The sequence below is a fragment of the Pleurodeles waltl genome, chromosome 2_1 (assembly GCF_031143425.1).
Source record: "Pleurodeles waltl isolate 20211129_DDA chromosome 2_1, aPleWal1.hap1.20221129, whole genome shotgun sequence".
Classification (NCBI taxonomy): Eukaryota; Metazoa; Chordata; class Amphibia; order Caudata; family Salamandridae; genus Pleurodeles; species Pleurodeles waltl.
The window spans coordinates 515,509,392-515,653,570 of NC_090438.1; the positions used below are offsets into that span (position 1 = coordinate 515,509,392).

Genomic DNA, 144,179 nt, shown 5'->3' on the forward strand with positions numbered 1-144,179 from the left:
CATTTGGAGTCCAAAGTCCAGTGTCCTACTAGCATGAAAAATGGTAAGTGGTTGGAGAACAGTCAACAGAGTGAATAAGTGGCACACAAAAGAGTTTCACTTTCTGGCAGTGGTTTGTGTATTACTATCTGCACCTCCTGGATGCTTGTGTGGACATCCCCACTTGCAGGGGATTCTTCAGCTACAAAGGTTGGTGTGTCTGAACAAGGTCCTTCCCCTGGCAGGGCCTCCCTTCCAGTGGCTGCCACAGATTTAGAAGGGGCTGGCATTGACTTGCCAATGGAAGGGGTCTGGCGTTTTTGACAACTCTTGTTCAAGGTGGTGTTGAAGTCTCTCAGCACCCATGTTAAGGAGGCCATGTTGGTATTGTGTGCCTCCCACTGTTCACAGATTTCCCAATGGAAGTCCCTCTGTAGCTCCTTGATCTCCCTGAGTTCGGCAAGTACCTGGCTCATCACACCTTGGGAGTGTTGGTATGCTCCCAAAACTTGGCCTGGCCAGAACCCACCCCAGCAGCCACATGCCGCTGGCCACACCATATCTCCCAAGCACCCTACCCTCTTGTGCCTGCACCCTTGGTGCAGCTTGCCCCCTAATACTGGTTCCAGCACCATCATTGTCAGAGGTGTCTTGCTGTGACTCAGGATCCTGGACTGGTGGGCACAAGATTGTTGTCACTGTCCTTGGAACACAGGTTTGAGTGCAAACGGTTGGCTGAGATGTTGGCGCAACAGGGCTAGGAGGAGTGGATGTGGTCACGGTGAGGCTGATAGGTGTTATCTGACCAGGTTGCCCGGATAGGCCAGAACCGTCCTCAACGTCCACATGTCCAGGTTTGTTGTCCTCATAGAGGGCTTCATCCATGGGGGTAGTGGCAGTCTCTTGATTGATCTCTGTGTTCCAAGTGGCCGGTAGACCTGGTGATGTGAGAAACAGAATGTTACAGGTTGTATTGTGGCAGCTACATCCAATTGTTGACATTTGACTAAAACCATTTACACATTAGATTGGCCAATTGACTTATGTGGCAGGCACACATGCTATCAACTGTGTAGAACCTGACATTTGGGTAACATACCAATTCCAATTTCAGTCAACTAGCTTGAGGATGTACGAGTTTACTGGCACTTGTAGGGATGGTCATTGACTGATCTCTTGCCAGCAGTGCAGTGAAAACAGTGGCTGAGCAGGATGTGGTTTATATAATTTTAAGACCTAATTGACTGTCATACATGCAGATCCAGAACCTTTTTGTGTATGTGACAGTTGTCATCATGTGGTCAGTGCTTTGGGGATACGTCTGCAGACAATACCATTCATATGATGCATTTGATGTTTTTGCCACACAGTTTGAGCTGTCCTTCCTTTCCACAATTTGTGCATCTAGGCATAGCTGCTCATGATGAATCTAGGTGGTTAGCCATATCACAGAGTATACCATGATTTGCATCTTGGTCTCTCCCAGGTGGTTAAACCACATCTGTGATGCACATTTTCATATAGACACTGGCCTGGGTCTTAGAGTTACAGGGACACGCCCTCCTTGAATATACAATGTTACTTCAAGATATACATGCAATATACATGGGTCATCCCCTCAGGCGAGTACAGTTTACTGGTTGAATAGAGAGAGAAGGGTAATAGTTGCACAGGACAGTGTTGTGGATGAGTAGAGTGAGAGTAGCAGTGCCTCTTGGCCTTAGCATTGCTGTCAGTGCCTGTCCTACGCACAGACTGCACAGATGCCATCCCCTCATGTGATTACAGTTTACTGGTTGAGTTGAGGGAGAACGGTCATAGTGGCAGAGGACAGTGTAGTGGCTGAGCAGAGTGACAGCAGCAGGGCCTCCTGGCCTTAGCATTGCTGTCAGTGCCTGGCCTACCCACAGACTGTACAAATACCATCCTCTCAATAAATGTCAATTTTGAGTATGCTACACTGTTCTGTTTTTTGTAATGTTGGGACAGTGCCTGCTGGGATTTGAAGTGTTATCAATCCCTGTGCTACACCCACTATACAGAGATGTTGTTCCACCAGGTGGGTCTAATTCACATGTTGATGGCCAGACAGAGGTCTCTGGACAGGTGGTCACTGGACTGTTGAGTGGTGCAACAGTGAGTGTGGCAAAAGTTGAGCAGTGAGCATGCATGCCTATACATTTTGGTGCTATTTTTCTTGTTGTGACTTATCCGACTCCACTCCCCCAGGTATTCCTGTCAAGCTCTCTGGATGCAGGATGGCCATAACCTTCTCCCATGGTGTGAGTTGTAAGGGAGGAGGTGGGACCCACTGCCAGTCTTCTGGACATACAGCTAGTGCCTGAGGTCATTCCACCTCTTCCTGATGTCATCCCTTGTGCACGGGGTGGGATCTACAAAATTCATCTATTGGCTATCCTTTGCCACATTTTCATTTTCATTCCGATGGTAGTGTGCTGGACTTGTGCTCCAAATAGTTGTGGCTCTACTCTAATGATTTCATCCACCATGACTCTTAATTCCTCCTTGGTGAAACAGGGATTTTTCAGGGGTGACATGGTGATGAAATGAAATAATCAATAGTAAGGATAGGTGCTGGGAAGTGAGAAGGTGAGTGGTAAATGGATTGGAGGGGTGCAAATGGGTGTGATGTGTGGGTGTAGAGGGTGTGGAATATTTGCTCAGCGAGAGATGGAGGAATGCCAATTAAGTTGGAAGTTTTCTTTTTTGGGGCACTCTGGATGGTGTATTTTGTGTGGGAGTTGCAAAGGTTTGTGGTATGTGAAGGGGTGTGTTTTATAGCGTGGTTTGTAGATGTGTCGGGTGTGTGAATGTGTGTCAGCTGTGTTGTTTTTTAAATCATCCAATATGGTATTGTGTGTTATTGTGGTGGCCGCTAACCACTGTGGTTTGGACCGCCATTGGAGGACCGCCACGACATGACCGCCAATGCAATTTAGTGCTTGTAATAGGTTCTGTGATTGGTTGTCATGCTGTCGGTGCTGGTGGTAGGGTCGCCTATTTCCCGCCTTCCAACATCTTGGCAGGATTTTTTTTTGGCTTGCTTTTGTCGGTCCTGCCTGTGTAATTCGTAATACGGTGGGCTGTATGACCGCAAACATGGTGGGATTTTGAAGGCCACCACCATGGTGGTCTGGCGGTCGTCAAACTCATAATGAGGCCCTTCATCTTTGAAAATTCGTATCTTTGCTTGTGTATGTTGGATTTTTGTCATTTAGGTCTTGTTTTACTCAGATAAATAATGCCCATTTTCCTAAACTGGTGTGGAGTACGTTTGTAGTGGTTTCACTATGTTACTGTGTATATAAATTCTTTACACATTGCCTCTGAGATAAGCCTGGCTGCTTGAGCCAAGCTACCAAGGGGATGAGTAGGGGTTATCTTAGCTGTGTGACTCCCTTACCATGATTAGAGTGAGGGTCCCTACTTGGACAGGGTGCAAACCACTACGAACTAGAGGCCCCATTTCTAACAGGTGTCCTCACTCCAAGAGCTCCTATTACCAAAAAAGACTTCTATTACATCTCCAGGAGCTGTCTGTAGCCAGTGTGACTCAAGGACACTTCAATGGCAGCATAAAGCAGCAGGCGTTATTGTCCCAGCTGCAGTACAGAATTGTGACTGAGACATTTGGTAAGAAACTTAAATAACACTAGTGATTATAATGTTACAGCTGGAGAGAGATTGGAGTTTATGTCTCCTGGCAATTTTGACTCATTGTGTACTAACACAGAGGGTTAATATCCTACTGCAAAGTGCACGCCCATGCATATCACAGAACTGTATTTTAGAAGGATATGAGTGAGTCACTGCTTTGGTCACAGAGATTCTTTTGTTACTTGTAGAACTTCTGCACCATGGCACCTGGCACTGAGCTAGGGGTGAAGGGTAGGGTACTGTGTATTCAGAAATAATATTGGTTTAAAACCATCTGCTGCCGAATTCCTTGTGAATCCAGGAGTTTTCAGGAAAAAATAAAAATGTCAAGATAACTCTGGTGAATAACGTCCCTGCTGGAGCAAGAGCAATGCTTTAGCTAATGGCAGTTTTCACTCATCATAAAGTAGTGCAGAGGGTTAATGTTCCGGTTGCAAGGAACGTGTGCCATGCAGATCAAAGAAATGCATTTCATGTGGATAGCTCTGTGATTACTGCTTTTGTCACAAAGATCCTTTTGATACTTGCAGTTCATAAGTTACAATCCTAATATAGCACAGTGAGCTATGAACTGTTGTCAAAGAGATGCATGCAAACTGTGTGGTATAGGTTAGAACGTTATTTTTCCCCCTAGTCTTTCATTATCCTAATATTGCTAAAAAGGGGGTTGTGTGGGTAGAAATACATTATTTTTAGTAAAGCAACCCACTGTGATACGTTTCAAACCCCAAGTTTGTGCTTTTCCAGACCAAACACTTGTATAATATGCTGCCTACTAGTATGGATGACATGTGACTCCTACGCCTTGTAATCCTCTTTGACTCGTGTAACATTTTCTAAACTGATTTAGCCACATATGATTCAATGTCTCTGTGTAATGTGCCTGTAATGTAAAATGCTCTAATAGCCTACAGTAGTATGAGAGAGCTGTAAAACAAGTGAAATGGAAGTGAGAGAGACTATGGACATATAAGGCACGCTGTTGGAGAGTGGTAGTGAAGGAATCTGTGGTGAACTAGGTAATTGATGGGGGGGAGGTACCCAAAAGACAGTCGCACCGAGCCCTCCAGCACTAAAGCCAGCTCTGAGAGAGTGAGTCAGTGATGTCTGTCCCTGTGCTGACTGAGACATATAATATCACTTTGGTAGTATTGTATAGATGAAGAAAGGAATTGTATTGCTAACTTCTACGTTGTGAAAAAAACTGTTTTTGTTGCCAAGTTACAATGGCCCAGCAACTTCACACTGACTGTTTGGAGACAGCAACGAATGCCTTAATTTGTCCATGGTACTGCAAGCAGCTCAGCTGGGATGTGAGGAGGTTCTGCAGGAGCTATTTAATTTTTAGAGTAGGGCATTGAAGTAATATGTCTATGGCAGAAAGCTGAAGAGTGGGATATTGGTGCTGGCTCCTATTGAGGATTTTAATGAGGTTTCAATTCAGAATGTATCACAATCACTGCAGATCTGTGTAACCTTCAAGAAAAGAAACATAATCCTGGTGGGCTCAAGGGGACGTGGGGGAGGGGGTGGTGATGTGTGTGTGTGTGTGTGTGTTTGACTGAAAGCATTTAAGAGCTTCTTGTTATTACTCAAATTAGTGCAATTTCTGACATTTCTCTTTTTCCACTGACTTCATTCCTTGATTTTGCTTGCGAAAAAGTGTTGCTAATGCGTCCCTTTATGACTACGTTTCTCACTTTGGGACTCATTCAGGCCAATGAATCTTTTGACCCTGATTGAAGACATCTTAGGACGAGATAGCTAATCAGCATGTCAATCAATATGTCAATAATGTCATCAAAGTTCACAGTAATGCGACAATTCAAATTAATCAAAGACATTTAATAAACCCGCAAATCCACCATGAACTTTCAGTCATGAATAACCACACCAGTTTAATATGATTTTGTGAAGTTTATTCCTTATTGATTACAATTCTACTAATAAGTTTATTAGTCTAAAAACCAAGAAACACATCAGCATAGTAACAATATGGCAACTCTGATTAGATTTCATCAAAGCAAGAATCATGAATATTAGAACATAACACAGCGTCAGCATAGGTTATCCTTAGCAGAATATCATCATAACGTTATTCAACAAAGCATAGATTTTGTCATTTATCTATTTGCGTCAGTTTAGTGAATCCCTCTCCTAACCTCGAATTAGCTTTGGCATGTTGGGCTTCATGCAAAACAATTTAGCAACACCAATTTAGAAAACATCTAGCTATGGACTCTGTCAAAAGAAGCAGTTGGTACCTAGAAAGGTAAAGCAAACCGTCAATTACAATTTAATTGTAATATAGTTACCCTCCGTATTTGGGTCAGCACTCAGGTTCGGTCTTCGTCCTCAGGACATCAGTTGATTCGCCATCAGCCAGGAATTCAGCAATCGGGTAAAAGGGGTACTTCCCTCATAAGGAGGTAAAGTGTAAACGGGCATTATAAGGTAAGAATGGTTTTAAGAACCAAACAGCAAAGTCTCTATGCAGAGTGACAAAGTGTCTGGATCAAAGCAAATCGCATCAGCATCTCCCTAACTCTCTCCTATTCTCTCCTGTTCTGATTTACTTCCTTGTGTCAAGGGTTTTTATCCCATTTTTTTGTACATTCCCCTAAAATTTGGTTGGATAAGGGGTTGCACCCCACTATCTCCCTCCAAAAGAGTTCTGATTACTTCATCACATTTGTCACCCCATAACAGTTCTCACGTATTTTATTGGTCCTTATGATTGACGTCTTTAGCGGGTGGAATATCCGGTATGATTTCATACTCTCGTGGTCCTTTGCGCGTCTTCGGTCAGTGGCTCCATTGTCTGTACCGGTTCTGGCGACCTTGTACCTGCCAGTGGTCTACACTGTTGCATTCAGCTAAAATGTTTCTACAAGGAAGTTGAATTTCATGAGAACGGATCTACTACAGTTACATTCATCTCCTAGTTGGAAGAAAACAAGAGCTCATGTCCTTCAGCAAGTCAGCACACTGCACGTTAGAAAAACACATTTAATATGAAACCAGGCAGCTAGGCCTCGACTCATGCTAACTAGGGCCTAATGACTTATTAACAGAATTCGAACATATAACCTTTCATTATATAAGTTACGCTCTCTCAGTGTCACTCATTTTGTCAGCGAATGTCACTCAAGTACTCTAAAACCATGAAAATGTTTCACAGCATTCTGAAAACTTGGCAGCTATGTGCCTTTAACCCAATAAGTTATTTTAAAATACAGCCTTTGCTACCTTTAAGGCAGAACAGATTTACTGTCATCTTTCTCTCTGTGGCAGTTTCTTGTGGCATAGTTTAAAAAAATACATTTTTAAACTGTTCGTCCAACTGTTTTTCATGACTACGCCCCTCGTGACTCCATACCCTTTTTGTTGCCACGCCTTGATCCCCATATCATGGGTTCCTGGAGTAGAGTTGTTGCTATTTCCAATATGACATCAACAGCGCTAATCCAAAAACGGAGAAGTCAAGCTCTAAGTCCACGTTAATTAAACATGTTGTTCTTGATACTTGTCGGCGTAGTGTATGAAAAAGAATGCAGGGTGTAAATTGTTTATTTCGTATAGGGGTTCTAATTATTTGGTGGCTTCCCAGCGTGAGCACTAAGCACACAAAGCCACACAAAAAGCACAGCAAAATCCGTTTTAGGACGGACGTTCAGTGATACAACAGAATGCGCTTCTAGGCACACGTAGCCGAAGCTGCCTGTTCACGTTTGCCCCAAAACTACCGTTATAATCGTTCTAGTCTTTCGCAACCTCTGTCAAGACGTTTTTACCAATCCTGTTAACAGTCTAAACATGGCCGCTCCCCTAGCGCCAGTTGACTAGTTGTTGTTGCTAGTGGAAGAAAACACATTTCCGGTTCCGGGTTAATCAGGAAGTGGCGTTGGGAGAACTGCGGCTTGTTTGCTTTCCGTAATGAAGTAAGTTTGTTAAAAGCTCATGGAGGCGCAACGGGCAAGGTTTTGTTAGGGCACAGTACACAAAGGAAGGCAGAGTCCAGCACGATTCAACCTTATAACACTGTTGTTAGTGTAACCTTTGTACATGCTAGCCGTTTAGAGAGAGAAAATAAGCGTAACACCGGCTTTCCGCTTTTCATCTTGTATAACTTATATTGTCATCGGATAAGATACTCTCAGTCTCTGTGATCTTTATCATTGGGTGGGCACAGTGTGTACCCCAACTCTTCCAAGAGCTGTTAGATATTTCTCCAGGACGTTTCTCTAAGCGGGAAAGATGGCAGAGGCACTTCTTAAACCACGTTTGAAAATTATTTTGGTTCATTAAAGTATTGATTGTGTAGTTATTTAAAGTGGAAACCTAAGTGTCGATATTTTTAACTTAAGTATACAAAAAAGTGATAGATGTAATGCTTATATTTTATATATATATATACATATATATATATATATATATAGTATAATAATATCAGTCACTGGTAATTACTCGGGGCTAAATCCCGGTACATCATTATTTTGCCCATCACGCCACCTCAGTTTAGACACAGCCATATACAAATCAGTCTTGACCCTGCTCTAATGGGAACAGTCCAAACCGAACTGCCAGGCCAGGTCCTCTCTTAACAAGAACGCCAGCAACGCAGGACCAGTTTTGCCCTAGTTAGGGCTCATGAGCCAGGTATAGCTTAGTTGCATTGGCACAGTGAACATGGCACCCGGGTCTGGCCACACCCATCACACTTAGGGTGACACACCAAAGTATACAAAAAGGTGATGGATGGAATGTATGAATTAAACTCAGCTACTGACAATTACTTGGGGCTGCATCCCAGTCTAACTGCATCACAGAAGTATTATTAATGTGCACAAAGGTGAATATGAACATATGTAAGAGGATCTTTTATGAGCCCATCTCACAAGTAAACATATTACAAGAAGGCTATACCTAAAACATTACAAGCTTAAATAGCATGGTGCTGGTATTAAACGAGGAGTTTGACTGGAGCCCTTCCACTTCTCTTTATACATTGATGAGGTGGAAGAAATGCTTCAGATGGTGGGTGCAGATACACCGTGGATAGGGAGGCGGCAGATCTTCTGTATGCAGTACTTCTGTATGCCGACAATGCAGCTGTCTTAGCACATACCCCAGAAGTCTGCAGCTTTTAATAGATAAGTTTACTGATTTTATGGGAAAGTTGAGTATAAAAATCAGTATTGCCAACACTTACACAATGTTTTGTAGTTGTGTAGGAGGGAAACAACATACCTTCTTTATCAAAAGGAGGACGCTACAAAATACCAACACCTTCAGTTATCTGAGTATCCAGTTTTCATTCAAGCAGAATTGGAAGTGCCACAGGGAGATCAGCGTGACTAATATGATTAGGAAAAACAAAGGTTTTCTGAGGTTTGCGTCTAAGCTAGGCAACAAACTTATTGCCCAGATGCTAACCCTTTATAATGCCAAAACAATTTCTACAGCAGAGTGTTGTGCAGGGATCTGGGGACAAGAGTGACTTACAAATAATAGAAAATACTTTCCTACGGAGACTCTTGTCAGTACCCCGTTCTACCCCAGCATCCATAATTAATTGGGAAAAGGGCCATACCGCGCTATTCATATGTATACTCCACACCATGTTTTTTAATGTTATTTGACGTGGTTACACTCCAAAATTGTAAAATCAAAAGATATTTAAAAAAAAAAAGAATGTGTACCTCTAGAAAACTAGGCTGTTGCCTCGATATGCTTGCAATGTTTACAGTTATTTTTAGGGCTCTTCAGAGAGACACAGCTAAAAGACGTCCCTTTCCCATGCAGAGTTCAAAGTGATTATTTTATAAACGCTGTGCCAGCACCCTGTTCCAGTGTAGATTCACATTCTGTTTTTCCACATGCGTTGTGTCAGAAATTACATGACTGCTCGTCTCAATTCTTTATTGACTGCAAGATTTAACTTTGTGAATATCTAAGCATGTAGGTGTGTTGGTCAGTATACTAGTGTTTGTGGCATCACACAGTTATGTTGACTGCTTTGCATGCATGCACTGTACTAGAACCAGGCTTATTGTTTTTGCTGGTGCCAGGTACTTTGTAACTTCTCCATATATTTGAATATTTCCTCCTTATTTATTTATTATATTACATTTATTATTATGTTTTAAAAACAAATATCAAGTTGATGTCAGTACCCTTTTGATTAGAATAAAAACAAACTCGAATTTCATATTTAATCGAACCTGTGAATAGTTAAGGGCAAACATTTATTAAAAAAATCCAAGTTCCAAAGAAAGATATGCATGTGTATGAAGTTCACAAAGGTCTTTTCTCATTCTGTGCTCATTTATCTCTTGCTCTACCTTTTGTGTGGGTTAACAGCCAAGGTTGTTTGCCCATGCAGCTGATACTTGCGTCCTTGGAGTGGCAGTGGTTTCTGGCTGTTTCTCCTATTGCAGTTTGTTAGAGAGATTGAGTTGGAGCTCTATGGTCTGATACTCGGGCTGAGGCAGCATACAGCAGGACTTACAACAGGAACAATAGCTGGATACAGAAAGCTTCCATTAGTCATGGTAGGGGCGCCGGTCCATGGTGGTCATACCCTGTGTTGTGGAGGGGCGGCAAGGGATTCCCTCTTGTTTCTGTGGACTGACGGTATGCTCCTTTTCCATGTGCAGGACCTTAATCCCCATCCGTGGATTCTCATTTTGAAGGCTGAGGGTTGTACTTGCCCATGCATCAGTGATTGGACAGATGCGTGCATGGCTTTTTGTGTCTGTTATGGGTGTTGTGGCTCCAAATCCGCCACTATATATCAGTCAGGCAGTGTTTGTCCCCGAAGTTTGACTGTGTCATAATATCTATATTTAAGCTATGTTTTGGGTATCCTCATTGTTGTATATTCATATACTCAAGTTACAGTGTTTACGAAGTTGCCATGACAATTAGAATGGGGGGAATGGAATGTAGATGGGCGAAGTGACACTTGCTGAGGACTGATCTCTGAGCCGGCTGTGTGTACATCATACTGAATAAAGATATAACGTTTGGATTGGTGTCCAGTGATATTTTGGAAGAAAAAGAGACGTTTTAGTGGCGACGAGGATGGGATGGGATCAAACGATGACAGCCGGCTCAGGAAACAATGGTATGCATTGTGTTAATTACCACTATAGTGGGTCTCTTGGAATAAGTCTTGGCATACTCGGTGAGGAGAAACAGAGAAGGCATGGTGGCATCTGCGTGGGAACTGTGTGCTTGGGCTAACAAGGCGACGCGTGTTTGACCGGCCTACAGCTGTTGCATAGCCGATGAAATTTGTGGAGGAGTGTACACGCGTTTGTGTAACATCGCGGAAGAAGACTTAGGAAAGACGCAGCGCCATTGTCAGAGTGTGTGGAGGGAAAACACACGTTTTGTTTTTTTAGTGTTGTGCCGATGTGGAGCAAGGAGTTTTCTTTGGAACGCGTCACAAGTTGAATGTGACGTGTGGAGCGCAAAAAACGGGGAGTGCGAGCACAGAGAAGCACAGCACACGTTGCCCGTCGAGAACTTGAAGGTACACACTGAGCGCGCGTACAGAGGAAGGTCTGGCACTCACCTGTTGTGAGTTGAAGTTTAGTTGTAGAGAGACACAAATTTTATTCTCGTACACAAGGTGTAGATGAATCTATTGATCAATTTGTGGCTGCCTTGCGTAATTTAGCCATTACATGTAAATTTAAAGGTCTGCAAGACAAAATTATTCAAGATCAATTAATTAATAGAACAAGTAACGTCAAAATTCAAGAAAAATTACTAGGGATGAAAGAACCAGCATTAGAAAAAGCTATTATTGTGGCTAAAAGTGTAGAAAGTACACCTAAGTATATAAATGAATTACATAATCGCGACAGTGTTTGCAAAATAAGAGAGACGAGCTTTAGAAATAAATTGAAGGAAGAAGAAAAAAGAAACTTAACAATGAATGAGAATTATAAGAGAACATGTTATCGTTGTGGGAGTGTAAAACATTTAGCATCAGCTAGAAATTGTCCTGCAATAAAAGTGAAGTGTTACAAGTGCAAAAGAATAGGTCATTTTGCTAAAGTCTGTAGAAGTGAAGGGAATATTACCAAAGTGAATTGTGTAACTGACCAAGGTAATATTAATAAAAATTATGAGGAAGGAAAGACAGACTCGGAAGATGAGGTAGAAGTGTTGATGGTTCAAGATGGAGAAGAAATTTTAAAACTAGAATCTTATGAAACAGAATATCACCCTCCAAAGTGTTCTGTAAAGATATGTGGAAAGGAAATATGTATGTGGGCGGATTCTTGTTCCCCTTATACACTGGTTAGTAAGGATGTATGGTATGACTTGGGGGGCATGAAGCTACAAGAGACACGCATTCAGCCTGAAGGTTATGGTGGAGGTAAAATACAGATAATTGGATGTTTTGAAACCAAAATACCATTTAAGGACAGAAGTGCTAATTGTATAATTTATGTTGTTGATAAAGGAAAGTTATTGTTAGGATGGAGAGATCAACGTGCTTTAGGTATTACATTAGATCCTAGTAGGGAAGATCAAGTATTATCAACAGCTTCTGATAATATAACCACATGGGCACAGACATTTCCAATGTTATTTAGTACAAATTTGGGATGTCTAAAAAAATGTGTGCACAAAATTATATTGAAGGAAAATATTACTCCAATAGCTCACAAAGTTAGAAGTGTACCTTTGGTATTGAGGGGTCCTCTAAAAGAGGAATTAGAGAGATTGTGTAAACTCGATATAATTGAACCTATTGAGGCGTCTGATTGGTTAAGTCCAATTGTTTTAGTAAGGAAACCGAATGGAAAGATAAGGATGTGTGTGGACTTGAGGGACTTAAACAAGTGTATATGGATTGATCGCCATCCTTTACCCAATATTGCGGAGTTGTTATCAGGTGTGTCTGAAGGAAGATATTTTTCAACAATTGACCTGTCAAATGCTTACCATCAAATTATGTTACATGAAGATTCTCGTCATTTGACATCTTTTGTTACGCCAGAAGGTGCATTCCGTTTTAAAAGAATGCCATTCGGTTTGGCATCTGCCTCAGCTGTTTTTCAGCGTGTGATGCACAAATTGTTGGGAGGTGTAAAACAAGTAAGATTTTTCCAGGATGATATTTTAATTTGGGGTGTTGACAAACAAGACAATGACAGAATTTTATATGATGTGTTGTGCATACTGGATAATGCTGGTGTCACTGTTGAATTAAATAAATGCAAATTTGCTATTCGAGAAGTAGAATACTTAGGTCATACATTGTCAGAACAAGGTATAAAACCCACACATAAATTAATGGAGGCTATTGAGATGGCTCCAAATCCTTTGGATAAGGATCAGCTACGCTCATTTCTAGGTCTGGCTGAATTTTATTCAAAGTTTGTAGACCATTTTGCGGATAAAGTTAGACCTTTGAGAGAATTAATGAGAAAGGGTTGTAAGTTTATATGGTCAACAGAATGTGAAAAACCCTTTAAGAATACAAAGGATTGTATTGTAAATGCAATAGCCTTAGCGCCATATAAACCGGGTGATAAACTAATTATTGCAACTGATGCAAGCATGTATGGTCTAGGTGCTGTTCTTATGCAGAGGAATAAATATGGTCATGAAAGAATAATTGCATTTGCTTCAAGGACATTAAAAGGTGCAGAATTAAATTATTCAACAATTGAGAAGGAAACTATGGCATGTTGGTGGGGTATTCAACATTTTAGAAATTTTGTATGGGGTGTTGATTTTGAACTTTGGACCATAAGCCATTAATTGACGTATTTACAACAAAAGGTGCAGGTAGGGCTACTCCACGCGTTGCAAAATGGTTATTCAGATTACAGGAATATACATTCACAACAAAATATATTCCTGGAATAAAAAATGTCAATGCAGATTTTTTATCTCGATGTCCATTAGATGAAATGAACCATGTGGAGGAAGATATCATCTTAGTGGCAGATATAGTAAATGCAAGTCTCAAAGCAATATCAGAACAAGAATGGAGACTTGCAATAGAGGAGGATGAAATTTGTCAGAAGATAATAAATTTGTTGCCAAAGCTTTGGAAGTGGGAATGGAACAAATTAGATGAGATCTCCAATTATAAGTCTATTTGGACAGAATTGTCGTGCATTAATGGAATTTTAAGACGTGGTGATCGGTTATTAGTGCCAAAATCATTACGGTGTAGAGTATTAACTGCGCTTCATGAGGGTCATGGTGGGATGTCTGCCATGAAACGCAAAGTTCGATTGGATTTTTGGTGGCCAGGTTTAGATCATGATGTGGAAAGATTTGTAAGGGAATGCGTTGCATGTGCGCATAGTGATAAGTCTCACAGTTCAGTTAATACGCCAATAACAGCTATAGATTATCCTGAATGTGCTTGGCAGAGATTGGGTATAGATGTCTGTGGATCTTTTGACATATTAGGAAGTGAGAGTAGGTATGCTGTGGTGCTGATGGACTACTATTCCAAATGGCCAGAAGTTACTTTTGTTAGAGAAGTAAAAACAAAAGCAATTATAGAATTTTGTAAAGAAGTGTTTAGGCGAGAAGGATATCCGGAGACTTTGGTTTCTGATAATGGTCCACAATTTGTAGCAAGAGAATTTGAGGAATTTCTAAAACAGTGTGGAATTTCGCACAGAAGAACTGCTGTATATCATCCACGTGAGAATGGTCTTGTTGAGAGGTTTAATAGAGTTGTGGGGGAAAATATACAATTGGCTGTGAAATGTAAATTGGATTGGAAGGAAGAAATGAAGAAAATGGTGTGGAATTATCGCACTACTCCACATTCTTTGACCGGTGAAACTCCGTTTGTCTTGTTGAGGGGTAGGAAGGCTTGCACTATAGCTGTTCCGGCTTGGATGAATAAAGACAAAGTAGTAAGAGTGGATAAAGAGAACATGAGAAAGGGTGTTGAAATTAAACAACAAAAATATTGTTCGAAGGGAAAAGAACATACAATAAAAAATGAAAATTTACATTGGAAGATAGGTGATGTAGTAAAAGTAAGAAGATTTCAAGATTATAAGAAAGGTGAATCAAAATGGTCTGATCCTAAGAAAGTTCGGAAAGTAATGAAATATTCAGTGATTTTGGACGATGGGAAGAAATGGAATCTAAGGAATGTTGTGAAATGTAGCGAATTAGAAACGAACAAATTTGGAAAAGACAATCCTGAATTAATAACAAAACAAACAGATGCAAATAAAGATATTATGGAATATAAAGGGAAAAGTTATGAAGGAGTAAAGTTGCGGAGGAGCAATCGTCAAAGGAGAATTCCAGGAAGATATAGATAATGAATTTGAACATTGTATTATTATAACATGTAAAGAGTTAATGTATAATTTTTGTGATACCGTTATGTTTATGTTGTTAATAAGGGAGATATGTTGTATATTCATATACTCAAGTTACAGTGTTTTCGAAGTTGCCATGACAATTAGAATGGGGGGAATGGAATGTAGATGGGCGAAGTGACAGTTGCTGAGGACTGATCTCTGAGGAGGCTGTGTGTACATCATACTGAATAAAGATATAACGTTTGGATTGGTGTCCAGTGATATTTTGGAAGAAAAAGAGACGTTTTACTCATTACCAGGCAAATGAAAGAGATGGGTGCTATCAAGTGCAGTTAGGAGGCAAATATGGGGAGATCTACACTTATACCTAACTCTCCCTAGCTCCATTTTTAGACGAAGCTCTGAAACTACTGATATCTACACAATAAAAAGACTTCCTGGCATAGTTTGATCCTGTTTCATAGAGAATAGCCCCTCTCACCAGAAGCAGGCCTAAAAATAGCCCAGCAGGTGCTCATACTTTCAAAGTAATGTGCTACTGGTCGTTAGTGTGACCATCCCACTCAAGTATTTACGAACACTGTCTCCTGACCTGAACATTTAATTTACAAATCACTGTTTTCAGGTGTCTTTGTGTAGTTAGTTCAAAAGGAGCACACTAAGATTACAGCATCCAGAGCGCATTAGATTATTTTATAAACGAAACAGACTGGAAACCGTGTCATTAACAACCTGGAGGGTGGTGGCTCCCTGCAAGCCACTGACTATATAGTCTGAAAGGAACTAATATACTACCTTTAGAAATTATAGAATATAAGAACTCCACTGGTTCTCCTTTCTGGTCAGCATCACATTCATGACTTGCTGTATTGTCTGCAAGGCAGGTATTTCTAACACCCCACTGTACCTAGCAACCAAGATCAAGACCTCGGGTACAGCTTGTATGAGAAGTAGCTGTGATATCATCAGAATAGAAATTAGAAAATTAAGGAAGGGGAAGTTATAATCCTGGCCCTTTTATTGCTGTTATTTGAAGGTGTGGCACTCCACTTCATAAGAAACAGCTCCAATATTTTCTCTGCTTCTGAAAAGGGTTGAAGGATTATCTCTTCAAGTACCATTTCATCACACTATAATCATCATGCTTGGAAACCCTCTGAGAAGCATTTCTATTTTTCTACTCCTTCACACAGCCCTGTAGCTTTCCACTGTTCTCTCCTCTTGTCCTTCCCATCATTGGCCTGCAGCTAGGTACACATATGCATACTAGTGCATTCATGCTACAAGTTAAACCTCTACCTTAAGCCACCAGAGCTAGAGCACACATACCATGTTAAACTGGTTTATAAGCATATTCACACTCATAACCCTCCATTCGGTTTCTCTAGTATTGTGGTCAGACATGCCTTTTCCTTTTCAAAGTCCTAGAACACGCATTCACACTTCCTTTAGGGCACTGTGCTTGGTATGTTCACGCAGGCTAGGCTACATTCTTCTCTCGTTGAAGCCTTTTTGGGGCTCACCTATAAGTCAGCTTTCAGCTGTCTGTAGGTGAAATCCTTAGATGGACCATAGCAAAAACCTACAGGGGGCTTGGTGCCCCTCCATAGCTTACTGTTGGCTGGCTTTATCACCACTCTTACTCCAGTGTCTTTCATTCCGCTTCTTGTGTATGTCCCTTTCTGGAGCACACCCTATGTATCATCCTTTTGATTGCCTGACTTGTATTCTGCTCTAATCACATTTGGGAACTACCTTTTCCTTTTTCTTTAAGCACTTTATGAAAGTGAACGTTTTCAGGGTCTCTACTCATGTGCTTGGCACTCACTCACTGAGTGCTCTGTGTTGTTCTCTCCTCCCCCACTTGCTGTCTCCCTTGATTATTTTTTGTCCCATATCCACAGCCTACCCGACGCGTTCTGTGTTTCCCCCTTCTTCCCACTACCCGCTTCACTTCTTGATCCTCCTTGACTTTTAATTATACTCCCTCTCCCGCACCCACTCTGTTGTTTCCCAACTACCTGTTTTTAAAAAAGCGCTTTAGCTCATTTTTCATCACGATGCACTTGCCTACTGAATTATGCGGTTGCCAGAAGTGCCATAATGTGTAGGGGCTATATGCTTTACAATACAAGGGAGGGACAGGGAGATTTTCTGGTCCAGTGCACGGTCTCCCAAAGTAACCTATTATATAGAAAGGTACACTGTTCCAAAGAAACGATTAGTATATGCAGGGATAAAGAGTGTCAGGGATATCTATGATATCAGGAGAGCCCTCAAGCACCCAGAGGGTGACAAGTATAATCACTGGGCTATCTCCTCGTCAGACCGGTGCTGCAATGTCTGGCGGACCACCCCTGCATTGGGGATGGTGCTGTACCGGAGGCAATTTGCCAGGAAGAGGTCTGAAACGAATACTGACTCAGAAGATAGAAAGAGTGTAAGTGTGTAGGAGAGAGTGAAAAAGTTAAAATTAGCTCTGTTCCTTAAACATCACTTTAATGAATCAGGGAAAAGGCGCAGGCCAAGATTAAAAAATAGTCCAGAGTGTTGGTGGGAATAATGTCCCACTGAACTCTATGGGGAAGAAAAGGTAGTGTGCCTAATCCTGCTAATTTATGATCAACATGTTTCACGTCTTTTATGGGTCAACAAGTGATCCCGCGACGCTTCGTCAGGACCTGGAAAACTACTTCTCCTATTTAGATAAAAAAATACTATTAGTATGTCACTTACAAACTGCAGACAAGTCGTCAATGTCAGTTGGTCAATTAGTCGCCCATCCCACATTCAAGATTGAGCTTCCTAGGACCGCGCTAGCCACACTCAAGGAGGTATTATTGTTTAACCTCTTTAGTTAAACAGGAAACCTGCCCATACCGCGCGCGGCATATGGGCAGGTTTACTGTTTAACTAAAGAGGTTAAACAATAATACCTCCTTGAGTGTGGCTAGCGCGGTCCTAGGAAGCTCAATCTCGAATGTGGGATGTACACACTTACACTCTTTCTATCTTCTGAGTCAGTATTCGTTTCAGACCTCTTCCTGGCAAATTGCCTCCGGTACAGCACCATTCCCATTGCCGGGGTCGTCCGCCAGACATTGCAGCACCGGTCTGATGAGGAGATAGCCCAGTGATGATACTTGTAACCCTCTGGGTGCTTGAGGGCTCTCCTGATATCACAGATATCCCTGACACTCTTTATCCCTGCATATACTAATCGTTTCTTTGGAACAGTGTGCCCTTTTCCTTAGGTCTTCACAGGTTCCAGCATATTGTTTCTCTCCACGTCACCAGCATTTAAATGTTAATGTTGTATCAATTCTTTCCTTCAGCTTGAGTGTAGCATCTCTCTGCTTTGAGGAGTGTCTCACTCACCTGCAATACAACATTTTTGAAAACCTTTGGCCAGCTTATGTCCATGAGGCTTCATTCTCCATTCACATTTTAGGTCCAGAAATCAGAGTTGCTACTACCTCCCTGCATATTTTGCCCTGCAGAGTTTTTAATCAGGCTGTCCACCAGTTATCGTACTGACCTTGTGACCAAGCGTCATGCCTCTGTCAGCAATTTGTTTGATTCTGTTCTCCACAAAGACAATATTTTTTCGTTTAGGATATCTGTAAATTGTTCAGCTTGTATTCTATATGATGTCTATAGTAACAGGTATAGCAGAGGAAATTTATGGAGAGATATACTAAACATTTTTACTGTTTCAAACAGCAATTCCGATTGTTTATGACCATAAAAGGTTTTTGTAATATGCAGAATTCCCATTTTTAGAGTGTGTAAATAATTACTGACTCCTAAAACAGGTTTGCAACCCCATAAGGAATCGTTTTTCGTAAGGGGTGAGTTTTAGGTGTGCCATTCCACCTACCAAATTTTTTAGGAGATGCATCAGATTTTTATGACCGAAATCTGTTCGTAAAACATTGAAAATGTATGACTCCCAAGATTGGGTGGTAAGCCATTCACAACAGGGAAATGTTCTCCATGGCATCCATTCCCCTTTGTGAATTGAAAAAAAGATTGTAGGGGGAAGGCAGTAGTCCAAGGGACCACTGCCAGCTCTCAAACAAACCTTTTCATAAAAAAAACGTTTTTTTTTTTTTTAATGCATCCCTTTTTCCCCTTAAGGAAAAGCCCCACATTTAAAAATGTTTTATTTATTTAATTAAACATCGAGCTTCCTGCAGATCAGTTAACAAGAATTTCAGTTTTGTTATTTAATGTCTTTGTTTACTGTATGGCACAAGTTCCCTTTTAATTTGTTTGCAGTTGATATTTTGTTTATGTACTTGCCAAACCGGGCTAAGTCCATGGGGGTGGTAATTCTCAAACAGAGACCTGGAGCTTCTTTAAATTCTTTACTTGTTAAAACTCCATATTTTAAAAACATTGTTTTCAGTAAATTGTGACATGCTATTAAAAATTCTGGGCAGCAGCAGAGTAGGCGCAGCATCCATTATTTGTGTAGTCAAAGAACCTGCATTTAGTTATTGTAGGTGCCATTTTCCAGTTAGCTCTTAGCTTGTTCATTTGGAGAACCAGGAGACAAGCTTGCAAAATATGTGATCTGCACTCCATGCCTAGAACCACTTTCATGTATGGTTGCATTCTTATACCATCATATAATTAGGCTATATTAGAAGCGTAGATGGCTGATTCTGTTTTGTCTAGATCCTCTTTTCGCGATAAAACCATAGTTTGTGTTTTTTTAAATGGCCTTTAATCCCAGTAGTGAAACTAAAGTTGTCAGCATTGCTTCCAGGTTAACATCCAAACCCTTTGCCGCAGCGTTTAAATACAAGCCTCAGGAGTTAACCTTTTTTTTTTTTCTTTTCTTTTTTTTTTTTTTTTTTTTTTTTAAATTTCCCTAAAGGTTTTTTTTTAGGGCTCCTGATTAAGCCATCTGTATAGCAGGGGTGTGGAATTTATTGAAATATCTACTTGTCCATGAGACAGGTTGCTTCTTAAATCTACTTGTCCTGTAAAAATATCTACTTGTCCCTTTGGTGCATTGTAGTGCGGCGACAACTTATGGCAGCAATCTCGTTATGTAAGAGCTCTGATAATAGCCTCTCTGATTTTGCCAGGGCTACTACCATAGTAGGGCTTGAATACTTGCAATTCAATCCCTACTGTAGCAATTTCCTTTTTTTGCCACCTCTCGGCAGGTCTACATACTGGGGCTGGAGGAAGCAGTAAGCAGAATGCCTTTGAGTCTGTAAACCTACTAACTTGCATGTTTTAAGGACTTTCACCAGCTTTTCTCTAATCTTTTCCCATAATAAGAAAAGTTGGACATTTACTCCTGACAATGGCAGAAGTAGAACTTCTTCCAGGGTTGGGGAAAAAAGTGGTTGGAGGGAAAGTGAACTTGGAAACGCTCAATAGATTTTCATATGAGAAAATCTACACATGCATATTTACCCATACTAAAATACAGTTCACAAATATTTTATAGGGGTACGATTTCCTGGTATACTTCTTGTGAATTCATGAAAGCCACTAATTCAAAGACATATACCATGTGTACACTTTTGTGACTTTCTTTAAGAATTGGGTCCCTAATTAGCTCTGGCATTAACAAAGACATTTTGTTTTTATTAAACTTCTATTTCTCTTTTTATTGGCTGGCTTTACTGTGAGTGATCTCATTATGCTCTTCCACAAGGAGCATTTTGGCACACAAAGTAGTTTTGTTCAGTGTCAGGAACTACAGTGGCAATCAGTGGCATAACAAAACTGGGGAAGGCCCCTTTGGAAAGAACATGGAGGGGGACCCCCTCTCCAGACTCGCTCAGGGCAGGTGGTGTGCTGAAGTGGCCCCCTGGAGGGGGCTGCGGGGCATCAGTTATGCCACTGGTGGCAATGTGTGCTTTTAGAGATCAAAAATGTTTTTTGTTGTTTTGCCGGTGTTTGTTAAAATGGTGAGGGCCTGCCAGCTCCCACATAAAAGTGTTATAAAAGGCACGTCAAAACAAGACACGCATTGATGAAACTAAAAGACTTACAAAAAAATGTTGGCTTTGTCAGTGCTTGTTTATTTTCATGCTTCCCATAATCTTGATGAAAATGGTTACACTGGTTTTCCATTAGGAATATTTTTTGGAAATACCAGCATGCATCAACACATTTTCCTACATGGCGCGTCGAAGAAATAGCACCTAAAACTTAATTGTAGCGAAACATTTTTTCCCCATGTTGTATTTTTTCGGAACATTTTGTTTTAAAAGCAAAGAATCCTCACTCTTGCTTACAAGCTTCTGCAAACATTTGCATCGAATCAGAGAGCATTCTGGGAGAATTATAGTTAGCCTAACATTGTTAAACTTTTCAAACGTGTGTACACTTTTTTTTATTTTTTTTACTGGGACCAATGTGCAGTGTGACCTTAAAACATTTATTTACAGCGCTCACCCTAATAGTGAAGGCTTTGAATTAATGAACCATAAATACAAGTCAAACAGTATTAACATATGGACACACATTACCTCCACTGCAGACAGTTCCCCTCTCTGTAAACTGGCAGTCAAAGGGTTTGTGCAGTAGAAGGTTCGGCCTACTTGTCCCTAGGACAAAATAAACATGAAAATTTGTCGCCCTTGACTCCAAACAAGAAGTCCCAGCGTTGGGTGGTAGGAAATTCAGCATCCCTGGTATAGAATGAAAGTATAGTAGAAAAAATGCCTTGAATTCTAAATCCTGCCCTATCAGACCGAACGGGATTGTTGTGTATATTTAGGAGGATTAAATATTCTTCCATATGCCATACACTGAAGTTTATCCAAGGCTGAGGAAAATTTCCCAGGATATTCTAGATGCCCATATGAGATTGTGGGTAATAGTTTTGCTTTGGTAGTTCTTATTATAGCTTCAGAATATACACAAAGGAGGGTTGACCCAGCTCTCTTAAATACTGCCTTGGACTCGTTTATATGCGCGATCTCACAAATATCTCAAGTGAGTGAGCGGTTGTCACCAAGGTAAATTAGTGTTCTGGACACATTTCTTGGATATATTTGTTGGGTTCTCACCTACAGGTACCACCTGTGGACTGCTTCATCATTGGATCTACACCCACAATAACCCAATGTAAGTGGGTGGGCTCTGTGCATTTGTACTGGAAGTGCTTAAAAAGTAAAAAGCAAGGGATTTAATGAGTGAGTTAAAATTGCCTCATTGATCCTAAAACTATGATTTAATGAGTAAGGTCTTGGGCAAGATTAAAAACAGTGAGATGTCACAAGGATTCAGTGGTCCTTGACAGCAAAAGTTCGACATGTTTCAGCCCTCTAACTGCCTCCAGGAGTCAATCTGATTTCTTCAGGACCACATGCTTGCTATGGTAAATCCCTGTGTGGTATGGTTGAGCTTTCTAACCTAATTCAATGCATTCATAACACATTGAAGAAGCATGCAGGCAAAAATACAGACCATACCGAGGATCCTTTTTCTTGATATGGTCATGGCTGAAAAGAGAGAATATATAAGCATCATAGTCATACATTTGTAAGACATTCCATGTTGAATGTCATGTCGCTAAGGCACAATGGGCCACACGTCCGAAATTCAGGTTTTGCGACTCGCAAATTGCAAGACAAAGCGACTCGCAATTTGCAAGTCTCAAAACCTGAGGTACAACAGTGTCAATGTTACTGTTTGTGATTCCCAGTGGGGTCGCAAATGACCTACCTCATGAATGTTCATGAGATAGGCATCATAGGGTTTTGCAGGGGGGCAGTCCCAATAGTCAAACACTAGAAAGAGAACAACAATTAGTTTGCTTTGTAGTGACCTCTATCAAATTTTCCTACTTATCGTGTAAGGTCAAGAGTTTAAGGCACTTACTTTATCACAGGATCGCATCTGTGGCATGACCTCCATCTATCCCTGCAACCCTGCATATTAGCTTGCTTGCGCTCAGTGGCATTTTAAAGGGCTCAGCAGCTGATGTCACCTGATACGCTTATACCTGTCACATGATTGTGTTCGAGATTGTGATCGCGCCCTCTCTGGTGATGGATGCACAATGGCTCGTCAGCCGCACGTCGGTGCACAAAGGCTGGGAGTCGTGGTCCCAGTGTCTGCCTCCGTGATAACAGGCTGTCCTCGATGATGTTGGCTACGCGAGTTCACCACACATCAGAATTGTATAAGGATTTTGCTGCAGTCAGTATTTATCCAGGTGGCACCAGTCTGTGTGGAAGTTATAAAATGTTCCACTATGGAATTTCATCATTGAGATCCCTGATATGGGTGGACAATTTAGAAATCCACCGTTGTTCTCTTAATCGAAGAGAATTCTTTCTAGGTTCCTTGACTCTGCTGTTACTTGTTCCATGATGATATATCTAAGGTCATTCACTGAATAAAATGGTCTGCCATCTTAGTGCTACTAGTCTACAGCATTCTTTTGACATTTTATGTCCATGCTGTCTCCTCTGCAGTGTCAGGACATGGCCTCACTTGTCTTTCCTTTCTTCCCCACTGTTGAGACCTCAGCACTTACCACTGTGAGGTTATACCTACCCCAAGACAGTAACCTGCATAACAGCTGAGCAAATAGTCTGGTCTTCTCAATTTTTCTCTTCTCACTGGCATTTACCCTTGCCTGTACCGCTTATAGGCAGTGCTCTGCTCGCTGCTGCACTTTGCAGTGCTTTAAGACCTCCATTCTTAGAATGAAGCAATAATACTACTGATCCAAAACCAGGCCGAAGTAGGGTACGCCCTGCTGTATCGGTGCCGAGCTGCATAACAAATTCTGGTAGACCCAGCAGGATCTTGCTGTATGCAGCCATTGCCTTTATGGGATTAGTTTGTCTGTGAGAATGTTAGTAGGTTCACTCTTTACACCGAATCACCATCAAGGTCACCTTCTAGGGGCATTTCATTCAGTGGTGTTCTCTAGAAGTGAATTTTAAAATTTTAGAGGGGGCACACATCAGGTCATTAATATAAGTGCTGGCACCACTTACGAAAATTTTTATGTATACAAGAGTGTATATATAAGGTATATTTCTTAAAATATTTAGTTCTTACTGTATATGTGTGTGTGTGTATGTTGGAAATGGCCCTTCCGCAGGGTTATCCCCAGACTTTTTGCCTTCCTCCTTCTCTGACCTCATTTTTGCTGGTTTTTAGACTCTGCCCACTTTACCACTGCTAACCAGTGCTAAAGTGCATATGCTCTCTCCCTTTAAACATGGTAACATTGGATCATACCCAATTGGACTATTTAATTTACTTATAAGTCCCTAGTAATGTGCACTGTATGTGCCCAGGGCCTGTAGATTAAATGCTACTAGTGGGCCTGCAGCACTGGTTGTGCCACCTACTTAAGTAGCCCCTTAACCTCGTGTCAGGCCTGCCATTGCAAGGCCTGTGTGTGCAGTTTCACTGCCACTTCGACTTGGCATTTAAAAGTACTTGCCAAGCCTAAAACTCCCCTTTTTCTACATATAAGTCGCCCCTAAGGTGTGCCCTAGGTAGCCCCTAGAGCAGGGTGCTGTGTGGGTAAAAGGCAGGACATGTACCTGTGTAGTTTACATGTCCTGGTAGTGTAAAACTTCTCAATTAGTTTTTACACTACTGTGAGGCCTGCTCCCTTCATAGGCTAACATTGGGGCTACCGTCATACATTATTGAAGTGGTAGCTGCTGATCTGAAAGGAGTAGGAAGGTTATATTTAGTATGGCCAGAATGGTAATACAAAATCCTGCTGACTGGTGAAGTTGTTTTTAATATTACTATTTTAGAAAAGCCACTTTTAGAAAGTGAGCATTTCTCTGCACTTAAATCCTTCTGTGCCTTTCAATCCACGTCTGGCTGGGTTTAGTTGACAGCTCCTTGTGCCTTCACTCAGACACACCCCAAACACAGGGTACTCAGCCTCACTTGCATACATCTGCATTTTGAATGGGTCTTTCTGGGCTGGGAGGGTGGAGGGCCTGCTCTCACACAAAGGACTGCCACACCCCCTACTGAGACCGTGGCAGACAGGATTGAACTGAAAGGGGACCTGGTGCACTTCTAAGCCACTCTTTGAAGTCTCCCCCACTTCAAAGGCACATTTGGGTATAAAAACAGGGCCTCTGCCCTACCACCTCAGACACTTCCTGGAGAAGAAACTTGTAATCAGAACCTGCATCCTGCCAAGAAGAACTGCCTGGCTGCCCAAAGGACTCACCTGACTGCTTTCTCTGAAGGACTGCTGCCTTGCTGTTGCCCTGCTGCCTTGCTGTTCCCTGGCTGTGGTGAAGAAGTGCTCTCCAAGGGCTTGATAGAGCTTGCCTCCTCTTCCCTGAAGACTCAGGACCAAAAAGAATTCTCTCTTGCAACTGGACTCCTTGTGCGGCGAAAATTAGACGCACAGCTTGCTAAAAACAACGTACAGCCTGTTCCGCAGTGAAAAATTCACTGCACCCCGAACCGGGACGACGCCACTTGACTTCGCAAGGAAAAGATCGACGCGGCGCCTACGGTGCGACCGGAACTCCGAGGCACGGCCCACCAGATCGACGCACAGCTGACCTGGGACGACGACGCCCAACTTCCAGAGGAGAAATCGACGTAGCACCTGCCGTGAGGGAGAAATTTCCTGCATCGCCCACCGGAACGGCCCAGAGCTTGTCAACAAGCCCAGGATTCCACGCACAGACCCTGGGGCACCTGAAAACCCCACAACCCGAAGAGGAGCCACGTCGGCGCGCCGGAAATTGACACAACGTCTTCCCCGCATGGAAAATAACGACGCAAGTCCGTGTGCGAAGGGGCGAAACCGACGCACACTCACTGTTTTCCACGCATCTCCTCCTCTGCAGCCCTTTGCAGAGATTTTTCACTCAAACCAGGTACTTTGTGCTTGAAAGAGACTTTGTTTGCTTTAAGAGACTTAAGACAGTTTATATCACTTTTCAGTGATAGCTTTACATTTTCTTATTGCATCTTTGATCGTTTTTGACCTACAAATACCCAGATAAATATTATATATTTTTCTAAACACTGTGGTGTATTTTTGTGGTGCTATATTGTGTTATTGTATGATTTATTGCACAAATACTTTACACATTACCTTCTAAGTTAAGCCTGACTGCTCAGTGCCAAGCTACCAGAGGGTGGGCACAGGATAATTTGGATTGTGTGTGACTTACCGTGACTAGAGTGAGAGTCCTTGCTTGGACAGGGGGTAACCTGACTGCCAACCAAAGACCCCATTTCTAACAGTGTACATATGTCTATACATTATTAACATGTATACATAGTGGTGCACTCACACATACAAGGTCAGATTTAAGCATTTTAAGCACACAACACTTGCACATTCCTCAGCTGTGGTGATGGAGCCAGTGGGTGGAGAGGCAGACCAAATTATGCTGGGGCACGAGCCCCATCTGGTCTCCTCCAGAAATGCCAGTGGTTAGTTTCTTTTTATGTGCATGTGCTTGGGCATGGCACAATCCCAGATGGAGACACTCATTTTGTGTCAGTGGGGGCAGCCAAGGGTGGTCTCAGTCATCTTGCCAGGGCATATGCCACACTTCTCTGCAATCTTTTCAGTATATTGTAGGAAAACAGTTTGAGCTTTGTGTGTATTTTTAGGTCTGGCATAAGCCAAGGCCTTTTCGTTTTAATAAAATGATATATATATATATATATATATATATATATATATATATATTATATATAATATTTATATATATATATATATATATATATATATATACATACATGTGTGTAGGGTTTTTCAGCCCACCCTCCTCTTCAATTGGTCTATTGTTGTAAAAAGCCCTCCTCTTCCATTGGTCTGTTGTTGTGTCCTTTACATTTTTCTTCTGTCCTCTGCATCATGGAGTAATGGGCCAGCCTACTTCACCTACTGCTAACTTCACTGTGTGCGACAGCCTTCTTGCTCTTTCAAAAAGAATGTTGTACACACATATTAGTTCCATTTAGTGCCACAAACCATATAATGGCAAAATGTGCATTTTGAGACCAAACAAAATAATTGCCTTTAGTCAATATTTTTTATATTGTCTAGGGGCCATCATCTCCCCAACAATAAAGTTTTACCAAATCCATGAGAAACAGAAACATTGACAAAGCCAAAAGGCTGGCAGCCAATGTCAGGTGTACTATCCTAGCCAATGCTTGTTGTGCACTGGATTTGTCAGTCCTTTCAGCTTTTCAGTCGGTTTTTGCTAAACTAGCTCTCCAGATTACTTGTTGTTAAAACATGACATGTTACTTGTAATGATTTCTTCTGAGCTGTTTTACAATGGCTATGTTACCCTTTTTATCTCCCTAGTCCCTTAACAAAGGTGAAGTTGATTAATGAACTAAACCAAAGGGAAGCTGAACTTGGAGTGCAAGACAAAGTCTCTTGGCACGCGGAGTATAAGGACAGCGCTTGGATCTTTTTAGGTCAGTATTGCTTTATTGTAGTGTGATGTTTTACCTGGGCCTAATATGACTGGAAATTTGAGTTAAACTGTCCTTTTGTTACTGTTCCAAAAGAGAAACTTAAGTTCCAGATAGCAATATGTGCACTGCATTGATTTTCAATTAAGAGAATGACTGTATATAATGGAATATTAGTGGTCCTGTCAGTGACTTATCAACAGTTCACATTTGTATGGGTGCACTAGGGGACAGTTAAGAAAATATGCTTTGATACCATACCATTACATTACAAAAACATCCTCATAAGGTAGTGATACCAGAGTTTCTCATGCTATGCTAATAAGAGCGAAAAGTACAACAAAAAAACCAAGAGTGATCAAAGTTCTATCCCTTTTTATCCACTTTGATCATTCATGTGTTTTCCTTGTCCCTAGTGTCTTAGGATTTCCGATTAAGGTAGTGGTGGAAAAAAGTGTTCTAATGCACAAACACCTTGGTTAGCAGTTGGTCTTTAGTGGTGGGGTCTGTTCAACCAAGAGGCTGGTAACTGCAATGGTTGTAGCAGTATAAGGAAGAGACATTGGTGGTATCCACGGAATTCCAGACAGAGATCCTGGAGACAATATTGAAAGGGGAGGTGGCAGCTGCTTTGAATGTCAACATAACCCATCTAAAAGGAGAGGCTAAGCAGTAAAGTGAAGAGATATTTGATTGAAAAGCGACAGTGGAAGGGAGCGAAAGGCAGCTAAATAGAGATGCCCAGGCAAATGGGTATGAGGTGATCAGTTATATCAGGTGCTTATATCGACAGTTGTTTTATATTTACATGTAACATTTGTTACAGAAAGTGTTGTTGTAGGAGATCAAATGGTGGTTTATTATTTGGTCTATTATTTGGTTGTGTGCCCTAGTCCTAGGTGGATAAGGGGTGGTTTACACTGGTCTAGTTTGTTTTTAGCTGCATTTCCCCCACACCCCCCAGTGATTTTAGTTATCTCTTGCATGTTGCATGATTATCCATAAGTAAAAGAGAAATCGCAACAAGAATATGTGAGATACAGATTGCAGAATTAAACACAGTAATAGTTCAGTCAAGTGACCTCTCATCAGAGACATTTGAACCACTGTGCCAAAAGCTAATCCATTGTGGTGAAAGAAGGACTATGTTTCATTGCTTGAAGGATTACGATGTGATATTGTCATAATCGTGAGGGACTCCTAAACTGTAGTACTTAAAATCGTGCACTAGTTTGCTTAGCCTCCTTCCTACAAAATATTTCCTATCAGTCCTTACTTCTGAAAGTAATTGTCCATCGTATATCGTTCCCAATTTCCTACTGGCTCTGTTGTCAGCATTTAAATGCATTCCTTCATGAAGTTGCTACAGTCTGGAGGTTTAATATTTAGCTAATTTTAGCTAGTACCTACACTGCAGATGGGGATACATTTTCCCCACACCGAGATCTGCACCAGCCTTCTGAAGTTGGATCTATCAACACAGAAATGATGGTGGTAACACTGTCCCTTTCACATCACCTGTAAGATTCTACCTCTAGAGTTGGGTCTTCCACTAGCTTGGGTTGAAAAGGTGAAACACCTCGGAGTCTAGTGGAGCTCAGGAGTAGCAGTGACATAATAGGTTTCCCAAGGTTTCCAATCTGGGTGTCTCAAAGAATGCGTTAAATACCTGAAACTTCCCAAGAGGATATAGGCAACAACAGTGATGGTTCTCTTCAGATTGCAGTGCGCCTGTAGTGTTTACTAGGCATTTCCAACTACTTGGTAAAAACGTGCACAGATTCCAAAATGCTGTGGCCTGCCCTGTGATGAAATGACTCTCCAGTCTATTGGCTGGCTGACAGTGGTTAATCATATCAAGCTTCAAACATGGTCCATAAATGCTTTCCGCACTTGAAATAAAGATGTTTCTTACTCTGATATTTGCCATCTATGAACTAAGTAGAAAGCTATGATTAGAAAGTAAAGTGTCCTTTATGGTGCCTGGATTAAAAATGGCAAAATGTGGTTGGTGTGCTTTTTTACTTTGGATAGCCCAAATCTGAAATTTTAACCCCAAGTATATTAGAAGAACTGGAGGCCATCTCCCTTCCAGATTGAACTATTAAACCTTCCCACTTCCTGTAGGGTTACTCTGTATTTATCCAGTGCCACAACACTACCATTGTTAGTAAACACTGTTCTTTGTATATGCGTCTTAAATGAAACATGATCCAGAAGATATTAAAAGACTGAACATTTAATGTTTTAAAGATAGAATGGTTTCAGCTGACCGATCAGAGAAGAATAGGTTGTTCATAATTGCTGCTAAATTGCCAAAACTGTAAAAATGATATAGGGCACTGGAAGTGAACACATATATACATTTTCCATGCTCATTCACACTGATGGCCACGTATGCTCATTTCGATAGTAGGTATGGATTTTGTTGCCAGCGAAAGGGATCAGTATTTATTTTAAAAACGTATAGGGACTTTCAAATAAAAAAGAGAACAGAGCATTGTAGACAGACACATAAACAGAGATCAAAGAATTCCACATCTTGCCAGATCTTCTGGAGAAGAAGGGTGAAAGGCGCATAATGATAAAAAAAAAACGCTCTGACCATAGGAAACAAAAGAGTGATATAACGTGTGTTTTTTCTTATAGCAGGTTCAATGAACAACTCAGGACTACTCTGACCTAATCTCTATTGTCTTGTTTCTGAGGTAGAGGTCCAGGTTTTTATTATATAGCCTTCCCAAAAAGATACAAGCCAATCATAGTCTTTTTAGCCCATTTTTGAGCTGCATTAAGGGGTAATTCGGTGCCTCCCACATTATTGCAACATTTTATTTTTTAGGCTCAAATTTGATTTTTTGGAGTGGCATATTTTCTGTTTTGCCCCATAGCCATGCCATTATCCCCTCTCCTCTAAGATGGTTCCATTTGTGATTTCCATGCCATTGCTTGCTTGCACTTGATGAGCAGCATTACAAAATATATCCGGTTATCTTTTAATTTATCCTCTTACTTCTCTTGAATAAGACCGGGAATATAGGACTATGAATTACACGCAGTTTGTCGCCTTGTTAGGACTGTATGCATGTTAACCACTAAAATTCAAAATGATTGTATGTAATGGAAATTACAGATCAACTTGAGCTTTGATTCTTTATACTTCGGGTTGCGTTCAGTGGAGCATTATGCATTTTATGCTCCATGAAAGGGGGGGGGATGGAGGTCAAATACAATAGATGTAAGTAGCTATACTGTATACATTTAAACTTATATTATGCGCTAACATTCCTGAGTATGAATTTACCCTCCCCCAATCTTTATTGCAGAATTTTCCTCCTGCATCAATAAAATATTCCAGCGGAGCCCAGTTAGTTTTCACTTCTGTGTTCTTATCATCACTCTGTATGATATATTTATTCACCTCATCTTTTTCAGGTACATATAACTTAAACGTCTCGTATGAATTGCATTGCCACACCGTGCATATCCTCCCTCACCTCAGAAAAGTTGCACAGTGCTGTGTACATATCACCCACATACGTCAAGGCCACCTCCTGTTTGATGTATCTACTGTGCACTCTATAATACTTGTGTGATCCTAAATTGCAAGCCATAAGAGCAATGGTTCTGAAGTGGCAGTGGGATGTGGTTATCTTCCATTCAAAATGCCATACATTTTTACAACAAAAACTCAGATTTTCGAACAAGCATATCTAAATGGGCTTGGAGTTAGATGCTCTTTTCCTGAGCCCTGTGTAGAGACCTCAGATCTGCTCAGTTAAACTACTCCCCAGGATTCCATGGCCCAATATAGATGATAGTGTATGGGGGATATACCATAACAACACAAATGAATGCTGCCGATACCCCTGAAAATCGTCTTGCAGCATCTGAATGAGATACAAGATGTCGGCTTTTGTGTCTCTCTCCACTTGTATCTAACCATGCCACTGATTGATGGTGAACCGGCTCCAACTATGAAACAAAGGGTGCTGGTGATGGAAGAAAGAAGTTGGAGTGACTTAAGCTATAGCAGGGACCCTCGTCAGATTGCAGAGTTTGGGGAGAGACACTCAAACCTGATATGGGAGCTAAGCTGACAACATAGGAGTATGTTACCTAGTGTGTTTTTCCAGTCTCTTAACATTACGCTCTAGCCCTCCACTACCAACCTCTTGACAGGTTATGTGGTGCTGCAGACAAGACATGACCTAGAAAAGGGGGGAACCCCATTGTTCAGAGAGAATCATTTTCTTTATCATCTATTGCCTACATGAGCAAGTGACGTGGCAGGGCTCACAAAGTGGGTAAGGGTTCTACATGCTGTTTCTAGAGGCAATCCATAAACAAATAGACAACAGAGACATAAAGACAAAACTGGATTCACGGAGGCCAAGCTAAAGATTAACAAAATGGGGTGAGATTGAAATGAATTAAAGCAAAAATATTTGGCATCCTATGGGGACGAAAGTCCTCTGCTTGGCTGTTACCTGTTTTTCTGTGCGTTCCTATGTTTTGCCCTCCGCTAACTCAGCAGTCATTAAACCCAGGAGAATACTCCTATGGAAGTGACCTGAGACATCAAAGACCGATTCTGATGTTCAGGTAACCGTCCAGCGTGAACCTCTCTTTTAGTGAGAGAAATGGGAGACTCACTGTGGTGCAATGTATTTGTAGTAAGGAAAAGAGGCTTTCTACCTTTGCTCCTCTGGAGGACCTGCCTAAAAATGTCCTCAGAGGGAAGTTCTGTCCAGTCACCCGTGACCGTGAGCTACAGTGTGACATGGATCCTACATAAGGCAATCACAAGTTATTCATGCCGTTCCAGTATTTGATGAGTTATTTCAAGATAAACAGGTACACAACATCTGATTGACCAGGTCTAGCCGTAAGTACTCATTCCTTCACCAATAGCGTTGCAAATATTTCCAACTTTTCAAGGACGAGATGTACCTCAGTTTGATTTTGAAGAAGTGCATTTCAGTGGCAGGACATTGCTATCCTCTTTCTGCACTGGGCATATGCCAGTGTCAGCTTGAAGAAACCACCAATATGTTTGGACTGTGAGGAGAAAGTACAGGGAGTGTATCTTTCAGGAAGAGCATCCGAGTGGCAGCAAAGTACATCCCTCAGCTGACTGAGAGGACCTGTGGTAGACAGTCACTGAACTTTGCCTGCTCCAGGAACACACAGCCCCGGTTCTGAATCATCAGCGATAACCACCTGGGTCAGAGGTTAGAGAAGTCACGGTCTGCTTCTGTTGAATGTGAACCTGCTTTGCTCTTGACCCCTCTCCTGTGGAAATCCTGTATATACATTCTGCAGGCTTGCAAATGTCTTGAGGTGTCCTTGACTTCTTCCTCTGGCTTAAGACTTGGGGTGAGTAGCTAGAGGTGGTCACCATGACTCTGAAACAATTTGAAATTTGGCATTAGCCATGCATCTATGAGATAGTATAATTTGAACTTCTGCTCATCATTTTGTTTTCATCTATTGTCTACATAATCAAGTGATGTGGCAGGGCTCAAAAAGAGGGCAAGGGTCCTCTGTGCTCTTTTTGGAGACAAAACTGAATTCAGCAGGGCCAAGGTAAAGATTAACAAAATGGAGTGAGATTTAAATTAATTGAAGCAAAATTATTTTGCATCCCTATTTGTCCCTATTAATCTTGCACACAGTGGTAGGTGCCACTGTCCCGCCAATACCACTCAACCAGAACTTGTTCACCATGGCCAGGAGAGTGGTTTACACAGGTCCCCCAACTTTTTGAAACTTCCTTCTTACCAGTAGCTAGTCAACTATTAGAAGTTCAGTAGATCTTGCTCTGGCACCGAACACCAGACATCTTCCGCAAACTCTCATCTTTTTTGTTTGCTAAGACTGGGTGGGTTTCGTTCTTTGGTCAAGAAATCCATGGCAGTCCAAAGGACCTGACAGGTTTTGTAGTTGGTACACCAAAGCCCCCCTTCCATTCACTCACCAGTAACTAATACCCAGTCACTGCAAGAGAAACAGAGCAGCTATAATTATTTTCCAAGTACTCTTTCCCTTTGCAGTGTGTCTTTGTGATACAATACTGTAATTTCCTGCCATGATTTAGCAGTGATCCTTTTTTTTGCAGTTGCTACAGCAGAGTTGAGAGCGGTCTTAGTAGACCTCTTCCGTTGTAAAATATTGGCCACAGGCCTAGATGGTAACTGTCCGAAACGCAGTAATCCTATTTTAGGATTGCATGTATGGCTAGAGACTTCTTATTTTCTTTGCCAGGCCCTATTCTAATTGTAGTATTTATTTTTTATGTATGTATGAGAAAGAACTTGTATTTTTCAAAGTCAATCACTGACTGAAAAGTGGCCTTATTTACTACTATAATTGCATTTATTAATATAATTATTATGTAGCATTTATAACGTGCTCTGCTACCCCAAGGTTGTTGTCCTGCCATGGAGTATCTAAAACTGATGTCACCTTCTTAAGTATGCCTCGGACCTGAGAAAATCAAGTGCTAAGACAAACTGCTTATTCAGATTTGGTTCTGCAGTACTGTGGCCTCAGGACACACATGGTTAATTCACCAGTTATCACAACAGAGGCCCAGTATCCCTGGACTGCTCTGGGACCCCAGAAAAGATTTCCACATATTCTCTGACTTTTATTGCAATACCAGCTTTGATTAGCTGCATTGATTTAAAGCGTTGTAAATAAAGCGAATGGGCTTATGATCCTGGCCTTAACAGAGCGACAACTGTAAGAAATTCTGTATAAAGCCATTGAATCGGTTATGAAAATGGGTAGGCTGCTGTAGGGAAAGAGGACGCAGTACTGAAGACACCCGTTTGACTTTCGCATTGGGTTAAAACAGAATGACAGAAACTGGTCTCAACGCAGGCATTGGATTTTTTGTGAGACCATTGTGAAACTTGTGGTTCTTGAAATGGACAGATGTTTTAGGTTGTTACCAAGAACTGTCATTAAGTCGTAATGTGCTTAAGGGAATTTGGAGGGCTCTGATGAACATGGGCCTGCAGTCCATGGTTTTGCAACCTGTGTAATGGGTCCAATATGAAGGAGAGACTCTTGAATTTGTGGTAAATGAGGCATGTGTCCAGCTGCTTCAGAAAGGGAAATCTGATTTAAAGTTTGGTGTGGTATGACGTAATGCCTTCACTCCAGTGTGTTGTAGATGTCCTGTGGCCAGTGCCCATTTCTGGGACACAGGCTTTTCTCCGCTTGTTGCTGTAAGCTAGCTGATGGAATTCAGCAGACACGAAGATACTATTTTTAATCTAAATGGATGCTGTGCACCACGCTTCTCCATGCTCTTTATCTGTGACCTTACTGCTTCAGCTCGTAATTTTAAAGAGTTATAATAAAATGTGAGCTGTGTTAGTTTTTTCTTGGCAGTACGTGTAGAGATTTGTTTTGAAGTACCAGGCGGACAGCAACAGTTCTTATTTTGCTTTCTGACAAGTTTTCCAACAGCTACGTTCTTCAGGGCTGTAGTTTGATTATTTAAAGCACTACAGGTCTTAATGGTTATTCCTAGTTGTTGACCTGAGTGGTTCTCTCAAGGCGGCATTTCCGACAATGCAAAATTACAACTCTACAACCCTTTTTCAAAATATTTGTGGAATAGTGAAGTGTCCTCCTTGACTATTTAGGGCAAAGTTGTTATTTCTCCAAATATTTTAGAAGTAGAGTAGAGTTAGGATAGTAAAATTGCTTCGATGCATCCACAATATTGACTGCTGCACTGAGAGTATAACTTAAGGTATTAAACTAAGGGTGAAACCCTCAGTGTTCAGACTACTTTTCTTCCCACTCCTTACACCATTCTGTGCCACGAGTACCCTTTTTAGACATGGCCTTTGTTTTAGGTGTCTCAAAAATTCATAAGTAAACAAAACATACATCTACACTTACGTATTGACGCTCCGGGTGAGCCTTTTTCTTCTGGTCAGTAAAGCTGATTCACGTTTTGCTTCCATGCACCGCAGGAGAGCAAAGGCTCAACCTATTTCAGCTCTTGGCTTGCTTGTTCTGTAAATTAAGGTATTTTCCATATCACATGTCCACATTCACCTAAAAAGAAGTGCATTTCAGTGCCAGGGCGGGTTGCCCATAGGATTACTTTCAGGGGCGGCACCTTCGCTGTGGTGAAGAAGCATCGCCTCACTCGCTGACCCAGAAGTAGAAAAATAAAACAATAGCTTACTATTGTTTTATTTTTCTGCTTGTGGCTCAGCCAGCAGTGCAGGGAGGAGGATGCTGGGCCACAGGAGGAGGAAGATGGGAGGAGGGGAGAGTGCACCTAAGTGCGTATGTGTGTTTGGTCGGCTGTCTGAGGCCGACCAAACATACATGCACACTTAGGTTTTTCCAGCTCGGCTGTGTTTAACAGCTAGACTGGAGAAACTGCACAGATCCCAGGGCTGTTTCTGAGCGGCAATCACTGTCGCTCAGACAAATCATGGTGCTGCTTTTATGCTAGGTTTTGCATGAAAGCAGCGTGAAGATTGCTGTGGAGTCTGTGGTGGTGTTCCAGCAGTGAATACTGGGACACCAGAAGAAGAGGAGCGCGAGACAGCAGGAGGCGGCAGGGACCGAAGCAAGGTAAGTCCTTTTTTAATTTTATTTTATTTTGGTACCTCGCTGGTAACCCCAACCCCCTCCTCGGCCCGCCACTTGAGTTATGCGGCAGCCGCCGCTGATTTCTTTGCATGCGCTATTTTTTTTCCACTTTTTATCCTTTATCCTTTTTTTTTGTTACCCATATTTTTTTTTTAACTGTCAAGTTACAGTAATTCAAAGCTAATAGTACTTTTTCTTTGCTCCAGTAAGAATCATATTTTCTGTGATGTTAATTAAACCTAAAAGGGGTGTGTACATAAACAACCTGCCTGCTTTTTTCATAAAAATTGTTATTATTTTTTTTTTTTTTAACGAAATTCTGTTACAAGACATTTGATCGTCAAGTTAAGTTCGACACACTTCTTTCTTTTTTTCCTTTTTGTGGCATGTATATGCAAAAAAAAATCAAAACCATTGTACCAAATTGGCTTGGTGAGGCTTTGTCTGAGTTGTTTAAATTGAATGCAAGTGGTGCCACATGTTGTTGGATGTGATCTATATTTGTAATAATGTGTAAATGAATGTTGCCATACAGTAAACGTTTCAACACCAGCGGTTGTATTTTAAAGTTATAAACCTAAATAATAAATAGTTTGAATATAAAACAAGGTATTTCCAAAGTTATCTTAGCACTCATCAACGCTTTCTAAAAATACTCACTTTATGAGGTGTTATATTTCCCAAATTAAAAAAATCTCCATTGTGCCGTTGAATAGAGCCATGTTTTTTCCAGCTTCCTGAACGTTTCCGTTTGTGTTTGACACAAACTTTAGATTTGAAAAAAACAATCATTCTTGTTTATGATAGAATGGTTTCACCAATTCTTATTCTTTTATAGATAAAAGAGGTTTACACCAAAATCACACTCAACAACATTTGGTTACCAGAATTATTTACTAACAATTTCAGATGAAGACAGAATCATCACTGTGCAGTTTGCATGATCCTGAAGCTTTGAAAATGTGATCAACTTTAGTACAGAAGGGCGATAAAAAACATAGAAGTTGCAGACGTTATTTTGACCCCTGTGAACATTGCAGTAATGTTGGGATGAAGATCACCTCATTGAAATAAAATAAAAAAATAAAAATGTTTTACCTTAACAGTGAGGACATCTTTTACAATCCGATATTAGTAGCTAGAGGAATTGTAATATGCTGTTGACTCAGTGGCTTAATTCCAGCTTAAACAAGCACTGGCAAAGCTAAGCATCTGGCTTAATGAGTTAATACAAACAGTATTTGGTTGTGCATGTGTTAGCTCATTAATTCTACTAATTGTAGTGGTGATAATGGTTTTGCTGGTGATAATGGTGGTGGTAGTTGCGTTGGTGGTAAGGGTGGTGGTGATAATGCTTGTAGTAAAGGAGCTGGTGATTTAATGGTGATAGTGGTAATGGTGGTGGTAGTTGTGGTGGTAGCGACTATAATTGTGGAGATGGTGATAATGTAATGGTGGTTATGGGAAGAGTGGGGTTTTAGTGGAGTAGTTATTAGCGGTGCTGGTTCGTTAATGGCAGTGGAAATGAATAAAAAGAAACCGACCTATGTGATAAAAGAACATTAGATGGCTTTCTAAAGGTCTTGCACCCGAGTACTGACAAAATATAAAACACCTAGTGCAGTAACAAATACAAAAAATTGATTGCTTTCTTTTTACAGTGCATATGCAAGACAAAAAAATGAAGGTGCATTGAATGAGTGTATGTTTTTTAATGTAACATAGTCCCTTATGCATTGCAAGTCAAACACTTAATATAAGGTAGAATGATAGGCACAGCATCCAATAGCATGTGGTAAGAGAGTAATAGGGTTTATATCTACATTTCATTCTTCACCATGCAGCTCAAATGGCTGGATTATACCCAGTATTTGAGGAAGGCAGTTGAGTTTTTTTTTCTGTTGTGAGGAACTAGGCCTACATTGTGAAGTAAAAAGATTCTTTATTCGGCTCAAAAAAGCAGGATTGCAATCAAATGTGGGGAGTGCCACCCCCATGCAACGATGTTTTGGCAGCTCATGAGATGTGATCTGGGCACAACAGCCTAATTGAGACATTGACAGAAAAAGAGGCTGGGCTATACTAATGTATGCTGTTTCTCTGCATCTTTCAATTTAAAAAAATTGTGTGGTGGTAGAATCCCATTCAAATCTTTTACAGGCCTTTCTTACCTCCTGAATTGACCAGTGCAACTCGTTGATATTGTAGGAGGCTGGCCTGGTTTTAGTACTTACACCAGGTCCAGTTATCCCTTATTAGTGAAATGTAGACAGTGTCTAGAAGCCAGGCTCTCTAGGGGTGGCTGTAGCTGAGCAGCCAAGGCTTATCTAGGAGACATGCAAAGCTCCTGCAATACCACTATAGTCACAGAGTACTCCCACACATGAAAGAAAATACTCAGTGTTACAAAAATAAAGGTACTTGATTTTGGTGACACAAATGCTAAAAATACCATAGAGACTATACTCCCATAGGAGGTAAGTAATACACAAATTGTATACACTAGTATGCATAAATAGCTGTAAAAACAGTAAGACAACAGTGCAAATAGTGAAAATCACAATATTTAGAAATGGGCCTGGGGAACACAAAGCATATACTAAGAAAGTGGAATGCAAATGTTCGTTTCCCAAGTAGGCAAGTGTAGTTTGTAGAGGGGCACTGGGAGTATTATAAAACATCAAAGGTAAGTAATAGAACCCACCCCAGAGCCCATGAAAGCAGGAGTAAATCACAGTAACTTTCCTAGAACACACAAGAACACGAGAAAAAAAGACAATGCAAGAACCAGAATAGACTGCAAGACACCAACTGTGGATTCCTGGACCTGAAGACCTGTGGATGAAGGAGACCAAGTCCAAGAAGCCCAGAAGAGTCCAGGGAGAACAGGAGCCCCTGCTAACCCGGATGAAGGTGCAAAAGATGAACCACTGGTGAAGAACAACAGTTGGTACTGCACCCAAGAAGATGGATGCAGGTTCCTGGTTGGTGCAGATGATGTCCCATGCTGGTTGGAAGATTGCATTCTGGTTTGCGTTTCTGGATTCCGCCAACAAACCTTGGCACACGCAAAGCTCACAGTTAGCTAAAATTGGCTCTTCCCTGGACCAGGAGGGACCTGGTGGACTCTACCTAGGAGGGAGAGTTAGAGGGGGGTTCTCAGAAACTCAGAGAGCCCTCAAAAGACCAGGCAACGTGCACAGGTGTCCCACAGGACAGGGACAAAATAAGTGCAAAAGGAGGCCCATGCAGCACTACAACAAAGGGTCCACGCCGCCGAAGAACCACGCAGAAAGCTGTGCATCGTAGGATAGAGTGCTGGGGGCCAGAGCTGCACGGTGCATGAAAAACTTCGTGGAAGGATGCCAACAAGCCTTGGCAACTACAAAACACATGGTGCACGGGGGTACTGTCTTGCGTGGGGAGGCAAGCTCTTACCTCCCCCAAAGTTGGACAGTAGGACGTCAGGACCACTTCAGTCCACCACCCGTGATGCAGGATCCACGCAACTCGTCAGGAGAGTGGACCCACGCAGCCGGTCGTTGTTGAGAGTGGTGCCTGCTGAAGCAGGGGAGTGACTTCTTCACAGGGAGATTTCTTTGTTCTTCTGGTGCAGGCCGAAGATTGGCTGTCCTCTAAAGGATGCACGACTGGGAAACAGTTGCAGCTGCTGGTGGGAGCTGAAGATACAATGTTGCAGAAGTCATCTTTGCTTCTTTTGCAGTTTGTAGAGTTCCTGGAAGATCCAGATGCATTTTCAGTGCAGGTGAAGTAAAGGATGCAGAGGATTCCTGCCGGAGTCTTGTAATCCGAATCTGAAGAACCACCCAAGAGAGAGACCCGAAATAGCCCTGAAAGGGGGATTGGTCAGCTAAACAGGTAAGCACCTATCGGGGGAGGGCTCTGATGTCACCTGCTGGCACTGGCCACTCGGATGCACCCAGAGTTCCCTGCCAACTTGGAATCTAAGATGGCAAAACCCAGGGACCCTCTGGAGGAGATCTGAGCACCACCCCTGGGGTGATGATGGACAGGGGAGTGGTCACTCTCCTTTCCTTTGTCCAGTTTCACGCCAGGGCAGGGGCTGGTGGTCCTTGAACCTATGTAGACTGGATTATGCAAGGAGGGCACCAAATGTGCCCTTCAAAGCATTTCCAGTGGCTTGGGGAGGCTACCCTTTCCAAGCCTATAACACCTACTTCCAAAGGGAGAGGGTGTAACACCCCTCTCCCAAAGGAAATCCTTTGTTCAGCCTTCCTGGGCTTGAGCTGCTCAAGCAACAGGAGGGCAGAAACCTGTCTGAGAGGTGGCAGCAGCTGGGGCTGCATGGAAAACCTCAGAAGGCTGGAATGGCAATACTGAGAGTCCTCTAAGGAGCCCCCAGAGTGCATGAAATTATACAACAAATGCTTGCAAAAGCCTTGGGGTATGATTCCAACATGTTTGATACCAAACATGCCTATGTTTGGAGTTACCATTATGCAGCTGGACATAGGCAGTGACCTATGTCCAGTACACGCGTAAAGTGGCATCCCTGCACTCACAAAGTCCGGGAAATGGTCCTAGAGGGCGTGGGGCACCTCTGCTAGTGCAGGGGTGCCCTCACACACAGGTACTCTGCACCCTACCCTCAGGGCTGGAGGGCCTGCTATAAGGGTGACTTATAAGTGACCTGGTGCAGCGTAAGTGGTAGTGAAAGGGTGCATGCTCCTTTTCACACAGGCTGCAGTGGCAGTCCTGCAGAAGCCTTTTGCATGGGCTTCTTATGGGTGGCAAAAGAAATGCTGCAGCCCATAGGGATCCCCTGAAACCCCAATGCCCTGGGTACCTAGGTACCATATACCAGGGACCTATAAGGGGACACAGTATGCCAATTCTGGGTGAAAAACTGGGTCACCAGTATGCAGTGACAAAATGTAGAGGAGAGAGAGCATAATCACCGGGGTCCTGGTTAGCAGGATTCCAGTGAACACAGTCAAGCACACTGACATCTGGCAGAAAATGGGGGCAACCGTGGCAAAAAGAGGGTACATTCCTACAGATATGACATCTGCTCTTTGCAAATTGTCCATGATGCAGACTTGAGGTTCCTGAATTGTCCACGTCTCTTCCCAGTTTTACTGGCTGTCTATCAGTTCCCATATTCACTTAAAGTCCCCTTGTGTTGTTCACAAAGATTACCAAAATAATCATAGCTTGCTATCAAGCAGACCATACTTTTCAAGAATCCTGGAAGGAAGCCTTCATCTGAATGCTACTTTTAACTTCTAAACACAAATTTACTTACATTGAAGGGTGCCATGTGGTGTATCATTTATATGCATGGCTCCTGTAATAATGTCTCCATACAACTGCATCTTTTCCCACATAATTAAACATGTACAGTAGTTGCCACATAATCCACCATCTGCTGCATAATTTGCAAAGTTCAACAAAGGTTACTAAAATCATGTTACACATGGTATTCTGAGTGGAGGGACTCTGTTGTCAGAATTCCTATGCAAACTAATCAGTGTAACAACACACACTTTAGAGATCAGGGTAAAATGGGAAAAGGGTAGAAAAGATCTTGTGCAATCATTATAGGCACAGGTAAGCAACTGAGGTTCAGGGAATGTGTAGTTGACTTTGGCTTTTGTAGATAACATACTTCAAGGACTACTGACCACCTATAAAAAGCAGTTCCATACAGACTGAATGCAATGCACCCACCAGTGTGAGAACATTATTATCAGTGGTCAGGCTTGTCAGTTGCTATCACAAGCATCAGACAACCTGGATGCAGGTCGTAGATCCCAGGATGCCTAAAAGGCCTACTACACTGTAGTTGAGAAGGCAAAAAATAGGTACCGTAATTTAACAAACACAGTAAGAGGAAAAAAGGATGAAGGACTTATTGCGAGGGAACCAGCAACTGCAAAAATGACAAAAGTGGGGGTAAGACAGTAGTGGGGTAAAACAGAACATATCCGAGAGCAACAAAAGCCAAATGACATGTTGCCATGTTGGGTGGGGGGCACCAAATGACAGATGATGACGAACCTGGAGACCCAGGTTACAGCCTTGGGGTGACATTATGTCAGCAATCCTACCAAGACCATGTGACGTCGATTGGAGCTGGTACAGTCCATCCTTGAACAGAAAGTCCTTGAGGCTTGTCAGTGCTGGAGGGCCTCTATCCAGCGGGTGTACGAGTTTGACGACAAGTCTAGTAAACTCCTCTGCTGGTTAGCCACCAGTAACGCACCTGCCAGAGTAATACCTAAAATCCTAGACTCTGCTGTGGTTCTGCGTGTCGACTCTATCACAGTAGCCAATGGTAATGGGCGGTATGCATACCCAAAGTCATAATGTAGACAAGTGTCTAAGCAACCTTGAGCATTTTTGTGTCCACAAAGTCAGATCGAATGCTCGGTAATCAATTCAAAGAAAGCATCTGAAGAAAAAGGCCATGACAAGCCTTATTTGGAGTGTTATGTAGCGTATCTCGCGCAAATGTTGTGTCTGACATTACCGAGAGCTTTCTTTGAATTGATTACCGAGAATTCCGGTGTGAGTTTTTAGACACAAAAATGCTCAAGACTGCTTAGACACTTGTCTACATTACGACTTTGGTTACGCATACCGCCCATTACCATTGGATACCATCTTCAAAACTAGTTTTTTGGCCTTGATAAAGTCAATGTGACGAAACACGTGTCGGCTGTGGCTGTACATTGGACTTATCATTTCTTGACAAGAATACACCTCTTTCAACTCCAATAACGTGGTTTTGGATTCTGTATTTACTCCTCCACTTGGATGAACATTTCTGGACTACATTGGTGTGCCCTGGTATATATTGACAATTTTAATTTCTGATTGGCCTTCCAGTCAGCAATTTAGACACCCTTGCTGGTTGGGTGTTACACCAGATTGGCACCCATACCGTACATCTTTACAAAGACTTAGGATCTTTCCCAGAACTGTATATACATATTGGATTGGATGTGCGACCTTTATGGCATTAACCACTTTTTCTGCTGTATTGTATCGATCACAGTAGCAGCGACCTTTGCCGACTCCTACCGAGGGCTGAATGTGCAGCATCCTCACCCCCCCCCCCCCCCCTTGAGCATAGCAGGCTTCTCCTGACTGAAATACCTCTTCTGCAGCTGTCAACAAGCGAGCAGGTGGCTCTTTACGAGCCCCTTTCAGTGGAGGAGATCTAGGAATCTCTGGGCTGCCCTCCAGGAAAACTCCTGGGCCAGACGGCTATCTGCTAGAGAACTACTGAAAGTTCCAGGAGATGCCCTTGCCGCACCTCTTCAACCTATATACAGAAGTGGCTCAGAGGGGCTGAATCCTCCCAGAGTTAGATGCAGCCACCATTGTGGTGATCCCAAAGCCTGGCCAACCCTCGCCTCACTGAAGTTCATGTCACCTTACAACCCTCAGTAAGACTGAGATGAAGGTCTTTCTGAAAATCATTGCCACTAGTCTCTGACAGTTTATCTACAGCCATAGTTCTCCCAGTCCAGTGTGGATTTACGTCCATTCGAGGTACTCATCACTCGTCGATTGAAGGTCGCACTGGCAATAGTCCTTGAGATGCCTGACTCCTGCGCGCTCCTGCCTCTTGAGTTCGAGAAGTCTTTGATTCGGTTAACTAGGACTTTATGAAGACAGTACTGGCTAGAATGGGCTTCGGTCACCAAATACGTGGCTATATCAACCTCCTGTACTTCGAACCCACGACCTGGGTGCTGATTAATGGGATACTCTTAGATCCCTTCCCTTGAGGCAGAAGGACCCCCCAAGGCTGTCCCGTGTCACCCCTTTAGTTTGCCCTCGCACCCCTTGACCATCTAGTGCGTTGTGATACCCAACTGCGAGTGGAGGACAGAATTGCACTTTACACCAATTATGTTCTTCTATACCGGGCTGACCCCAGTAGGACCGGTCCAAGATGCTTTTGCATCTTATAGCTATATGAAGCGGCCTCCAGTCTATGAGTGAAACCCCCTAAATTTCTGCTAATGCCGGTCATTGGCAAGGCTGCAGCGACACACTGGCAAGCCACTATACCTATGAAAAGGCTGAGTTTCAAATTTCTGGGTATTCATATGTCCCTTTTCCTCAAATTGGCCTGGAATCTCAACATACCACCTCTCCCTTCCCAGGCGGGAACGGACCTTCAGCGTTGGGTGCACTTCCCGCTTAACCTCTTGGGTTGTGTGGCCCTTTTAAGATGATTGTTCTCCCACACTGCCTGTACATTTTCCAAACTTTTCCCTTGATAATCCCTGACCGGTGGTTTAGGGGCTTCACCTCAGGCCAAGTGCTGGCTAGCGGTATATGATCGAGGGATAGCTATGTCGGACCTCCAGATGTATTACAGAGCCACACAACTTTTGGGGATCAATGACTGGCTGATCCCGGGGACTGGGATGATCCTGTGTATTGAGCTAAACTTGGATACTTTATGGTGACAACATCCCTATCTTCCTGAAGTGACTAAAGCAGTTTTCCATACCTGGAGAGCGGGTACACGATTTATGGATCCATAACTTACTTACCTAATAGACCCTGCTGGGGCAGGAACGTTGCCTCCACCAAGTCTCCAGTCTCCGAGCCTTTCAAACATGGGACTTTATAGATATTACAACATTTAGTGACATTTGGAAAGTCCATTCAGCGCCGTCGGGCACATTACGCCCTTTCTAAAACCCGGTTCCATAAATACCTAAAGATCAGGCAGACGCTCGCTGTGTATAAGGACAGCCTTGTAGTGCTCACATATCATAGTCTGCTGGAAGCTTAACTGCTGATGGGTGTGTTGGGGAATGGAGCAGTGTCATGCAAACACATACTATGATTAACAATGCCCCTGGCGTATTTGCCCCTTTGAGGAGGAAGTGGGAGGCCTGGATAGGCCCTTAAATGATGCTGATTGGTGGGTGGCACGAATGGCCTCCATGAAATAGCGATGTCCTCTTGTCTATGCCTTGTTCAATTTTATTAGCTTCAATGCACCTATAGTACACCCTTAAAATTGTTGGAGGTATGGCAATCACACACGAACACTTGCTTTCGTTGCCCTTTTTCCATATGACGTGGCTGTGTCCCCCAATCCAGGAATATTGGGCACGGATAGTACACACCTTATTGCGGGTCCTTGGATACACACTTATGCTGACATCAAGGGAGGCTCTGCTGTGGGTCTTGGACAAACTTGGTAATGCCAGAGGGGAGGTGTACCTCACTAGGACGTCCACCCTGTGGTGGCCGAATGGAGGAAGGGATAGATTGATGCGCACCACAAGAGAAACTCCCCCATAAATATCAAAGTATGGGGTCATGGCTGGATCATCATGGCCTCCAGGTCACTGCATAAAAGGTATTGTTCGTAATCCTCTTCAAAATGTCACGATGTATGCGGCTAGGTGGCGAAGGTGCGTTGTATGTATTCTTGTACCACACTGTTCCAAAATCAGTCAAAAAAGAATGTCCTGAATTATGCCAAATAATTCTGTGACACAATTTAGTCAAACCTACCACATAATTTGGTCCTCATTTCTGCATACAACCAGTGACCCAGCACATATGGAACCCCACTAGCCACTGTATTTTAACAAACAGAATCCCATTTGTTCACTCTGACGTTGATCATTTCTTCATGCACTACCTTTACCCATCAGCACCAGGTAAACCATCAGCTACTCCTTGCGCTACTGTGGTGACATAAACCGCCCTTTGCTGTGCTCATACTGCAGCCCATATTGTCAAAAAACTATGCTATGATACTTCCTATGCAGTGGAATAAAATAATAAAAGTTTAGCCAATCATCACAATAAGTATATGTTAACAGTTGGTCGATATAGGTTGCACATCGAAGGATGAACTTTGTTGCAGATTATCTAAGCAAGATTTTACTCTTTCTGGTTTCTGACTCATAATATGGGGAATCACATTTAGGAATGATTTTTTTAAAATGATAAAGGGATATACAGGGACAAGTTTGACCTTGGTCTTAAAAACGTGGCCAGCACTGAAAAACTGAATTGTATGGGATGAAATAATTCTACCTTTCAGAGGTTGCAAAGGATAGTGGATTTTAAGAAAAAGAAGCTAATAAGAGGTTTAGTGGCTTGGTAACAGATAAAATGCATTCTAATAGTGGTGAGATTAATAATTGTAGCATTGGTAATTTAGGCTGACTAGAGCATGTGCAATTCCTCTTAGCAAGTTGAATTCTGTTGTGCAGCTGACTGCAGAGGTTTATAAGGGCGTTTTCTTGATCTGACTAGCTTGATAAGTGTATAGAAGGGCAATTGTAGTGCATGTGCTTGTCTCAGTGATGACTTTGATTTCGTTACCTGTAATTAAGGCAGTATATAATACAATTTTAGTTCTTTAGTCTTGGTGCGGCTTGGTTTTGGCTCTGTTATAACAGTTCACCAAAATAACTTACAGCTACTATAACTGTTAACCCCCCATGGTAAAGTTATGATGAAGGTCTTTCTCAGGCTTTATATGAATGAGTGGAAGAAAATAATGTCTTGCCTATTTTACAGACAGGCATGGATTGCAGTCACAGCTAGTGATCTAGAGAAATTAGCTGTTGATAAGTAAACTTCTCTCCTTTACTGTGCGGTTATCAACCATGAGTCAGCATTTGTTGCCATTGACAGGAACATCCTATGGAGCAAACATTTTCTATTTATTTCAGCGAGCTTTTGAGGGGGGGATCAAGTTGCTATATTTGGAATCCTCTGCTTGTGTTTGCCATTTTGAGGGGCTGAAAACTGCCAAAGTGCATGTTGGTAACTGTGTCAAGTGAGGTTGTGTCCTGTCACCCCTGATGTTCATAATACAGCTTATAGATCTACAGTCTGAGCTGGCAAAGTGTAAATAACTTTCCACCAAAAGTCAGTGTAATCTTATGAAGAGTGTTATTTTGCACAAATGATTTAGGGCCACCTTACGAGTTTGACGAAGGGAATTACTCCATCATAACCGTGACAGATATCCCATCCGCCATATTACAAGTTACATTACATCCTATGGAACTTGTAATACAGCGGATGGGATATTCGTCATGTTTGTGATGGAGTAATCCTCTCCGCCAAACTCATTATGAGGCCCTTGGTAATTACGAGCTTGGTATCACCTGGTTTATAATATTCTAGGTACATATTACAGTGTTACTTTACTGTCTAACATTTTAAAATTAAGAAACTTAAATCAAAGATTGTGATTTTCTGTAGATCGGTCAGTAGAAAATGATGGTAGCTAAGATGTGTAAAACTTGATATTGTAAATTAATGTTCATATCTTGGAATATTATTTGACTGTTTATCTTGGAAACCACATTATATTGCTAGGAGAATATCTGTGACTGGTCTCCTAAAGCTTTAAAGAAAGCACAATGGCTTAATTTTGAAGCTACTTCCTATATGTTTATAAGCGTAGACGTGACCATTAAAATGTAACCGGTGTGCGTCATGAAACTGCTCAACATGATGTATACTTTGTGCTTAAAAATTTGAATGATCAAAACTTTGTTAGGCCTGAGACACACAGGTAAGTATACACATGTATATTTACTCATGTCTATATTTACTACTACACCGAGGTGTAACACTCCACTTTGCTAGTCACAGTTTGAGTGGGTATCTACACCTAGGTGTACACTTGCATGTCTTTACCCTCTCAAATGAGGGAGTGGAACATCCTACAATTGTATTTACGACCGTAAAGTTACTATTAGGGACTTCATGACAATTGTACGTTCTACTTATTTGGTGGACATGCCTGCCACCAGGACAGTGACTTTTGCCAGGGAGATGGCGACCTCGCTGTGGAAAGCATAAGGAAATGTAATAGTTTTTTTTTTTTTTTTTTAACCCCTTCGCTGCCAGGCCTTTTTTTGGCTATTTGGGGCAGGGCGCCCTTAGGCCCTCATAACTTTTTGTCCACATAAGCTACCCACGCCAAATTTGCGTCCTTTTTTTCCTACATCGTAGGGATTCTAGAGGTACCCAGACTTTGTGGGCTCCCCTGAAGGAGACCAAGAAATTAGCCAAAATACAGTAAGAATTTTGTTTAAAAAAAAAAAAAAAAAAGTTGGAAAAAAGGGCTGCAGAAGGAGGCTTATGGCTTTTTCCCTGAAATTGGCATCAACAAAGGGTTTACAGTGCTAAAATCACCTGCTTCCCAGCTTTCAGGAACAGGCAGACTTGAATCAGAAAACCCAATTTTTCAACACAATTTGGGCATTTTACTGGGACATACCCCATTTTTACGATTTTTTTGTGCTTTCAGCCTCCTTCCAGTCAGTGACAGGAATGGGTGTGAAACCAATGCTGGATCCCAGAAACCTAAACATTTCTGAAAAGTAGCCAAAATTCTGAATTCAGCAATGGGTAATTTGTGTAGATCCTACAAGGGTTTCCTACAGAAAATAACAACCGAAATAAAAAAATGTTGAAATTGAGGTGAAAAAAACCAGCCATTTTTCTCTACGTTTTACTTTGTAACTTTTTCCTGCAATGTCAGATTCTTTAAAGCAATATACCGTTACGTCTGCTGGACTCTTCTGGTTGCAGGGATATATAGGGCTTGTAGGTTCATCAAGACCCCTAGGTACCCAGAGCAAATAAATGAGCTGCACCTTGCAGTGGGTTTTCATTTTATACCTGGTATACAGCAATTCATTTGCTGAAATATAAAGGGTGAAAAATAGGTATTAAGAAAACCTTTGTATTTCCAAAATGGGCACAAGATGAGGTGTTGAGGAGCAGTGGCTATTTGCACATCTCTGAATTCTGGGGTGCTCATTCTAGCATGACGTTACTCAAAGTACGGCCCGCGGGCTGCCAGTGGCCCGACGGACCTATCTTGGCGGCCCGCGGATGTACGAGAAACGCCATATAATAATGGCCACAGTACATAAACATAGAAGAGGGCTGCGGGAGCATGCGCAATAGTGGCTACTTCGCGCATGCTCCCGCGGCCCTCCTCTATGTTTACCTACGGCGGCCATTAGTTATGGCGTTCCCATGACGATCCTGGCTAGTGGTGGGAAGCCAAAGCCCCTTAAAAGTTAGCGCTTGCAGCTAACTTTTACGGGGCTTTTTTGTCTGCTTCCTGTCACCGTCTCCACGTCTGCCGCCCGCCCGCCTGCTGTGCCGTTGTACATTTGTGGCATCTTTACAGTGCTTTATTAAGGCAGGTAAGGCTCTTTGGTTATTTATTTATTTGTTTTTAATGTAGTGTGTATGTTACTGGGGTAGGGGTGAGAGCAGATGGCGCAGTGTGTGTGCGCTGTGTGTGTTACTGGGGTAGGGCTGAGAGCAGATGGTGCTGTGTGTGCGCGCTGTGTGTGTGTTACTGGGGTAGGTGTGAGAGCAGATGGCGCTGTGTGTGTGCGCTGTGTGTGTTACTGGGGTAGGGGTGAGAGCAGATGGCGCTGTTTGTATATGGCGCTGTGTGTGTTACTGGGGTAGGGGTGAGAGCAGAAGATGCTGTGTGCAGGTGGTGCTGTGTGTGATACTGGGGTAGGGGTGAGAGCAGATGGCGCAGTGTGTGTGCGCTGTGTGTGTGTTACGGGGTAGGGGTGAGAGCAGATGGCGCTGTGTGTGTGCGCTGTGTGTGTTACTGGGGTAGGGGTGAGAGCAGAAGACTCTGTGTGCAGATGGCGCTGTGTGTGTTACTGGGGTAGGGGTGAGAGCAGAAGACGCTGTGTGCAGATGGTGCTGTGTGTGATACTGGGGTAGGGGTGAGAGCATAACTGGTTGTGCGGACATCTCCACATATATGACTGAGACCCCTGCACAGAAAAGATAGGAGAGGCGGAGGCCTCAGGCCTAGGTTTGTGAACTAGATATTGTAGTAAGTAAGTAATACTACTGTAGTACTTCTTTATGTACCACAAAATCAAGTGTTCTTGTGAAACACTTTATATATATAGATATAAATATTGTATCCACTTCTTAGGGATGTAACTTGTGAATCTTAATTGTGATCTATGCTGTACTTTAAGAAAATGGACAGTCTGTTTATAATAATGTCTCTACCTTCAATGAAATTTCATTTTTTTCTTGGTGATTTGTTATTTGTTTTTAACCTAGTGAATCTCTGTGTTTCAAATTAGAAAGACCAAAAGCTTTAGGGTGACCTGAGTACACTATTGCAAAAGATACCATTTACTTAGGTAACTGTGTTTCACTCTGTTGGGGGGAGGGGGAGTGGGTGTGGGTATGTGCACACACTAATTTAGTATATAACTAAATATGCTATTGTATTGAAATGTTTGTAACGACTGTCCTGCACTGCTAAACCTGACAGATGGGAGTAACTGTTTCATGTTTGCTATATTCTACAGGAGGATTGCCGTACGAATTAACGGAAGGAGATATTATTTGCGTTTTTTCACAGTAAGTGAAATGTCATTATGTATTCTTTACTACCCTGAATTATATCAATATCGAAGGAATAAATTGGGACATTTATTACTAAAGGTAAGGTAATGGAAAAGACCTTTGAAAAATTCTCAGCAACTCACGTCCGTGCAGGTTATCTGTAAAATGAAGATGTGAGTGTTTTCACTAGAGGTTCTGGCCTACGCGTTTGTATCCATCGGGGGACACACAGGGCTAGGGAAAAACAGTGCCATACTTCCAAGGAAAGATACATATGCTGGGAAACATTGATGACACTTGACAGGAAGGTCTGAACCATAGTCAATCAGTGAACCAAAAATTCCATCAACATTGTTGTGACAGTTTGCTATAGATGAGATTGTTTTCATAATACAAATGTTCCGAGTTTTATTCCACCACTGCTTAGCAGAAGTAAGTGTTGAGTTTTTCTAAGACAGACAGTCAGTTTTATGGCTGATAGCAGGAGAAGGATGGATACATCACTGTTGGAGCGGAGGAAGCACACTTCCTTTGAGTCCATGTCACCCAGGAGACTAATGAGTGGCTCATATAGAATTGAAAGTCGGTAAAGTCCTGGATATGGGAAAGTATTTATTTCCAAAAAAGCTATGATGAGGTAGTACCACCACATATGGCTTATACTCCCCAGTTCATCACAATGTCCAAGTCATAAAAGGACAATTTGGGCGAATTATGAGATCTGTTTAAGAGTGAGGGACCATCAGATTCATTATCTCATGGCTGTACACTCTGTGAGAGCTTATTAATCTAGGTCCATATGTTCTTCCTCATGTCTCTGTTAATTTTCCCGCTCAACCCTTCATGTAATTCAATGTTGTGAAAACATTTGTTTTAAAAGGTAATCTGAACATGTTGGAGAAGTTTGAGAATGTGTGAATGAGCCTGGATATCTTGAGGTACTACTTTTCTAACCAGCTTTGTCAGAGAATTGGAGGGTGACTTAAAAAAGAGTGTTAAAGAACAGTTGTTACTGTTTTGTGGAGCTGCAGATCCCTTCATGGGACCAGGCAACTTATATGTTCTGTTCTGTCGTCACACATTCATTGCCTGCCCCCAATAAGGTGGAGCCAGTACAATATAGGAGGGAGATCTTGTACAGTGGCGCGTTTTTTAGGTTTCTTATGTTATCATAGTAAGTTTGTTAGTTCAGTCCAATTACAACAGGTAATCTCAGGTGGAATCAATAGAGAGGCACGTTGCAACACAAAGAGAAGACTAAGAAGGAGGTTCATGTTGATACAGGCAAGGCTGCTAAGGTGAGACATTTCTAATGTATTCCACCTTACAAGGTCTGTAAATTGTGATTCGAGCAACACTGAGACAGTAGTGTTAAACAGACTTCATGCTGATTTCATGCTAAAGACTTATACCTATTGCATGCCTGTAGGAACATGTTCAAGTCAGCAGGTATTCTTAACTGGATGAGGGTTCAGGTCGCGTTGAGCCCTGTGGTTGTGGTGCGGCTAGTAAAAATTGCTGGCAACTATTGGAAGTCTTGAGTCCAAGAACTGGAAAACTAGGAAAAAACAATATCCCCACCTTAATGCGCAACAGCAAATGAAAATCCATAGTACACTGTGTATAAAACCAAGCAGTAGCTCACAAGTATTGTATGCTATCTCTGTTGGATAAAGTTGATGACTAGTTTTAGCAGGCAAAAATAACTCTCAATGCCAGATGCTCCTCAAAATGTTATCAAAGTTACCTCAAACCATTGCTTCTGTGAAATGGTATTACTAGAATTTTCCAGTTTACCTTAACTGTCCTCATAAGTGCTCCTGAAGGCTATATATAAATCGCTGTACCATAGGAAAAATAATTTTAGAAAGTATTGGAGATAAAAATGATTATCATAATCCTTAGATTACCTCTTACCTAATTAAACTCTGGTGTTGTGAAATGTCCGTGTGATACTTTTTCATTTTTCACTTTCTTGGGGTCATGACAATAGGAATAATGTGTGGTTAAGTTTCAAACATTTGTAGGGATGGCCTCTACAATCTATAGTAAGAGCCCTGAGTATCTCCTCACAAGATGCAGTTCATGCACTTGACCCTAAAGTCAGAGAACTGCCATGTCTGCAGTTGATGTCTCTAGATCGTCCAGTTAGTTCTCTGCTACCCCCAAGTTTTTATCAATGCCACCAATTTGTTTGATAGTTTGTCCTTCGGTGAAAGACATTTTGGCTTCATTGTTGAGGTACAGTTGTTGCAGATCTCCATTCGTGGTCGGGCTCTCACTTCTTCCTTTTTAAGTGTGGGTGCCTTCGATTCAGTGACCAAAACCTTCTTGTTGCATTTCTTTTTCTTTGCCTCAGAAAATTTCTCGTGTTGGAGTTGGAGTGTTTTTTTGGTTTGTTGACCCTGTTAGCAAGTGACAGAAGTTGGTTGGTGAGTCCACCTTATCTCTTTGTGTGAGATTACAGGAGCACAAGACCACCTGTACAAATAAGGCAGAAAGTGCTGGTGCACAAAAGTGAAAGAGTGCTACGATGAGAGCCTATGCAAAGCAGCTGGAAATTTGTCTGTTGTGCATTCTCCCAAGTTTTAGTAACGGTGGAGCACTCTTCATCCCCAATGCTGGATGGGAACAGTATCCAGCAGGCAGAGGGCACCTGCACTTCGTTTACAATCTGTTACAGAATCTGGTGAATGCAGAGCCAGGTGGGATTGAAAGGCTCCTGCCCTGCACAGTGGGGCCAACAACCTCTCAGGAGCACTTGCTAAAAGTGGATCCTCATTCACAGAATAATTCCATCTCCTCTAAAGTTATCAATACGGAAATTAGAGCCCTGACTGATAAGAAGGCATGAGTGACTGGTCATCCTCTTTTATGGTTTCATCTTTCCTCCAGAAAAGTATGGACGGTGAATTGTCAGGACTTCACTGACAAACGTATTTGCCATAATTAATCCCTACATTTACAGTTTGAACTTTGGTGCAGTATTAACAGTAGTACTAGAGATGAGAGTAGATGGGAAGATTCATCTGGATACATTTTCCATAGAGAAATGGGTGCCAAACTGATTGCTAGGCAAAGTTAAACATTACTGTGTCCATGTGGTCAAAAGCAACCAGGTCTAAGGCTCTATATATTTTATTTGGATGCAAGCATGGCTTTTCATTCACACTACCTCACTTCTGGGGTGTAAGAGAAAATGGTGGATCTTATAAGACAGGGTTCTCTTTTCTTTGCTATGGTTAAGGGCAAGGAAAGCATAGACACTGACAATGAAGTGCCTCTTTTTTTTTTTTTTACCTAGAGTCTACAACTCTTTGTAGGACTGTCATAGGGCCTTATTATGACTTTGGCGGAAGAAAAAGCCTGTCCGCTGAAGTCCAGAAAGGTAGGTTGCCACCAGTGTGACAGCCTTCCAGCTGGGACCTTTACGAGTTTCCTGCTGTGCCAGCGGGAAACGTCCTACAGCATTGTCTCCGGCTCGTAATAGAGCCGGCGGCAATGCTGTAGTGCATAGGGTGCACCTGCACCTGTTGCCGTTGAAATGTTCACTGTTGCAAAGCAGACAGTGAACATTGCAGCAGGGCAGGGAGGTCCAGGGGCCCACTTTGATTCCCCCTCAATTTCGACATGTTTTTGGATCTTCCCTGTCACAGGCACTTGCCCCACCTACACAAGTGAGGTATCATTTTTTACCGGGAGACTAAGGGGAACGTTGGGTGGTAGGAAATTTGTGCCAGTGCGATGATCCCACACAGAAATGTGGGAGAAATCCCCCCACAAAAACAAGTAGTTTTGTATTTGATAATTTGATAATTTTGATGTGTCCACATAGTGTTTTGGGGCATTTCCTTTCGCGGGCACGAGGCCTACCCACACAATTGAGGTGCCATTTTTTATCGGGAGACTTGGGGGAATGCTGGGTGTATGTGGCTCCTCTCAGATTCCAGAACTTTCTGTCACCGAAATGTGAGGGAAAAAGTTTTTTTCTTTTTTGCCAAATATTGAGGTTTGCAAAGGATTCTGGTTAACAGAACCTGATGAGAGCCCCACTAGTCACCCCATCTTGGATTCCCCTAGGTGTCTAGTTTTCAGAAATCCACAGGTTTGGAAGGTTTTCCTAGGGGCCGGCTGAGCTAGAGATCAAACTCCACAGCTAGGCACTTTCCAAAAAACCGAGTCAGTTTGCAATGTAAAAATGTGATGTGTCCATGTTGCGTTTCCTGTCACAGCATTAGGCCTACCCACGCTAGTGAAGTACCATTTATATCAGGGGACTTGGGGAACACAGGATAGCAGGACAAGTATTAGTGTCCCTTGTCCTTCTCTACATTTTTTCCCTCCAAATGTAAGACAGTGTGTAAAAAAGACGTCTGTTTGAGAAAAGCCCTGTAATTCACATGCTTGTATGGGCACCCCGAGATTCAGAGATGTGCAAATAACCACTGCTTCTCAACACCTTATCTTGTGCCCATTTTGGAAATACAAAGGTCTTCTTGATACCTATTTTTCACTCTTTATATTTCAGCAAATGAATTGCTGTATACACGGTATAGAATGAAAACCCATTGCAAGGTTATTGGCTCGGGGTACCTAGGGTTCTTGATGAACCTACAAGCCCTATATATCCCCACAACCAGAAGAGTCCAGCAGACGTAATGGTATATTGCTTTCAAAAATTTGACATCTCAGGAAAAAGTTACAGAGTAAAACGTGGAGAAAATGGCTGTTTTTTTTTTTTTTACCTCAATTTCAATTTATTTTAATTTCAGCTGTTATTTTCTGTAGGAAAACCTTGTAGGATCAACACAAATGACCCCTTGGTGAATTCAGAATTTTGTCTACTTCTCAGAAATGTTTGGCTTTCCAGGATCCCGCTTCGGTTTCACACCCATTTCTGTCACTAATTGTAAGGAGGCTAAAAGCACAAAAAATAGTACAAATTTGGTATTTCACAGTAAAATGCCGACATTGTGTTGAAAAATGTTGTTTTCTGATTCAAGTCTGCCTGTTCCTGAAAGCTGGGAAGATGGTGATTTTAGCACCACAAACCCTTTGTTGATGCCATTTTGGGGGGAAAAAACACAAGCTTTCTTCTGCAGCCCTTTTTCCCCATGTTTTTTTCTTTTAAGATGCAATTTTCGCTACATTTTGGCTAATTTCTTGGTCTCCTTCAGGGGAACCCACAAACTCTGGATACCTCCAGAATCCCTAGGATGTTGGAAAAATAGGACGCAAATTTGGTGTGGGTAGCTTATGTGGACAAAAAGTTATGAGGGCCTAAGCGAGAACTGTCCCAAATAGCCAAAAAAAGGCCTGGCACCTGAGGGAAAGGAAAAGGCCTGGCAGCAAAGGGGTTAAAAAATGTTTTGGAACCCTACAACACCTGATGTCACACAGATGTATATTGAAGTCCTGGCGCACTGCATGCCACCAAATGTGACAGCCACACTCCCAAACCTTAAATTAAGCATTGACAGATCTGCGCGATCTTAAGTCGCTTAAAACTACAGAGGGAATGAAACAATTGCATATGTACGTTCGTAATGTAAATCAGCCTTTGTCTTTCCCCTGTAGAAACAGTCCAATCTGATGTGCAAGGTAAGCCGCATCACTGTATTCACGTAAGAAGGTACACATACATGGCACGGTGCAAGCAAAAACAGGAGTGCTCACGAAAGACACGCTTCAACTAATTAAAAAGTAGTCCAGAAACAATGCCATAAAATTGCCGCTGGTAGGTTTAGGAGTAGTTGGGCGGTGCTCATGGGAGGGCTAAACCGCAGAAGATCCATGACTGGTGCACGCCATGGACAAATGGGGAGGATGCAAAATGGAGCGACAAGGAAGCCAGCCAACGGCAAGCCTGTGGGTGGGGCTGAAGCCCACGATGTAGACACAGCATGTCTCAGTTTGAGACATCGAATGTGTGCCGTCTAGAGCCGAGACCTAAAAAGTAAGTCCATTGCTATCCCAAACTGCACTTCTAAAGATACTACAGCCAAAAAGCACCCAAAACATTTGTAAATGTACTCCATCTCAGAACTGTATCAAGTCCAGTACCAAACATGGACAACCACAGGTACTGCAACACTCTCCCATAGAAAATAATTAAGGTTGGGATTTAAAATATAATCTCATAGGAAATAATGTTAAATTAATTAGTTTCTACTTTTTCTAAACACATATACATTTAATTTAATGTAAAAGATAGTTATAATTGTAAACTTTATATTTTATTTTAATATATTTTAATAACTATTTTAATGTAAAAATATATGTAGATTGTTTTTACTGAATGTAAAATAATGATGTACATAAGTTTTAGTATTTTTAATTCATAATATTTTTTTTGTCTTTCAAATCATTTTAATTTCATATATTTAAATATGTCAGAAATATATTAATGCTTTAATATTTTTTATTGTGTTCTGCTTATATATGCATTAATTTAAATCTATAATTTAACATAAAATTATTTTTGCTATTTTTTAAAGTTCAATAAACCATTTTACTTTTCCATATACTTTACTATAAAGAGATCGCTTCCCCGTCTGTGGAGAGCACCATCTAAGTGTGAAAAATTGCTAATTGTAACTTTACACTCATACATTAGGCTCCACCCTCTGGTTTCAGGGGGAGGGGACATGTAAGTCTGCACTTTGTAGTACATTTTCACTTGTAAATAGTGAATAGCCAAAAGTTGTTTATTTTCTACAAAGTGTAAGAGTAAATTTACTTGTGTAGATTTTATCATTTATAATATGACCTTTGTGAATTGCTCCCTATGTCTGTGTATAAGCCTCTCATGTTCTGGCATGACTCCCACTGTCCTTGCACCTAGTCCTCTTTGTCTTGGGATCATTTAGACTTCCACTCTCTTAGTATGCACAGTTTTGCGACTGATAGTAAACTAGCTACCTCCACCAATGTTTATTGAGACCTTTGATTCCGGTTGTGTTGTGAAGGATAACCAATTTTGATGTTACAATGGAATTCAGCCCCCTTACTGTTGTAATTTCCTTGGGTTGTAGCCTTTTTATGCATATTCAGTGCTGCCATATAATACTCCCCTGTATCCCCGCCATCTCTTAAATGTTTTTCAATCTGTAGGAAATATTCCCTTTCCATTTCTGTCCACATTTCCTACTTAAATGTTGGGTAGGTGCTTGGTGTTATCATTTGTTCTGCAATACTTTGTGTATCTGTTTTTGGTGAATCGTAAAGCCTACAAATTTAAGTGATGAATTCTTGCAACAGTGTGTGTCGGTGTCCAGCTTCCCTGCTTATCGCTAATATGGCCAGTTATGTTGCTCTTTGTCTCAGTTGTTGGTCTCGAAGATGGCCTTCCTTTTCCCTTTGTTTGTAATGTTTCCACCTTATGCAGGTTGTTCCACTTTTACGGTGAAACGAGTTAAGTTAATATTTGGCATTTGTGAAGTCTCTCAGGAGGGCTGGCACTGACTTGTCTTTGCATTGGAGTCGCAGGCTTTCACCTGTAGCTCCAGGTCTGCTTCTTTGGCTCTGTGCTGTTTCTTGTATTTAGTGGATTCTTGCCTCAGGTTGCTGTTCAGAACTGGCTCTCAGAGTAACCACGGAGTTTAGAGGGACAACACTGAACCCTCATTGGAAGTAAGATATTTACAGGTTTTATAATTTTTTATTCTTCTCTGGATGTTTATATCACCTAGAATTCATTTTCTAGATTATGCGGGGAGGGATAAGCAACCTGTTGCCAGGTTGAGGCTGATTAGTGCTCACTAGTGTCTGAAACGCTATCCTCCAGGTTTTTAAACTATGCAACCATTTTGAGTAAGTAGAAAATAGACAATTCATGTGTAAATACCATGTACACAGGATAGACCTATATATTCCTTGTCCCTTGGGTTTATTAGTCTACCATTGTTCAGTGAGATCTTTAGCATGAAAAGGTCTTTATTACTTACCGCATTTGGTTTAGCAGATCTGTCTAGCACCTGTCCACTCAATCACCACCTTACTTTTGCCCCCAAATTCCGTGTGCATCTTGCTTATGCAGGGCAAGAGGATTGATTTGGTGCCTATAAGGGCGCAGACAGGTCCTATCACTTCCTGAATCTTAACTTTTGCAAATATGTACCTGCTGCCTTCCTCTGTCTTAAGTGTTAAGGATGTGATATAACAGTGATTTGCAAAACAGAAAGGCAAAACTACTCTTTATAAAGTTTGTATTGCCAGTGCTCTCATGTTCTGTCCCCTTATTGTTAGTTGCCTGTGTAACTCTACCCACCCAGCCTCTTTTCAGTTTATTTCTATTTGCGCTCAGTGGGTCTCTGGGAGTGAGGCATTATCAGGATGTGTTGAAGCAAGTATGACTGCATTATATTTATTTTAATACATTGTGAACAACCATTGGCATTAACACATATGATTTTCAGATCTTAGTTTGGCATATTATTATTCTGTGAACTTGAGGGTTGAGGGGATTCAAATGACAGCAAAAGTTGTGTAACCGGGAAACCTAGCATGCATTGTATATGCCAAAGTCTGTAACTAAATAATTGGTGAGAGGGCATTCTTTGCCATTAAGTGGAAGCCTTTTAAGACCTCTCCATAGGAAAGAAGAATAAACACTCAGAAGTGTACTCAAGCCAGCTCGTAAGTTTACCGTAATTTAGTTTTACTTCTCTAAAACTGGCAGGGGAGTTGACCCCAATCTCACGACCCTGCCACCGGGAAGATCACTTTTGCATGTAATATATCTTGAGTTCTTAATATGGCATTTTTATCTAAACATGCCACAGTCACTTATGATGGAATCTGTAACACAAAATTGTCGTTGACAACAATACAGAGTATAGTTGTCTATGTTACTATTCATTGATGTTGTTCTCTTATACTGTATTCATAGCCTTCTTGGGCCTGTTTACCTGATGGATGGTTGACCATATCTTCCTGTGAATTCTTACCGTGAAGAGTGTGGGTGATGTTGAGAAGCTTCTTTGGGGCTCATTGGGGAGAGTTATTCACTGGTGTATATCGGGCCGGCTTTGCTGACCTCCTGCTTTCACCTGTTGGTGTAATGTGTGAAGTAGTTGAAAATGCCAATAAAACGATTCAATAAAAAAAAGGGTATGCGTAATGTCCACTTACTTACCAGAGAGATTAGGTGTAGCCTAAGTGTTTCCAGTGTTGCACATAGTAATGTGGCACTGGGCCTTTAAAGGAGATCTAAACTTGTTCCTATTTCTGTATTTCCTTTCATTGCCCCCTGGACCTTTGATTGACTATTTCTGCACTATTTAGATATTCCATGAAGTACCTTTGAGGGGGTCATCTGTCATTTTCTTTTTACAACTTTTGACTAAGTGGTCTCCTTGGTTTACATTGGGTCTGATGCTTTTTGTGTAATCCCATACAGACTGATAAACTCTTAAGTATCTTTATATTAATAAAACTTCCATAAAACTTGACAACATGGCACAAACTATGGCTAAACCCTAATGTAATGTACTACATACTACACCATACATGCTTCTAATATGTTTTATCAGCTTTTTATGGCATGCTCCATACATTAATGCATAAACTTTCTTAGCAGACAAAGCCATAAAGAGATTACGTGCAAATATATGATGCTTTCATCACGAGTCATCATAAAAGTTAATGGATTTTTATCTTATAGCATCATAACCAAGTGTTCTGCCAATAAGCACTGATAATGTGAAAGAGTTGCCTAAAAATTAACATTCCATTTGGGGTAAGAATTTATAGTCTGGAAGAGTGGGCCAGAAGTTCCAGACAGACAGCCAATCCCAACTTCGATCCTCCCGTCAACTCCCCTCTTGCATATTAGGTAAGACATCCCCGTCGTCCCTACGCCCTAACCAGCCCTACCCTAAGCACGTACTCTAGGCAGTTTAAATTGCCTATCTATTACCACACAGTTGTTCAGAGGCATTTATTTGTTAATCAATAAGAGGCAGTGCCGAGCGTATTATCTAGTATCTAAGGATGCAGTGCCATTGTACAGCGCAGTGAGACAGACTTCCAAACCTTTGTGGACTTTTTAGTGGTTCCTATGTCTTAGATGTTTAACGAAGATGTTGTCCACGTCTGGCTTAGGATTGTGCACACTGATTCCGAAACATCAGCACTTGCTGTCTCCTTGCTGAGGTTAAAAAATATACCTACATGATGTGTGTTCATCGTTAGTTAAATAAACAGTGACAGATCCCAGTAAAGAAACTTAAATCAGACTACCTTTTCTCAGAGTTCTCGGGTTGTTGGTTGTTATTGAGCAGTATCCTATTGGGGTACTTTCATTTGCTACATTTGTTCCAAGACCACTAATACTATTGGCCAACCAACATGATGTTGGTGCACTCCATCGGACCAGCCTCAATATCTTTATTTTTTCTTGTATTCTCGTTTTGGTCTCCCATAACACTGTGAAATCTGTAATCCTATATTTGCAGTTAACCTGCTATATCACTGCTGTATCCTGCCCTTGACTGCAGAAGCCCATTCACTTAAACCTCAGTGTGTTTTGGTCATTGCAATTGTTCAGGTCATAGTACTTAAAACGTACAGAAAAAGATGGGTTGGCTCTTGGATTAATTTCAGTCACTAGTAATCACTCTGGTCGTAATCCAATCTATCGTGTTTTGCTCACTGTGTCACGACATAAAGGAATTAGCCTAATGTAAATCATCCTTTGTCCTGCCCCTGTAGAAACAGTCCAGTCTGAAGTGCGAGCCCACGTTCCCTCTGAACGGGAACAAAAGAAAACTTAGGCTGCTTTAAGCCTTATTGGGTCTCATTATTGAAGTGCAGTTGGAGTCCTATAGCAAAGACAACATGAAGGTCCACGTCTGGGCATTCCTGTCACACTTGAGAAAAATACTTTTTCATAATTTCTTCAATGATAATACTTACTGCCATTGTAATTGTTCATGTTATCTCTTATTTGGAGCTTTTCAGTGGAGCTTAGCATTTTCATAGTCCATATAAAGTAGGTCCCTTGCAAAGGATGCTGATACTGAAGTGGTATGGAAGCATAATGCTATGAAAGTTTAATTGTTTTAACAGCTTTCAAACTGACATTGCTGAAGGCCACTGAACAGCTACACAAAAAGTGAGATGTGAGGGAATGTTACCACATCCATACTACATCGACAGCAACTGCATATTTAACTAATCCATTCAGCTCAGGTATTGTAGGATTAAGCTGCAGTTTTACTAGTCGTGGTTTCAACACTTCACAATATGACTAAATATGATGATTGTGGCACCAGAAAATTATAAAAATAGAGAAATTATATTGCTGCAAATTATGATGAGCCATGAATTTCTATTGGGCGTCTTACCAATGTGCTCAATAGCAATTCAGAATCAAGGAATTTTCGAGTGGATCTGCTCATTGATTACATTGAGGGTAGAATGCTCACGTTGTGTTTCTATAGGCTCTCCTGAAGATGTGTTTTACCCTTAAAACAACGTTCGAAAATCTTAGATACAATTCTACTTCCAAAGAAAGTTGAAGTTTACTTATACAGGATTTCATGAATAATGATTACAGTCAGTGTGCTCAAAAGGAATCATGCCAAATCCATCCTTTACCATGTACTGCATTGCATAGCTCATAATAATTAAATGCTATGGTGTGGCTTCTTTATGTTTTTGTTCTCACAGTTCTAGAGGAGGTGCAATCCTCCTCCTTGGCTCCTTCCCACATTTTGATGACGCGAGTTGACGCTCCAGTGTATTTCCCAATTGGCCCCCTTTTGCCAATATTTGGCACTGTGGATTTGAAAAGTGATTCCAGTTGATAAAAGAGAACCTTGACGATGCTCAAAGCTCATTTGCTTAGAGCGTGACCTGAACATCACCCAGGTCCATTTTTAGTCCAAGCAGTGACTCCATTATCAGTCCTCACACTGTGCTCAGCAATCTCTGCGGTCAGAAGGTAGACTGTTAAATGATGGCCGAGACTTAGACTTGGTTGGGTATTGCATATGTTCCACATTAATGGGAATGTCTTTTTTTTTAACAGTTATTTTACTTTCCTCATCTGTAAAGGAGCCCAAGGTGGGTAGGACAAGCTTTTAAATCAACAACCCACCGTATTTCGTTTCTCTTCCTCTAAAGGTTTTGTCCAATATATGACATTTTCTACTTCCACCTGCATTGCAGGCTCATTCTTTGAGGGATTTGTTTGTTGAGTTGGTTTTTACCTAGGAGTACCCATTCTAGATTGCTTGCTTGCTGTAACTGATGGACCTAATCCATCAGTAATGCTCCCTGGATTAAACCTTTGTTCAAAAGTATCACGTGGTTCTTCCAATTGACACTGTCCCTGGGTGTTTGTCTTCAAAGCTCTCTGTGAACTTTGAGTAGCTTGCTAGCTGTAGCTACTGGCTTTGTTCCAGGATGCGTTTTTAGCTAAATGATCTCTGCTTTAACACCCTACCATACCTGACAAAGGGTTATCAATGGGTAGCAATCTGGGAACCGAGGTGATGGTTTATGTTGGCTTCTTTACATTATGTACGTTGCAGACTTCATTCAGCACATGCTGCATAGCATTTGACTAGTGGGAGAGTTATAAGATAACTTGTCACCAAACCCCTATTGCTTTCATTTTTAACCTTCCCCACTTTTGACAGGGGGACCTATTAATGCAAGACTGCCAGAGAGTGGCTGGGGTTATAAGTGTTCAACTTCATCTGTATGTTCTCCCTTGTGCTTCCACTTTTTCTTTCTGTCCAACTTTATCACCGTTCATCACAGTTCCCAGAAATTATACTGAACTAGGAAGCCAGTTACCAGTACCAAGGTGTACTTTCATGCCCCAAGCCCATGAGACCATAACCAGTATTCACTCAGTGAATAAATAGAAGCATGGTTCCAGCGCATTTTATCTTGCATCTTGTGATGCAATTCAGCAGTTTCAACCTTGGTCTTCCTTATCTTCCAGACTCACAATCACTACTGTTTCGAAATGCTGCTTTGCCCAAGATCTCCCAATAAGATGCACTTGAATACACATGCTGATCCTAGGTGACCTCTCCTGCTGATGGCATCCTACCCACAAATACCTATCATAGTGCCCCGGGCGTGTAATTCGCACAGGGAATATGAGATAAAATACATGGTTTTAGAGTTTTCAAATATAGTTTATTTTTTAATACCCAAGGCCGCAGGTCTTCATCAAGACTTGGGAACTACAGGAGGCCTGTTGCACCGCTCATCTTGCTCTCACTCCTGTTTCCCTGGTGTAAGATTACCTTTGCTTGTGGCATGCTAAAAGATGTGTAGCAAGTCACATTCAGCTGTTATCTGCTTGCTCTGTGTAAGAGCACATCGGTTGGGCTGGTAAAGATGTCTTCCTTATGGTAAGTATTGTAATAAGATAGGAACCAACAACGACAGCATACCCCGAATTGCAACAGCAATTTGCACACTTATCTGGCTGTCTCTAAAAATTGGGACATACATTTGATTTGTAGAAATCTGTTGGGACCATGAAGCAGATGCCTAAAAAATGGCACTGCCGTGGCAAATCATTGATGTCTGGTTGTGCTAAGACAGCTGCCACGGTCTCTTCTGAGATAGGTTTTGCGATCTGATCCAACACATGTGCCACTTAAATGATTCACTTCATGCTCAGGATGTGTTAGGCCCTGGCCAAATGAATGAGTTTTTTTGTTGGGTATATCCTTCAATGGTTTCTGCATTTCTGAGGCTGAATCTGTTATAAGAAGGGAAACTTCTGTCACAAAATCACATTGTTATAGTTTACCTTCTGTGGGATGAAGGTTTTTGGGGCCCAACTCAGTAGCTTGATCAGAGAAAGACTGAAAGTTGTTTCTGCCACTTAAAGCACCTTCTCTCATTGGTTGTATTTTTTCTCGAGCATTACTTGAGCTCTGAAGGAGCATCTTAAGTAGGATGGATATTTCATGGAAGGAACTAAGATTCCCGCCCCCCAGTGCCCTCTCCCCCCTTGCCAACAAGTCTGAGACTCACCTGCACATTCTCCTGATCCACTAAGATGATTATGAAAGAAGGAACAGGCATACGTGTCTCTTTTTCCAAGCAGAGGAGGATTTCAAGCAAGTTTTTAGAATCCTTCAATCCAACAGCATTTTAATCATCCATTAAATTGTGCCTTTATATTGAGCTGCCTTTACACAGATCTGGGATGGGACGTTTTACCTTCCCAGAACTTAGTTGCACTATAATACTATCTTTTCACATCTCTGGAGAATCATTTGGCTTCTCCCAAAGAATGACTGCAGGGTAAGAAGAAAATCCGTGCATGCATGCAGGTTGCCCATTAGTCTGCCTTCATCTCAAGTCTTTATACCAGGCCATCGTAAGACATTTGTCTCCCTGCTCAGAGAATTCTAAGGCATAAACTGCAGTTTGCCTCAGGATTTACAGGTACCTTTCTTACATCACCAGGGGCAGTAGTGATTTTATTTTCATTTTATTAGCAGCAGCATCAACAACAGAAGCAATAATGTTTTGAATAGAGATATTAAACAAAAATAACAGTAAGAAAGGTATTTAGCTCAATAAGCAAGGAGGTGAAGTAAGTATTGCTGTAGATCATTTAATAGTCGGAACAGTCAGTCATTCTGCTATATTTTAAGAGGTAGTTAAGTGTACATGCATAAAGGTACATATTTACAACTTTGTGTGCAAAGCAGTGCAAGAGTGGTTCTCTACTTACGACCCCTCTGAACCTCAGGTTTTTACAGAGATGCCAATCCTATGACCGGTCCTGAGTTGTTTTTGCCACCATACTCGATCTGCATCTCAGTAATCAGGCCCAAAAATGACAGAATGGGCCTGCATTTTCTTATTTTATCTTCTAGTGAGTGCATGGTCTGGGAGTTCGGGATGAAATGTTCCTGTTGGTTGAAGATCGAGTTTTAGGCTTGAAACTGATCCCTGTATTTAGAGTTGTGTGCAAAAATGATGGACTGGAATGCTGATTGAGTGATTTCAGTGATTTCTAGTGGCTCACACTCTGCAAGCTTTCCACCTATCACCTCTGTTTAAGCGTGAAACCTCCAAGAGCTCATCCTTGTTCCTCTGCTTTATGAATGCTCTCAAATATTTATTTTCTTGGATTGTCCATAAATTATACTTTTGGATGTTAAGAAGCAAATCAGAAATTCCAGTTATCAGTGATATAGCCATAGAATTGAGCAAATGTAATTCTGTTTTACATAACTCTGACTTCCGTTCCTTCTAAGAAACCTTCAAATCCTGCCCATAGTAAAATGCTACAAGACCAGTGGCTCTTATAGCCAACCAAACAATGCTGGAGGTGTAGGTAGAAAAGCCCCAATACAAGCAATATTTTTAGTTACAAAGGAAAATTGCACCATGCCAATAATAGTTTTCTGAAGCACATGGAAGGAGGGTTTACTGGTGTGATCTATAGCTCTAATTTCTCTTAGTGCTTACTAGGCATGATCAACCATATCAAGGAATGCAATTCCCTTTTAAAATCTCTTTCATGCAACTTGGATAGAGGTTAAGAGCTTTGGTTGTCGAATCTTAAAGAGCTTTGTTGCATTGTTCAGACATTTGTGTTTATCAAGTACACCCTCTCTAGTAGGTTGCTATAACATGGCCTAGAATAGTTTCTGTACTAATGTTAAATTCTTTAAGTGCTGTTAGAAGTTTTTCCAAACTCGCATACGTTAATTGACACCCTGACTGTCGTATTACCCAACAGTTAAATTAGGGTGTTTTGCTGAATCAAATTTAGATGAAAACATCCAGTGAATTGGTGAATCGTGTTCTAGCTTGTACGCTTAACATTGTAGTGAATATGATACCTCTGCAGATGATCAGTGTGGACATTAGATAAATTGTTTTTCTTTTTTTTTATTAGGTATGGAGAAATAGTAAACATTAATCTTGTGCGTGATCAGAAGACTGGGAAATCCAAGGGATTTTGCTTCATTTGCTATGAAGATCAAAGGAGTACCATTCTTGCTGTGGACAATTTTAATGGGATAAAGGTGGGTACCACACGATTTAGGCCACATGCACCATTTTCAGGGCTTCTCGTATTCTCACATCGACTCGTATGATTTAATGGAACTCTCTATTGATTTACTGCTTTTTTTGTCTAAGTGGTACCACTTCTCACAACGTTTTGGATTCTTCTTGAGAAGTACCAATGTGGTTGGAGGGGGTCAGATCCACTATATGATCATCGGACAGCTGAACCATGAAATGCAAAGAATCTAATCAACATAATTAGGGTATCGGGCGACTCAAATAACGGCCTCTCCACAGACATTTTGTACCAGTAATCACCCCATCCACGTAGCATAAAGAAAACACAAACATCTTCCTTCTTATACAGACTCAAACACTTAGTCAACTATTGAAATTGTTGTATCCTGGTGCACATGAACTGTGCCAGACTTCATTAGTGCTAATTACAATAAACCAGTGGTGAATGAATGCAAGTGATCAATAGGGAATATCACAGAAAAATGGCTAAGGAGAGGGACTCACCTTTTGGGCCACTGTAGTTATGAATTATATAATCTTTGAGGGACATCTAAAGTAGTCTGTGCTAGACCTATAAAGATGAAGCAGAAGTGTGGATTTAGTAACTGGCAATGCATAAAAAGCATACAACCAAGAAAAAAAACCTTAACCGCCTAATAAGTAGCCATTATATATTGGAGCCCCTCCATGTCCTTAGAGAGCAGATGACTGCATTTCTCAGAATTTCCTTGGTTTTCCTGATAGTGTCTTATCAATTGAATGCAACCAGAGCTTTCTAACGGCACACAACAATTATTAGCTTATTTGGTGTTCCATTTCAGAAGGTTTCCAAATAGACATTTCTGTCCAGATCCGTTCCGGCTTAAGAGATTGCCAGACTCCTTCTTTTCCTTGATTTATCAAAATGATATGAGTAAAAAGACTCAAATTTATTATTTATAAAACAAAAAAAGCTTAATGAGTGGCATGCTTACCTTTATTAGCCTCCATTCTCATATAATGTGTAAATGAATAAGGGTGCCCAAAATTCAAGTTTCTTTGTTTAACCAACATGTTAAGTCCGAACCGTCCTTTCTCTAAATCCTTCAGCCACCTGTACCATTTGGGTGTAGTAGTAGTGGAGAATCCACAACCTGTGCATCCTTTGAATGCCATCCGAACCACATAAAAGATGAGCCTAATCTGACCACTAGTTGACCCTCCTGGGGTCCCAGAAAAAACAGATTGTTTTGATTCCTTTATTTTAGATGCACTTAGCTGAGTTTCCAAATTGACCATTTTCTTCGTCCTTAACTCAGTACCTGCCACAAATCTCATTGCCATCTGCAGATCCTTAAAACTGCTGAGTGGGTTAATTTTACAGCATATCACTCTTTAGATTTAAAGAACAACGTTGTTCAAATTAGTAATGAACACTGCAGACCCCGCCCCCAATCCCCAAAACATTTAAGGAAAAAAGGGAGGGGAGTAAGTGCACGAGGTGGATAAGTTACGTATGTCGTGAGTGATGAGTATGAGGCTAAAGTTAATTGACCAAATTAGAACGGACATATTTCAGTGTTGTTTGTGAACCCTGCTCTGGTGCAGTATGAGGCTTCAAGCCATGTTCTCTTGCTGTCTCTCTCTCTTGCGCTCTCTTTCTCTCTGCACCCTTTTGCTCATGCTTGACCTTTTCACTTGCTTCCATTCTCTCTAACCTATTTGCATTTTTGTCTCTGTTTGCTTTCTTTTGCTTTTATTTGTGCCATTAATTGCTTCTTTGTCACTGTTTTTGTGCCAACTGTGCTCTTTCTGCCTTCTTTTGGTTTAAATCATACAGTTTTCTGCTCTTTTGCCACTGTTTGTTTCTGCTAATCACACTCTTTTTTTTGCCACTGTTTTCCACTCTTATAGTCTCTTGTTTTCTTCAATCTCTGTTCCTCTCTTTCTTTCCTTTTTGCTACATGCCTGCTTTTCTGCCTCTTTTTCTCTTCTCCCCCCTCTCTTTACCTCTGCTGACACTCTCTTCGCTGCAGCAATCCCATCTTTTCTTGACGCATTCTCCTGCCTCTCACTTCCTGAGTCCTCTTTTAGCCTACCCACCACTCTTGGCTCTTCTCCCCTTTGCCACTTCTACTTAACAGTGGTTGCAAGACAGATGCACAGTAGCCACACAACTGGTACGCCGAAGGCACACCAAAGGTAAGCACTTCTACACTTCAGCTGCGTGCAGTGCCAGTACTTCTCGACCTCCTCCTACTCACCGTTACCCCACTGCGACTTTCCACACTCTGAACCCCACACACCTCTCTGAGTGCTGCAGCCACACCACACAACATGGAAGGTGCATTCTCCTGCGCCATCTGCATCCTCCTGCATCCGCCTCACACCCCATTCCCGCCACCAACACTCAGTGCTTGTCAGCCACACAAACCTGACTCACACTGCACCGCAATCCTCACTGTCCTGCAAAATGCTCAACACCTGCTCCCTCACGAAACACACCACCAAGATTAGGGACTTGCTTCTTGACCACTCACCGGATCTGCTCTTCTGCCTCCTCCTTGTTGGCCCCGACATCTGTGAAGTAATCCTCCCTAACGCAAGATCACCGGACAGAACAGAACACACAGACCCAAAGATAATATTGCAATCATGTACATATGATCCAATTATTGCCCCACCACCCCGGAAAGCACCTCCCACAGCATGGAGCTACCTGACGTTTAAAATTATCATCAGTGCCAACTACACCCTAAGCAATACTCTTGCCTATTGTCCCCCAGGACCACACACCAATTTTGGCAGTTCACTCTTCTATCATCTACTCCATCGACTTCCTCCTCTGTGACCTAAACTTCCACATGAAAGACCTCACTGATCCCAACACAAACTCCCCCTCAAGGAATTGTCCAACCATGGCCCCATTCACACCACTGTACACATTCTGGACCCCGGATTCACCAGTTTCAGTAGTATTACTGTAGACAAGCCAAACCAATCCAATCTGGTCTGACCATGTCCTTTTCAACTTCAGCCTACCTATCCTACACTGCTGCAGGATCACCACTGTCAGAACCTCACAACGAGACTGTAACAAGAGCGCAGAAGCTACCTAGTCTAGGCTTTTACCACCAGCCTTGACACATCAATAGCCTCCTGGACCCCACCCTCAATGCCTGGATCACCGACTGTGCAGACAGCTTGACTTCTTGCAAGTCCAGCAAAGCCACAAGAATCAGACTGCAAGCCAGCTGGTACACAGAAGAGTTCAGAAGTGAAACTGCAAGTAACTTGAGCAAAGTTAGTCACAAAGCCAGAATGACACAGACATGAGCACCGACAAATCCACCCTCAGACACTACCATGAGCAAATCGGAGCCAAAACCGCACTGTGATCACAGACTCATAAAGGCAGCACCAACTGGACAAAGAAAATCTTTGCAATAGTGAAACATTTCACCTCTCCAGCACCAAGCTCCACCTGCACCCTCCTCTCAGACCTCTGCAACAAGCTGTCCATATTCTTCAGCCACAGAATTACCAGCATCTACAGCAACTCTGAGGCCCAACAGGACCCCCCAGCCCTGGTAAATCTGCCCATCTCCCCTATTCCCAGGGGACCACACCCACTGCTACCACAGAAGAAACTGCTGGAACCATTCTGTTCATCCATTCCAAAGCAACCCCGGACTTCTGCCACCACCATGTCTTAATCAAAGGATTGGAATTCATCAGTACAGCACTTACCCCAATCCCAGAACGACTCCATCTCTACAGCTGCCTTCCCAGATGCCTGGAACCATGCCACAGTCCTCCTCTTTCTCACAAAACCCTAAGCAAACCCATGGATTCTAACTATCAACACACCTCCCTGCTACCTCACCTGGCAAAAGTCTTGGACAAGATGATCAACACACGTCTAGCCAATCACCTCAATGACACTCACCTCCTTGACACTACTCAATCCGGATTCATGCCCAACCACAGCATGAATATGGACAGAGTTGACACCATGGCCCTTATCGTACTGGACCTCTCAGTAGCTTTCACATGGTCTCCCACCCTGTCCTTAACCAACAACTACCGAAAACTAACCTCCAAGGATCTGCTCCTTCCTGACGGACCTCGCCCAATCGGTCAGTCTCGCCCCTTCTGCTTGGGCGCCCTAAAACCCCTCAGTGGAGTCCCCCAATGATCATTGTTGAGGTCTCCCCCACACCTCCAAGCCAAATGTTCAGCGCATTCATGACATTTCTTGCCAGTTTCATCCACACCTATGGTGTCAATATCATATCATATATGCCGACAACACACAGTTCATACTTTCCCTCTTCAGCAAAATGCCAAACACCCAGGCCAACCTCTCCACTTGCATTAACGAAGCTTCCGGATAGATGAGAACCAGCTGCCTCCAGTTTTACACTGACAAGATAGAAGTTGCATTCTTCAGTAGAAAAACCATGCCTTGGGACTCCTCATGGCTGCTTGTGGAACTCTTTGCAGGAGACTTAACAAAAGATCACTGGCAAGACTTCTCTGAGGTTTACATATGGTGACCAACCAATGAATAAGTACAGCTGTAGATCTGCTGACTTAGCAGTTTTAGAGTATTGCCTCAGAATTATTGTGCCTGACAACTCTGAGACATGAAGCTCAGCTAAATATCCTGAATCTTCTTTTTTCTGGGCTGTTTTTTCAGACATCATTTTGATAATAGAATTTAGCTTATGCCTAATGTGGCAAAACAATGAAGATTGTAGGAGTAAATAAAAAAAAGTATTTTCAAGTCTTCAACCTACTACCAATGCCAAAGGATTAAATTCCCTTATTGGTCATACCATCCAGCACCACTTCAAAAAACAAGGCTCTCGTGTAGAATGTATTGATAGCAGTTTCAGCAGCAGAGGCAGCTCCATGCAACTGAAAGCACAGACCCCCTCAATCCCTCTCCTCTGTGTGCCTTTGCTGGGTGGTGGTGTATTATGACCATATCATTTGGACCATTGGCAAACATCCTGCTCTAAATGGGTGCTAGATATTGCACAAAGTGGATATACAATTTGTTTCTAGCCATGACCATTGTCCATTCCATAAAAAGAGGCACCAAAATTCTATCTGTCCATGCAGCGGTTGAAGTGCATAATGAAAATTAAGGTAACTGTGGGCATGGCCTGCAAATATGGGTTCGAGGTCACAGATATGGCTAAAAACAACAAAACATTTTGTTGGCCTTTTATCTACAGGTTGAGGAATGTAATATATTATTTACTGCACTCATCTTTCATGAAAAATAAATGCAACTTAAATGTATTCTGTGGGAATTGCTTTTCTCTGGTATGACAGCTTGGTTGGTTGATGCAATCACTTTAGATGTCTGTGGCTCAAACCAAATGATCACTGATTTGATTCTTAGTCAGTGGACTTGGGAAATAGAGACGTATTAATAGTGGTAAGTTGTCCAAACCTGTGACAGAAAGGACAATGAAAATTCAAGTCATTAGTTTAACAGTTGTGTTCTATACAATCTAAGATAGGATATTGTAACTTGGCTGTCGAAATATGTGCAAGAAAATATTTTGTTGAAGTGTGTAAAGTGCTTTCAGAAATCATATTTTTAGTAATAAGCTGATTATACCTAGTACAAACCCTTTATGTTGATTTCATTAAAAGGACAAATTCTATCAATTAAAGCCTATACTTGCTCCGAAATAGCCTGTAGATTTGCTGATTAACCAATTGTATAGATTGTATAGATTTGCATTTCTTTTGAATAGCAGGTGCTGTGAAGAGAAGGCTTGCTTGTTTTTGAGCTGCCTCTCCCTTCTCTCACTTCATGGTAGAGAGGTCCCTTATCCGCTTTCAACCTGCAGCAACTCAAAAGTCCAGCAACGTTTTATATATTTATATACATATATATATATGTTCGGTGGCATGTGTAGCTGCAGATACACATGCTGTGCATATCCCGCCATCTGGTGTTGGGCTCGGAGTGTTACAAGTTGTTTTTCTTCGAAGAAGTCTTTTCGAGTCACGAGATCGAGGGACTCCTCCCATTTCGGCTCCATTGCGCATGGGCGTCGACTCCATCTTAGATTGTTTTTTTTCCGCCATCGGGTTCGGACGTGTTCCTTTTCGCTCCGTGTTTCGGGTTGGAAAGTTAGTTAGAATCTCGGAAAAAACGTCGGTATTGTTTGCGTTCGGTATCGGGTTAGTTATAACAGATCGACACCGACTTTTGAAGAGCTCCGGTGGCCCTTCGGGGTTTTTTCGATCCCCCCGTCGGGGCCTGGTCGGCCCGGCCACGTGTTTCTTCAAGGCTGATGGAACGGACCCCATTCCGCTTCTGCCCAAAATGTCATAACAAGTATCCATTTACAGATCAGCATCTGGTCTGTAACTTGTGTCTGTCTCCAGAGCACAAGGAGGATACCTGTGAAGCCTGTCGAGCGTTTCGGTCGAGGAAGACATTAAGAGACCGAAGAGCAAGAAGACTGCAGATGGCGTCGTCGCCGACAGGACAAGGGCGTTTCGAGGAGGAAGAAGAAAGCTTCTCCATCCATGAATCGGACTCGGACGAGCTCGATCCCGAAGAAACGCCGAAAACCGTGAGTAAGACGTCGAAACATAAAACTCACGAGAAGACAACAAAAGCCCAGGGGACGCCACCGCCAACAGGCCATGGCTTATCCCGAAAAATAGGTGACCGATCATCGGCACCGAAAAAGGGCATGCATGTGGCGAAGTCATCCGACTCCGGTCGAGATACCGCCACACAGCAATCTCGGGCCCGAGACAGGGGCTCCGAACAGATTCGGCACCGAGACAGTGGCACCGAAATGGTTCGGCACCGAGACACCACGACGCCGAAAATAAAGAAGGTTGCCTCGGAGCCCAAAAAGGCGACCGAAAAGATTTTGATTCCGAAACATCCAGCCTCGGAACCGAAAACAGGTTCCTACACAGAGGAACAGGGATTGTCCTCCCAGATGCAAGGACATAAGTTCGGAGAGGAACTTCAATCTGTTGAGCAAGCCCGAGACAGCGGCTCCAAGCAAGTTCGGCACCGAGACAGCAGCACCGAAATGGGTCGGCACCGAGAGACCACGACGCCGAAAATAATTAAAGTGTCGTCGGAGCCGAAAAAGGCTACCGAAAAGGTTTCCATTCCGAAACATCCAGCCTCGGAACCGAAATCAGGTTCCTACACAGAGGAACAGGGATTGTCATCCCAAATGCAAGGACATAAGTTCGGACAAGAACTAGAATCAATGGAGCCAGACTACACTCAAAGGAGGCTCCACATTCAAAAGGACACAGGGAAGATAAGCACTCTTCCCCCAATAAAAATGAAAAGAAGACTTGCCTTTCAAGAAAAGGACAAGCAGCCACACGCAAAGGTGGCAAGACAGACAGCTCCGCCACCATCTCCACCACCATCAATGCACACATCACCAGTAGTCACTCCACCACTGATGCAATCTCCAACGCATACTGCAATGAGTCAGGACGATCCCGACGCATGGGACCTTTATGATGCGCCAGTATCGGATAACAGCCCAGACTGTTACCCAGCGAGACCGTCCCCACCTGAGGACAGTACATCCTACACGCAGGTGGTCTCAAGGGCAGCGGCTTTTCATAATGTCACCTTGCATGCAGAACCGATTGAGGATGATTTTTTGTTTAATACACTATCCTCCACTCATAGCCAATACCAGTGCTTACCTATGCTACCTGGAATGCTAAAACACTCCAAACAGGTGTTTCAGGAGCCTGTGAAGGGCAGGGCCATAACTCCAAGGGTGGAGAAAAAGTACAAGCTGCCGCCTACAGACCCTGTGTATATCACGCAGCAATTAACACCAGACTCTGTGGTAGTAGGGGCAGCTCGCAAGAGAGCAAACTCTCACACCCCGGGAGACGCACCACCTCCAGACAAGGAGAGTCGCAAATTTGACGCTGCAGGGAAAAGGGTTGCAGCACAAGCAGCAAACCAATGGCGCATTGCCAACTCACAAGCACTTCTGGCAAGATATGATAGGGCTCATTGGGACGAAATGCAGCATTTCATAGAACACTTACCCAAAGAGTTCCAGAAAAGGGCACAACAAGCGTTGGAGGAAGGACAAAGTATCTCAAATAATCAGATACGGTCAGCAATGGATGCAGCAGATACAGCTGCGAGGACAGTAAATACTGCAGTAACAATAAGGAGACATGCATGGTTGCGTACGTCAGGATTCAAGCCAGAAATACAACAAGCCGTGCTCAATATGCCTTTTAATGGACAGCAGTTGTTTGGGCCGGAGGTGGACACTACTATAGAAAAACTTAAAAAAGACACTGATACGGCCAAAGCCATGGGCGCACTCTACTCCCCACAGAGCAGAGGCACATTTCGCAAAACACAGTTTAGAGGGGGGTTTCGAGGACAAGCTACAGAACCCACAACCTCACAAACAAGGCCCACTTATAAAAGTCAATATCAGCGGGGACGTTTTCGGGGGCAATATAGAGGGGGACAATTACAAAAGAATAGAGGGAAATTCCAAAGCCCCAAAACTCCTTAAAACAAGCAGTGACTTCCAAGTCACAAATCCCCAGCACATAACACCTGTGGGGGGGAGACTAAGCAATTTTTACAAACATTGGGAGGAGATAACAACAGACACTTGGGTACTGGCAATTATCCAGCATGGTTATTGCATAGAATTTCTCAGATTCCCTCCAAACGTTCCACCGAAAACACACAATATGTCAAAACAACACATGGATCTTCTAGGACTAGAGGTCCAGGCATTGCTACAAAAAGGAGCAATAGAATTAGTACCAATTCAACAGAAAGGAACAGGAGTTTACTCTCTGTACTTTCTCATACCCAAAAAGGACAAAACACTGAGACCTATATTAGATCTCAGAACATTAAATACCTACATCAAATCAGACCACTTTCACATGGTGACATTACAAGACGTAATCCCACTGCTCAAACAACAAGACTACATGACAACACTAGACCTAAAGGATGCATATTTCCATATACCAATACATCCTTCACACAGAAAGTACCTAAGATTTGTATTCCAAGGGGTACATTACCAATTCAAGGTGTTGCCATTCGGAATAACAACTGCGCCAAGAGTTTTTACAAAATGCCTGGCAGTAGTAGCTGTGCATATCGGAAGGCAGCAAATACATGTGTTCCCGTACCTAGACGATTGGTTAATCAAAACCAACACACTAGAACGGTGTTTACAACACACAAAGTACGTCATAGAAACCCTACACAAACTAGGTTTCTTAATCAACTACACAAAGTCACACCTTCAGCCGTGTCAGACACAGCAATACTTAGGGGCAACAATCGACACAGCAAATACGATTGCCACTCCAAGTCCACAAAGAGTACAAGCATTTCACAATGTAATACAGGTCATGTATCCAAACCAAAGAATACAAGTCAAAATAGTAATGAAACTCCTAGGCATGATGTCCTCATGCATAGCCATTGTCCCAAACGCAAGATTGCACATGCGGCCCTTACAACAGTGCCTAGCATCACAATGGTCACAGGCACAGGGTCAACTTCTAGATCTAGTGTTGATAGACCGCCAAACATACACCTCGCTTCAATGGTGGAACAATATAAATTTAAACCAAGGGCGGCCTTTTCAAGACCCAGTGCCTCAATACGTAATAACTACAGATGCCTCCATGATCGGGTGGGGAGCACACCTCAATCAACACAGCATTCAGGGACAATGGGACTCTCGGCAAAAACAGTTTCACATAAATCACTTAGAACTATTGGCAGTATTTCAAGCGTTAAAAAGCATTTCAACCAATAATAAGCCACAAACACATTCTTGTCAAAACAGACAACATGACAACAATGTATGACCTAAACAAACAGGGAGGAACACACTCGACACAGTTGTGTCTCCTGACACAGAAAATATGGCATTGGGCGATACACAACCACATTCGCCTAATAGCACAGTTCATTCCAGGGATTCAGAATCAATTAGCAGACAATCTCTCTCGGGATCACCAACAGATCCACGAATGGGAGATTCACCCCCAAGTACTACACACTTACTTCCAAAATTGGGGAACACCACAAATAGACCTGTTTGCAACAAAAGAAAACGCAAAATGCCGAAACTTCGCATCCAGGTACCCACAAGATCTATCTCTGGGCAATGCGTTATGGATGAGTTGGTCAGGGATATTTGCATATGCTTTCCCCCCTCTCCCACTCCTTCCATATCTAGTTAACAAGTTGAGTCAAAACAAACTCAAACTCATACTCATAGCACCAACTTGGGCAAGACAACCTTGGTACACAACACTACTAGACTTCTCAGTAGTGCCTCATATCAAACTACCAAACAGACCAGATCTGTTAACTCAACACAATCAACAGATCAGACACCCCAATCCAGCATCGCTGAATCTAGCAATTTGGCTCCTGAAGTCTTAGAGTTCGGACACTTAGACCTTACACAAGAATGTATGGAAGTCATAAAACAAGCTAGAAAACCAACCACTAGACATTGCTATGCAAATAAGTGGAAAAGGTTTGTTTATTATTGCCATAATAATCAAATTCAACCCTTACACGCATCTGCTAAAGAAATCGTAAACTACTTGCTACTTTTGCAAAAGTCAAAACTAGCTTTTTCATCCATTAAGATACATCTTACCGCAATTTCAGCTTACCTGCAAATTACCCACTCAACTTCACTGTTTAGAATACCAGTCATAAAAGCCTTTATGGAAGGCCTAAAAAGAATTATACCACCAAGAACACCACCAGTTCCTTCATGGAACCTCAACATTGTCTTAACACGACTCATGGGGCTACCTTTTGAGCCCATGCACTCATGTGAAATGCAATATTTAACATGGAAAGTTGCATTTCTAATTGCCATCACATCGCTAAGAAGAGTCAGTGAAATCCAAGCATTTACCATACAAGAACCATTTATTCAAATACAGAAGCATAAAGTAGTTCTACGGACAAATCAAACTTTTTTACCAAAAGTCATATCACCGTTCCACTTGAATCAAACAGTAGAACTACCAGTGTTCTTCCCACAGCCAGATTCTGTAGTTGAGAGAGCACTACATACATTAGACATCAAAAGAGCGTTAATGTACTACATTGACAGAACAAAACAAATTCGGAAAACAAAACAATTATTTGTTGCTTTCCAAAAACCTCATACAGGAAATCCAATTTCAAAACAAGGCATTGCTAGATGGATAGTTAAATGCATTCAAACCTGTTATCTCAAAGCAAAAAGAGAACTGCCTATTACACCGAGGTCACACTCAACTAGAAAGAAAGGTGCTACCATGGCCTTTCTAGGAAACATTCCAATGACTGAAATATGTAAGGCAGCCACATGGTCTACGCCTCATACGTTTACCAAGCACTACTGCGTGGATGTGTTAACAGCACAACAAGCCACAGTAGGACAAGCAGTACTACGAACTTTGTTTCAAACAACTTCAACTCCTACAGGCTGAACCACCGCTTTTGGGGAGATAACTGCTTACTAGTCTATGCAAAGCATGTGTATCTGCAGCTACACATGCCATTAAACGGAAAATGGCACTTACCCAGTGTACATCTGTTCGTGGCATGAGACGCTGCAGATTCACATGCGCCCACCCGCCTCCCCGGGAGCCTGTAGCCGTTTCGAAGTTGATCTTGAACATTTGTAAATTTGTAAATATATCACTTTAAACTACATTATGTACATACATGTTTACTCCTTTGCATGGGCACTATTACTATGATACACAACTCCTACCTCACCCTCTGCGGGGAAAACAATCTAAGATGGAGTCGACGCCCATGCGCAATGGAGCCGAAAGGGGAGGAGTCCCTCGATCTCGTGACTCGAAAGACTTCTTCGAAGAAAAACAACTTGTAACACTCCGAGACCAACACTAGATGGCGGGATGTGCAAAGCATGTGAATCTGCAGCGTCTCATGCCACGAACAGATGTACACTGGGTAAGTGACATTTTCCATATATATATATATATATATATATATATATATATATATATATCTCCTACCGGAGCACTCTTGGAATTTACAGCCACATTATTTTCATCTCCCCAGCATGACGCGTTTCGGCAACCTGCCTTTCTCTAATGCCAGTAGTGAAAAGGACATTTAAAGACAGGTGCTTAAATAAGTTTTTTCATTGCTCTTTAATCATGGTACTTGTAAGTGAAAAGGGACTTGCGTTCCCCATTGAAAATCTAGCTAAGAGCGCCGCCTTCATATTATGTCTTAGAAGTTGTTTACATAGTCCCAATCATTATTTTACTCCATTGGATTATAATACCAAAGTGGTTTCTGGGCACATTCCTTCAACTTTTATATCCGGTGCACTCTCAGTTTAAACACTGTTGTTAAATATCGTGTCTTTCAAAGCATGTCAATGTCCCTTCATAAATAAATGTGCTATTCCTTTTCATCAAGCCGTATTTTTGCCCATAATTTTACTCCATGCTTGAAAGCGTTTGTTAAGTAATTTACGCTAATCCATGTAGTCATGTCCTGAATTAACAGCAAGCATATATTTTCGAGTTGACAGGGCTACGGTGGTTCTGGTAACAACAATTATTTCATTCCACAAAAGCTGCTAATGTTACCGAACACTTTCAGATGGGTGCCTCCTTCGTGCAAGCAGCAAGCACGTGAAATACAGACATCAAACAGACTCCACTTCAGAGCCTACCGGAGCACTCTTGGAATTTACAGCCACATTAATTTCATCTCCCCAGCATGACGCGTTTCGGCAATCTGCCTTTCTCAAATGCCAGTAGTGAAAAGGACATTTAAACACAGGTGCTTAAATAAGTTTTTTTCATTGCTCTTTAATCATGGTACTTGTAAGTGAAAAGGGACTTGCGTTCCGCATTGAAAATCTAGCTAAGAGCGCCGCCATCATATTATGTCTTAGAAGTTGTTTACATTGTCCCAGTCATTATTTTACTCCAGTGGATTATAATACCAAAGTGGTTTCTGGGCACATTCCTTCAACTTTTATATCCAGTGCACTCTCAGTTTAAACATTGTTGTTAAATATCGTGTCTTTCAAAGCATGTCAATGTCCCTTCATAAATAAATGTGCTATTCCTTTTCATCAAGCCGTATTTTTGCCCATAATTTTAGTTAGTAAGAGGACTGTTTTTATCAAACTAATAAAGCTTGGAAACTTTCTTTCCCTGTTTCCTCTCCCACTTCGATCTCTGTGTCAATGCACCACAAAGAAACAGCTGTATTACTAAGTAAGCAACCTATATAATGTGTTCTGATAGCTCAGGGAGAAAAGGGTGTTTATTCAAGGTATTTTCCGTGAGACAAAAGGTCCAAATATTGAGTATAGACCAATCCTGGACCTCAAGACTGCCAACAAATGGATCAAAAGAGACATTTTTAAAATAATGTCTCTTTATCAAACTATTTCTTAATTCTACCAGGGGATAGCACCTGTAGACAAATCTCTCCATAAACATAAGCCATCTTCTACGAATTCAGACTCAAAATTTGATGTTCTCAGCAGACAACACTTAAAAAAGCATGCATGGGTCATTCTTGACATCGACAGGACATCTTTCAGATTAGGCTTTCCCTCAAATAGACCTTTTTGCCATGGCTCTAAAAGAATGTCCATAGTTTGTATCCAGAATCCAGGAGCAATGATCATTGGACAGTGCCCTTTCGATAAATTGGTCATGAAACATTTTTTACTCCTTTCCCCATTCTTCTTACCTCATTTGTGTTTCTGAAGGTGAGAAGTTCCAAGTTCAGAATGATCCTCATTGATCCCAAATGGCCGATTTTGGCATGGCCTTTGTTAGTCTTGCATGGACATCTTGAAAAAGATTACTTGACTGTTGACAAGATCTTATGCATTTAAGTGGAAAAAGCTGCTTGTGGCCACACATAGGAGTTTAGGAGCCAATCTTCTGTCAAGAAGAAGTCCTTCACCTGGCAAAGTCAAATTTCCAGTTCAACCCTGTTAAGATGAATTTGGTGGCTATTACAAATGCACCTTAACACAGGTGGTTTCCCTTCATGATCCAGTGTAATCTGGTTCTGGCTATGTTAATGGCTTCTACTTTTGAGCCTGTTAAGGAGCTTCATTATAGCATCTGTCGGGGAAGAAACCATTCTCAGTTAATATTTTGTAGTCCTGCACAATGAGCAAGCTTGAGTCCCACTCAGTGGTAGAAGCTTCCATGGTTTTTCACTCTAAACAGGGTAGGTATAAGAATGCATCCTTTTTTTACCACATTAATAAGTCAATTGTTGCTGATGTTCTTTAGTAATCCTACATGATAAGAGGATCCATGCATTCCCTAAACCTAAGAAGAGTTTTAAGATTTTAATTGGACAAATCAGAGGTTCAAGAAAATCTACCCAGCCTTGGCAACCTGCATATAGGCTACCCACTTCCGAAGAGTCGCTTCCGAGGTGGACAGCGTTCTACGTTATTCTTTGTGACCAGTTATCAAATGAGTTTGCTAGTCTCATTATATTAGGTTAAAAGTTGGCACATATGAGTGGAATAGGAATGCTCTTCAGGGTTACATGCAAAATGGCTATATGAAAATCTGATAATTCTTTCATTAGGCCCTGATGCTTAGATTCAGATGCTCATGCAGGCATACAGCGAGTGAAGGGGCTGTGAAAAAAAAACCTCTTTGCTTATCTCTAGTTTTCTATGAATGACTACATTGTGTTTGATCCTTTTTTGTCATAGATTGTGAAGCTCTTACTATGCAGAAGGAAAGGTTCCTTGCTTAAAATTATAGTTCTGATGGATACAACTACCTGTGGATTCCTCACCTCATGAATACTCCCATGGCGCCAGCATTCTACGGAAATCTTCTTACTAGTCTCTGCACGTCGACGAGGACGTCACTGTCTCGCACGCGACGCCGTCTGACGTCATACAGGCAATAAGAGGTCCTCGACGACGTGCGGACGTCAGTTCCCTTTTTTCCGTGCATTCGAAACGGTTATCTTCGAGGGAGCAACTGTTACTCTTGCGGTTACAGTGTATATCTTGCTGCGTACTCTTTCTCTGTGGAAATAATGTCGCAGAGAAAGTCTGGATTTAAGCCTTGTCGTGAGTGTGGAGGCAAGATGTCGGTGACGGATCCTCATTCCGATTGCCTTTGGTGTTTGAGCTCCGACCACGACGTCTCGACTTGTGATTCGTGTCAGCACATGAATCCGAAGGCCATTAAAGAACGCGAGGCGAAGCTGTTTATGGCCAAGTCAAAGGAGAAGCATCACAAGAAAAAGTCTTCTCCAAGACATCGGCGTCATCGAGACTCCCGGCGCCGTAGAGAATCTCGGCGTCATTCAAGGGAGGCTCGTTCCAGGTCTCCGGATCGGCGCCGGAGGACATGGGAGGTCAGCCCCACGGTGACGCCGCATCCTTCGACGCCGTTGCTCTCTCCGACGTCTCCAACTTCGCCTGGACAGGCGTCGGTGATTGAGGTATTGGAGCCTCAGGTGTTTTCTCCGGCGCAGACGCCGAGGCCGGCGTCGGGGTCGCCTCCGAGTCAGGCACCCCAGTATCCGGCTTTTCCCACCCCTGGAGCCGATAGTTCCGCATTCTTGAATGCGATGTATGCCATCTTCCAACAGATGGCTCCAGGGGGTGCTCCGGCTGGGCCTTTGGCCTTTTCTTTGGGTGATCCTGCGCCTCTTCGGCCGGCACCCTTTATGCCCTTTCTCCTGTTTGGGAACGTGGGCTCGGCGCCAGTGTCGGCGCCGGTGGCCGCTCCGATGGCTTCGGAGGGATTGGCCCCAGGGATTTCCATCCCGTCGACGTCGAGATTTCGGCCTGTGACTCCGGTGGGTCCATCCGTTTCATCTGCTCTTCAGTCGGCGCCGAAGTTACCTGTGGCGCCGGATGCGGCGTCGGTGGCTTCGGAAGATCGGCGCCGATCTCCGACTTCGGCGGAGGTGTTGTCGACTCCGCGGATTGAGCAACGACTGCATTCAAGGAGGCGTGCTCTCCGGGTACTAGAGGAGCAGGAGTACCAACGAGCCCTAGAGGAAGTAGAGCTAGAGGACTCGGGTGATGGGCTGCGTGGACTGGAGTCGGCCAGTGGGCTGGACACTTCCCCTGAGTGGGACCTTTCGTCCCCGGGGGAATATACCGAGGAAGCTGCTTCCTTTCATACAGTGGTACGGAAGGCAGCTAGTTTTTTGGACCTGCCTTTGCCGGTGGTGGAGGCGAAACAAAACCTTTTGACAGAGGTGTTGCATCCGGCCTCAGCCGCGGCGGAGCCTCTATTACCTTTTAATGACGCTCTGCTGGATCCGGTTTTAGAGGTGTGGAAGAAGCCGGCATCTTCCCCAGCAGTTCACAGAGCCGTGGCCAGGAGGTATCGGGCGGCTCCAACTGATCCTGGTTTCCTATCTAGGCACCCTACGCCGGAGAGCTTGGTTGTGCAGGCCTCCTGTTCGTCCAAATCAGCGCCTGGTTCTTTCCCGACGGTGCCTGGGGACAGAGACTCAAAAAAGCTAGAGGCGCAGTCGAAGAAGATTTTTTCGTCCTGCAGTCTGGCGTTAAAAGCCACTAATGCGACCTGTATCCTGGGGAGGTATATTCATGCTCTGATGGATGACATCTCCTCTTCGTTTACAGAGCTTCCCCAGGGTCTTTTGGATCTTGTCTCTGATGCCCAGGCTGCTGCGACCCAAATTATCCAGACGGGACTGGATTCCACCGACTCGGTTTCCAGAGCAATGGGCACAACTGTGGTGGAAAGGAGACAGGCCTGGCTACGTAACTCGGGCTTTTCGGCAGATGTACAGTCCACATTGTTGGATCTCCCGTTTGATGGGGACAAACTGTTTGGGGCTAAGGCTGATTCGGCCTTGGAACGTTTTAAGGAGAGCAGGGCCACGGCTAAGTCGTTGGGACTCCAAGCTCCTTCTTCCACGGCCTCTTCCAGATTCTTCAGGAGGTTTCGTGGATTTGGGCGTGGCTCTTCCTCCTCTTCCTTTCGGGGAAGATATCAGCAACCTGCCTCTTCCCATCCCTATAGATCTTTTAGGGGGAGGGGTAGGGTCCGCACCAGGGGAGCCTCTCAGCAGCACTCTGCCTCTTCCTCATCCTCTGGCGGGGTGCAGCAGGGGAAGCAGCCTTAGGCTTCCACCATTTCCCACTCACTCCTCTCCTGTAGGGGGAAGATTACAGCATTTTCTCACCAAATGGGAGACTGTTACGTCGGACACTTGGGTTCTCAGTGTTGTGGGAAAAGGCTACACCCTTCCCTTTCGGGAGTTTCCGCCCCTCATCCCGCCCCGCCCTTCGTATTGTTCACAAGAACACCTCCTGTTGCTAGAACAGGAGGTAGAAGTCCTCCTTTTAAAGGGCGCGGTGGAGTTGGTCCCGGAGCAGGAAAGGGGTCAAGGAGTTTACTCAAGGTATTTCCTGATTCCCAAGAAGGATGGTCGTTTGAGACCAATTCTGGACCTGAGGATCTTGAATTGGTTCCTCAAGCAGGAAAAGTTCAAGATGCTGACCCTAGCACAGGTGCTTTTGGCGTTGAACATGGAAGACTGGATGGTGTCTGTCGACTTGCAGGATGCTTACTTTCATATCCCGATACTCAAGTCACACAGGAAGTATCTCCGGTTTGTGGTGGGATCGCAACACTACCAGTTTGCGGTCCTTCCGTTTGGTCTTACTTCAGCACCTCGAGTCTTCACGAAGGTGATGTCGGTGGTTGCGGCAGAGCTCAGAAGGAAGGGGATAGCAGTATTCCCTTACTTGGACGATTGGTTGATCAAAGCCAAGTCCCCGGAGCTTGTGTTGCGTCATCTGCAGTCAACAACCCAGTTGTTGTTCGACCTGGGCTTTTCGGTGAACGAGCCCAAATCTCACCTGGAGCCCTCTCAGCGCCTCCTGTTCATAGGGGCAGTACTGGATACGACATTGGGTCGGGCCTTTCCTCCGCCTCAGCGGATTCAAGATATTCAGGATTTGGTTCCAATGTTTCGAAATGGAGCGGTAGTTCCAGTCCTCAAGGTCCTTCGTCTGCTCGGTCTTTTTGCCTCCTGCATTCTGTTGGTCACGCATGCTCGCTGGCACATGAGGGCTCTTCAGTGGTGCCTCCGAAGGCAGTGGTCTCAACACAGAGGGGATCTAGAGGGTACTGTCAAGATCTCCAGAGATGCTGCTGTGGATTTGAAGTGGTGGATTGCAAGCAACAATCTTTCACAAGGAAAGCCGTTCCAGCAGTCGCCACCAGTGGCCACAGTCATAACGGATGCTTCCACTCTAGGGTGGGGAGCTCATCTGGGGGATCTGGAGATCAAAGGTCTTTGGTCTCCAGAGGAACAGATTTTTCACATCAATCTGTTAGAGTTACGGGCTGTACGTCTGGCTCTCAAGGCCTTCCTCCCTTCCCTTCGTGGTCAGTCGGTACAGGTCCTAACGGACAATACTACCACGATGTGGTACATAAACAAGCAGGGAGGAGTGGGGTCGTACCTTCTCTGCAGAGAAGCTCTTCGACTATGGTCCTGGGCAAAGGACCATCGGATTTGCTTGATAGCAAACCATCTGGCCGGAGTCTTGAACGTGCGTGCGGACAGTCTCAGTCGCCACTTCTCGGCAGACCACGAGTGGCGTCTCCATCCAGATCAAGTCCGTTTAATCTTCCAGAAGTGGGGGTTTCCTCGGGTAGATCTGTTCGCCACTCGAGAGAACGCGCATTGTCCGTTGTTCTGCAGCCTTCAGTATCCGATGCAGGAAGCATTGGGGGACGCGTTTCAAATGACCTGGTGCGGCCAGTTGCTTTACGCGTTTCCTCCCATACCTTTGATTCCTCGAGTATTGAGGAAGATTCGCCAAGACCGGGCTCTAGTAATCGTAATAGCTCCGGATTGGCCAAGGAGGGTGTGGTACTCCGACCTTCTCCAACTCTCAACGTGCCCGCCGCTCCGTCTCCCTTTCAGGGCAGACCTCCTCTCGCAGTCGCAGGGGCAGGTTCTACACCCCAACCTCCAGAGTCTGCACCTACATGCCTGGAGATTGAACGGGGCAACCTGAGTTCCTTCTCTCTCCCGCCTGAGGTAGTGGATGTTATATTAGCGGCCAGGCGACACTCCACTAAATCTATCTACGCTAATAGGTGGTCTAAATTTGTTGCGTGGTGTGGAGAGAGGCAGATTGATCCTTTACAAGCTCATCTATCGGACGTTTTGTCTTTTGCTCTATCTCTGGCGCAGAAAGGTTGTGCAGTGGCTACCATTAAAGGTTATTTATCGGCCTTGTCAGCCTTCATATGTCTTCCAGACCAACCATCTTTATTTAAATCCCCTATTGTTATCAGATTCTTGAAAGGTCTTCTAAATCAATATCCTCCAAAGCCATTCGTTATGCCGCAATGGGATTTGTCCTTAGTCCTGACTTTCCTTATGGGGTCCCCTTTTGAACCTATGCATTCTTGCCCCTTAAGGTATTTGTTTTTAAAAACAGTCTTCCTGATAGCTATAACATCAGCAAGGAGAGTGAGTGAGTTGCAGGCCTTATCAGTAAAACCCCCTTATACAACTTTTTATGGGGATAAGGTGGTGTTGAGGACCAAGGCTGCTTTCCTTCCGAAGGTTGTTTCACCCTTCCATTTGGCTCAGGCAATTACTTTGTCCACGTTCTATCCTCCGCCTCATCCTTCCAAAGAGGAAGAAAGACTGCACCGTCTGGATCCAAAGAGAGCGTTGAGCTTCTTTATCGATAGAACAAGGGATTTCAGGCTGGAGGATCAGCTGTTTATTGGATACGTGGGCAAGAGGAGAGGAAAGGCAGTCCACAAGAGAACACTATCCAGGTGGGTTGTTCTTTGCATTAAAATATGTTACTCTTTGGCAAAGAAGGATCCTCCTGAGGGCATTAGAGCTCATTCCACCAGAGCTAAGTCGGCCACTTCGGCCTTAGCCAGAGGTGTTCCTGTGGTCGACATCTGCAAGGCCGCAACTTGGTCGTCCCTTCACACTTTTGCAAAACATTACTGTTTAGATTCTGAGGTTAGAAGGGACGGCCATTTTGCACGGTCAGTGCTGCAGGATTTCTTGGTTTGACCATTTAGGCACCCACCGCCGGGCGTGGTACTGCTTTGGGACTCTATTCATGAGGTGAGGAATCCACAGGTAGTTGTATCCATCAGAAGAACGAGTTACTTACCTTCGGTAACGACTTTTCTGGTGGATACATTAGCTACCTGTGGATTCCTCACGGTCCCACCCGCCTCCCCGTTGCCTTTATGGTCTTGCCAAGTAATCCTTGAGTGCGCTCCTCTTGATCTTTGAGGGTGCAATAGATGTATATATATAATATATTTATATATATATATATATAGGTATATGTGTATATATCTTATGTATATACTTGGTGTGTGTATATATTTTTAAAAGAAAGAGTTTTATATATATATATATATATATATATGTACATAAAAAAGATTTACAGTTATTCATACAATGTGGTGTATTTTTACAATATAATGGATGTTGCTTTGTTCTTTCATTGCATTGCCTGGTTGTTCTCATGCACGTAAAAAATGATTGGTACTGACGTCCGCACGTCGTCGAGGACCTCTTATTGCCTGTATGACGTCAGACGGCGTCGCGTGCGAGACAGTGACGTCCTCGTCGACGTGCAGAGACTAGTAAGAAGATTTCCGTAGAATGCTGGCGCCATGGGAGTATTCATGAGGTGAGGAATCCACAGGTAGCTAATGTATCCACCTGAAAAGTCGTTACCGAAGGTAAGTAACTCGTTCTTCGTCATTGAAAGAACCTTCACTGAACCCATAGAGGCACCCTGCCTCCCCAATCTCTCCATAGTGAATGCCAAAATACTATATAGTAGTATGATATCTAATGCCATCGAAAAGAACTGACTCTGCAAATCAGCTTCCAGTACAAGTCATGATAGGCCTGGAGGCCTGAGTGTTTTGTGCAACCCAGTTCCCATGTTCAGAAACAGGGGGTCATATTATTGAGAAAACCTTATTATATGATAAGTGAGACCAGAGCTTTCTATAGCACAATAACAAGAAACAACCACCCTCCAACCTAACCTAGTTTCCGCCATGATGCAAGCTCTCTGCATTAATGGATATTAAAACATTCCACTGTGCTAACTGGGAATAAAACATAATTTGCCTTCAGACTGCTGCCTTGCTCCATACAGCTCATCTACAACCCCTAACTGACCTGCCTAAACAGTGCCAGCAGAACACGCTTGCAGTACATTCTGTTGTGGGTTTCACTCAGTTAAGTTTGATATTGTGTCTACATCTTGCATGTGCATTCTTATATCTTAAAGGATTTTTGACTAGGTGGAAAATCTGCATTAATCATTTATGCTGGAATGTTAATTTATGCATGTAACATTTTAATTTTTTCTCAACTGAAAATATTTTTTTCAAGACTCTCTTCCGCATGAGATATAGGGAAGGGGCATAAAGTGTGCTTCCACTAAAAAAAACAGCTAGTCCTTCCTCTTGCAGCAGTGAATTTGTGTGCATCCAGATTTGGAATCAACCTGCAAAGTATATGTGTATTCTCACAAAATTACAATTTAAATATTCACTGTAATTTACCAAGATACCTGTTCCTTTATTAGCAGCCCTTTCTTGCCTGATCTACAACAGTAGAAAATTTGCCATAGTGGCAACTTTTCTGCAGTCGAAGTACAGTTTGCAATTGGTGAATGAGGATGTGGAATTTACTAGTGTAGAAATATATTTATGATCACCAAAACTCTTGCTTATGTGTTAAAAAAGGTAGTATTTCTTACAATGGATTATGCCTTGGATCTTAAAATTAATTTGCTTTGGATGGATTTTAAGTCTTAAGGGTCCCTTCCTCCTTAGTTTAGCTGAATTTCAAGGCTGCAAACCTCATATTCTTATACACTGTGCTCTATTGATGTATGTGCCAACCAATCAATAATACACGTTTGCCCTAGTTCTGAGAATTCCTTGTGGATATTTTGCATTGTAAAATCTTTAAAATGTTTAACTTATCTTTAAGTTAATATAAGTCCCCTTTTTGCAAATTCTTTCAAATTTAGACCTGCCTCCAAAACATATTTAGTGTTTACCCACAATGTTGTCTATGCTCTGTTGATAAATCCATAAAAATCTCTCTTACAAAGTGTGCTGTTTTCTGATGTGCTGCAGGCAGAAAGCACCTTCATAAAACATTTCTGCAGTCTCTTTCAAAATCTGATTTGTGTAAACTTTGGCTTTTGGCTTGCTACATTAAGAAAGGTATTTGGTTCTGCACTCATAATAAGTTGATTAACCTTAACTTGTCAATTCCATTTTAATTTTGAATTATCTTTGTTGGATTTCATGCAGCACTTTACTTATAAAGATCAATCAAAGCCATACAATTACATGTAGAATAACTGAGAGAGGGGGAAGAAAGCATCTCTATGATTGTAATACTCACATATGTGAAGGCAATCAATATGTGGTCTTGAACTACAGACTCAAACCATCCCAAATTTCTTTTGCAAATGTCACTGATAAAACATTTCTTCCACAGAGAATCAAAGGTGATACTCTAGTGATGTTTAACCAAAATTATTCTGCTTACAACTTCATCATATGTCTGTACTCGTTTTTGTACTTTATATAACACTGCAGTAGAGAAAGCTATGTTACTGCGTAGCATAAGTCTGTTGTTAATATGAATTGTTTCATTTCATTATGACAGATATATTTGACCCTTACTACCATCATTTTCCATTTGTTTTGAAGAATGTATGTCACTTATTCTTACTGGGCATCTCTCCAGTTTTTATTCAAGTGAGAGGCTCACAGATAAATCATTACTCTTATATGCCACTCTCCCAAATCAGCATAGAAATAAAAATACTCACAAATCTATTACACCCCTATATAAGGGGACTGGTATCTTTAGAGCTCCAGACCGTCATCCCTAACTGATCAACTTCTTACAATCTAAGGACTACTTCTTTCTAATACGTCAAGTAGATCCAGATCTTCCAAATGTGGCTATACTATTAGATTCTCACAAAGTATTTAACTTACTTCATTAGCAGTTTCAGTGCATGTATGGAATATGTTTTATTGGCATAGACTGCAGGAAAGGTGACCCATTAGTAACATAATTCAGTTTTATAAACTTTGTGAGCCTCAGCCACGAAGGTAACATCTCCACCTCCTGTTAGGTAGCCCATGTATTGTTTAGTGTGCCGTAACAGCAGGTCTTCAGTTAGCAGGAATATTAATAATGTTCTCCATTTTAAAAATAGAATTCAGAGAGGGAACATACTGTAATGGGGTATCCTTTGAAATGTTCAAGCTTGAACAACCTATAGACATATATAGGTGCTTCCTATAATGCTGAGGAGGATTTAATCCTTAACACCATGGACGTCTTCATTTTTTAAGGTGAATAGGGGTCCTTAGGCACGCATAAGAACTACTTAGGAGACCTGTTAAATAAGTACCTGACCTATGAATGTTGGTGGCGCCTTGTTATTAGGTTTCCACTAAAAGGTAGGATTGCGTATCAGGGTGGTAGAACTTCAGGACGAAAGGGCTGAGTCCACCTACGCCATCAGTAGCTGCTGACCCAATTACAAGCTAGCTCACAGTGCCTCACCTGAACCCTTCTAAGGAAGTCATGGAAACAGATCTTACCCCTTTTGTTGTTTCACTTATGCATGCCCAGGGTAAACACAAGAAAGATATGAATAAAGGTTTTCAAACATTTATTGAGATAATTGTATTGCATATAGAGAAGAAGCTGCGATTATTAGGCAGATAAAACAAAGCATTGTAATCAGCGTTATTAACATGGTAAAAAGAATAAACAGTCCAACCATGGTGAACTCAGACCTATATCATCCTACCTAGCGAAATCTACATTCTGAGACAGAAGCGGCTGTACCCTCTACCCAATCTAAAAGGATAACGTAAGACCCTCATTCCTGGGAAGCTGAGCCCAGGTGCCAAGTTAGAATGGAGTTGGCAATCCTTCTCTCCCAGATTAAAGATCAGTGTCAGCAGAGCTGCATGTCGAAAACAGCATTTGTTCCAGAACAGTAGTGGCCGGAGTGCTCCTCTGAGACCCCTGAGGCAGTGCATAGTTTATATAAACAAAATCACCCTGAGTTAGAGGCACAGCTTTGATATTTCTAGATGGTAGAAGCAGTTTCCAAACGGGCAAGGACTAGGATATCTTGTTCTGTGTTTCTAGACTTGAACACACTGTACAGATTATATGTCCAGGAAAGCTAACTAAAAACAAGCAGCATGTACATTGTATTCTTGGAATAATATTGTGCAAGTATTAAGTATATAAAATGTAATTGCTAAAAGTGATGTCAGCTAAAATGTGTAAAATATAGAATATAAAACTAAGTTAAAATGGGTAACCAACGTGGGCCCAAGAAGGCCTCACGACAATAGTACTAAAAAGAATGGGGCTAGGTGCAGGTATAATTGGTTGGATAGACTTGCTGTATACATTTCCAGAAGCCCACATTAGATTAATTGGCCACTTGACCCCTACGATAAACATTAGCATGGGCACCAGATGGATACCGGTTGACTGCACCATACTTTTTGAAATTACAACCCAACCCCCTCATTAACACTGTTAAAGAGAGATATGCTCCGAGTGGCTTGTGGATCTCCGGAAAACACTATGTTATATCTCTCTGTGAAGATAACATTGTGCTATATATAAAACACCCTAATTAAAATATCTCCTCAATTATTAGAGAATTTCTTTGCTTTGGTAAATTTTCAGGACTCCGGGCAACTTGAGACACATCTTTAGGACTCCCAGTAACAAACAGTATCTTCAAACCTTATTTCAACTTTCCCATTCTGTGGTGCGAAAGAAACTGTGATGCTTTGGCATCAAAATTCCTAGAGACCCAGTAAAGGTGAGCAAGGAAATTTACAGTACCATCATAATCAAAATGCAGGATAAAGTAGCCAGAAGGCAGTCTCTCCAAATATCAGCAGCCAGGAGAATACATTATATTCCCACTCAAATGTTATGTTTATTTTCTAATATACCAAACTCACTGACAACAATGTTCTTTAAAACTGTTTGAACGTTGTTTAGAGGTAAGCATGGTGTTGCCTTCTCCATAAAATGCCATCATATTGCAGGTTTCTACTCGACACCCAGCGCAATGCAGCACAGTAACAAACACAATCTATGCCTGGCATGAATTGGAGCAAATGACAGGATTGGGCAAACTGTATTTGCTTAACAATTATGTGCCAATGACTACCCTAGATCCGGAGGCTACACACACTTTTCGGCTTACAGGGATAAGAAGAATGGGAGACCTCTATATAGATAGGATAATTTCAACACTCAAACAGTTCGAATAAATGGGGGAAATTCACCATAGACTTTATTTGTTTTTTTCGATTGAGGCATTCTGTCTAGGCCTGCTATCCTGATTTTCCCCAATGAACCACTCCCACTTATTGCACTAGGGGATGTTAATACTACCAGAGCTACACAAGACCCCATAACCAGAGTCTATAAGCCAAATGGGAACCGGATACTGGAAAAAAATGTAAATCACCTGATATGGCATTTCTGTTACGCACAAACGGGAGAGGTTTCACTCAGTAGTAGACAAGGGCTAATAGATTATACATGTCTGCACTGGATATATTACACTTAAGCTAGTTTGCATTCAATGGGCTAAGATGCTAAGCCCTCCTGCATTAGGTACAAACACCTCATTGTATTTCCCCAAGAACCATCCTATACCTTAATGCAAACTTTATATATCTGGCATGGACCTCCCCAAAAGTCGTCTGGTCACTAATATTTGAGACTCTTACCAAAATGATTACTCATCTAATCGATACTTCGCCTTTCATAGCATTAGTGGGATATGTCAAAGAGGTACCTAAAACATTGAGGCGATTCAAGCTTTTGACCAGCTTATTGGCTAAATAAAGAGTAACTTAGATGGGAAAGCAGCCCTCCACCTGCTATTTCAGATTGGCTAAAGAATTTAATCTTTGGTAGTAATACTGCTGAAACACATGCTGAAACTCTTCCATTCCTATGTGGTGTATACGGAATCTCCTTCGACAGAGTCTATCGTTTGACACAGCTAGTGGAAATGATGAAGATCCAGCTAAAGGGAAGTAACCTATTAGTCCCTCACATTCTGTGTGTTATATGTATGAGAGAGATGCCATTCATTTACCTCACGCTGTGTGTATCATAGCCTGTATGTTGACATAGCCTTTCAAAGAGTCTGAATGCTGATAGTATTCAGACTTGAGTTTATAATATCGATACATATGACTTCTGTATCATTAAGGCTAGTCGGCACATTATGCCTCAGTCATATTTTGTTGGAAACGCCAGATTGTAAACGCATGGAAAGTATTGCCTGTTCTGTAACGTAGCCCCATGGCTGCTGGTTGAATGATCTAAGACATTGTCTGTTAAAATAAATGAAAAGAAAAACATTTTCAATACAAAAACAGAACTTTGAGTGTTAGCAACTGTAGATATTTCAGAATTTGTTATGACATCTTCCGCTCATGACAAGTTGAGCTGAAAAGCTCTCCAAGACAGTTGAGAGAGTTAAAATAGTAAAGTTTAGTGATCATGAAGAACTGCATAAAGCATCTGATGTCTTGAGTCAGAGAGTAGGTGCTTTGTTTTGATATTTTAAGGTACGTTATCCTACATCTGTTGATTGACATTTTAAGTAGCAGAAAGACAAAAAAAGCCATTGTTATATGATGCTGAGAATGAATATACAATTATTGTCATAAAACTAATGTTTACTTGCATCCTTTTAATTTAATTGACAAGTTATTTTCCATCTTCCCCACCTCCATCGTTTCTTACTCCCTAGACTAAATATTAACTGAGATAAAACAACCTTAATGTTATAAATGCAGAATAATCAGTGTGACCAAGTGGATATCGGCACAATCTGTTTAACTTCTCCTGTGCGTGTATAAATATGTATTCATGGCTTTATCCTCCTTCATAATAATGATTGGGTGATCAATACGAAGCCTTTAAACCTCTGCGGACATGTCCACACCTAACTTACACAGCCATTTGGGTGCTGCCAAACGATGGTAAACAATCAATATTTGTGTTATTTAACCCCTTCAGTGTGCAGGACGGAACGGTTCCGTCATGCAGACCGGCACTCGTGTTGAGGATGGAACCATTCTGTTCTCATCACACGAGCACCACATCCCTATGCTGTTCACAGGAGAGGGATTTGTTTTTTCTAAAAACAGTCTTGGGAGCTGCTCCAGCCCCAGAGGCTGTTTTTTGGTTTTTAGTGAAATGACGAACAGTTCGCACAGCGCAGTGATGTAATTTTACTGAAAAAGTGAAATGAACCAATCGGCTCATTTCACTTTCACTGCCTAGGGTACTATCTCAGCCACCTAAACACCTAGGCAGACAGGAGATGTATAATTGAAAAGGGGAGAATCTCCCCTTTCCAGTGGCACCCTTCCCTAGTAGATCCCTGCTTGGGGATCACCGCAGGAGGGCAGTAATCCACCCACTAGGGACCAGGGAAGGAGGAGCGGCCCTTTGGGCAAGTTGGACAAGGACTTTTGTTGCCCCCAAGATTTCATGACCCATTCAGCCTTCCAGGCTCTCCCCTCCCCGTGTGGGCATGCTAATGCCCCTCCCAACACAAATTGGTGCAGTCTTTCTCCTACCAACCTCTGGGGGGCTGATGGGGGTTATTACCCCTTAACTGCCCCCTCCCCCCTAAGGGGAGGAGTGGGGGGGGCAAAAAGCCCTCTAGACACCAGGGATTTGTTTTTCTGTTTTATAAAAGAGGAGTAGGGGGCAGCCCACAATGGGCATGCCAGTGCCCCCACTGCCCTACCAGACACAAATGGGATCATTCTTTCTGCCCCCTGAGGGGGGGTTAGAAAGCCCAGTGGATGCCATGGCTTGAATTTTTCTTTGTATTGGTAGGGGGCTGCCCATCTTGGTCATGGCCAGGGAAACAATCTTTCTTCCCCTGCCCGCTCCCCCACCCCCTGGGGAGGGGGTGGGACAGAAAGCCCACTAGGTACCAGGGATTACTTTTTTTTATTATTTTAGGGATGGGGGCTACCCGGCAAGGCCATGCCCCCACCACCCAAAAATGGGAAAGCAGTCTTTCAGCTTCCCTGCAGACTAAAGCATTTCACCCAATGGCAAGCAAGAAGATATTTGATTTTGTTGGGTGTTGTTTCTGTAAATTGTGCCAGGAGAGTTTTGCGAACTCCCAGTATCATCCCACTTGCAATGGTGAACAGCTACACTTTTTGTGCTTAAGCAAGCTGCCACCCGGAAAAAACAACCACACCAAGACAGTTCTGAAAACTAGACATCTGAAGGAGTCCACGTTGGTGTTCTTCACATCCATCCTACACCATTTTCTTACCCACAATACTCTGCAAACCTCAAATGTTGGCTAAAAACATACATTTTCCCTCATACTTCTGTTGTAAAAAATTGTGGAATTTGCAGGAATCAACCCAGCATTGTCCCACTTCTGATAAAAATGCTGTTCCACTTGTGTGGTTGGGCCTAGTGCCAGCAATAGGAAAGAATCCATTGATGTCAATAGAAGTCCCCACTCAAGGACTCCCAATGTCCTTGGTTTGATAAGTTCCTGTCACTGGCACTAGGCCCAGCCACACAAGTGGTGCAGCATTTTTATTGGCACAAATGGGTCAATGCTGGTAGGAATTTTGTGGATTCCTGTGGATTCTAAAAGTTTACATCACAGAAACGTAAGGAAAATGCGTGATTTCATTCAAAGTTTGAACTCTGCAGGGCATTGTGGGTAAAAAAAGCTAATGGGATCCTTGCAAGTTACCATTTCCTGGATTTCCCTAGCTGTGTAGTTTTCAAAAATGTACAGGTTTGCGAGGTTTCCCTAGGTGCTGGCTGAGCTAGAGCCTAAAAACTACAACTACCTACTTTACAAAAAAAAAGGGGGGGTCAATTTTGCATGGAAAAAATTGGTGTATCCATGTTGTGTTTTGGGCTGTTTCCTGTTGCGCGCACCAGGCCTTCCTACATAAGTGAGTTACCATTTTCATCAGAAGACGTAGGTGAAAGCTAGGTGGAAGGAAGTTTGTGGCTCTGTGGAGAACTTTCCATCACAGAAATATGAGGAAAGTGTGTTTTTATAGTCAAAGTTTAAGGTTTGCAAGGATTCAGGGTAAAGCAGCTTGTTGAGAGCCACACAACCCGCCCCATCCTTGATTCCCCTAGTTGTCTAGTTAAAAAAAATATACAGGTTTGCTAGGTTTTCCTAGGTGTAAGCTGAGGTACGGCCCAAAAACCACAGCTAACCACTTTGCAAAAAAAACAGGTCAGTTTTGTATAGAAATATTTGATGTGTCCATGTTGGGTTTTGGGCTGTTTCCTCTCGCGGGCACCAGGCCTACCCACACAGGTGATGTACCATTTTTATTGGGAGACTTAGGGGAACACAGAATAGTTGAACAAGTGTTATTACCAATTGTATTTCTCTGCATTTGCACCTTCCAAATGTAAGACAATGTGTAAAAAAGGTAATTTTGAGAAATAATCTCTAAGTCACATGCTAGCATGGGTACCCACAAATTCAGAGCTGTGCAAATAACCGCTGCTTCTAAACTCCATATCTAGTGCCCATTTCAGAAATACATTGGTTTCCTTGAAATCTACTGTTCACTATTTATATTTTAACGTATGAATTGCTGTATACCCGGTACACAATGAAAACCCATTACAAGGTGCAGCTCAGTTATTGGCTCTGGGTACCTCGGGTTCTCAGTGAACCTACAAGCCCTATATATCCCTGCAACCAGAAGGGTCCAGCAGACATAATGGTATACTGCTTTGCATAAATCTGCCATAGTTAGAAAAAGTTACAGATGAAAACGTACACACACATGGCGGATATTTTTTTATCAATTTCAATATTTTTTTATTTTAACTGTTATTGTTACTTTCTGTAAGAAAACCTTGAAAGATCTACACAAATTACCCCTTGTTGAATTCAGAATTGTGTTTACTCTTTAGAAATGTATAGCTTTCCAGGATCCACCATTGGTTTCACACCCTTTTCTACCACAAACTGGAAGGAGGCTGAAAGCACAAATTATAGGAAAAATGGACAATGTCCCAGTAGAATGCCAAAACTGTTTGGAAAATGTTTTTTTTAATTCAATTCTGCCTGTTCCAGAGAGCTGGGAAGGTGAGTATTGTAGCACTGCAAATCCTTTGTTGATTCCATTTGCAGGGGGAAAAAACAGACACTTTCTACTGCAGCACTTTTTCCCATTTTTTCCCCCCAAAACTCAAAATATAGCGATATTTTTCCAGATTTCTCCATCCCCTAGGGGAATCCACAAACCCTGGGTACCTTTAGAATCCCCAGGATGTTGGAAAAAAGGACACCAATTTGGCATGGATTGCTTATGTGGGCATAACGTCATGGGGGCCTAAGAGTGGACGACCCCAGATAGCCAAAAAAAGTCTTAGCATGGGGGGGGAGACCTAGCAGAGAAGGGCTTAAGGAATAAGTTAACTGTTCCTTTGTTTGGCAAAGTCTGTGCAGACATCATTCGCTGGATCTTTCTCGTTTCAGTTGGGTGGCTATATTTGATTTTTGTGCGCTTACAAGACATGACAGCTCTTTTCTTGTTGAATGTTTTCTATTTTCATTCTCCCAGCAAAGCAAGCCTTTGGTTATGAATCATAGAGAATACCAGATCAATAAACTTGGTTAGTGTGTAGAGGCATAGCACACAGCTTGCCTGAAGATTGTACATCCACTTCGACCGTGCCTCACTGGTTATTACCTGAGTTTATGGACTGATTATGGGGATGGCCGATGGGGCTATGGCTGTTAATCACAATATAGACGTTATAGGATTAGCCTTCTGCTTTCTGGTGTAACAACATCAAATGCTACTTCCATTCTGCAATACCCTGACAAAACAACATTTTTCAGAAATTACATGTACTGAGAATTAGAACCAGTAGATTAGACTATTGGTTTATTTTAAATGTGAACACAATATGCAGTATTAGTTAAGTGACTTTTTAATAAAATGTATACATTTGTGTTTCTGTTACTTAAGAATTGGACCACTTGTATAGATTACAAGAAGAGCTACATTTGGTTTTGTAAAACAAAGTCATTGTTGCAAATGCCATTGATTAAAGTCTACCAGAGTTACAGTCTGCCTATTTATATTTTTTACTTTGTCTAATATTCTCAACATCTCTTCTGACAGATAAAAGGAAGGACAATTCGTGTGGATCATGTGGCAAATTATCGGCCCCCAAAGGACACAGATGACATTGATGATGTGACAAAGACATTGAGAGAGCAGGGTTGCGGGGTAAAAACTCCACCACCCTTCTCTTCTGAATCTTCATCTGAGGATGAGGCCCCAGCGAAGAAACATAAAGGTTAGTGTGAAAGTCTTTGCTCGTTCACACTAAGACCTGTTGATGGTGCTTCTCAGCGGTCACTGATGGTTTAATTGCAGTTGCTAACTTACAATTTTTGGGTAACTGACCTTTGATAAAGTGACACAAGAGTACAGCACGTTTTTCAGTGTCACCTTCTGTCCTGCACCACCTCCAGATCCGTACTTAGCTTAATAACCTGTACAGAGCAGTCAAACTATGAAACCAACTTGCCAGATTTACAGCTGTCTAATCAACTATAGAATGAACCTGATTGCAGATTTATGTTGACACTGCTGTGGTAACAAAAGTAATTAGAAATGTTTGACTGCTCTGTAATAGATTATAGTTTTTTTTTTACATAAATATTAACTGTTGATTAATACAAACCATGGTATTCTGGTGCCAAAATACTAGCAATGATTGACAAAGATAATAGATTTGACTGTAAGACAATGAGCACATATACATGCAAATTGATACACAACGTCTATGTACACGATAACTTAGATGATACAGAAATGCATATTTCCAGGCGGAGCAACATAGCTAAGGAGATTCAAGCCAATTCACAAACCAACAAAGTGACAGGCACCCATGAAGATAGACACCCTGACGTAGACACACACAGAAGAGAATTTCATTATTTTGGTTGACTATATGTTTTATGCTGTCTAAGACTTAATAAAAGTTGCTGGATACGAAATGAGCGTGGAAAGGGGAAAGCAAGAGAGAACAAGACATGAAGAGGTCTTGTGAATGGAATGACCGTCTCCAAAATGGAGCTGTAGTCAGTATCCCATTTCTGCTTTGGTAAGTAGTTGAGGAAGAAGAACATGAAATTAGGCTGAAGGAGGTGGCAATATGGAATAGGGGGTCTACATCAGGGTAGGTCGTACAGAGTGATGAACTTAGCCTGACAGAGAGCTAAAAATGGTAGTGTTGGAGAAATGCCAAAGCAACCCAGGAAGAGCCTGATGTCCAAGTTCATCTATCCACGTACAGTCATCAAACATACGTGTGTAAATCCATTCCTACTTAGCACTTAATCGAGCTCGTAAGCAGGCCCGCACAGAAGAGCTAGGCACAAAAGTACATGAAATTGGAAGATTTAATCTTCACTCGATATGTAGACCCTCTGCCGACGAAATGAAAATGACATCGAGTAAAGATTGGTGTGGGTAGCCAATATACCCTAGGCTTCCCTTTGGAGAAATCACTTCTGCTGGGTGATAAATAACGTAAGTTTTTGTGATCTATTCTTGTCCATACCATCGATTTCATCTGTGCTATTATCAGTCATACACATGTAGCACTGGAAAGCAGGATCCTCACTTCATTTATACTAACTTATAATAGGCGTAGGCTTACCAGATCGCTCTGTCTGCATGGCAGGGTATATCCAAACATGGACTTTCCCTTTAAAACCATAGTTATGCAATTCATTAGTTAATTGAAGAAAATAAACACAACTCCCGTGATGCGCTGATTTGTTAAATGAAAGCCTTTGACCAAACTATGGTGCCCAGCAAACATGGAACAAGCTAACTAAAAATATACTTATTTATCTATTGCTGAATCCAAATTAAATACGTCTTGGCATTTCACAAGAAAATTATATCAATTTACTTGATTTGCTTCGGTGTGATACGCCTTTGGTGTTTGATGCCTTTTTTGTGTTGCTGTTTTCACATGGGTTATATGTTTTTGCCTTTTAAAACCAGTACTTCACATATTTGTAATTCTTTTACCATGGCCCGCTCCTTGCGTCTGTTTCTTTTACATGCCCCGGAGCCCAGTATATGATCAGTCAACCATGCATAATCACACGTTGTTATTCCAGTGCCATCAGGCAATCAATAAAAATAATTGATCATTAGTACGTAAGGAATGGAGATTCATTCCATAATCCATGATGCTTGCATTTTTCTCCTCTCTCTCTCTCTCCACCTCCCTCTCTCTCAGCCAGTGTTATATGCGGTATTTTGCTAGAAATGGCCTAGCAGCATTAATTCAAATTTAAAAAAGCATTGGCAAAGCCAGTAGGGCACACCTTCTTAACCTCTTGGCTATGTCAGTACTTTTTACCAGTGCTGTACTGCACTGGCAAAAATCAAAATACTTTTTGCCAGTGCTATGCAGCATCGGCAAAAAGAGGTGCGATGATGATCCACTGTTGCTGGCTATGTAATTTTCTAGAAACCCGCCTGCATTATGGCATTTGGACACAGACGAGTCACCACAGATGCATGCGTGTACAGAATAACGCAGGTGCCATTTTCTTTTTTTTTATATTTATTGATCTAACATAGAGGATGCCTCTCAGATTGGTTAAAGCAATGCAATGTAATGTGTGTGAAAGTACAGTTCAGCTAGCAGAGCACTCAGCAGCACATTGCATCACTCAGGATCTCCAAACCATTAAAATAATAAATAAAAACATTAAATGACTGACAGGGGCTGGGGGAGCAATGGAAGAGCGGGTTTGGGGTAAGCAAAGTGGAGTGGGAGCAACAGAGATGCACAAAAGTGCTTACTTGGACCGGGCATCAAATTGTTGTTGCTGGGCCCTCTGGAAAAAAAGTAATGTGTTTTAAGGACCGCAAGGATAGGGCAGCAGAGGAAGAGTGGGCGAAAGGAAATCAGTTGGGGGGTGGTGGCAGATGGTGGGGGGGGCGGGTGAGGGTATGCAGCAAATGAGAAAAAAAACACTTGCACTCTCATGGAGTGAATAACAAAAAAGTAGTTCCCTAAGTGTGAGCAGTGGAAGGATACAGGTCAGCCAGTAAAAAGTATGGTAAAGAAGTTATGCCCCAGGGGCCAGGCAAACACAAAAAGAGAAATGTAAGCCATCGAAAAAGAAGCAAGCAAATGAGAGGGACAGAATAAAGTCAACTAGTGTTAAGCTATTGGCTAAGCCCACTGAATGCTTTTGGAATGGTCAACAAGAAGCTCTTGCCTACAAAGAGCTGAAATCTGTCTGGTGCGTGAGATCTGAAAACTACAGTCCAGATGTAAATCAATGAGGATACATTCATCATCAAAAAGTTTGGATGTACAATTTAGTTATGTGGCTGTAATAAAGAAACACCAGGGATACAGCTTAAGGAACATAATAGTGACATCCTGATCAGAGGAACTGTTCCAAGGAATGTAAATCCTGTCAGAGCATTTGGTAGAACTGCCCCTCGTAAATACGGCTTGTAGTCTTCCTGTGTGGTTGCTTTTCTGCTAGTATATGCAACAGTTAACTATGGTACATAGATGAACAAATATCTTCAGGACCAATGAACCCCATGATTTCCAATACTTTTTTTAATTTAAGCAAAATGTGAATATAATTGTTTTCTAAGACCTAGTGATGCGTTCTTACTAGACAGACCTGGTGGCTAGTAAAGTGCTTCTGTAATCAGTGGGCATCATACTCCTGCAAGCAGTTCACAGGTATTGAAGTGCCACCGCAGTTTAGTAACTAGGACAAACACTGTCCTTCAAATTAACCATGCAATGTTGATTAATGGGCTGGCACTTTGGGTTAGCTTTCCTTGAAAGCCTATTGGTACGGGCTGAGGAACTTGATGGAGGAGGATTGGCGATGCCGCCTTTGTGCTAAGGGTGAAGAGTCACTGAACCATGTGCTATAAATCTGTGAGTAGCTGATCCCACCAAGGAAATTTTGTCTTCGACCATCTTTGGCGTATTGTAAATGTTTGGACTTTCCAAGGAGCTTTAGAGATTTGTTTGTGAGGGGAATAGGCACAAGTGGCAGCTCACTTTGTGAAATTTATTAAGCTGCAGTAGCCCTGCTGGCCACTTTGACAACCACGGTGGGGCTACTCATGGGTAGAGCCCTTACAAATGAAGAGTAAATCGCCCCCCCCCCCCCACACCCACACCCAAACTGGAAGAGAACAGCCTTTGGGCTGCGTGTAATGGGCAATTTTTAGAGGTTGAGGGGGTCTGCCTACTTATTTATGTCTCCATCTTTCAATGTCAGGTCTTAATGTTCAAATTGTTTTTTTTATTTCTGTTTTTATTAAATTATCTATTTATGCCTTTGTTTTTTTATTCTTACTACAGTGGCTTCTGCCAACACATAAGGCTCATTTTTGATTGTAATGATTTTAAGGAATCGTGCAGTAAATAAATCTGAATCTGCTAAACTGGACTTTGGGTTTGGTTTTTTTAAACTAATTGTTTTTATGTAATCATAATAACTTACTAGCACAAAACTCTAAAGTTAGTATTCAAGCATTTAAAATGCATGTAATGTACAATGAAGAAAACCATTACCCATATCATAATCTCCAACCGGGAATAAGCATAAAGTTTAGATCTCAATTTGTGCTAAGGAGGGAAGGAGAAGTTTCAAAAGGCCAAGAACATGATCATCAATGAAAACAACAATCCTCCCACCGACACGCTGACACCCATCCAAACCAATCCAGAAGAAAGATATGACATCCCCCAGGTGTCAAAATGTATGAGTCCCATGGGCTCAGCACTCTTCTGTGTCCTTGAATCCAGTAAGGACTCAGATATGAACAGGGATCAACTTTTCGAATTTGCCAGTATTTTGGCCAGAATCTTGACACTTATATTCAATAGCAAGAATGGGCAGTAATTTGAACATTGTTCCTAGATTTGAGCAGCAGTATGATAATAGCTCTGTTGAATTCAGGGTGCAGTCATCCATTGGCTTTCACATCTTTAAACACCCAAAAAACACCTGGGCAACTTTATAAAAATTACTGAGATACCCGTCTGCACTTGGATATTTCTCAGCAGACAAACTTTTGTTGGCTAGTTGAGTTTCCTCATCTGTGATACCAGACTCCAAGGCATTCTTTGTATCAGCGGGCATCTAATTTCCACATCGCCAGTGTTCGTGTGAGCAGAGTCATAGAGGTGTGCAAAGTATTGTGCAAATTCTCTAGTGATACCCTCGGATGAGTGAGTAACGTGGCATTCACACCACTAATTGTGGGTATGTCATAGGAAGCTGCCTCTGACGCAGTTGCAGTTTCAGTATTTGCCCTGCCTTCGCCCCATGTTTGAAATGCCTCCATCTTATCTTTGTTAGTGTATACTCTACTTATTTTGTGAAAAAGGCATTAACATCATATTTTGAACTGAGCAGTTCCATCAGGAGGGGCGCGGATGGAGTAGAATTATACCTAGTTTTGAATTTCTTCACCCATGCTTCCAGAGCCACTTTCTTATCTTTACTTTGCTTGCTCTGAATAGCAGAATCCCTCATCATTTCCCCATGTATCGCCACCTTCCCTGCTTCTTATAAAACTTGTACCAAGTCCACTTACCCTTCATTGCCAGACAAAAGTCTCCTTAAGTACAGTTACAAACATAACTTCTCTTCAGGTTCCCTGTACTTGCAAAAATTCATTTTCCACACTTTTGTGAAATAACTAAGAGACCCAAAGCCAGTGCAGTAAGTATCGGGGAGTGATCAAAGGCACCACCCTGCAAAATGGCACATAAGAGGACATCAAGGCAAAATGCAGTGGTACACTAGAAGGAAATCTATGCATGTGCAAATACTTCAGATAGAAGAGATGAAAAAGTGTAGCCCCTCTCTTGGGGTGCCTGTTTCTCCATATGTCTGCCATGGCCCAGCATCCATTCCATAGAACGCCGCTATCCCTGCATTACTAAAATCAGGTCTTCTATACCTCTCCAGCCCGAAATCTACTGTGATATTCTGATGTCCCCAATCACCAACTTGTATTTACCAAAGTGGGTGAGTACTCTCTACAGGCAAGCCAATAACTCCACTACGCGACCATTTGGTACATATACAGATCCCACAACCAGCATCATCCATGATTTTGGCAAAACAAACAATCCAACGGTCTCCGAGTTCCTAGGAGTATTTAAGGGGAGGAATTAATGAAAGTAGATAGCAAGCTTACCCTTGCTAGGTGGTGTTGTGCCTAGGTCAGGAGTGAGTGTTGTAGATGTGTTATTAGCAAAAAACTACATTTCCCTTCAAGTCTTTTCTCATATTGCCAGATTTTACAATGGTGAGATGAGTTTCTTGTTGCAGTGCAATTTTTGTGTTCCAGGGCTAAATATGCAACTGTCTTTTTACGTTTTATTTAATGTTAGGCCATTCGCATTAAGGTACAAAGCCACCAGGTGTTTGTGCCACTGATTGGGGAAGGATTAGGTCAGCTGAAATGAGTGTTAGACCGCAGAAAGGTCCCTACAGCACTGCAAAGCAGAACATCCCAAAAAGGTGTAAGGAGTGAGAACCTCAGGAAAGTACTGTACCTAGTCAGACAGTCCTCATCAAGGGACATCAGTAAGGCAGATGTATGCATGTCACCAAATGAGGCGGATATAGGAAAGGGGGTCAGTGCTTAATTTGAGACATTGGTTTCTGGTGCTCGGCACCTGCACTTAATTGTCAACCCCAGCACTTATGTTTCTCTAATTTAGAGAAAAACACAGTTGTTTAATAATTCAGTATACATAAAAAAGACTACTGCAAGTCGTTATGGGGGAGGATGCTGACAGTGAAGATGGAGATCCTCCCACGGTTCACCTATGTGCTGAGCATGCTTCCTGTGTTGACCAGCGCCCTTTAAGGTGCTACGGCACATTGAAAAGAGTATCAAGACCTTCATCTGGGGCCAATGAGACCCTGTCTGGCCATTGGGAAACTCATTGCCCATAGGTCCTCTGGGAACCTTGGTCTTCCCTCAGTTGAGCATTTTTGCATGGCCCTGGACCTAGTGCAACTGGTGTATATACTCATTGAGGTCCAGGATTTCCCCGTTGTGGGTCACAATAGAGAATCAACTCATGGATGGTCCGGCAGGGCTGTGCTCCCTATATATACCTGCTGCCGTGCCGGTGAATCCAGTGTTTCAGGCGATGTCCAGAAGTTGAGCACCAGCTCACAAGCTCCTCTCAGTGGACGCTGACCTCCATGATAAGGTGCCCATCTGGTACAGCAAAAGAATACACATGGGGGTGGTATGCATAATTGGGGCCCTTGGTGGGACGAGGGAATCACACCCTGAGCCACCTGATCTCCCGGAACGAACTCGGACCCTTTGCAACGCCCTCCCTCCTAACCATCAGTGGCGCTACACTCAATTGCGCTATTGCCTCACACACAGGCTGGTCCCACAACCCTGGCCTATCCCTTCTTCTCCAGTGCTCAACTTTCTTAACACTTGGGGTCAGTTTAAGGGCTTGTTGTCTGGGCTGCATGGTCTTCTGATTTCCCATCTCTAATCCCAGCCGCAGGTGGCGAGTCTAAAGGCATCCTGGCAAGCTTGTCTTCAGGTGGAGAATGAGGAAGAGGACTGGGTGGAGCTCTTGGAGAACCTTGGCCATGGCACACAGGAGGCCCGGATGACATTTTTCCTTTTCAAGATCCTGCAGAAGTGCACTGGATGCGGCGAGGCACCGATCTGTGGATCTATTGCCTTACCCCTCTTGCTGGAGATGTAGCCACACTCATTGCAACATTGTTCATCTGCTGTATAAATGCCCACACATCTGCTCCTACTGGGCCAAAGTGGGATCCACGCTGAAGGAGTCCTATTGCCGGGCCTGCTGGTCCTACTCCATGACCTGCCGGACTTCCTTCGATTGACTTACCATGCCCATAGATTGCTCACCAACGCCCTGACAAGATTTTGCATCTTGTCCTTAGTGCAGCTGCTGATGCACAAGGAACAGCTCACGGCTGTGTTCAAAACCACCTCTTGTGACAGGATAATCTGTGCCCCTGCTGGATAAGGCCAATGTGTTTCTTCCTATCTGCAGGAGGGCTACAACTGTGTGCTTCTGTGTCTGCCTTGTGGCTCAACCTCTCGATCTGCCATCCCGCAGTTCCTTCTTTCTCTTCCCCTGCAGCCCCCTTTTCACCCCTCCTTTTCCTCCCTTTTCCAGTCCCTCTTTGCGTCCTCCCTTCTCTCCAGCCCTAACCCACACCCTCCTGTGTTTCCCCTCCCCTAGTCCCAGATCCCCCTCACTATGTCACTCCCTTTCTTCTACTCCACCCCACTTCTCCACCCCCTTTGTTTTCTCCACATTGCTATCCATGTAAGATGTACGCCCTTGCTACCCCCTTACCCTCCTGTTCCCATCCTATTCCCACACTATTCCGACCATCTCCTCTGTCAGAACCACTCGCCCACCTAAACCCTCCCGAGCGCCCTCATACAAGTACAATATCCCTATCACCCCTCATAGCCCAAGTGCCCCCGTCACCAAAACAGTTGCGTCAGAGCTGCGCTGTTTGCTCCACAACTGCAGATCTGCAATAAAACACAAACTTGAAATCTCCGATACCATCAACTTGCACAATATTGACATGCTCTTCCTCACAGAGACCTGGTTCAACGATACCTCTCACTCTATGTTTGATCTCCTTGTACCCACAGGCTATTCTATACTTAGAAATTACAGAATTGATAAAGTTGGGGGAGGTGTTGCAGTCATCTTTAGAAACTCCCTTCAACTTAAGGCTCTTCCTAACAGCTCCTTCCACACTTTTGAATGCCTATCTCTTGAGCTTCAATTGCACCACCGCTCACCTCTCAGATTCCATGCTATTTACCACCCGCCTGGTAGCAGCCCTTCTTTTATGGAGGAACTCACGGACTGCATCAGCGACCAATACACGCAAAGTGACAATCAGATCTTCGTGGGTGACTTCAATGTCCACTGGGGCTCGCCTCAAGACACCTATGCGAATTTGCTGGCCACCTTCCTCTCTGCAAACGATCTTATCCAACACTGCACAGAAACAACACACTCTAAAGGCTCAATCCTGGACCTTGTTATTTCTAAAGCAGGCTTGCTGACTATCGCTACCCCTATTCATGTAGACTGGTCGGACCACCTCCTCATCCCATTCTCTCTTCACCTATCACACTCTATAACTCTTGGCCAGCCTAAGAGGGCTACTTCCTGGTTCCGTGACACTAAAAATATTGACCTCAGTACCCTCTGTGATTCTGCTTTGCTATCACTTCCAAGGCTAGACCCGGACCTAGATGTTAACGAACTCACCTCCCAATGCCTCACAGTCCTTGCAGTCGAAATCAATAATGTCGCTCCTCTCCAAAGCAAAAAGAAAAGGCCCACTCCCTCAGCACCTTGGTTCAACAAATCCCTCTATGAAGAAAGGAAGTTCCTAAGAGCCCTTGAGAAACAATGGAGACAAGCGCCCTCCACTGAAAATTTGGCCACGCTTCGTTCAGCAAGATCCAAGTACCACAAGCTCATCTTCCTTGGAAAAGCGTCACACTACAAATCCCTCCTTGACTCAGCCAAAAATAGACCCAAAAAACTATTTGACCTCATCAAGAACCCAAGCAGCTCTCCCCCAACCTCCAAATTGGAAGATTCCACAAAGAAAGCAGCGAAATTCGCTGTATTCTTTGACGAAAAGCTAAAATCACTTGTAGATCAGGTCATTCATCCTACCCCTACAGAGGAGCGCAAATCCTTAACCATTTGGCAAAACTTTGACCCCATCTCTGACGATGCTCTCCTTAAATGCATCCTCGATACAAAGCCCTCTAACCATTCTCTTGACCCCATCCCTAGTGCCATTGCCATTGACTTCTATACTAACTCTCTTTCCTATTGGACCACTTTGGTCAACCTCTCCCTCAGTCAAGGCTCCCTTCCTGTTTCCTTCAAAACTGGGCAGGTCACCCCTCTGCTTAAAAAGCCCACCGCTGATGCGAACAACCTCAACAACTACCGTCCCATCACTAACCTACCCTTTCTTGCGAAAATCACAGAAAAATGTGTAGCGAAACAACTTTCTCGCCATATCAAGGAAAATAATCTTCTTGACAATTTCCAGTCCGGCTTCATTCAAAACTGCAGCACTGAAACAGCCCTGCTGCTAGTGATTGATGACGCGCTGCGGATACTCGATTCAGGGGAGTCTTGTCTTCTAATTCTTCTTGACCTTTCTGCAGCCTTTGACACTGTCAATCACAACACTCTCCTTAACACTCTTCAACAGAGAATGGGCATGGAGGGCACTGTGCTCAAATGGTTTGCCTCCTTCCTCTCTGATAGATCCCAAATGATCAAAATAGCGAACAGTCTTTCAGCTCCTTTAGCGGTCAGTCAAGGTGTTCCTCAAGGCTCCATACTTGCACCCACACTGTTAAATCTCTATTTAGAACCGTTGGGAAATCTCCTGAGTAAATCCGGGATCCACTATCATCTATATGCGGATGACACTCAGATTTACCTTAAGGTGGCCTCCAATCACGATCTCTCCTTCCTTAGCTCTACTCTCGACTCCATTCAAAACTGGATTTTAACTCATCAACTGATCCTGAATCCCTCCAAAACAGAATTCCTCCTCCTCTCCTCCTCACTTTCTCATCCCCCAGTGCAATCATGGATGGATCAGATCAATCTAATGAACAATAAGCCCATCATTGTCGAGAGCACAAAATCCCTTGGTGTCATACTCGACAAAAAACTCAATCTACTCTCCCACATCGACTCCATTGCAAAGTCTGCTCGACACCAACTGCGCCTTCTTTGGGGAATTCGTCGCTTCTTCCCGGAGCATGACCTTAAAACCCTGGTCCAATCGCTGGTTCTCTCCAGATTGGACTACTGCAACTCTCTTCTTACTGGCCTTCCCAAATCCCACCTTTCCCCCCTGAAGTCTATTCTCCATTCAGCAGCTCGTTTCATATATGGGGCCAAAAGAAGCGACCACATTACACCCATTTTATCCACCCTCCGTTGGCTTCCCATAGAGGCAAGATACATCTACAAAACTGCATGTATCACCCACAAAGCCTTGCACTCCTCCTCCCCTCGCTACCTGGTGAATAAACTGAAACTCTCTGGGGGCTCCAGACCATCACGTAATGCAGAAAAGTTATTGCTTGAACCTCCCGTTTTCAAGAAGGAAAGATCGATGGCCCTATCCTTTTCAGGCAACGCAGTGAGAATCTGGAACTCACTTCCGCCTCAGCTTCGGACCACCACCTCTTCCCAGGCCTTCAAAACTGACCTCAAAGCTCTCCTCCTTCAAAGACACTTCCAAATTTAATTCAAGCCCTCTATTTTCTGAAGGAAGTCCTTCCATTATAGGAAATTCTGTTCTCCATGCCTATAGAAGTGCCTTCCCAGGGTGTTTTTGTGTTTTGAGTGTCTGCCATTTAGTGCAGTTTTATACCTCTACCTGTATTTTGTACTCTTTTGTATCATGCACACGGCACCTTTCCTTTTACAACGTATCATTTGCTACCTCTTTTATCTTGTTTGCTTTTGATACATGCACAACGGCCACCACTGCCTCATGTAACGTAACTATTGTTTTAGTGTTTTGAGTGTCTACCATTTATTGCTATTTTTTTTTTTTTTCCTCTACTCGTACTTTATTTGCTCTTGTAACCTGCACACGTCACTTTCTCCTTTCGTATTGCCTCATGTAATGTAACGTTTGCGTTTGTATCAGGCTCACTTGTAATTCCTCTCCTCTTGTATCTTTACTTTGCCTATTGTGAAGCGCTCTGACACCTTCGGGTAAAGTCCGCGCTATATAAAAACGCATTAAATAAATAAATAAATAAAATCCTACCCGTCTCATCCCATCCTACCCTCCTTGTGGATTTCTCTTTTTTTTTTGCATTCTACCCTTGCCCACCCTAGTTGTTATCTACCTGTTGTGTTGGTTATAGTTTGAATTATCACACTTGCAGAAAGGAGAGTGATGGTTAGAAGTTGGGTGGGTACTATCATGGAATCGCTGGCAGGGCCAATGTGTGCTGCAAGCTCCAGTGTCCTCCCGACTAGGACCCTGGCACTTATTTTTATTTTATAATTTATTTATTTACAATTTAAGCACTGGATGGGGTACTACAGACTAAAACAACAGTATGACCGTACAACTTTCAGTAGGGCACCAGTTCAACACCTTATCAAGAGGTAACATATATATTCCTACGAGGGTCCAGCACTCTCTTTTTAAATGCCCTGTTTTTTTAGAATATGGGTTACCGAAGAGGTGTGGACCCCTTATGTAAGCCTCAGGATGTCAATTTTAATAATAAAGTGTTGGTAAGCCCATGTTTCAATTGGTTAATTCATGTCTTTATTTTCACAGTTAGAATTATAGTCAGCACATCAAAACAGGTCAGTAGATCCAAAGATAATTTATTATGAAGTACATAGATGACCGGAAGCCAATATAATGTGCATTAATGATGAACAAACACCAACACGTGTTTCGCCCCGTAGTGGTTAATAAACATGGGGCTTTCTCAAGGCGAACAAAATTACGGGATAAATCCCGGGACAAGAGACTGGCAAACTTAGGGCCGGTTTCTTGTCCTGGGATTTATCCTGTAATTTTGTTTGCCTTGGGAAAGCCACAGGTTTATATACCACTAGGGGGCGAAACACGTATTGGTGTTTGCTCATCATTAATGCACCTTATCAAGAGCGAAAGAAGAAGTCGCCCTGGTGAGGAGACAAAATCTATGCTACTTTTTTTTTTTATAGGTGGACTAAACCCCCCCCCCCCCAACTTTGCCACTTCATGGGTCTCCATAAAACATTCAAAATTCTGAACTGTCAAGCTTATAAACCCATCAGTAAACACCAGAATAGGTCAAGGTGGCAGGGTCCTAAACATCACATTACTTATCCATTCAGGGGCATGACTATGAGACAGGTATTGGTTAGAGGGCAGAATAGAAAAATGGCACAAACTAGAGGCTCCGTTGTAATGAGAGTGTCAAATCAACATTGTGAAAATACAGATAAATTCTAAACAAAACACATACAAAGACATAGCTGGAGCACAATCACAGGTACCCCTCACAATGCATAGCAACCAGTGTCTGGTTTTAAGGAGTGACTTTTGTGTGATGGATTCAAGTCTTTCTCGGTCCTCAGTATAGTCCCCTCCCTGCATGGGTCTCCGGCTGATAAAAGACAAATGCTTGATCTGAACCCCCATTGGCCATCAGCAAGCTAGAAATATCCATGACTGAATCATCAAGAAAATCCAAAAACTTCTGCACATCCCTTGGGAGTGAGGAATTATTTTCCATTGCCATTGATTGTGTGAGCAATGTGGCTAGCTCAAGCAATTCATACATGCCATCCCATCTCTGTAGCCTAGCGAGCAGCCCAATATCTTCTTACACTTAAGTTAATTTCTTGTGAGAAGTCTGTAGAAATTATGGAAAAAGGGTCATTGTGTTTCTTTGCCAACAAGATGATTGTTGGTATCGGACAAAGAAGAATATGATTGGCCTCAGTGTGTCATACTTGTAAAGACGCCTCAAGCAGGTCAGCTGCAATTCGAATGGCAGTTAGAAGTCTTGTTGTAGCACCACCAGTATAAATGCTGCCAAAAACTTCATCAAGTTTGACTACTCAAGGTTTTCTAGGATGTTTATACAGTGCATATTGTTCCTCCTGCCCTGTCTTTTGGATACACTGGTTTCCGCTGAGGATTCCAGATGTTTTGCCCCGAGTGTCAGCCGCCCTTCCATGACTTTCAGCTTGGGTTCCACAACTTCTATCGTTCCAGAGTCCAGTCAGCATTTGGATGCAGAAATATCCACTCTAATAGATTTAACTTTTGTAGCTGTTTCCATAATGTTGTGCTTTACTGAATTTCATCAGGGTGTCCATGGCAACTTGAGACATAGCTGACCAGACTTCAAGGCTTAAGCAACTACCTAGACAAATAGCAGTTGCCAGTGAGATTTGAAGGAAGAAATAGATGTAGTTTAAGCGAACATGTTATTTTCAGGGTGGGCATGCAGTTTGTCCTGTGTATCATGGATCGTCGGAATGGTCAGCTGGAGTTCTCTTTGCTGGAGTTGAAATGTCCGCATTCTACCAGCCTTCTCTCCACACTTGTAATGATGCGATTTCAATCACCATTGTGCAACCTTTAACAGTACAATGGATTAAAGTGTTATTTCCCTATTTTTTACCATGTTTTTTTCTGTGCTTTGCCCACTGAGCCAATTTAGGACTATTTCTCCATGTATGTTATACTGTTTGGTGTTTGTGTAGCCAACTTTTGTGTGACCTGTTAGCATTCATTTTGGTGAGCCACTGATTAAGGAAAATTATACAGCCTTTAAAGTTGCATGCCAAATCCGGTGTGAAAAGCCACCAAGAATGTGTCTAAATACCCACAAAGTTACAATGGTGTGTAAGGTCAGATAATTAATCAAATTCTTATTTTTTGAATTATCATTTTAGAGTACTGAACCTAAATTCAACTGTTTTTCAGTCATTAACATACTGCACAATGTCTAAAATTGTGTGAAATCTGCCAAGTCTAGAAGCTTTGCATCTCGTCATTGAGTTCTATTGAGAATGAATAGTACTTGGATGCACACAAGAAAGGAAATAAGTCGACCTATAATTGTGGCTCAAGATTGGTGATATTCATTATCAAGAAATGTTATATTTTCGACATTTTTGTTTTAGATGGATTTTGGTTATGTTGGACAACTTCAAAGAAAGCACCATTTGAGGTGCAACTGCAATCACAGATACGGTTTAGTAATATTTCATATTATCTTTGTGTTATAGATAAAAAGGAAAAGCGTAAGAAGAAGAAAGAAAAAAAGAAACTGAAGCGAGATAAAACTGCCTTCGATGGGCAGAAAACTCTATTGAGAGAGAGAACCTCTCCTCCAGAGGCTAAAATAAAAAAAGAAAAAGAAGATCCAGGATACAGTAAATATGCAGCTTTATGTCGAGAGTCACCCCCACACAGAGAAGAAGCAAAAGGAGGCAAAGATGTTAAGAAACTCTCGGGGGAGTCACAGGAGTTCCGAGGCACCTACAGAGGAAATGAAAGAAGCCACGACAGGGACTCTAGCAGAGAGTACCCGAAAGATGACAGGTTGAAGGACCAGAGAGGTGATAAAAATCGATATGATTACAGGACAGAGAAAAATGAAATGAGTGCTGACACTCACAGGAGGGATGAGAGACAGAGTGAAAAAGGGCGGAGAGATGATAGACAGGATGACCGAAGTAGGAGAGAGGGCAGACAGGAAGACAAAGGCTCAAGACCTGGCAAGTCAAACGAATTGTATAGGGAAAGCTCTAAACGATACGAGAGTCATTATGAGTCACAAACCAATCGTCGAGATGGCCATGGCTCCTATTCAGAGAGTTCTGCATATAGTAACCAACACAGAGAGCGATCTGAGAATAGGGGTTGGGATCGACATAGCAGCAGTAAAGGCCACTGAGTTAGGTAAAACAAAAGATGCTGTCCATAAGGAGCTCATCGGTGTTTCCAAATAGATTAGCTGTTTCCAAGAATGTGGGATACCCGAACCTCTTTCCTAAATATTACGGTCAGAGTGGTAGCGAGCCATGTTCTGCAATAAGATGGTGTATACAGTCGGGAGAGTTGCCTCAGCATGCAGATGTGTTTTGGGTTGGCTCGACAGGAAATGTTTCGATTCTAAACAACATCTATTTTTATTTCTTGTTTCGGTCACTGAAAGTTTGGAAAAAGTTTGTCGCGTTGCAAGAAACTTTAGAGGTCTATTTGCTGTTTCTACAAGGACGACCATTGCGGTTTGATGAAATCATCCCAGTCCAACACCGATGGGCATCTGATGATTGGTTTAAATATGTCCACCTCGAACACTGAAGAATTACTGTTTGGACATATAGCATGCAGACTGAGTTCTTATTTCTAAGGACAAATGTTACCTAATGTTGTGACCAAGGTGTTTGGAAGTGCCAGACCCAACACCCGCTCCCCCAGGCCTACGTAACCGGTTTACTAATATGCCACTGTGATAAAAAGCACCCAGCTTAACTTTGGGCTGTTTGGATATTTCTCTGCCTGCCATGCTTTGTTACACAACCATTCATTCATGACTCTTGAGGATTTCTGTTATTGGAGAGAATCCCTTTGTGTACATAGCTCGTGGAGCACATATGAAGATATAATGTCTTAGAACTCATTGTTTTTGAACTATTTAAAAAAATATGTTTTTATGCGCAGTTCTATGTGTCTTTTCTCAACAGTTAATGCTGATAGAATTTGGCGCTCCTGGGAAAAAATAGAAATTCAGAGCACACTGCATAATCCACATTGAGTTGTTTTATTCCATTGTTGATTCTAGTATTGGCCTAGGTCCCAAAATTACCCATTTGAGGTACCTTTTTGGCACAAGAAACCTGTATGTACTCAGCTACCTAAAGTTTTACAGAATCATACAAATGGTAGCAATCCACTCTAGAAATACACTTAACATGGCACAATCATTTTGCTTTCATTTCACTATACCTGTGTATTTTGCTGCTTGTAGTTGTCTAATGTTATTTGCAAACAAGTGATAACAAAAAGTAAAGAGAACAGCTAGTAGCCTCTCTTGTCAACAACTTTAGCTAGGTGTTATAGATGGATACGTTACTTACCTGTCATCCTAGTTCTCTTCCAGGGGAACACTCATCAAAGTCATAAGCACTAAAGATTCCCGCCACTATGCACAGACCCCGGAGCACATACATATTAACTATGTATTATAAATATATATATGTATAACCTAAAAAAAATCCTTAGAGCCTTGGAAATTTTTATATATATACACACACACACACACACACACACACACACACACACTTCTATGCAACCTATAGTAATAGCTAAACAATGCCAATTTATGTTGAGTTTTTCTTTAACCTCTTCGCTGCCAGGCCTTTTCCCTCCCCCCTCAAGTGCCAGGCGTTTTTTTGGGCTATTTGGGTCTGTTTGTGCTTAGGCATTCAGAACTTTTTGACCACATAAGCTTACCCACGTCAAATTTGCATCCTTTTTTTCCCAATATCCTGGGATTCTAGAGGTACACATAGTTTGTGGGTTCCCCTGGAGGAGACGAAGAAATTAGCCAAAATACAGCAAACATTTATTTTTTGTTTGTTTTTTTAAAGGGGCTGCAGAAGAAGGCTTGTGGTTTTTCCCCATGAAAATGGCATCAAAAAAGGGTTTGTGATGCTAAAATCACCATCTTCCCAGCTTTCAGGAACAGACAGACTTGAATGAGAAAATAAAATTTTTCAACACAATTTTGGCATTTTACTGGGACTTACCCCATTTCTAAAAATGTTTATGCTTTTAGCCTCCTTGCAGTTAGTGACAGAAATGGATGTGAAACCAATGCTGTATCCCAGAAAGCTAAACATTTCTGAAAAGTAGACAAAATTCTGAATTCAGTAGGGGGTCATTTGTGTAGATCCTACAAGGTTTTCCTACAGAAAATAACAGCTGAAATAAAAAATATTGAAATGGAGGTGAAAAAAAGCAATTTTTCGCCACGTTTTACTCTGTAACGTTTTTCCTGCTATGTCATATTTTCAAAAGTAATATACTGTTACGTCTGCTGGACTCTTCTGGTTGCGGGGATGTATAGGGCTTGTAGGTTCATCAAGAACCCTAGGTGCCCAGAGTCAATAATGGAACTGCAACTTGCAGTGGGTTTCATTGTATACTGGGTATACAGCAATTAATTTGATGAAATATAATGAGTGAAAAATGGTATCAAGGAAACCTTTGTATTTCCAAAATGGGCACAAGATAAGATGTTGAGAAACAGAGGTTATCTGCACATTTCTGAATTCCGGGGTGCCCATAATAGCGTGTGAATTACATGGCATTTCTCAAATAGATGTCTTTTTTACACACTGTCTTACATTTGGAAGGAACAAATGTAGAGAAAGACAAGGGGCAATAACAATTGTTCAGCTATTCTGTGTTCCCCCAAGTCTCCCGATAAAAATGGTACCTCACTTGCGTGGGTAGGCCTAATGCCCGCAGCACGAAACGCAACATGGGCACATCACATTTTTACAATGAAATCTGTTGTGTTTTTTGGAAAGTGCCTAGCTGTGGATTCTGGCCTCTAGCTCAGCCGGCACCTAGGGAAACCTACCAAACGTGCATTTTTTAAAACTAGACACCTATGGGAATCCAGGATGAGGTGACTTGTTGGGCTCTCACCATGTTCTGTTACCCAGAATCCTTTGCAAACGTCTACATTTGGCAAACAAATGGAGAACATAGCGGCTGCTAGAGTGGTAACCTGGGTGCAAGGGAGGAGAGGAAGGTGGAGGAGAGGAAGGCGACGGTGTCACAGGTCAGTTCAATGTGGGGGGGGGTCTCAAGCGGCTGGGGTCGTTGTGCGAAGATTCCAAAGGCTCCGTTGCCACGGGCTGGCATCGAGCAGTCCTGGAGCTGCGGAAATCACAGAGACCGACGGCCCAGGTTTCCCTGCGAGGACACCGGGGCAGAGTCAGCACAGGCACGTATGGTGGTGTGTTGGAGAGGAAGGTAGAGGGCAACAAAACTACGGCAGGACCTCACGGAGGAGTAATTAAGACGTGTCCCTCAAGAGGAGAAGGAGAAGCACTTGCTGTGAAGGTAGGAAGGCGTCTTGGTGGGGGTCCAGAGGACTAAAGCATATTCAGTGAGGAATTACAGGAGCACGGGAAACAAAGTGCTGGCTGGAAGGGATGTGGATAGTGAGGGTAAAATCAGTAGCTCCAGGAAAAAAACTGAAAAGAGGCCCCGGAGCTAAATTAATTCCCAAAATGACCCCCTTGCTGAGATCATATTTTAGGGTGAGACCTGAAGGGGTTGATGCTACCCTTAATTTAATGATGTCAAAAGGGAAAGACCGCGCTGGGTGTGATATGGAGGGTGAGGAAGGCTTGATACTGGAGGGTAGTCTGCAGCAACCTTCAGGTGAAGTAGGCAGTCCCGAGGAGCAGCAAAGTGGGCTTCTCATAAGGGGAACCCACTCCAATGCTGGCTGGTCTTACCTTGGATTTCAGAACAGTAGTACCTAATAATACAGCCCATCTAAGTTCAGCATCAAACCCCTATTTTGAAACATTGATTAGTGCTCTGTCTAATGATATTTAAAGGGGCTTTGCGACCTCCGAATCGAATCAAGGAGAAAAAAGAGAAGTTTGTGCAACACTAGAGAAAAAGCTTGATCTCTTAGCAGTAAGAGCCCAGGCTCTTGAAGAATCGGTTGGAGTTATAGAGGAGGAATTGCAGTTGTGTAAAGAAGAAATTCAAGCTTTTAAAGCCAATGAGCAGGACTTACAAAATAAATTGGAACTGTCAGAAAATCGTTTGAGGAGAAACAACCTAAGAATTTTAAATGTGCCAGAGGGAGTGGAAGGAACAGACCTTAAATCATTCATGGCAGCGCTAATAAAGTCAGCTGTTTCGCTGTATGAAAGCTAGGAAGTGATTTTCAGAGGATTCATAGAGATCTCTTTAGGAAAAACTCCAATAGTACAAAGCCCAAAAAATCCTGATAAACTTCCATACTTATGCTCTAAAAGAGAAAATATTAACAAAGGCGTTAAAATTAAAATCTATTCTGGGGACGTTTTTTAAGTTTGAGATTAGGTCAGACCTTTCCAGGGCAACCATGGTGAAACAATGGGAGTTGGTAAAGCACATGGATAACTTAAAAAAAATTGGGTGTGGTAGTACAGCTCAAGTTTCCGACTACACTACGAGTAATGTATAATAATAGGATGTTTAACTTAAGGGAGCCCAAAGCTGCGGATGAGTTATTGGACAATTTAAAGAGTAAGCAGGTTGAACTAAGTAACGATTAGTTACCATGAGGTTAGGTACGCTTTTGGAGCCCAGGGTCTGCTCTAAAATTGGACTAACATCTGTTCATAATGCAGGAGGGGTACCCCAAGGGGTGGGCAAGGGAGATAGTTAGATTAGGGGAGGTCACGTTGAGGGAGGCAAGGGGAGTTTTTGGGAGGGGAGCACAAGGTTGTCAAAAGAGAGAAAAAACCTCATTCACCATAACTAAGATTTCTTGAATCGTAGATGGGGGATAACTTCGAGGGGTCCCCGGATGTAAAGAATACGATGACTCGGATCATGTCTTGGAATGTTAATGGTTTGAGAACTAGGGGGAGGAGTGATAGGATTTTGCAGTATCTGAGCACAGATCTTGATTTTGCAAGAAATTCAGTTAACTGTGGTGGAATGTATGAGGTCATGTGTGTGCACTCAAAACAATTTTAATACTAAGGGAGTGGCTATCTTGATTAAAAGACAGGCTAATTCGGAAATAATGGAGATGAAGTTAGACACTGCAGGAAGATGGGTCATAGTTAAATTGAAGGTTAGTAGTAGGGGAGTCACATTGGTGGGGTTTTATGGCCCAAATTGCGATGATGCGGAACCACTTAGAATGGTGTTCTCAGCTATTGGATTTCCCTGACCCAATTATCATGGCAGGAAGCTTCAGTGTGGTTCTAGATAACACACTAGATAGATCAACCAAGAGTAGATCTGTGGGTAAGCCCAACTCTCTGAGATATTTAAGAGAAATGATGAAGGAATTTGGCTTGTGTGAAGGTTGGAGGCTGAATGTTGGGTTAAGGAAGACTTTCTCCTATAATAACAAACAATATGGGCATGCTTCAAGGATAGATTATTTTTTAGTAGATCAGAACCTGTGTGATGTAGTTGAGGATATTGTTTATTTGCCAGCTCACCTGTTGGATCATGCAGCAGTAGTTTTAAGAATAAATCCTCATGTGTTAGATTGCACATTGTTATTAGATAATGAGGTTGTCTCTAAACTACGCATGGAGGCTGAAGAGTTTTTTTAAGGATAAACTTGGGGTCGGCCCCGATGGCGGTGGTATGGGACACCTTTAAGGCGGTCATCGGGGGAAAATCATGAATCTGGCAGTTATAGAAATAAACAGTAGCTGAATTGAATTGGTCTCATAGAACAGGAAATGCTAAATTGTGAGAATCAACTAACTGAGATTACTGGGTGGGGGGGAGGGGAGAGGCTTTGACCATTAGGGTGAGGGACCTGAGACATCAGTTAGAGGATATATTACAAGCTACAGTGGGTAGTAGATGGGAAGTGAGTAAACTGGCACATTTTGAGTATGGAGAAAGTGTGGGGAAGTTATTGGCATGGAAGAGCAAGACTGCCCAAGTGAGGAATTATATAAAAGAAATTTAGTTAGGCCCGACGGTGGGGAGATCCTCAAATAGTGAGAACATAGAGAACGCCTTCTTGATGTTTTTATTCACAGCTTTATACAGATGAGCTAGAGGTGGGGGAGGGAGGGAGAGGTGGGCTGTTGGCTGGGGCAAGATACACCCTTACCCCTCCAACCCCCCCCCCCCCCAGTTTAACACAAGAGGAGCAGATGGAATTGAATAAACCGGTTTCCCGGGGGTCAATAATGGTGGTGCTGAAAGGAAGCAAGGGTGGGAAGTCCTGCTGAGCTCTACAAGGCTCTGGGGGAGTCAATCTTACCAGCCATGTTAGAAGTGTTTGGAGGGATCTTCGTGAATGGGGCACAGATTCCGGCCTCTTGGAACGAGGCCATTATTTCATTGATCCTGAAGCCCAGTAAGACCTCTCTAAAGTTTGAGTCATATAGACACATATCTTTACTAAACAGCGATTATAAGATTTTTGCTCAAATATTGGTGGACAGATTAAGTGGAATGGTAGACGGCTTGATTCATCCGGATCAGAGAGGTTTTATTAGAGGAAGATATTTGCACAAATTAACATTTAATTTGATTGGGGCTATGGATTTGGCTATTACGCAAGAAACCCCACTCACTGCCATAGCCTTGGATGTGTTAAAGGCTTTTGATAGAGTAAAATGGGAGTATCTTAACGCAATCTTGAAACTCTGTAAATTGGGTGAAAAATTCTGCAGGGCTATCAAGCGGATTTACTGTGTACCAACAGCCATGGTACTGGTAAATTAAATCTAAAAAAATCCTTTGAGATCACCAGAGGCATTAGGCAGGGCTGTCCTCTGTCTCCTTTGCTGTTCGATTTGTATATGGAGCCTCTGGCTAGGATGATCAGGCAGGATGTTAGAATAGCTCCCTTTAGGTGTATGGGGTGGGAGATGAAGACAGCTCTTTATGCAGGCGACCTAACGCTATATATATGACGGATCACATTACAGCTCTTCACATTCTTCTAGTGATTGCAGGAGATTTTGGCAAAGTATCTGGTTATCATGTGAATGTGGGGAAGACAGCTAATGACCTGGAATCTGAAGAAGGAACTAGGACAGGAGAAGAAGGAGATGAGCTATTTAGGCATTCAGATCACCTAGGATATTAAGCAACTCTCATTGGCGAACCAAAAAAGGCTGTTTTTAGAATGTAGTAAATTAATTAAAGGTTGGATACATCTCCCTTTGACAATCCTGGGAAGACTTAACCTGGTTAAGATGGTGATTCTCCCTAAAATAAACGTTTTGTATAATGTTATCCCAGTACAATTGAATAAAGGATATTTAGGGAAAATTCAGCAAGCTATCAATTCCTTTATATGGACACATTAGGGCCCCAGAATATCATGACTTACAGTACTACGCATGGGCATTTCAACTGATATCATCATCAAGGATGCTTTTTACCGAACCAGACTCTGGACCAATCGGGGGTATGTTTAAAGCAATGTTAAGCATGGTGAAGGGGGCGTCCAAGCACTTCCTATACAAGTTTGGAGACCCAACGTTTTTCAGAAAGGTAAAGCTGAAGGTATTGCAGGACCTTGCTAAAAGCTGGCATCAGTAAAGATCAGTAGCAAAGGTCGCTTATCATTCCAACAGGGTTCCTATTTGGGAATCGCCAGGCACGCCAGAATGCGTTAGCTAGTCCTATTAGGCGGGCTGTTAGAGAATACTGGGGGAACCTTTTTAGGGAAGGGTCCCTACTTCCATGGGAAGAGCTACGGGAAATAACTGGTGGTACTCTCTCTCTAGATTAAAATATATACAATTGGATGGCTGGTCCTGGAGTACCCAAGTGGAGCTGGGATTTGCGAATCCATTGGAAGATGGAGCTAACAGATTCTCCCATCACACCAAAAGAATCTCAGCTGGGTAGTGGGCAATCTTAGAGGCACTAAATGACGATTTTAAATTGGCAGATGTCCTGTGGGGTGATCATATGCCTCGGGACAGGGTACAAGAGTGGTGGAAAGTATCAATGCGCACTTTGTTTGATATAGTGAGGCCTGCCTCGTTAAGAAGAAACCATCTCTTTACAATACACAGGGCTTATATATCCCCATACAAGATTTTCCAATATGTTTATGGACTGCCCTGGGTGTACTCCTTTTGGAGAGAAGTGTGCAGAACGCTTTCAAGTATATTGAGGCGGGAAATTAGAGTAAGACTTCCCCTGATTATATTTGGGCAATCACAGGAAACTGAAATAAGGAGTAGAGAAGGGAGGAACTTGCTCTTTTACTCTCTTGTCTTGGGGAGAAGAGAAATCTGTTGCAAGTGGGTGTCAGCGTTTGCTCCCCTGTATGGGGAGTGGTTGAACGCTCTCCTCCGTGTGTCAGAATTGGATATGGAAGTGGGAATATCAAGAAAGAAAAAGGAGACTCTGTGGGCCCCATTGGTAAAGTGAAAAGGAGACTGAGTGTGTTTATAGAGACTGGAGTTGGACTAAAAGCTGAAGTCCGATGATTATGCACCTTTTTTCTTCATTGTCACGATGCCTCTCCTCCTCTGGTGGTAGTAGGTTGAGTGAGAGAGAATGGGTCTCCCAGGCAAGGCTCATCTCCATATGCGAAAGGGTGTGAAAGGTCAAGGAATGGAATTGTCTTGGAGTTCATGGTGAATGAGAAAAAAAAAAAGAATGAAAATTTGGCCCAAAAACACTTTCTCCTCACATTCCGGTGATAGAAAGTTTTGGAAACTAAGAGGAGCGACAAATTTCCTTCCACCCAACATTCCCCCAAGTCTCCCGATAAAAACGGTAACTCACTTGTGTGGGTAGGCCTAGTGCCCGCAAAACGAAATGCCCCAAAACTCTATGTGGACACATCAAAATTATCAAAAACAAAACTACCTGTTTTTTTATGGGGGCACCTGCGTTTTTGGTCCTGGGCTTAGCAGCCCTATAGAAAACCTACCAAACCCAAACATTATGAAAAGTAGACACCCGAGGGAGTCCAAGGAGGTTTGACTTATTGATGCTAATGCCTCCCTTTCTATAGTACTATAGTACTTTTCAGACTGTTTGAATATCGTTGAAGCAAAACTAATTACCTGTCCTTTGCCATTCAACCACTAGCTGAGAACTGCCCCTAAGATAGCCAAACTAGCTATTGTAATTATACACGTGTTTCCAGGTCTGTAAATGTGTAATGCTGATGATTCTACAAATAGTTTTTTTACTTTACAAAAAACATCCTCAAATTCTTCTGCCCATACAAACTTCACTCCTTTTTTAAAGAGGGCTCTTAATGTTTCTTCAATCTGGGGAAAGCTCTGCACAAATCATTCATAATCCTCTGCTAAACCGAGAAATGTTCTGAGACTATCCCTATCTGTGGGTGCCTTTCCTTATTCAATGGCTTTCACAAGAGAAAATTTAGGCATTATACCCGATGACAAAATGCTGTGACCTAAATACTCTTATTCCTGAACACTAAATCGACATTTATTACATCTGTAATTCCAGTATCTGACAATACCTTTAACACATTCCTTAAAATGTGATTGTGTTTCTTTATCCTTAGCAAAAATCAAGAGATGCATACTACCAAACAGCGTATCCATACATTTTCGAAAGGCCCTTGCCACCGAATCTAACCCAAATGGAAACCTATGGAATTTATATGCCCTAAATGGTCTAACAGGTCGTACATTCTTACTAATGAGAATAGAAACAATAACTGCCTACCCAAAAGATTGCAACTGCATATGTCAGATAGGTGTTCGAAGCATGTGTTGAGCCCTTACTGTGAATTAGATACACCTAGATATTTTTCTTTCACATTTTATTAATTATTTTTTATTTCAAAATATTTTCTTTTTGCACACACAATTCCATTTTGAATACAGTAATTATTATTTTACAAAATCTACACTAATATAGTCCCAATAGTCCTGCAAGGCTATATAAACCCACTACACTCGGCATGATATAAAAAAAAAACAGCCAGCATTCATACATATCAGCAGACATTCATCAACCATGTCTGAGTCACAACCAACATAGCACATCATTATATTTAATAAAACCTATGAAGGGGCACATGAAGAAAATACTGCACCCTGTTTTCATTTGCCCAATATTATCAGATGCATGAAGACTTCTTCTCGACTATACAATATCCTGTGTGTACACTCAATGAATTCTTATTACATATCTTAGCGCACTGAAATCTTCTGTAAAGATGATTTTAATTCAAAACCCTGCTGCATAGGATTCTTTTGATCTTCTTATGTGTACCTCTTTCCTCACATAATTTCCACGTCCCCAGTTTGTTAACACTGCAAATCCATAGTTAATGCAATTTGATGATATGCAGAACGTAGGTCAATTTTTCCTGCCCACTGCTATGGGAGAAACCCACTGAGACGACACAGTTGACTCAATGAACACCATTTTTTCAATCCTTCTTTTAAATGCTCCCTTACACTAAGAGGAACATTCTGCACCTTGTGGACCACAGGACAAGAATAAGGTTTGAGCTTGATGTGGTGCACCTTTAACCACCCTCATTTCTCCTTGAATACGTCTCCAAAATTTTGTAAAATGTCCTCAGTACTTTGAAACTCCTCTTCAGCACAACTTATATATAACCGTTCATCTGTATCTTCATCCACATAACCCATGGGCAACTCACCTACCACAACAGGATTCTCTGCACCTGGTTTCAAGTACAAACCCATCCTTACTAAGTCTTGCCACCCAGTGATGTTCTTCCCTTTAATAGCCACATAAGCTTTAGTGAAGGAAAACTTCCTGAACATTTTAATTTAGTTTTAAAATACCCAGACATTTTGCTATATTTCTCTCCAAATGCTTTAGGGTTTACACCTGTTGAACTGAGACTGATTTAATTATTCCATACATCATAAAAGGTGGAATATCTCAAAATGATTCTGGGAGACCCTGAGCCTGACATGGCTTGCAGAGATGCTCCCCTATTTATTAGCTTCCACTAAGGGCCCCTTTACCAACATGGAGTCTGTAATGCAACTGCATTCAATAGTTAAAATACTATTGTTAGAAACAGAGGTCTTCAGTTGGCAGAGGTATGCCCCGTGCCAAGTAGGCACCACAATCCTAGTCAGGGTAAGTCAGATACACACTCTAAATTAACCTGTGCTCACCCTCTGGTAGCTTGCCATAGAGCAGTCAGGCTCAATTTAGGAGGCAATGGGAGAAGTATTTGTGCAAAGCTTAATTACAGGGACACAGTGAAAACACCACAAAAAGACTCCACACCAGTGTAAGAAAATTAAGTTTATTTTTCTGGATGAATTAATCTCAAAACATCAAAAACCCAATCAGTAGTTTTCAAATGATACTTAATTTAACCAGTTATGCAATCCTAGTGCTTTAGAACACATGTGCTTCTCTTAGAGTTATTACGGTAATTCTAGTCCAAGTACATCAGTATTCATCAGGGGATTGGAAAGTGGGACTGTAGGGAAATTGCAAGAAAGGCAAATGGTGTTTCAAAGGCCCTCCCGGCTGCCCATGACATGCCGAATGACAGCCAGAACCACACAATCAGACAGTACCTGAGCTCCTGATGGAGGAACAAGAATGTCGGTCTCCTAGGGCAAGGCAATCCCTGCCCCACCCCTCCATCCCCAGGGAGTCTCTAAGAGATGAGAGGTGGCCTGAGAGGCTGGCGGACAGAAGACAGGTCCGGCGGCCCGAGTGAGACTCAGAGTACTGATGCAGCAATCTCACTCCCAACTGGCCCCGCTCTCCTGAGCGAGGCTTCAGCAGACACTGTCCCGAAGGAGATTCCTGGTACTACGGTGACAATGGGGTTCTGCACACTAAGGTTTTCCTCACCATTGCGGCATCAGCTCACACGCAGATCAGTTGATTATGATTGATGCAGAGCGGGGGTTGTTGTAGTTGGTACTTGAAGGTCAAACAGCAGATGCTGGACGCGTTGTAGAGGGAGTACTCGATTTTGGTGAAAACAAAGTCTTTGATGGGCCCAAGACTTTGACAACAGGGGACAAGACAACAAGCTCTTGAAGTTCCTTCATAGCATAAAGGTTGTAGAGGGCAGTTTTAATCCTCCCTCGATGGCAGTGGTAGCAAGCAGCAGGCCAATACAGCACAGCGGAAGTCCCTCCTGGCAGCACAGCAATTAGGAGGTAGCAGGCAACCACAGCAAAACAAACAGCAGAGTGGTAGTCTCTCCTGGCAGCACAGCAATCAGCAGGCCACAGGCCAACACAACAAAGCAAGTAGCAACATGGTAGTCCCTCTGGGCAGCACAGCTCCTCTTCTTGGAAGAGTCTCCTCAAGGCCCAAAAGTGAACTGATTTAGTGGGTTTGGGGTCCAGTACGTATAACAAAATGTGTCTTTGAAGTGATGGAGACTTTGAAGATCACAAGGCCTCTTCTCTGGCTCCAGACACTATACAAGGGGTTATGCAGCCCTTTGTGTGAGGAGAGGCATAGCCCTATCCTGTTCAAGTGTAGGTGTCAGCTCATCCCTCCCTTCTAGCCCACGAAGACCCATCAGCCAGGTGATGGGCCATCCAGATGAAAAGGTGTCACCCAAGCTCCCTTGTGTGACTGTCTAGAGGGAATGCACAAAGCCTAGCAGTCATCTAATCTACCCCAGATGTGTATTCAGGGAAAGACAGAGGCACAGAATGGTTAAAGTAAGAAAATGCAAACTTTCTAAAAGTGACATTTTCAGACTTACAATTTAAATTCAGACTTCACCATAAGTTGTGATTTTAAACTGAGTCCAGAGCCACAAAACTCCATATTCCTATGTTTTCCCAATTGGAAGTTACACTTAAAGGATGCTTCGCAGTAACCCCAATGTTAACCTATGGGAAAGACAGGCCTTGCAGTAGCGAAAAAGTAATCCAACAGTTTTTTACTGCCTGGACATGTTAAACTGACAAATACATGACCGACTTTTTATTTACAGTGCACCCTGCCTTTGGGGCTGACTAGTGCCTACCTTAGTGGTGATTTATATGTAATTGTTGCAAAGGGCCTCTTTTTGGATGGTCACCCCCACTTCTTGCTGTCAGATGTAGTTTTTTTGGACGTGTGTTCTGCTTTCCCTCTTATCTCATAACCGAGCTTACAGAACCTCTCTGGAATGCACTTCTGAGTTTAAAGAAGACATTTATTGTTATTAATTCTCCCCCACCTACAAGTTCCTGAGAGACGAAATTAGTAGATTGGAAGCACACGTTCAAAAGTAGTCGCAGCAATGAAAGCAAAATATATCAAAGTACTTCTCAGTTGCAATGTACACAGCAAATATAGGTGAAGACATTTATAGCATAACTTCAAAGCAAAGCATAAAAGTCAAAATTCATCACTGTATGGGCAAGTAGGGCCTATATTCAGCTTCATCTTTCTGGGGTCTGCAAGTTGATGACTCCGGTCAACTGCGAGAAAGAGATTCTCTACCCAAACGGGAGGCAGGCAACTGACGTCTAGTTCCTGTCTGAAGTCAAGCAGATTTAAATCTATCTCACTGTAGCCCAGAGTCATCCTTAAAAGCAAACTCAGTGTGAGAGCCAAGGAACCTTGGAGAGGGGCCAATTCTCCTGAGCTCACTCGCTCTCAGACTGGATTGCGAGGTAAACACAAAATCTACGTGCTCTTATCAGCTAAGGTCTGGTGTGAAGAAAACAGCTTGGTCCATCTTGTGGAAAAACACAGCTTGGAAAAACACAGCTCATCTGCAATGTCTCAACTGCAATGTCTAACCCCACGCTAAAGCCAATAGGCAGCTAACCTAAATAGCAAATGTCATGTCAAAGCCAATAGGCAGCTAAACTGAATATCAAATGTAATGCCTAATGTCATGTCAAAGCCAATAGGCAGCTAAACTGAGTATAGAATGTAATGGCTAATGCCATGTCAAAGCCAATAGGCAGCTGAACTGAATACAAAATGTAATGGCTAATGCCATGTCAAAGCCAATAGGCGGCTAAACTGTATACAGAATGTAATGGCTAACTCCATGTTAAAGCCAATAGGCAGCTAAACTGAAGAAAACATATAGGTGGTCATTCCAACCTCGGCCGTAAAAGGTGCTTACCGCCGTTCAGAAGACCGCCATAACATCGCCGCGGCCGCGGTAAACCGCCACGGTCATTCTGACCCACAACAGGCAAACCGCCAAAATACAGACATCCACAAAAGTCCGCCACACCAAAGGGCAGCGAGAAACTGGCGATGACCAAACCTCCACCGTCAAGCCAACAGAAATACACCCACACTATTACGACACACGAATCCACGCGGCGGTCTTTCAACCGCTGTATTCCATTGGCGGTACACACCGCCGCGCTCAAAATACACACACACTTACAAAATACAACCACATTGGACAATTCAAAATACACACACCTGAGACACATACACACACCACTCCCACACACCCAATTAAATATAAAATACACACCCACATCACCCACAAACCTCCACTCCTAGAGATTCGTGAACACGCACCGAGAAAAGACATCCGAGCACCCAGACGCCCAATTCACTGTCACCCAGCAATATTTGCACTTCACACTTAGCACCACACAATCCACCCTACACATCACCCACACCACCCCATGGCACCGCAAAGACACCCCAGGTTCTCTGATGATGAACTCAGGGTCATGGTGGAGGAAATTGTAGGAGTAGAGCCACAGCTGTTCGGGGCACAGGTGCAGCACACCACCATTGCCAGGAAGATGGAGCTATGGAGCAGAATAGTGGACAGGGTCAACGCTGTGGGACAGCACCCAAGAAATCGGGACGACATCAGGAAGAGGTGGAACGACCTACGGGGGAATGTGCGTTCCATGGTATCCAGGCACAACATTGCGGTGCAGAAGACTGGCGGCGGACCCCCACCTCCTCCCCCAGAATTTACAACATGGGAGGAGCAAGTCTTGAACATCCTGCATCCTGAGGGCCTCGCAGGAGTAGGCGGAGGAATGGACTCTGGTAAGGAAAATCTTGACTACTTCTTCCCCCCACCCGCATGCCAACTCATACCCCCACCCTCACCCTCACCCCCATCACATCCTACTCCTTGCAACTGTCTCACCATCACAACCCACCCATCCCAACACCTAGCCCTGCATGCGTCCACAAAGCATGGACACCCATCACCTAATCATGCCCACTGCACATACACATACAACCCCCCCCCAACCACCGTCACAACAGCCCCCACAAAGGAATGCCAGCACTGGGGTACACGGGCACCCACTGCACGCTATGACACACACAGAAGCAATAACCATACTTTTATACCCCTGCAGGACCCGAACGCCGTGTCACCGCGCAGGAGGGTCCACAAATGTCCACTCCACCCCCAGAGGAGGCCCACAGTGAGGACAGCAGCTCTGTCTCCCTGGATCTAGATGACCAGCCCGGTCCATCGGGGACCTCGGGACAGTCGGTTCCCCTCACACAGCCACAGGCCACAGTAGACCTTCCCCCCCTCTGGGAACACCAGCACAGCACCCACCCAGCGGGCCCATACCTCTGTCCCCAGGACACGTCAATCAGCGGTGTGTCCACCACTACAGGGAACCCAGGCTAACCCACCACCCCAACAACAACAGGGACCTGGGGGCAGTGGTAGTGGGCACACGGTCCAGGGGACAGAGGCCCAGGGAAACAGGGGAACTGGGAGGGCTGCTGTGCGACAGGGGGGGGACAGGCCCAGGGAACCCACTCTCCACGAGGCCCTCTCCTCCATCATGGGAGCATACCACCGCTCCCAGGAGACGATGGCGACGGTCCTGGCCAGGTTTCAGGAGATCCAGCTTCTGCAGGAGCAACAGTATATGGGGTTCAGGGAGGAACTAAGAAACATCAGTTCCGCCATGGGTACCATCGTAGTGGCCCTGAATGAGGTAGTCACGACATTGCGGGACACTGTGGCACCTCAAAGGGCCCCTGACACTAGCATGCACCAAGAACTGCCTACCACCTCCGCCGGCGCTAGTGGACAGGAGGCCCCGACACAAGACCAACAGGCCACCAGAACCCCACCCCCTGCAGAAGGAGAACCACCCCGCAAGCGGGCCCTGAGATCCAGGAAGAAGACAGAGTAAGATGTCAAGACCCCCGCCAGCAAAGGATACCGCCCTGATTGTCATCCCACTGTCCCACATTGTCACCCTGTCCAACCTTAAACTGCCCCTGCTCCACTTCCCACAGGCATTTAGACAATGCACCTGTGAAACTGATAGTCTGGACTCTGCCATGGACAATCCTCCACCATCACCCCTCACCGATTTGCAACCACCCATCCAATTTAGAGCACTTGAATAAAAACACTTATTGCACAAAACAATCTGGAGTCTGGCTGTGATTTAGAACAAATGTATTAGACATGACCGTGCCAAAATGTTCATTCACATTGTGATGCTAACAAACCGCTGTCACACAGCTGTAGTCCATGGGGAAACAAAGCAGATGTCACGCAGTGGGGCCCACATCTCTGAAAACGGAAGGGAAAGTCACAACACAGTTACCATACACTGGGGGAAAAAGTCAGACAGTAGAGAGGTAGGAGTCATTAAGTAAATGTAATATGCCGGTGTCTACTCTTACCTGTGTGTCACTGAAAATACTGCTGTATTACTGTGTTCCTGTTCTCTATGTCGTCCTCTTCGGCTTCCTCCTCTTCACTCTCCACAGGCTCCACAGCTGCTACAACACCACCTTCTGATGGATACAACTACCTGTGGATTCCTCACCTAATGAATACTCCCATGGCGCCAGCATTCGACGGAAATCTTCTTACTAGTCTCTGCACGTCGACGAGGACGTCACTCTAGCCCACGCGACGCCGTCTGACGTCATACAGGCAATAAGAGGTCCTCGACGACGTGCGGACGTCAGTTCCCTTTTTTCCGTGCATTCGAAACGGTTATCTTCGAGGGAGCAACTGTTACTTTTGTGGTTACAGTGTATTTTTGCTGCGTAGTCTTTCGCTGTGGTAATAATGTCGCAGAGAAAGTCTGGATTCAAGCCTTGTCGTGAGTGTGGAGGCAAGATGTCGGTGACGGATCCTCATTCCGATTGCCTTTGGTGTTTGAGCTCCGACCACGACGTCTCGACTTGTGATTCATGCCAGCACATGAATCCAAAGGCCCTCAAGGAACGTGAGGCGAAGCTGTTTATGGCGAAATTGAAGGAGAAGCATCACAAGAAGTCTTCTTCTCCAAGACATCGGCGTCATTGAGACTCCCGGCGCCGTAGAGAATCTCGGCGTCATTCGAAGGAGACTCGTTCCAGGTCTTCGGATCGGCGCCGAAGGACATGGGAGATCAGTCCCACGGTTACGCCGCATCCTTCGACGCCGTTGCCCTCTCCGGCGTCTCCAACTTCACCTGGACAGGCGTCGGTGATTGAGGTATTGGAGCCTCAGGTGTTTTCTCCGGCGTTGCAGACGTCGAGGCCGGCGTCGGGGTCGCCTCTGAGACAGGCACCCCAGTATCCGGCTTTTCCCACCCCTGGAGCCGATAGTTCCGCATTCTTGAATGCGATGTATGCCATCTTCCAACAGATGGCTCCAGGGGGTGCTCCGGCTGGGCCATTGGCCTTTTCATTGGGTGATCCTGCGCCTCTTCGGCCGGCACCCTTTATGCCCTTTCTCCCTTTTGGGAACGTGGGCTCGGCGCCAGTGTCGGCGCCGGTGGCCGCTCCGGTGGCTTCAGAGGGATTGGCCCCGGGGATTTCCATCCCGTCGACGTCGGGATTTCGGCCTGTGACTCCGGTGGGTCCATCTGCTTCGACTGCTCTTTCGTCGGCGCCGAAGTTACCTGTGGCGCCGGACGCGGCGTCGGTGGCTTCTGAAGATCGGCGCCGATCTTCGACTTCGGCGGAGGCATTGTCGACTCCGCGTATTGAACAACGGCTTCATTCGAGGAGACGTGCTCTCCGTGTATTAGAGGAGCAGGAGTACCAACGAGCCCTGGAGGAAGGAGAGCTAGAGGACTCGGGTGATGGGCTGCGTGGTCTGGAGTCGGCTAGTGGGCTGGACACTTCCCCTGAGTGGGATCTTTCGTCCCCGGGAGAATACACTGAGGAGGCTGCTTCCTTTCATGCAGTGGTACGGAAGGCAGCTAGTTTTTTGGACCTGCCTTTGCCGGTGGTGGAGGCTAAACAAAACCTTCTAACAGAGGTGCTACATCCGGCCTCTGCTGCGGCGGAGCCTCTTTTGCCATTTAATGACGCTCTGCTGGATCCGGTGTTAGAGGTGTGGAAGAGGCCGGCATCTTCCCCAGCAGTTCACAGAGCCGTGGCCAGGAGGTATCGGGCGGCTCCGACTGACCCTGGTTTTCTGTCTAGGCACCCTACGCCGGAGAGCTTGGTGGTGCAGGCCTCCTGTTCATCCAAGTCAGCGCCTGGTTCTTTCCCGACGGTGCCTGGGGACAGATTCAAAGAAACTAGAGGCGCAGTCCAAGAAGATTTTTTTGTCCTGCAGTCTGGCGTTGAAAGCCACCAACGCAACCTGTATCCTGGGGAGGTATATTCATGCTCTGATGGATGACATTTCCTCATCATTTACAGAGCTTCCCCAGGGTCTTTTGGATGTTGTTTCAAATGCCCAGGCTGCTGCGACCCAGATTATCCAGACGGGACTGGATACGACCGACTCGGTAGCCAGAGCAATGGGCACAACTGTGGTGGCAAGGAGACAGGCCTGGCTCCGTAACTCTGGCTTTTCTGCGGATGTACAGTCCACATTGTTGGATCTCCCGTTTGATGGGGACAAACTATTTGGAGCCAAGGCTGATTCGGCCTTGGAACGTTTTAAGGAGAGCAGGGCCACGGCTAAGTCGTTAGGGCTCCAAGCTCCTTCTTCCACGGCCTCTTCCAGATTTTTCAGGAGGTTTCGTGGATTTGGGCGTGGCTCTTTCTCCTCTTCCTTTCGGGGAAGATATCAGCAACCTGCCTCTTCCCATCCCTATAGATCTTTTAGGGGGAGAGGTAGGGTCCGCACCAGAGGAGCCTCTCAGCAGCACTCTGCCTCTTCCTCATCCTCTGGCGGGGTGCAGCAGGGGAAGCAGCCTTAGGCTTCCACCATTTCCCACTCACTCCTCTCCTGTAGGGGGAAGATTACAGCATTTTCTCACCAAATGGAAGACTGTTACAACGGACACTTGGGTTCTCAGTATTGTGGGAAAAGGCTACACCCTTCCCTTTCGGGAGTTCCCGCCCCTCATCCCGCCCCGCCCTTCTTATTGTTCAGAAGAACACCTCCTGTTGCTAGAACAGGAGGTACAAGCCCTCCTTTCAAAGGGCGCGGTGGAGTTGGTCCCAGAGCAGGAAAGGGGTCGAGGATGTTACTCAAGGTATTTCCTGATTCCCAAGAAGGATGGTCGTTTGAGACCAATCCTGGACCTGAGGATCTTGAATTGGTTCCTCAAGCAGGAAAAGTTCAAGATGCTGACCCTAGCACAGGTGCTTTTGGCGTTGAACAAGGAAGACTGGATGGTGTCTGTCGACTTGCAGGATGCTTACTTTCATATCCCGATACTCAAGTCACACAGGAAGTATCTCCGGTTTGTGGTGGGATCGCAGCACTATCAGTTTGCGGTCCTTCCGTTTGGTCTTACTTCAGCACCTCGAGTCTTCACGAAGGTGATGTTGGTGGTTGCGGCAGAACTCAGAAGGAAGGGGATAGCAGTATTCCCTTACTTGGACGACTGGTTGATCAAAGCCAAGTCCCCGGAGCTTGTGTCGCATCATCTGCAGTCAACAACCCAGTTGTTGTTCGACCTGGGTTTTTCGGTGAACGAGCCCAAATCTCACCTAGAGCCCTCTCAGCGCCTCCTGTTCATAGGGGCAGTACTGGATACAACATTGGGTCGGGCCTTTCCTCCGCCTCAGCGGATTCAAGATATTCAGGATTTGGTTCCAATGTTTCGAAATGGAGCGGTAGTTCCAGTCCTCAAGGTCCTTCGTCTGCTCGGTCTGTTTGCCTCCTGCATTCTGTTGGTCACGCATGCTCGCTGGCACATGAGGGCTCTTCAGTGGTGCCTCCGAAGGCAGTGGTCTCAACACAAAGGGGATCTAGACAGTACTGTCAAGATCTCCAGAGATGCTGCTGTGGATTTGAAGTGGTGGATTGCAAGCAACAATCTTTCACAAGGAAAGCCGTTCCAGCAGTCGCCACCAGTGGCCACAGTCATAACGGATGCTTCCACTCTAGGGTGGGGAGCTCATCTGGGGGATCTGGAGATCAAAGGTCTTTGGTCTCCAGAGGAACAGGTGTTTCACATCAATCTTTTAGAGTTACGGGCTGTACGTCTGGCTCTCAAGGCCTTCCTCCCTTCCCTTCGTGGTCAGTCGGTACAGGTCCTAACGGACAATACTACCACGATGTGGTACATAAACAAGCAGGGAGGAGTGGGGTCGTACCTTCTCTGCAGAGAAGCTCTTCGACTATGGTCCTGGGCAAAGGACCATCAGATTTGCTTGATAGCAAACCATCTGGCCGGAGTCTTGAACGTGCGTGCGGACAGTCTCAGTCGCCAATTCTCGGCAGACCACGAGTGGCGTCTCCATCCAGATCAAGTCCGTTTAATCTTCCAGAGGTGGGGGTTTCCTCGGGTAGATCTGTTTGCCACTCGAGAGAACGCGCATTGTCCGGTATTCTGCAGCCTCCAGTATCCGATGCAGGGAGCGTTGGGGGACGCGTTTCAAATAACCTGGTGCGGCCAGTTGCTTTACGCGTTTCCTCCCATACCCTTGATTCCTCGAGTATTGAGGAAGATTCGCCAGGACCGGGCTCTAGTCATCCTAATAGCTCCGGATTGGCCAAGGAGGGTATGGTACTCCGACCTTCTCCAACTCTCAATGTGCCCTCCGCTCCGTCTCCCTTTCAGGGCAGACCTCCTCTCGCAGTCGCAGGGGCAGGTTCTACACCCCAACCTCCAGAGTCTGCACCTACATGCCTGGAGATTGAACGGGGCAACCTGAGTTCCTTCTCTCTCCCGCCTGAGGTAGTGGATGTTATTTTAGCGGCCAGGCGACACTCCACTAAATCTATCTACGCTAATAGATGGTCTAAATTTGTTGCGTGGTGTGGAGAGAGGCAGATAGATCCTTTGCATGCTCATCTATCGGACGTTTTGTCTTTTGCTCTGTCTCTAGCGCAGAAAGGTTGTGCAGTGGCTACCATTAAGGGTTATTTATCGGCCTTGTCAGCCTTCATATGTCTTCCAGACCAACCATCTTTATTTAAATCCCCTATTGTTATCAGATTCTTGAAAGGTCTTCTAAATAAATATCCTCCAAAGCCATTCGTTATGCCGCAATGGGATTTGTCCTTGGTCCTGACTTTCCTTATGGGGTCCCCTTTTGAACCTATGCATTCTTGCCCCTTAAGGTATTTGGTTTTAAAAACAGTCTTCCTGATAGCTATAACATCAGCAAGGAGAGTGAGTGAGTTGCAGGCCTTATCAGTAAAGCCCCCTTATACAACTTTTTATGGGGATAAGGTGGTGTTGAGGACCAAGGCTGCTTTCCTCCCGAAGGTTGTTTCACCCTTCCATTTGGCTCAGGCAATTACTTTGTCCACGTTCTATCCTCCGCCTCATCCTTCCAAAGAGGAAGAAAGACTGCACCGTCTGGACCCAAAGAGGGCGTTGAGCTTCTTTATTGATAGAACAAAGGATTTCAGGCTGGAGGATCAGCTGTTTATTGGATACGTGGGCAAGAGGAGAGGAAAGGCAGTCCACAAGAGAACACTATCCAGGTGGGTTGTTCTTTGCATTAAAATCTGTTACTCTTTGGCAAAGAAGGATCCTCCTGAGGGCATTAGAGCTCATTCCACCAGAGCTAAGTCGGCCACTTCAGCCTTGGCCAGAGGTGTTCCTGTGGTCGACATCTGCAAGGCCGCAACTTGGTCGTCCCTTCACACTTTTGCAAAACATTACTGTTTGGATTCTGAGGTTAGAAGGGACGGCCATTTTGCACGGTCAGTGCTGCAGGATTTCTTGGTTTGACCATTTAGGCACCCACCGCCGGGCGTGGTACTGCTTTGGGACTCTATTCATTAGGTGAGGAATCCACAGGTAGTTGTATCCATCAGAAGAACGAGTTACTTACCTTCGGTAACGACTTTTCTGGTGGATACATTAGCTACCTGTGGATTCCTCACGGTCCCACCCGCCTCCCCGTTGCCTTTCTGGTCTTACCAAGTAATCCTTGAGTACGCTCCTCTTGGTCTTTGAGGGTGCAATAGATGTTGTATATATTGTATTTATATATATGTATATATCTTTGTGTATATACTTGATGTGTATATATATTTTAAAAAGAGAGAGTTATATATATATATATAAAAGATTTACAGTTATTCATGCAATGTTGTGTATTTTTACAATGTAATGGGATGTTGCCTTGCTCTTTCATTGCATTGCCTGGTTGTTCTCATGCACGTAAAAAATGATTGGTACTGACGTCCGCACATCGTCGAGGACCTCTTATTGCCTGTATGACGTCAGACGGCGTCGCGTGGGCTAGAGTGACGTCCTCGTCGACGTGCAGAGACTAGTAAGAAGATTTCCGTCGAATGCTGGCGCCATGGGAGTATTCATTAGGTGAGGAATCCACAGGTAGCTAATGTATCCACCAGAAAAGTCGTTACCGAAGGTAAGTAACTCGTTCATCTGGACCATCCTCCTGCAGAAAAGGCACCTGGCGGCGCAAAGCCAGGTTGTGAAGCATACAGCAGGCCACGATGATCTGGCACACCTTCTTTGGTGAGTACATTAGGGATCCACCTGTCATATGGAGGCACCTGAACCTGGCCTTCAGGAGGCCAAAGGTTCGCTCAATCACCCTCCTAGTCCGCCCATGGGCCTCATTGTACCATTCCTCTGCCCTTGTCCTGGGATTCCTCACTTGGGTCAGTAGCCAGGACAGGTTGGGGTAACCAGAGTCCCCTAATAGCCACACCCGGTGCCTCTGGAGTTGACCCATCACATACGGGATGCTGCTATTCCGCAGGATGTAGGCGTCATGCACTGACCCAGGGAACTTGGCATTAACATGGGAGATGTACTGGTCAGCCAAACACACCATCTGTACATTCATGGAATGATAACTCTTCCGGTTCCTGTACACCTGTTCACTCCTGCTGGGGGGGACAAAAGCAACATGGGTCCCATCAATGGCACCTACGATGTTGGGGATATGTCCAAGGGCATAGAAATCACCCTTCACTGTAGGCAAATCCCCCACCTCAGGGAAAACGATGTAGCTCCGCATGGGTTTCAGCAGGGCAGACAACACTCTGGACAACACCTTGGAAAACATAGGCTGGGACATCCCTGATGATATGGCCACTGTTGTTTGAAATGACCCACTTGCTAAGAAATGGAGTACTGACAGCACCTGCACTAGAGGGGGGATCCCTGTGGGTTGGCGGATGGGTGACATCAGGTCTGGCTCCAGCTGGGCACACAGTTCCTGTATAGTGGCTCGGTCAAGCCTGTATGTCAGTATGACATGTCGTTCCTCCATTGTCGACAGGTCCACCAGCGGTCTGTACACGGGAAGATTCCTCCATCTCCTCGCATGTCCCAGCGGACGGTGCCTATGAAGGACAACAGCGAGCACAGAGTCAAGCAACCCACAGGTACGTAACCACAGCTTGCACATAACACGATTCCCAATGCATTGAATGGCTTGTATGAGTGTTGGTCCTTGGCCTAGGTATGTGTGACGCAGTTGGTAATTAGGCCATGTGGGCCCTTGAAATGGCGGCTGCCTGACCTGTGAAGTGCGACAGTGGGATGTGAGGTCAATGCACTGGCGTGGCACACCGCGGCGGTAGGCGGTCGAAGACCACGGCGCTAAGCCGCATTGGTTAACATTGAACCCTATGGGTTTCAGGAGCCAATGACGATGTGCGCCGGCGGTCGCGGTACGCACCGCCGCGGTACGCACCGCCGTGGGCGTGACCGCCATTTTCTATCTGCTTAATCACTCGATACCTGATCTTCGACAGGAGAGGACCTACACTGCAAGTGCTGCTGTGACCTCAGTCTGGAAGAGACAATGGTTCATGCGACTGGGGAAAGGGCCCCTGCCTTCACTGCGGAGGAGTTGGAGAAACTTGTGGATGGGGTCCTCCCCCAGTATGCGCTACTCTACGGTCCTCCAGACCAACAGGTAAGTACACTGGGACTATGCTTAGTGGGCAATGCCTGGGTTGAGTGGGGTGGATGAAAGATGGTGGGGAGGGGAGCGATTGAGGCATGCATCAAACGACAGATGAGAGCATGTGCCACATGGCAATGGTGGGGATGGGGGGCAACTCACATCGAGCATGCAGAAGGTGATGACAATTTTTCTCTCCCTGTACATGTCACATAGGTCAGCGCCCACCAGAAAGTCGCGATTTGGCGTGCCATCGCCAAGGACGTCCGGACCCTGGGGGTCCACAACAGACGGGGCACCCACTGCCAGAAGAGGTGGGAGGACATCCGACGCTGGAGCAGGAAGACGGCGGAGGCTCAGCTGGGGATGGCCTCCCAACGTAGGAGGGGTGCCAGTCGTCATTTGACCCCCCTGATGTCCCGGATCCTGGCTGTGGCCTACCCCGATTTGGATGGGTGCGTGAGGACATCACAGCAGACACAAGGGGGTGAGTACAAATACATTCTGCTGACTTTGCGCGCAGTGGAGGTGTCTGGGTGGGGGAGGAGGGCTGTGGGTATCCCTAGGCCAGGGCGATTTCTGTAGGCTAGGCCCCTCCGTAAGGCATGGCCCTGTGCCCCCACCCCCCACCTCTGTAGGGTGCCAAGTACAGGTATCCATGGCCCTGTGTCATCTATGTGTGCAGTTGTCGTCCATAGGCTATGTCCCACGGATTGCGTAGTGGACCCCAAGTGCGTGGCGTAGTGCAAGGGGCTTCTGTGTCTGTCTTGTCCGCCAACGGTAGCGGTAATCCATGCACTCAACATGTCTTTATTTCTCCTCCCCCCCTTTTTTGTGGTCTTCCTGTTCATGTGTGCATTAGCATCATCAGGCGGAGGAGAAGTGGCATCGGAGCACGAGGGAGCTGCATCTCACATGTCCATGGCGGGCCATGCAACTGACTCGGATTTCACCAGTGAGACGGAGGGCGAGGGGAGCTCCACAGCTGTGACAGCGACTCGTCCTCTGAAGGGAGCTCCCTTATGGTGGCGGCAACATCCGTGCCCCCCGCAACAACAGGTACAGCTGCCACCCAGCGCACCAGCACCGCCCTCCCAGCAGCCCCTCAGCGTTTGCCCCGTGCCCGCTCACCCAGGAAGGTGGGCATCTCCTTCGCCCCAGGCACCTCAGGCCCTGCCCCTGTCGCCCCTGCTGCCCTCAGTGAGGAGGTCATTGACCTCCTGAGGACCATCATTGTTGGGCAGTCTACCCTTTTGAATGCCATCCAGGGTGTACAAAGGGAGGTGCACCAGAGTAATGCATACCTGGAGGGCATTCATTCGGGTCAGGCTGCCAATCAGCGATCGTTCAACGCTCTGGCCTCAGCACTGACGGCAGCAATTGTCCCTGTCTCTAGCCTCCCCCCTCCAACTCCCTCCACCCAGACCCAATCCCCTGTACCTCTGCCTATCCCAGACACACCATCAGACCAGCCTGCACACACCTCAACACCCAAGGGAAGCTCATCCAGACATAAGCACCACACATCACACAAGCATTCACACAAGCAACATCCACATGCAGACATACCAACAGCCACTGCCTCCACTGTGTCCCCCTCCTCCTCTTCTCCCTGCTCCCTCCCTGTCACGTCTCCACTCACACTAGCATGCACAACATCGTCAGCCACTACGTCCATCACCAGCACACTCACCAGAACACTCCGCACACGTGCAGTCACCACCCCCACTACCATTTACACGTCCCCTGTGTCCTCTCCCAGTGTGTCTGTCACCCCCTCTTCCAAACTACACAAACGCAGGCAGCCACCCACCCAACAGCCATCCACCTCACGACAGCCTCCAGCCCAAGCACCTGCACTCAAAGACACCAGACTTCACACTCCTACAACCACATCCTCTTCCTCCACTCCCATACCCACTACACCTACCCGTCCCTCTCTTTCCAAATTGCTTTTCCTTGCCAACCTTAACCTCTTTCCAACAACTCCCCCACCCCGTCCATCTCATAAGACTCCAATCAGCACCTCAGCCACCACAAAACCGGGACCTGTGAAGACTGTTGTCCATGGACTGTGGAGTCCCCCACCCTCAAGGGCATCCAGTTCAGCTAGGAGCCAAGGCACGGCCAGCCCACCACCGGAAAAGCATCCTAAGATTGCAAGTGCCCGGCGCGAGCGACCAAAGACCCCAGGGACAAAAATACCCTACATTGGCTCCGGCAGGAAGTCGGGTGGCACCTGGCACACCGCCAAAGGTGGGAAAGGGCCACAAGCGTGCAGGGAAGGGTGGGAAGGGCAGCACGCCCGACAAGTCCGGCAGCAGGCCAGCTGGCCAGGAGGGCCCCACCAGCCCCATCCCAGGTGTGCAGGAGGACACACACAGGCCCGGTACTGCAGCCCAGGAGGGCCCCGCAAGCCACCAGACAGATGGGCAGGAAGGCCCCGCCAGCCACATGTCAGGTGGCGAGTGACATCCATGCCTGGGCCGGATCCGCTGACCAGGACACTCATCTCAAGCACCGCTCCGCTGGGCACCGCCGTCTCAAGCACCGCTGAACAGGGCCCTTCATCTCAAGCACCGCTCCGCTGGGCACCGCCATCTCAAGAACCGCTGATCTGGGCCCTTCATCTCAATCACCGCTGAACAGGGCACCCCCGTCTCAGGAACCGCTGAACTGGGCCCTTCATCTCAAGCACCGCTGAACAGGGCACCGCCATCTCAAGCACCGCTGAACAGGGCACCGCCGTCTCAAGCACCGCTGAACAGGGCACCGCCGTCTCAAGCACCGCTGAACAGGGCACCACCGTCTCAAGCACCGCTCCGCTGGGCACCGCCGTCTCAAGCACCGCTCCGCTGGGCACCGCCGTCTCAAGCACCGCTCCGCTGGGCACCGCCGTCTCAAGAACCGCTGAACTGGGCCCTTCATCTCAAGCACCGCTGAACAGGGCACCGCTGAACTGGGCCCTTCATCTCAAGCACCGCTGAACAGGGCACCGCCGTCTCAAGCACCGCTGAACAGGGCTCTTCATCTCAAGCACCGCTGAACAGGGCACCGCCGTCTCAAGCACCGCTGAACTGGGCCCTTCATCTCAAGCACCGCTGAACAGGGCACCGCCGTCTCAAGCACCGCTGAACTGGGCCCTTCATCTCAAGCACCGCTGAACAGGGCACCGCAGTCTCAAGCACTGCTGAACTGGGCCCTTCATCTCGAGCACCGCTGAACTGGGCCCTTCATCTCGAGCACCGCTGAACTGGGCCCTTCATCTCAAGCACCGCTGAACAGGGCACCGCAGTCTCAAGCACTGCTGAACTGGGCCCTTCATCTCGAGCACCGCTGAACTGGGCCCTTCATCTCGAGCACCGCTGAACTGGGCCCTTCATCTCAAGCACCGCTGAACAGGGCACCGCCGTCTCAAGCACCGCTGAACAGGGCCCTTCATCTCAAGCACCGCTGAACAGGGCACCGGCGTCTCAAGCACCGCTGAACTGGGCCCTTCATCTCAAGCACCGCTGAACAGGGCACCGCCGTCTCAAGCACCGCTGAACAGGGCACCGCCGCCTCAAGCACCGCTGAACAGGGCACCGCCGCCTCAAGCACCGCTGAACAGGGCACCGCCGCCTCAAGCACCGCTGAACAGGGCACCGCCGTCTCAAGCACTGCTGAACAGGGCACCGCCGTCTCAAGCACTGCTGAACAGGGCCCTTCATCTCAAGCACCGCTGAACAGGGCACCGCCGTCTCAAGCACCGCTCCGCTGGGCACCGCCGTCTCAAGCACCGCTGAACTGGGCCCTTCATCTCAAGCACCGCTGAACTGGGCCCTTCATCTCAAGCACCGCTGAACAGGGCACCGCTGTCTCAAGCACCGCTGAACAGGGCCCTTCATCTCAAGCACCGCTGAACAGGGCACCGCCGTCTCAAGCACCGCTGAACTGGGCCCTTCATCTCAAGCACCGTTGAACAGGGCACCGCCGTCTCAAGCACCGCTGAACAGGGCCCTTCATCTCAAGCACCGCTGAACAGGGCACCGCCGTCTCAAGCACCGCTGAACTGGGCCCTTCATCTCAAGCACCGCTGAACAGGGCACTGCCGTCTCAAGCACCGCTGAACAGGGCACTGCCGTCTCAAGCACCGCTGAACAGGGCCCTTCATCTCAAGCACCGCTGAACAGGGCACCGCCGTCTCAAGCACCGCTGAAGAGGGCCCTTCATCTCAAGCACCGCTGAACTGGGCCCTTCATCTCAAGCACCGCTGAACAGGGCACCGCCGTCTCAAGCACCGCTGAACTGGGCCCTTCATCTCAAGCACCGCTGAACAGGGCACCGCCGTCTCAGGAACCGCTGAACTGGGCCCTTCATCTCAAGCACCGCTAAACAGGGCAACGCCGTCTCAAGCACCGCTGAACAGGGCCCTTCATCTCAAGCACCGCTGAACAGGGCACCGCCGTCTCAAGCACCGCTGAACTGGGCCCTTCATCTCAAGCACCGCTGAACAGGGCACCGCCGTCTCAAGCACCGCTGAGCTTGGCCCTTCATCTCAAGCACCGCTGAACAGGGCACTGCCGTCTCAAGCACCGCTGAACAGGGCACTGCCGTCTCAAGCACCGCTGAACAGGGCCCTTCATCTCAAGCACCGCTGAACAGGGCACCGCCGCCTCAAGCACCGCTGAAGAGGGCCCTTCATCTCAAGCACCGCTCCGCTGGGCCCTTCATCTCAAGCACCGCTGAACTGGGCCCTTCATCTCAAGCACCGCTGAACAGGGCACCGCCGTCTCAAGCACCGCTGAACTGGGCCCTTCATCTCAAGCACCGCTGAACAGGGCACCGCCGTCTCAAGCACCGCTGAACTGGGCCCTTCATCTCAAGCACCGCTCCGCTGGGCACCACCGTCTCAAGAACCGCTGAACTGGGCCCTTCATCTCAAGCACCGCTGAACAGGGCACCGCCGTCTCAGGAACCGCTGAACTGGGCCCTTCATCTCAAGCACCGCTAAACAGGGCAACGCCGTCTCAAGCACCGCTGAACAGGGCACCACCGTCTCAAGCACCGCTGAACAGGGCACCGCCGTCTCAAGCACCGCTGAACAGGGCACCGCCGTCTCAAGCACCGCTGAACAGGGCACCGCCGTCTCAAGCACCGCTCCGCTGGGCACCGCCGTCTCAAGCACCGCTCCGCTGGGCACCGCCATCTCAAGAACCGCTGAACTGGGCCCTTCATCTCAAGCACCGCTGAACAGGGCACCGCCGTCTCGAGCACCGCTGAACTGGGCCCTTCATCTCAAGCACCGCTGAACAGGGCACCGCCGTCTCAAGCACCGCTGAACTGGGCCCTTCATCTCAAGCACCGCTGAACAGGGCACCGCCGTCTCAAGCACCGCTGAACTGGGCCCTTCATCTCAAGCACCGCTGAACAGGGCACCGCCGTCTCAAGAACCGCTGAACTGGGCCCTTCATCTCAAGCACCACTGAACTGGGCCTTTCATCTCAAGCACCGCTGAACAGGGCACCGCCGTCTCAAGCACCGCTGAACAGGGCCCTTCATCTCAAGCACCGCTGAACAGGGCACCGCCGTCTTAAGCACCGCTGAACAGGGCTCTTCATCTCAAGCACCGCTGAACAGGGCACCGCCGTCTCAAGCACCGCTGAACTGGGCCCTTCATCTCAAGCACCGCTGAACAGGGCACCGCCATCTCAAGCACCGCTGAACAGGGCCCTTCATCTCAAGCACCGCTGAACAGGGCACCGCCGTCTCAAGCACCGCTGAACAGGGCCCTTCATCTCAAGCACCGCTCCGCTGGGCACCGCCGTCTCAAGCACCGCTGAACTGGGCCCTTCATCTCAAGCACCGCTGAACTGAGCCCTTCATCTCAAGCACCGCTGAACAGGGCACCGCCGTCTCAAGCACCGCTGAACTGGGCCCTTCATCTCAAGCACCGCTGAACAGGGCACCGCCGTCTCAAGCACCGCTGAACTGGGCCCTTCATCTCAAGCACCGCTGAACTGGGCCCTTCATCTCAAGCACCGCTGAACAGGGCACCGCCGTCTCAAGCACCGCTGAACTGGGCCCTTCATCTCAAGCACCGCTGAACAGGGCACCGCCGTCTCAAGCACCGCTGAACAGGGCCCTTCATCTCAAGCACTGCTCCGCTGGGCACCGCCGTCTCAAGCACCGCTGAACTGGGCCCTTCATCTCAAGCACCGCTGGCCCATTGGCGGAAGGGGCAGGCCCGCATCTGTGTCGGGCAGGGCTGCACGAAGCACTCTGGGCACTAGTCCCCCTCCAGTACCAGTGGAGACTGTTATCCACTTGAGAGACTGTGGCTTTGCACTCCCCAGGATGGCACAGTGGGCATCCCACCCACTGTAGAGACTTGAGAGACTGTGGCTTTGCACTCCCCAGGATATGGCAGTGGGCAAGCCACCCACTGTAGAGACTTGAGAGACTGTGGCTTTGCACTCCCCAGGATGGCACAGTGGGCACCCCACCCACTGTAGAGACTTGAGAGACTGTGGCTTTGCACTCCCCAGGATGGCACAGTGGGCAACCCACCCACTGTAGAGACTTGAGAGACTGTGGCTTTGCACTTCCCAGGATGGCACAGTGGGCAACCCACCCACTGTAGAGACTTGTGAGACTGTGGCTTTGCACTCCCCAGGATGGCACAGTGGCCATGGAGGCCCCTCGTGGATCTGACATCGTGGACTCATCTGGCTGAGGTGCCCCCCCCTTTCCCTTCCCCCTGAGGTGCCTGTAGTTTTCCTATCTGATGCCCCTGCAGTGTTCTCTCCGTTGGAGGCAGGTATCCTGTGTGGGCTTTGCCCATGTGTTTTGGCCCAGTGGCCCACGAACAATGGCTGATAGACATATCGGACTGGACAATTTATGTATATAAAGTTATAGATGTGTGATATATTTTATACTCAGTCTTACA

The 144,179-nt window shown here is 44.0% G+C and overlaps 1 protein-coding gene across 1 annotated transcript; it reads left to right on the top strand.

Moving 5' to 3' along the window:
* Window positions 1-7,501: 7,501 nt before the first annotated feature.
* On the top strand, window positions 7,502-115,107 carry RBMX2 (RNA binding motif protein X-linked 2). Its single transcript, XM_069214085.1, has 6 exons — window positions 7,502-7,598; window positions 27,307-27,422; window positions 50,420-50,471; window positions 66,352-66,481; window positions 97,833-98,010; window positions 112,603-115,107. The coding sequence occupies exons 1-6, from the start codon at window positions 7,594-7,596 to the stop codon at window positions 113,271-113,273; spliced, it is 1,152 nt and encodes a 383-aa protein (XP_069070186.1). The 5' UTR covers window positions 7,502-7,593; the 3' UTR covers window positions 113,274-115,107.
* The last annotated feature ends 29,072 nt before the right edge of the window (window positions 115,108-144,179 follow it).

Excerpts from the sequence above, each read along its gene's own strand:
- RBMX2 (XM_069214085.1), top strand. Across the intron at positions 50,472-66,351 it reads ATTATTTGCGTTTTTTCACA|GTATGGAGAAATAGTAAACA; the intron begins GTAAGTGAAATG and ends TTTTTTTATTAG. Across the intron at positions 98,011-112,602 it reads CCCAGCGAAGAAACATAAAG|ATAAAAAGGAAAAGCGTAAG; the intron begins GTTAGTGTGAAA and ends TTTGTGTTATAG.